General features: G+C 40.9%; 7 protein-coding genes across 15 annotated transcripts; 3 read left to right on the top strand and 4 right to left on the bottom strand.

The window, feature by feature from the left end:
- Positions 1-17,537: 17,537 nt before the first annotated feature.
- LOC124132719 (dual adapter for phosphotyrosine and 3-phosphotyrosine and 3-phosphoinositide-like) lies at positions 17,538-39,805 on the bottom strand. Its single transcript, XM_046496791.2, has 9 exons — positions 39,752-39,805; positions 34,772-34,837; positions 32,301-32,420; positions 25,553-25,686; positions 25,089-25,213; positions 24,603-24,650; positions 23,777-23,928; positions 22,924-23,011; positions 17,538-20,822 (listed from the first exon to the last, which is right to left on the bottom strand). The coding sequence occupies exons 2-9, from the start codon at positions 34,804-34,806 to the stop codon at positions 20,808-20,810; spliced, it is 717 nt and encodes a 238-aa protein (XP_046352747.1). The 5' UTR covers positions 34,807-34,837; positions 39,752-39,805; the 3' UTR covers positions 17,538-20,807.
- Positions 39,806-43,761: 3,956 nt separating this feature from the next.
- On the top strand, positions 43,762-46,709 carry LOC124132708 (NADH dehydrogenase [ubiquinone] 1 alpha subcomplex subunit 6-like). The gene is made up of 3 exons (XM_046496780.2): positions 43,762-43,919; positions 45,558-45,673; positions 46,446-46,709. The coding sequence occupies exons 1-3, from the start codon at positions 43,793-43,795 to the stop codon at positions 46,572-46,574; spliced, it is 372 nt and encodes a 123-aa protein (XP_046352736.1). The 5' UTR covers positions 43,762-43,792; the 3' UTR covers positions 46,575-46,709.
- Positions 46,710-50,885: 4,176 nt separating this feature from the next.
- LOC124132694 (putative RNA-binding protein Luc7-like 1) lies at positions 50,886-62,080 on the bottom strand. Of its 2 annotated transcripts, XM_046496758.2 has the most exons (11): positions 61,907-62,072; positions 58,763-58,820; positions 57,543-57,637; positions 57,076-57,174; positions 56,771-56,881; positions 56,285-56,428; positions 54,035-54,211; positions 53,745-53,917; positions 53,483-53,575; positions 52,882-53,121; positions 50,886-52,034 (listed from the first exon to the last, which is right to left on the bottom strand). In XM_046496758.2, exons 1-11 carry the CDS (start codon positions 61,931-61,933, stop codon positions 51,983-51,985), a joined length of 1,269 nt encoding a protein of 422 aa, XP_046352714.1. In that variant the 5' UTR covers positions 61,934-62,072; the 3' UTR covers positions 50,886-51,982. The 2 variants fall into 2 exon arrangements, with proteins under 2 accessions (XP_046352714.1, XP_046352722.1); XM_046496766.2 differs by lacking the exon at positions 58,763-58,820 and having other exon boundaries at positions 61,907-62,080.
- Positions 62,081-72,685: 10,605 nt separating this feature from the next.
- LOC124132686 (acidic mammalian chitinase-like) lies at positions 72,686-98,710 on the bottom strand. 2 transcript variants are annotated; one of them, XM_048400892.1, is made up of 19 exons: positions 98,334-98,710; positions 91,335-91,387; positions 90,512-90,709; positions 89,505-89,761; positions 87,093-87,217; positions 85,959-86,079; positions 84,908-85,072; positions 82,791-82,910; positions 81,603-81,741; positions 79,871-80,032; positions 78,563-78,724; positions 77,833-78,079; positions 77,356-77,455; positions 77,117-77,167; positions 76,805-76,898; positions 76,469-76,630; positions 75,697-75,807; positions 74,861-74,963; positions 72,686-74,014 (listed from the first exon to the last, which is right to left on the bottom strand). In XM_048400892.1, the coding sequence occupies exons 2-19, from the start codon at positions 91,372-91,374 to the stop codon at positions 73,897-73,899; spliced, it is 2,475 nt and encodes an 824-aa protein (XP_048256849.1). In that variant the 5' UTR covers positions 91,375-91,387; positions 98,334-98,710; the 3' UTR covers positions 72,686-73,896. The 2 variants fall into 2 exon arrangements, with proteins under 2 accessions (XP_048256849.1, XP_046352701.2); XM_046496745.2 differs by lacking the exon at positions 77,117-77,167 and having other exon boundaries at positions 98,334-98,709.
- Positions 98,711-105,554: 6,844 nt separating this feature from the next.
- Positions 105,555-122,590, bottom strand: LOC124132673. Of its 6 annotated transcripts, none has more exons than XM_048400887.1 (19): positions 122,327-122,590; positions 121,060-121,124; positions 119,763-119,849; positions 118,829-119,023; positions 117,613-117,869; positions 117,027-117,151; positions 116,780-116,903; positions 115,912-116,070; positions 115,262-115,384; positions 114,546-114,684; positions 113,567-113,728; positions 112,363-112,524; positions 110,506-110,791; positions 109,721-109,826; positions 109,429-109,522; positions 108,773-108,934; positions 107,987-108,112; positions 106,969-107,074; positions 105,555-106,168 (listed from the first exon to the last, which is right to left on the bottom strand). In XM_048400887.1, the coding sequence occupies exons 3-19, from the start codon at positions 119,836-119,838 to the stop codon at positions 105,715-105,717; spliced, it is 2,856 nt and encodes a 951-aa protein (XP_048256844.1). In that variant the 5' UTR covers positions 119,839-119,849; positions 121,060-121,124; positions 122,327-122,590; the 3' UTR covers positions 105,555-105,714. The 6 variants fall into 6 exon arrangements, with proteins under 6 accessions (XP_048256844.1, XP_048256843.1, XP_048256845.1 ...); XM_048400886.1 differs by having other exon boundaries at positions 121,070-121,124; positions 122,327-122,589; XM_048400888.1 differs by lacking the exon at positions 121,060-121,124.
- A 5,066-nt stretch (positions 122,591-127,656) lies between these two features.
- LOC124132666 (E3 ubiquitin-protein ligase XIAP-like) lies at positions 127,657-135,849 on the top strand. Of its 2 annotated transcripts, none has more exons than XM_046496711.2 (6): positions 127,657-128,727; positions 129,580-129,740; positions 130,683-130,710; positions 131,063-131,149; positions 131,493-132,095; positions 132,466-135,849. In XM_046496711.2, exons 1-6 carry the CDS (start codon positions 127,791-127,793, stop codon positions 132,738-132,740), a joined length of 2,091 nt encoding a protein of 696 aa, XP_046352667.2. In that variant the 5' UTR covers positions 127,657-127,790; the 3' UTR covers positions 132,741-135,849. The 2 variants fall into 2 exon arrangements, with proteins under 2 accessions (XP_046352667.2, XP_046352657.2); XM_046496701.2 differs by having other exon boundaries at positions 131,063-131,206.
- Positions 135,850-140,705: 4,856 nt separating this feature from the next.
- On the top strand, positions 140,706-142,414 carry LOC124133863 (testis-specific serine/threonine-protein kinase 2-like). The gene is made up of 2 exons (XM_048400709.1): positions 140,706-141,495; positions 142,159-142,414. The coding sequence occupies exons 1-2, from the start codon at positions 140,837-140,839 to the stop codon at positions 142,355-142,357; spliced, it is 858 nt and encodes a 285-aa protein (XP_048256666.1). The 5' UTR covers positions 140,706-140,836; the 3' UTR covers positions 142,358-142,414.
- The last annotated feature ends 1,765 nt before the right edge of the window (positions 142,415-144,179 follow it).

The raw sequence follows: 144,179 nt of genomic DNA, 5'->3' as shown, positions 1-144,179 counted from the left end.
GACCCGTGAAGATCCAAGGCAGAATAGGTCTTCAGCGACCAATGGATGCTGTAAAAGACGTCTATGCTTGTTGTAGGAGGCGAATAACGGGATCGGGGGGTCAGGCGCGCTCACTTGGTTGATGCCATTCGTCACTACTCGCCTCTTTCCGTAACCTGCAAGAAGACTCGTCCCCCTATCGATGAATGTTACGTGCGAAAATACGACAAACCAATCAGAATGCGCGTATGATTTCAAGTTCTTCGTCAAAGAATCGTCAAATAATTTTTGATTTTACATATGTCTTGCATCTAAAAGTATACCCACGGCACAGTAAAATGTGTTCAATCATACTGTATAATTCCGCATGTCCAGATGTGCTTTAAATTGCATCTGAAATATATATAATAAAAGGGGAAATATATGTGAACCATAACGCGACCAGTTGACAATTATTTTAAGTATGCCCGTTTGCGCTAAGACGGAACCCGGTCGCAAAAAAAGGCCATGAGAGGGGCACGAGTTGCTATCCGGCTTGTCCCGAGATAACACGAGTTGGTCACGAATGGGTTGATGCATGTCATCTTATCCCAATTGCGTGGAACGATGTTCATCATATCAATCACTGGATTGTCTGGTCCGTCAGCTTTGTTGTGTAATTAACGTGGACTAGTGTATCTGGTGACTCCCTTTCCAATATGGGTCCTCAAATGCTGGTCGAGTTGACTTATTGGACTAAGTGAGTGAGTGAGTTGGGTTTTACATTATTCCAGTTATATCACGGCGTGTCAGCTTAATGTGGGAGGAAAGCTCGAAGTGATGCACGTCTCAGACGTTTACCACTTCGGTGAAACCCACGAGCACGGGTATGGTGCTGACAAACCTAGGAACATAATCGGGGCGAACCGGGATTCGAACCCACAATCATAGGTTTCTAGCGTTCCCAAGGGACACAACTCTGCACAGCGAAACCTGGGCCACCCGTGCCCCCTTTTGGACTGAGAGATGCCATGTCATTCAAAAAGGAACGTTGTCATCCTTGTGGCTATGAATTAGATGAGTTAAACGCTGCTTTAATAGTATTCAAGATATATCACACCGTGAACATGTAGGTGAGAATGTAGGTAAACATGTAGGAAGTAGTTGTTTAGGACTCTGTTTGTACTGACAAACCAAAGAACATACATAAGCGAATTTGAGATTCGAATCGGTCACGACTAAGCAACTGGGTACCCGTCATCTTGGAATCTACATTATAAAATGGTGGTGAACTGCCATTTGCTTGTGGTTCATGAACGTGAAAGATCAAATCTCTTAAAGTCATTTGAAGCATTGTGTTTCCCATCTCCCTGAGGCAAGGGAGTGAAGTGACTATGAAAGTCCAGTTTCAACTAGGCAATTATGGAGTTATAGTTTGGCTCGACAAACGGAACGATGCATAGTCAAAATCGCGTAACGAAATCGACATCCGGTTTGTAAACTGCCGTGCAGATTTCGGTCGATTGCAGGATTTGCAAATCATGTGTACCGTCAACTTAGTGTCAACAGATATATTCCATAGGGTGATATATAGAGTGATCGCATTTCAATTGGTATAATATGAAACGTTACAAACTGATGAGAAGGAAGTGTCTTGTTAACATATATTCAGTTCGAAGGTCACGTTTCGTGTCAGCTGGAATTTGGAAGAAAGCCCGAAGTAATGCAGGTCTCAGACTTTTACCACTTTGGTGAAACCTACGGGCACGGGCATGGTGCTGACAGACAAGCGATCATAATCAGGGCGAATCGAGGAATCAACCCCACGATAATTGGATCCTGGCATGCCTTAGGGACACAACTCTGCACAGCGACTGGGCCATCTGTTCCCCAAGTATCAATAGCAACGCATGGGATAGCGTCGATTTTTGACACCTTTTAATAGGTTTCAGAAATTATTAAATTACGATTGTTATTTTTCAAATATGTTTAAACTCACCCGGTTCGTTTTGCGTGTATCGTGTGGAAGCGTGTACCCTCCATCTGTACACATCGATCAGCTGCTGACGCCGGAGAGTACACACATGGGCTTGTACTTGAGAGAAATCACAGATGAATGACACACTTGAACATGTAATGAAACATATACGGCAAGTAGGACTTTTCAGAACGTGAAAAAACTATTATCATTCTGTCATTTACTATATTCTGCAAACAGAGTGTCTTCTATTGGATACTGAGAACATTGGTGCAGAATATGTCCACAGTGCCTATGTACCCTAGGGCAGACACAAATGAGGAATGTGTTGCTAATCTGCTGACTTTGTGTCATCATTCCTCGACGGCGCGGATAGTTGTTCATGCTATCAACCTTTGTTTACAGTTATACAGCAAGTATTGTTAAAGATTGCATTTGCCGACTAATGTGTCCCCATTTTCCATCCACATTACCACCCGTAACCCATAAAAAACATGTTTAATCTTAACATTTTCTTCACCACAAAAAGCAAACTTTACATTCCCTGAATATAATACAGATCACAATTAAAAGCCAAGAATATTTCTTTATAAATTGTCCTCAAATTGTTTGATAGGCATTACTTAGAATTTGACGGATGACAAAGTAGAAACAATTTATGGATAACAACAGTAAATAAAAAGGTTGTCATTTATATATTGTGTCTACATTGTTAAATTGTCCTCAATCTGAACATCATTGATAAACTAAATCATATTCCGTATATATATCGCCATGCGTTTTAGAGCTAACCGAAAGCATTACCGCAGTAAATGGGGTTTTACGAAATTGTGGACTGTTTATCCCAGTTCTGGTCGCTACACACGACCATGGTTGTATCTCGACCCGACCGGGTCAGGCAGAAGACTTGGTTGATTATGGTAAATCATATCAGCACGACGCGGCATCTAACACACAGTAGGCGGGCTACTTCAGTAGAATGTAATGCATCTAATACAGCTTACAAGCCGTCAAATCTTGGTTCATCATACCCTTTCTATTAAAGTTTCCTCTGAAGAAATGGCTGCCCACTGAACGTGAATGAAGGGAATTATACTTGACAGGTGCGTAGGAGGCATGTTGTCAACAGGCTCACTCAGTCAGTTTTAAAGAAGCCACACAGGTTCAGTTACAACAAAACAAACACATTACTACAGGTACCGCAGCTCACCTTCAGTCAGGGATATAGAGAAAAATTGAAAAGAGTTCGAAGAATACTGTTGGATGATAAATAAAATCTCACCCTCGTGTCTTTTGATATCAAATATATCAACACGAGTTGATAAACGTGGAAAAATTCCGAGGCTTGCCGAGGATTTTTGCCACTTTTATCAACGAGTGTTGGTTTACAGTGTAGATATCGCTTGATCTCATCCAAGCGATATCTCCCGTGGTAGCCAGTTTTGGATGATAAATAACGTTTGAGGCGTGAGGATGGCTGTGATTCCTTGTTTTCTGTATATACGTTCTACTTCCCAACACTTGGAGACACAGACTAAGACTTTGTCTATGAAAACGGGTTTTCTTTAATAATTGTAATTTAGGTAAACTCCCGAGTCAGTTTTAATGTGAATCGTACTCCTCCGAAAATGTTCTGATGTGGAAATGTGATGGAACCCAAACTTTGTTGTTGAAGCTGACAATATGGTGATAAAAATGATTACTTAGTCATACTCCACAGTCATATCCCGGATATATATGATTCCAAGGGCAAAAAAAGGTAAAAAGACAAATTTCTGTACCTCAAAACATTGAATTCTGATACACTCCTGGATCCTCGCTGAAAATGTTAATGATAGATGTTTAGACTCGGTGCTGTCCTGATATGTTTTCTACTAGTTACCCAGAAGCAATGCAGTTGTCTATGGCACTGCCACCATTATCACCAAAGTAAGTAAATAAACAAGAGAGGTGTGTTGTAGCGCCCAGACGTTAATTCAATAATTACATATTCCCTAATACATCCCTATCGACACCTAAGAAATAAATATCTTCTGAAAAACAAACAACGAAGACAAGGCATTAATGGATAAAATACTGATAGAGTGTCGTCACGGTATAGATCCTTCTACCTTAACATTAACCTTAAGAAGTTGTTATGCATGAAATGTTTTGTCTACTTTGCCATCAGAAAACGTCTAAGAAATGCCTATCAAACAATTTAAACCTGTATGACATTGATAACTGTCACATGATATACCTTGCAACTGACTTGTTTTCCAGGTTAACTATTGACTTGCCTTTGCCTGTGTTGGTGATGGGTACCACCGATGGGGCTGGTATCATCATCATTTGATAGTGATTCATTAGCGCATGTTCAGTAGGAATGGTACAATCGATGGTTATTTTTTATTTCTGGTGGCTATGGAAAGAGCTTTGTTGTTTTTATTTCTTATAAATATATTAATACACCACAAAATCGTCCATTAATCGAGAACTTTGCAGGTTTCCGGAAAGTTGTATTTACAAAAGGGGATTATTATATATTTATTTGGACCTGTGAAGATCCGGGGTAGAATTGCAAATTGCATGGATCGATGCTCATGATATCAGTCACTGGACTGTCTGGCCCAGGCTCGGTTATTTACAGACCGCCGTCATAAAGTTAGAATATTGCTGAGTGCGGCATTAAACAACAAACCAACCGTCCAACATATCCATTGTTTAGTTGTGTGTTAATGTGACCATATGGTACGTGTTTACCAGTTGCTTTATTCAAGGTTCCCAGAAATCGGTCGTATGTACAAAATATGTTCTTGGGAATAACAACGATCGTGGTATACATACGCAAGAAACATACCTTTGTTTGATACCTTGGTACCGGGAACAACGAGACTTTCCATTCATAACAAGCTCTCTCCACCTCCAAATTAGCCCCACAATGTCATCAATAGCTAGATTATTTGTCATAGTTCACATTTCCTTTGCATTGTTAACCTGCATATATGGAAATAATACACAAGATAAAAACATCAATAGTTTTGTTGTGTTAAGACTTGTGGGTGTTTTTAGGATGTCTGTAAGAAATATGTGTGCTGTATATAGCATCCGTGTGGACATTATCCATAAACGCCATCGGAGGGGTAGTGATTCGGTGTATGGTGAGATCAAACAATGAACGAACACCATCGAGAGGGCACCTGGTTGTATTATGAGATCAGGCAATGAAAGAAATCAAACAATGAACGAACATCATCGGGAGGGCACCTAGTTGTATGGTGAGGTGAAGCAATGAAAGAACACAATCTGGAGTGCACCTGGATGTATGGTGAGATGAAGCATTGAAAGAACACCATAGGGAGGGCACCTGGTTGTATGGTGAGATCAAACAATGAAAGAACGGGGGGGGAGGGGGGGCACTTGATTGCATGGTGAGATCAAGCAATGAAAGAACACCATCAGGAGGGCACCTGGCTGTATGGTGAGATCAAGCAATGAAAGAACAGCATCGGGAGGGCACCTGGCTGTATGGTGAGATCAAGCAATGAAAGAAACACCATCGGGAGGGCACCTGGTTGTATGGTGAGATCAAACAATGAACGAACGGGGAGGGGGGGGGGGGGGGGGCACTTGATTGCATGGTGAGATCAAGCAATGAAAGAACACCATCAGGAGGGCACCTGGCTGTATGGTGAGATCAAGCAATGAAAGAACACCATCGGGAGGGCACCTGGTTGTATGGTGAGATAAAACATTGAAAGAACACCATCGGGAGGGCACCTGGTTGTATGGTGAGATCAAACAATGAAAGAACACCATCGGGAGGGCACCTGGTTGTATGGTGAGATCAAGCAATGAAAGAACACCATCGGGAGGGCACCTGGTTGTATGGTGAGATCAAGCAATGAAAGAACAGCATCGGGAGGGCACCTGGCTGTATGGTGAGATCAAGCAATGAAAGAACACCATCGGGAGGGCACCTGGTTGTATGGTGAGATAAAACAATGAAAGAACACCATCGGGAGGGCACCTGGTTGTATGGTGAGATCAAACAATGAAAGAACACCATCGGGAGGGCACCTGGTTGTATGGTGAGATCAAACAATGAATGAACACCATCGGGAGGGCACCTGGTTGTATGGTGAGATCAAGCAATGAAAGAACACCATAGGGAGGGCACCTGGTTGTATGGTGAGATCAAGCAATGAAAGAACACCATCAGGAGGGCACCTGGCTGTATGGTGAGATCAAGCAATGAAAGAACAGCATCGGGAGGGCACCTGGCTGTATGGTGAGATCAAGCAATGAAAGAAACACCATCGGGAGGGCACCTGGTTGTATGGTGAGATCAAACAATGAACGAACGGGGAGGGGGGGGGGGGGGGCACTTGATTGCATGGTGAGATCAAGCAATGAAAGAACACCATCAGGAGGGCACCTGGCTGTATGGTGAGATCAAGCAATGAAAGAACACCATCGGGAGGGCACCTGGTTGTATGGTGAGATAAAACATTGAAAGAACACCATCGGGAGGGCACCTGGTTGTATGGTGAGATCAAACAATGAAAGAACACCATCGGGAGGGCACCTGGTTGTATGGTGAGATCAAGCAATGAAAGAACACCATAGGGAGGGCACCTGGTTGTATGGTGAGATCAAGCAATGAAAGAACAGCATCGGGAGGGCACCTGGCTGTATGGTGAGATCAAGCAATGAAAGAACACCATCGGGAGGGCACCTGGTTGTATGGTGAGATCAAACAATGAAAGAACACCATCGGGAGGGCACCTGGTTGTATGGTGAGATCAAACAATGAAAGAACACCATCGGGAGGGCACCTGGTTGTATGGTGAGATCAAACAATGAATGAACACCATCGGGAGGGCACCTGGTTGTATGGTGAGATCAAGCAATGAAAGAACACCATAGGGAGGGCACCTGGTTGTATGGTGAGATCAAGCAATGAAAGAACACCATCGGGAGGGCACCTGGCTGTATGGTGAGATCAAGCAATGAAAGAACAGCATCGGGAGGGCACCTGGCTGTATGGTGAGATCAAGCAATGAAAGAACACCATAGGGAGGGAACCTGGCTGTATGGTGAGATCAAGCAATGAAAGAACAGCATCGGGAGGGCACCTGGCTGTATGGTGAGATCAAGCAATGAAAGAACACCATCGGGAGGGCACCTGGCTGTATGATGAGATCAAGCAATGAAAGAACACCATCGGGAGGGCACCTGGCTGTATGGTGAGATCAAGCAATGAAAGAACACCATCAGGAGGGCACCTGGCTGTATGATGAGATCAAGCAATGAAAGAACACCATCAGGAGGGCATCTGGTTGTATGGTGAGATGGGGCAATGAAAGAACACCATAGGGAGGGCACCTGGCTGTATGGTGAGATCAAGCAATGAAAGAACACCATCAGGAGGGCATCTGGTTGTATGGTGAGATGGGGCAATGAAAGAACACCATCAGGAGGGCACCTGGCTATGTTGGTGAGATCAAGCAATGAAAGAACAGCATCGGGAGGGCACCTGGCTGTATGGTGAGATCAAGCAATGAAAGAACACCATAGGGAGGGCACCTGGCTGTATGGTGAGATCAAGCAATGAAAGAACAGCATCGGGAGGGCACTTGGCTGTATGGTGAGATCAAGCAATGAAAGAACACCATCGGGAGGGCACCTGGCTGTATGATGACATCAAGCAATGAAAGAACAGCATCGGGAGGGCACCTGGCTGTATGGTGAGATCAAGCAATGAAAGAACGCCATCAGGAGGGCACCTGGCTGTATGATGAGATCAAGCAATGAAAGAACACCATCAGGAGGGCACCTGGCTGTATGATGAGATCAAGCAATGAAAGAACACCATGGGGACGGCACCTGGCTGTATGATGAGATCAAGCAATGAAAGAACACCATCGGGAGGGCACCTGGCTGTATGATGAGATCAAGCAATGAAAGAACACCATCGGGAGGGCACCTGGCTGTATGGTGAGATCAAGCAATGAAAGAACACCATCAGGAGGGCACCTGGCTGTATGATGAGATCAAGCAATGAAAGAACACCATCAGGAGGGCACCTGGCTGTATGATGAGATCAAGCAATGAAAGAACACCATGGGGAGGGCACCCAGTTGTATGAGGCGACTGACGAGATCGGGCGGTCAGGCGTTCGCTGTCCTGTTTGCTGCATGTCCCAATTGCGTTGATCGATGCTCATGATGTCAATCACTGGATTGTCTGGTCCAGAGTCGATTATATACAGACCGCCGCCATATAGCTGGAATAGTGCTGAGTGCGACATTACACAACAAGCAAACAAACAAATGTTGAACAGAAGGAAACTGTTTTGGCCAATAACCCTAAACACACACACACCCCAAATATGTACTATTGTCACGCACTGTTAAGGGGAACTGATACTGGCATTTTACTTAACTATGTGCTTCTCTCAGCTGAGATGGACAAGAATTGTCAAACCAGAACCGATATGTTATATTGTTATATACTGAACTCACGAAGCTGTCTCTTTCCTCAATCAAGGGGAGGCTCAAATTTCAGATCATACTTTCCACTATGTGATGTACGTATATGTTTCAATTCTAAATGAATTTTGACATGATGCATGTTCACAAAATCTGCTGTACATAAATAGCGCATGTTCAATAATAATGAACAGCTCAATGGTCAGTATATTATGTTCACTATGTTGGCTATATATATAGCATATACTTACATACATATATATAGCATATACATACACTGAACCACATTCATAGAGATTATTACCTGAGTATGTTTTAGTATTGTAAATATGTACTCGTAAACTCGTAACATTACAAACTTTGTCCTCATGTATGATATATACAAACAGAAACACACGATGGTAATAATCTCTGTATCCTATAATGTCACTCCTAAAATCAAGTTTAAGACGTTTTTGATTTGCATTCTAGAAGTTGGTGAACAAATAAGAAATCTACAATTTGAATGAAAAATGGAACATACACGAAGTTATCATAAAGTTTTATTATATTTACATTTACTAAGGGGACACGGGTGGCCCAGTCGTCTAAGGCGCTGCGATTCGCTGTGCAGTGTTGCGTCCCTTTGGCACGCAAGAAACCTATGATTGGGGGTTCGACTCTCGGTTCACACCGATTATGTTTCTAGGTTTGTCAGCACCATACCCGTGCTCGTGGGTTTCACCGAAGTGGTCTGAGGCCTGCATCACTTCGGGCTTTCCTCCCACATTAAGCTGACACGCCGTGATATATCTGGAATATTGTTAAAAGCGGCGTTAAACCTAACTAACTCAATCACTATATTACTAAAGTAGCCTTAGAAGTAGCACATGTACTACAATGACCATACTGAGACGCCTCATTTAAAATGTTAGTGAAAAATGACTTTTAGCCATGGTTGTTTGCATAGCCACTCATACATCCAGAAACCCAGATAAATAGGGTAATAGGGTGTCGGGTACCCGTGTAGTAAATTTAGACTCGTCCCAGTCCTACTGTCTGGTATCATATTGCACGTCATGTCAAAATGAAAACTTGACACTTGCAGCAGTTGACGTTAAAGGTCAAAGGGAGACTACTCTTCAAGCCTCTTACGACAAGCACAGTCGCCTTTTACGGCAAGCATGGGTTGCTGAAGACCCATTCTTCCCCGGATCATCACGAGTCAGTATGTGCTATATACTTTGTGTTACATATATTTTGTGTGGCCAAATGATGTGTACTATGTACATAGTGTTATATATATTATGCAGGTGAGGTGAAATGATGTCTCATTTAATAATTACTGATATGTGTCTGTTGGGTTGTCTGTCTGCTTCTCCTAGTCGCGTTAACACCATTGTAATATCGCCAGTGTAATATCGCCAGCTACTGAGATACTCCTGAGATATCAGTGAGTTTGTGCGTTTAATTTTACGCTGCTTTTATCAATATTCTAGCAATATCATGGCAGGGGACACCAGAAATGGACTTCACACACTGTACCCCTGTCAGGAATAGAACCCAGATCTTTGGCGTGACAAGCGAGCGCTTTAACCACTAGGCTACCCCACTGCCCTGCATATCAGTGTGAAGCAGAGGTTATCTGGAAGACTTGACCCTCTCACATGGAACAAAAAATAAAATCACATTCTTGATGCATTTATTGACAATATTTTCTGAAGCAAAACATGATGATCATCACAATTACAATGAGTTATCAGCACAAATACAAGCTGCTGTATATTGTTTCTCCATGCTGGAGTAGGGTAACATAATACTACAGTTACAGTTCCTCATTGTAAGAGCAGTATACGGAACACATGCCACTATTTCCTGACACATTCGTTTAATGGTTTAATCAATTTCTCTAATTATGAAAATTTCAAATGTCATTTTTTGTGCAAAATATTTAAAATAATTCCTCAAAACGAGTACAAAACCAAACATATACTGGATGTAATTAAAAACAATTCAGTTAAAATCATGATCCATAAAAGTTGCTTTGAAAAAGATTAAAAGCAATATAGAATAATAGCATGTACAGATGATATCAACTCTCCATCTTCTGTAGACGTTGAGGTTTTCACCAATATTCCTTCAGAACCAAACGTCATATTGAAAATTGAGCAACTTCTTGATGAGCATGTAACGTTAACAGATACAGTGGTAATCCAAAACACTTGAATCTAAGCCATAAAAGGAGACATATTCAAAGAAAGAGAAAAATATCATTTCAAATATATGAAAAAAGTGTTTCCATGGCAACAAGGTATATATACACATTATAAGCAAATAGGCATTCAGACAGAAAAGAATATAAAATTGTCATCCCTTTCTAAGTCAGTTATAATTCCAGACAGATATATGACAGACTTCGACTTGCAACATAACATTTCTTATAAACAACTGCTGAACAAGCCGTGTCAATGGCAAAGTTCATTGGAAGCATGATACAACGATATTTATTCATAAACAATATATAAAAAACATGATGCTTCAATATGATCATTTTCTGAAATAATACATGTAAAACAGGGTAGTGTATACCTTTGTCACAGTTCTATACACATACAGATGAAGAAGCGATCCTTCTTCAATAACATATGCAAATCAGAAGGCATCTGAATAAATTTCTTCAATATTTTCATTAACAATATATGTGAAGCTGGATACTTCGATATGTTTTTCTCTCTCATGTAATGTGGTTGCTTCCATATCATTTCAAATCAATTGGGTGGTTGTTATTTTGTTTAAGGCCGCACTCAGCAATATTCGAGCTATATGACGGTGGTCTGTAAATAATCAAGTCTGGACCAGACAATCCAGTGATAAATATCATGCATCATCGATCCCAATTACAGGGGAGACCGAGAGAAAACTACATCGTAAAGTTATCTACACTGATATTAGTTCAACAAATACCCACATTTGTTTAAACACAACTAAACCCTGAAACATATCACCATATAAATACACACAAAGAAAGATATGTCCAGAAGTAATATGATCACAAAACAGTTGATCGGAATGTGAGGGAGTATCACATACAGAGAAGTAAAACAACAAATCTAACAATGCCAGGAAGAATTACAGCACCAGCCATCATTAAGAAATTAATCAATCATATATCACATATGTAATAAAAAGTCAAATTCAGCTGATTATCTTGAATATTTGTGCCAAAATAAATGATGTTGAGATTCCTTGACAATGTTGATGTAATCCTATGTTCATGTACAGATAGGACTAAAATATCCACTACATTTCTACCGATTGTAAGATGACTGTGTCAGTGTAAAACCTAAACCAATGGAGAATGTACTAGAAGCGTTGACCTGGGCACACAACAGTAAATCTGGTTCATGTTAAATGACAACACATTTAAGGAGACATAAAACTAGAAGTAAGGAGGATTGATATATAACAATGAAGAGAGAGCTACCGACGAATGTGTGAAAACTAGGCACAATCTCATTCTCACTTGTCTAATTAAATAAAAAAAATATAGCTGAAGGGTCTGTAGTTCACCTGGGTTTTACTGACAATTTCAAAAACATAAAGCTATTCTTTGATCATCATGACAAAATTATTCCTTCTATACTTTCAGAGAAGAAGCTCCTAAACTTTAGTTCTAAATTTATATCGTTCATAAAATATATTCTGGTTAAAAAAATTATATATCTTTCATAAAATATATTTTGGTTAAAGCCCCTGCATGATACGTTCAGCATAATTCATCAAGCAATCCTGGCAAAGAATCAGGTAGTCAAGCCATTCAGATCAGAAGAGTTAAAGATATGAGCAATAACAAATATGCGAGAAAAAAATCATTGTTGAAAAATAAATTCCAATCTCCAATCTTGGAAAGGACCCAACATTGGACAAATGCTCGAAGACCCATATAGTTCCTCCCTCTTTATTAATGCCACACAATCAGCCTTAAACAGACCAAAATGTGTATGTTAATGAAGACTAGTTACTTACAGATTGCAGTAGGCCTCAACTTAGCTGTATAAAAACATGCACCAGTGTAACCTATTATTGAAAAATGCAACTTAATATGTATGTCTACATGCAGCCAGTGCATGTCAAAACATTTCAAATTTGTGTCTGCCAAATCCTTACCATCTTCCCAAGACAGTGGAGTTCACTGACTATAAAAGTCCAATTTCCACCCTTGCTGAACTAGGCTGGTATTATGGAGTTATATTTTGGTTGGACTAATGGGTCTATGCACAGTCCAGTCAAAATCACGCGACAAAATTGACATCCGGTTTGTAAACTGTGTGCAGATTGCGGTTGATGACCACAAACTTGGCGTGAACAGATATTTTCAAATATTTTCATGTTTTGAATCAAGGTGCTTTGATGCACATCGCGAAGTAAAGCCCGTTTTTTTACAATATAGATACTGAGTATTGATCAGATCGTCTTGACTGGGCACCACCATCTTGTTTGAAGCAAATGCAAGTGATATGAGAGGTGGAATCTGATTGGTCAATAGGAGGGACATAGAGGGAATTAACTCGTAATAGCCACTGGGGGCACCACAATCGAGCCCAGAAATTCCAGCCTAGTTCGGCAAGGGTGGAAACTTGACTTTTACAGTCAGTTAACTCCCTGGCCTCGGGATGATGAATCCTTACTTGTCCACACATCAACGATCTTTGAACAGATTCAATGCCTCGTCGTTCATGGGCTTGACATCATCAAAACTCCAAGTACTTCAAAATTAATTACATGTTCGTATTACGTTTTACAGCAATATGCCATTAATTAACGTGACACAGGCAGCAGGCCCGCTTTTTAACTTTCAACTTTGTTAAGTTAAAGGTACCAGGGTGCAACCTGGCTAGTGCAACTTGGTTTTCATGTCAACATGCACCTGGTGCAAGTTAAATCAAATTCCTAAAACCGAGCCCTGTTCAGTCAAATGAAAGGATAACAAGCACAGTTTGCTTGTAAGAGGAAATCAGCAAAACAGGAAAAATTGTAACTTGCTAATATTACTGAAACAATCAAAGAGGTATGCCATTGATTTTAAAGAACAATTACATAAAACATATTGGACATTCAGTATTTACTTGACAGTAATTAACAATGACAAAAATACATGATAAGAGTCACCACGTTTGGATCCTACTAGAAACTAATTGCCCATGAACCAACTCACAGATCATGATAACGTAGTTCAAAGAGACTATGGTCCTTATGCCTTAGTCACATTTGCTCTAAGCTAGGATACGGTTGCCATAGCCCCGAAATCGAGAGATACCTGCGGCGGCCACAAAGGACCTGTGGTGGTCGCAGGGTCGCCCTAGGGCATATCCCTAGAGTGGTTCCACGGGGACCATACGCGGGGCGTAACGTGGCCTTGCATTTGCCCTGCGGCTGCCCTGTGTAGCAGCAGGGTCAGTCTGGCTGCACGGCCGCCGTATGGTCACCCTGCTGCCGCCTTGCGGCTACCTTGAGTCTGCCTTGGTATTTGTCAAAAAACCTATGGCCGCCGCAGGGACGCCCTAAGGCGACGGTTCATCGTCACTTCAAAGGCAGCCGCAGGTTTTCTGTCACCACAAATTCAAAATACGCTGTGCGGCTACCCTAACATATGTGACTGCTACAGTGTGTGACCGTTGGAATGCTGCAGCGGCCCTTTAATTGCTATTGGCTGTAGACATTGTAGACCCCACGGCCGCCACAGCAAATGTGACTAGATGTATGGCAACTTGAGACATTGTCTGTGTATTATTAGGATACACATCAACTGCTAGATTGAATGGAAAAAGAATTGGATGAGTGTGCACAGGAGCCCAGTTGTAGAAGGGGACAGGAGTCGATCTGCAAGGTCCGTTACTGATGCCAGGATCAACTGATCAGGGGCTCTAATCTCAGTTTCTTACAGGAAATGTGCTCCTGGGTTTCACCAAAGTGGTAAGCGTATATGACCTGGGCCTTTCTTCAATAATAAGCTGAGATGCTGTGGGACAACAGAAATACTGTTCAAAGGGGTGTCAAACCCAACTCACTCACTCACAAGTGGCTACACGTGTAAAGGGTGAGGAGATTGACAAGGCTGGGTGAGGAGATTGACAAGGCAGGGTGAGGAGATTGACAAGGCTGGGTGAGGAGATTGACAAGGCAGGGTGAGGAGATTGACAAGGCTGGGTGAGGAGATTGACAAGGCTGGGTGAGGAGACTGACAAGGCTGGGTGAGGAGACTGACAAGGCTGGGTGAGGAGATTGACAAGGATGGGAGAGGAGATTGACAAGGCAGGGTGAGGAGACTGACAAGGCTGGGTGAGGAGATTGACAAGGCTGGGTGAGGAGATTGACAAGGCTGGGTGAGGAGATTGACAAGGCTGGGTGAGGAGACTGACAAGGCTGGGTGAGGAGATTGACAAGGCTGGGTGAGGAGATTGACAAGGCTGGGTGAGGAGACTGACAAGGCTGGGTGAGGAGACTGACAAGGCTGGGTGAGGAGATTGACAAGGATGGGCGAGGAGATTGACAAGGATGGGAGAGGAGATTGACAAGGCAGGGTGAGGAGATTGACAAGGCAGGGTGAGGAGATTGACAAGGCTGGGTGAGGAGATTGACAAGGCTGGGTGAGGAGACTGACAAGGCTGGGTGAGGAGACTGACAAGGCTGGGTGAGGAGACTGACAAGGCTGGGTGAGGAGATTGACAAGGCTGGGTGAGGAGATTGACAAGGATGGGAGAGGAGATTGACAAGGCAGGGTGAGGAGACTGACAAGGCTGGGTGAGGAGACTGACAAGGCAGGGTGAGGAGACTGACAAGGCTGGGTGAGGAAATTGACAAGGCTGGGTGAGGAAACTGACAAGGCTGGGTGAGGAGACTGACAAGGATGGGAGAGGAGATTGACAAGGCTGGGTGAGGAGATTGACAAGGCAGGGTGAGGAGATTGACAAGGCAGGGTGAGGAGATTGACACGGCTGGGTGAGGAGATTGACAAGGCTGGGTGAGGAGATTGACAAGGCAGGGTGAGGAGATTGACAAGGCAGGGTGAGGAGATTGACAAGGATGGGTGAGAAGACTGACAAGGCTGGGTGAGGAGACTGACAAGGCTGGGTGAGGAGACTGTCAAGGCTGGGTGAGGAGATTGACAAGGCAGGGTGAGGAGATTGACAAGGCAGGGTGAGGAGATTGACAAGGCTGGGTGAGGAGATTGACAAGGCAGGGTGAGGAGACTGACAAGGCTGGGTGAGGAGAATGACAAGGCTGGGTGAGGAGATTGACAAGGCAGGGTGAGGAGACTGACAAGGCTGGGTGAGGAGACTGACAAGGCTGGGTGAGGAGACTGACAAGGCTGGGTGAGGAGACTGACAAGGCAGGGTGAGGAGATTGACAAGGCAGGGTGAGGAGATTGACAAGGCAGGGTGAGGAGATTGACAAGGATGGGTGAGAAGACTGACAAGGCTGGGTGAGGAGACTGACAAGGCTGGGTGAGGAGACTGTCAAGGCTGGGTGAGGAGATTGACAAGGCAGGGTGAGGAGATTGACAAGGCAGGGTGAGGAGATTGACAAGGCTGGGTGAGGAGATTGACAAGGCAGGGTGAGGAGACTGACAAGGCTGGGTGAGGAGAATGACAAGGCTGGGTGAGGAGATTGACAAGGCAGGGTGAGGAGACTGACAAGTTTGGGTGAGGAGACTGACAAGGCTGGGTGAGGAGACTGACAAGGCTGGGTGAGGAGACTGACAAGGCAGGGTGAGGAGATTGACAAGGCAGGGTGAGGAGATTGACAAGGCAGGGTGAGGAGATTGATAAGGCAGGGTGAGGAGATTGACAAGGCAGGGTGAGGAGACTGACAAGGCTGGGATGAGGAGATTGACAAGGCTGGGTGAGGAGACTGACAAGGCTGGGTGAGGAGATTGACAAGGCTGGGTGAGGAGACTGACAAGGATGGGAGAAGGAAGTGATGACTGGGCGAGACAGGGCAGGATGGCCATGTGACTCAACGATCAATACAAACCAGGAAGTTTCACGTAAAACCCAACATGCCTGTCAGTCACACAGATACCTCCTTCATGATAGGAAGGAAACACAAATATAGCATATCAATTACAGCTAGGCTTACACTTACAAGGACACTATTCCCTCCAGAGCAGGCCATGTAGTCTAAGATATAACTGTAGATTATCACTGTACGCTATTTTAAGAGGTTGAGTATACAAGAACATGCACATGTAAATTTTTGTTATTGTCGTTTTTTACAACAAAATGGTGGTTATTCTTCATGAAAAAACAACAATGAAAATGATCAATACAGATAAAATCAATGGCCACTACCCTATTCAAATATCAACAGTTTTATTGATGGGAGAACATGTACATGTAAATTTTTGTTATTGTTGTTTTTTACAACAAAATGGTGGTTATTCTTCAAGAAAAAAACAACAATGAAAATGATCAATACAGATAAAATCAATGGCCGCTACCCTATTCAAATATCAACAGTTTTATTGCGGTAGAACACTACTTTATGGAATATGTATGAACTATCTCTGTGCACAAGTACTGGTTCATTATGGTGACACCAGTGGCACTGCCACCCATCATGGCATCATCTCTGTACATTACAGTACAAGCTGTAATCTAGTTCTGGGGACACAGCCAGCATCCAGTGTAACCAAGTGATGAAGCAACTTAAAGCTGTAAATGATACATTATGGATATTTACTCACAACTGTCATGTTGTAAGAAACTGAAAACGTTGTCATGCACATGCATACAGGCACTCACCTTCACACAGATGCACACACTCACACAGAAGCACACAGAAGCACACACATGCACACTCACCCTCACAGACATGCACACACACATGCACACTCACCCTCACACATGCACACTCACACATAAGCACACACACCCTCACACACTCACCTTCACACAGATGCACACACTCACACATAAGCACACTCACCCTCACACACATGCACACACTCACACATAAGCACACACATGCACACTCACCCTCACACACATTCACACATAAGCACACACACCCTCACACACATGCACACACTCACCCTCACACAGATGCACACACTCACACATAAGCACACACATGCACACTCACCCTCACACACATTCACACATAAGCACACACACCCTCACACACATGCACACACTCACACATAAGCACACACATGCACACTCACCCTCACTCACATGCACACTCACTCACACACCCTCACACATGCAGCATTCTAAAATATCAGACTATAGTAGACAATCCTTGTCAAACCATACTGGTATCGTACACAGTTTAAAGCATGAAATGTTATTCACTATGATGATCTAGTATACCATACAGTATGATACTTACTGACAAGCAGTATATTGGATACGGGTTTGCTTAATACAATTGCTACATAAACATGTTTCCATTGTGACAAAAGGACATTATTAGCCATGTGATCATGGTATACGTAAGAATATGATACAGCCTACTAAACTACCATACCCATAATTCATGTACATTATCACGATAGTATTATACCAGCATACCATACCATACCAGTCTTCAATCAGCATACCATACCAGTCTTTAACCAGCATACCATACCAGTATTCTACCAGTATGCCATACCAGTTTTCTACAAGTATGCCATACCAGTATTCTACAAGTATGCCATACCAGTGTTCTAACAGTATGCCATACCAGTATTCTACAATTATGCCATACCAGTGTTCTAACAGTATGCCATACCAGTATTCTACCAGCATACCATACCATACCAGTCTTCAACCAGCATACCATAACAGTATTCTACCAGTATGCCATAACAGTATTCTACAAGTATGCCATACCAGTATTCTACAAGTATGCCATACCAGTGTTCTAACCTTTTGCCATACCAGTATTCTACAATTATGCCATACCAGTGTTCTACCAGTATGCCATAACAGTATTCTACCAGTATGCCATAACAGTATTCTACAAGTATGCCATACCAGTGTTCTACCAGTATGCCATACCAGTATTCTACAAGTATGCCATACCAGTGTTCTACCAGTATGCCATAACAGTATTCTACAAGTATGCCATACCAGTATTCTACCAGTATGCCATACCAGTGTTCTAACAGTATGCCATACCAGTATTCTACAAGTATGCCCTAACAGTGTTCTACCAGTATGCCATAACATTATTCTACAAGTATGCCATACCAGTGTTCTACCAGTATGCCATAACATTATTCTACAAGTATGCCATACCAGTATTCTACCAGTATGCCATAACAGTCTTCTACTGGTATTCTACCAGTATGCCATAACATTATTTTACAAGTATGCCATACCAGTATTCTACCAGTATACCATACCAGTGTTCTACCAGTATGCCATAACATTATTCTACAAATATGCCATACCAGTATTCTACCAGTATGCCATAACAGTATTCTACAAGTATACCATAACAGTCTTCTACTGGTATTCTACCAGTATGCCATAACATTATTCTACAAGTATGCCATACCAGTATTCTACCAGTATACCATACCAGTATTCAACCACTATACCATAACAGTCTTCTACTGGTATTCTACCAGTATGCCATAACAGTATTCTACCAGAATCATACCAGTTTTCTACCAGTATAACATGTCATAAGGCAGTGTATCATAAACAGATAAGGAATGATGTTAAAGATGTCCATTGTGTTTTACCATAACATCATAGTCAGGTATCAGTCCATGTACCAGTGTACTGCAACAGGTTAACCAAAACGTATGACATGCAAGTATTTTCAGACAGTATCATACAAGTATGCCATGAAACATGATATACCCCTGTCATATACCAGCATGTTATGTAGTATGACACATCATTATGTTATACACCAGTATATGATAAAGGAGGATATTAAAGTATGTTGTAAAACAGAGTTCCCTAAGCTATGATATGCCAGTATATTACAGAGAATAACAAGAGTGAGAGTGATGACAACAACAGCTCCGAGAGATTGTGTATCCAGCAGACCTATCACAGTTTGCTCATTGTAGACCTTGCTTACAGTCTGCCTTCAGACTTTGTTTATCAAAGGTAGCAGGTGCCATTCAGATTGATGGGGAGATAGACCCCAAAAGGCTGAAAATAACTTGACTTGAGGATGGTAACCCACCATTACACCAAAACTAACAATCGTCAGTTACACAACATACAAATCTCTCGCACCAGTCAACATCATACCTGTCATCTGTCTACATAAGTAAAAGCAATAGGAAATGTCAGAACATAGAATACATTTCTATCAATTAGAGAGCTTACAGACTTTTAACCTCCAGTGTAACATATCTCCATTCTATTATGATAGATACCCTTGATCAATTCACTGCCATTTATTCGGTTTGAGACCAGTTGGAATGACATGACGCTATAAACTATCGACAAATCAAATTACATTGTTCTTTCATTATTGAAGCAAGAAGCTGCCTCACCTTGAATTGTTGCGAGATGTCTCAAATAGAACTGTGAGATGTCTCAAATAGAACTGTGAGATGTCTCAAATAGAACTGTGAACGTCTTGTAACATAAGGACTACCCTGACATCCTAATAATCATGAAAACCTCTTTCCAGCCACAAGTTCAGTATAAACAGTCTTCTGATTGTATTTAATATCCTCGGATCATAGGTTTTCGGACATCATACGTTTTCGGATGGCCATGTTTATCGCGATTACTCACGCTATAGCTAGAGGATTGGCGTCACACAGACATTTTAAATACTCAGATGATGGCCTGTTTTTAAGATAAAGTCATCTTTTATAACTGAGTGAGATGTTTTACAGTTGTTCTTGTGATTAGAGTAACAACTATGAATGTTTCTTAAGCGTCTGAAAACCAATAACACGGGGATATATCGAGGACTTGCATGTGCAAGACTGTGATTTTGAATGTGGATATATGCCGTACTCATGTTTAGTAGAGGCATTTTGATTGGTTGTATATTTCAAGGTCATGAGCAACGGAAATTCTGTGCCAAGATGGTGATACGAGAGATGGTGGTGATGAAGTCACATCTTAACAAAGCTTTGGTGGCGAATGGGTCTAAGTTTTTATCATAATAGAATAAACACATACGCTGGATAATGTAGATGTCAGACACTCTCAGATACAAATCTTCCTTCAACGGGACCAGAGCAGTCGCTGACCAACCCACCTCGGTTACATCACTGGTAACCATGGTAACAGACAGTCCTAAAGCCCACAACCATGCTTCAAGTTGAACGAATGAGGTCAAGGTCACGACCCAGCAGGCTCCCTTGTATCAGCAGATGATTAGTTGACCATACAGTCTCACACCAACGTCCACTCATGCAGTCAGCCATTTCTTGACACAAACACTCTTCATGTCCGTGGTTTCTGGAATCAAAAGCAAATTATCTATGTAGACCAAATCATGGGGCTTGTAATGCAAACAATAGCAGCTACAAGATATATGGTCACACCCAGTGTCAGTATACTACATAAAAGGAAAGGGATGTAACGAGGCCAACTCACTAAGTTCGTTCAAGGATGAATTCAACAATGTCCAGTGTTCATACCCCTATAACACTTACACACATTTCAAGCAAATACATTAAGCTATGCAATGAGACATAGATGAAGAAAATCGAAGCCATACTTTTGGAGCTTGTGTCTTCAGAAGCTCGTAATATATCGTGATAAATACAGATGAAGTAGGAGATGGTACAGGGACTACATCAGGAGATGGAGGAGATGGTACAGGGATGGAGGAGATGGTACAGGGACTACATCAGGTGATGGAGGAGATGGTACAGGGATGGAGGAGATGGTACAGGGACTACATCAGGTGATGGAGGAGATGGTACAGGGATGGAGGAGATGGTACAGGGACTACATCAGGAGATGGAGGAGATGGTACAGGGATGGAGGAGATAGTACAGGGACTACATCAGGAGATGGAAGAGATGGTACAGGGATGGAGGACATGGTACAGGGACTACATCAGGTGATGGAGGAGATGGTACAGGGATGGAGGAGATGGTACAGGGACTACATCAGGTGATGGAGGAGATGGTACAGGGATGGAGGAGATGGTACAGGGACTACATCAGGAGATGGAGGAGATGGTACAGGGATGGAAGAGATGGCACAGGGACTACATCAGGTGATGGAGGAGATGGTACAGGGATGGAGGAGATGGTACAGGGACTACATCAGGTGATGGAGGAGATGGTACAGGGATGGAGGAGATGGTACAGGGATGGAGGACATGGTACAGGGACTACATCAGGTGATGGAGGAGATGGTACAGGGATGGAGGAGATGGTATAGGGACTGCATCAGGAGATGGAGTAGATGGTACAGGGATGGAAGAGATGGTACAGGGACTACATCTGGTGATGGAGAAAATGGTACAGGGATGGAGGAGATGGTACAGGGACTACATCAGGTGATGGAGGAGATGGTACAGGGATGGAAGAGATGGTACAGGGACTACATCAGGAGATGGTACAGGGATGGAGGAGATGGTACAGCGACTACATCAGGTGATGGAGGAGATGGTACAGGGACTACATCAGGTGATGGAGGAGATGGTACAGGGATGGAGGAGATGGTACAGGGATGGAGGAGATGGTACAGGGACTACATCAGGTGAATGGAGGAGATGGTACAGCGACTACATCAGGTGATGGAGGAGATGGTACAGGGACTACATCAGGTGATGGAGGAGATGGTACAGGGATGGAGGAGATGATACAGGGACTACATCAGGAGATGGAGGAGATGGTACAGGGATGGAAGAGATGGTACAGGGACTACATCAGGTGATGGAGGAGATGGTACAGGGATGGAGGAGATGGTACAGGGACTACATCAGGTGATGGAGGAGATGGTACAGGGATGGAGGAGATGGTACAGGGACTACATTAGGAGATGGAGGAGATGGTACAGGGATGGAGGAGATGGTACAGGGACTACATCAGGTGATGGAGGAGATGGTACAGGGATGGAGGAGATGGTACAGGGATGGAGGACATGGTACAGGGGCTACATCAGGTGATGGAGGAGATGGTACAGGGACTACATCAGGAGATGGTACAGGGATGGAGGAGATGGTACAGGGACTACATCAAGTGACAGAGGAGATGGTACAGGGATGGAGGAGATGGTACAGGGACTACATCAGGTGAATGGAGGAGATGGTACAGCTACTACATCAGGTGATGGAGGAGATGGTACAGAGATGGAGGAGATGGTACAGCGACTACATCAGGTGATGGAGGAGATGGTACAGGGACTACATCAGGTGAATGGAGGAGATGGTACAGCGACTACATCAGGTGATGGAGGAGATGGTACAGGGATGGAGGAGATGGTACAGGGACTACATCAGGTGAATGGAGGAGATGGTACAGCGACTACATCAGGTGATGGAGGAGATGGTACAGGGATGGAGGAGATGGTACAGGGACTACATCAGGTGACGGCCACTCACCAGCCTCCAGTTGATCACCTTCATCCATTCGTTCATCTCCTGCTCGGATGTGGCATAAATGTAGAATGTCCGCCAGTCAAACTTTAACCTGGACAACAACAGAAGTCACTTTAAGTACTGATCTAAGGTCAACATCAAAACTCACCAGACAAGTACTCCCTTTTTGTCTGAAGACTATTTCTATCCATAGGACACTGCATAAGTCATTCGTGGATAAAGAGCTGAAGTAACGTAACTAATATATCAGTGATATATAATATTTAATATCACAAACATCATCGTGTAGATTGAATTGTGAGGTTATGTGAAATGGGGTTTAACGTCACGTTCAAGATCATAGCACTTATATAGTGATGTGCTATATAGCAGGGTAACAACAAGTACCATCTTTTAACGTCTTTTGGTATGATGCGGCCAGGGGTCAAACCCCGAACCTTCCGCTCTCCGGGCGGAAACTCTACCACAAGACCACCGAGCCGAGCCGAGCCGAGCCGAGCCATGCCGAGCCGAGCAGAGCCGTCCTTGTTTTAGCTCCTTGTCGATCGCCTGGCAGGGTAACAACAACTACCATCTTTTGACATCTTTACGTATGATATGGCCAAGGATCGAACCCCCGACCTGCTCTCAGGGCAGGCTCTCCAGTAGACCACGAAGGGGGTCGTAGATTGAATGAAGCTCACCTCAACATGTAGTACAAGTACATGGAGATTGATTTGAAGCTCACCTGAACTGGTAATACATGTACATGTAGGTTGAATGAAGCTCACCTGAACATGTAGTACAAGTAAGTGGAGATTGATTGAAGCTCACCTGAACTAGTAATACATGTACATGTAGGTTGAATGAAGCTCACCTGAACACGTATTGCTTGTCCTTGTGAGAGAAGTCACGACAACATTCAGAGCAGTGTTTCAGGTCGAGGGTCCGTATGGGGTGTTTGTCCGTGTTCTGCTTGTAATACTTTAACTCGTGTTTCTGCAGCACAAACCACCGAGTCCTCCACGTCTGACAAAGAAACACAAAATATGGAGTTTATAAGCTTTAGCATTCAAGTATTGTAATTAATGGCACCTATTCTTCTTATAGCGATGGCTTAGGGTCGAGGCGAGGGTCTCAGATGAAACGGGATTCCAGAATATTTTCCTTGATGTTTATAAACCAATACACCTAATCATATCAGAGGCAATATATGAGTACTACTTCCTTAAAACAGAAACATATTTTCAATTTAACATGTTTCAATCAACAGAATATTCGTTACTTTATATCACAACTTTTTTGTCAATATCTTGTAGATACAGTATACTGACTCCGAGCTGACCAGTCCTTGTTTTAGCCCCTTAATGCCGAGCACCAGACAGGGTAACAACAAGTGCCATACTTTAACGTCTTTTGGTATGATGAGGCCGGAGATCGAAAACCCAGACCTTCCGCTCTCCGGGCAGACGCTCTACCCACTAGACCACAGAGGCAGTCTGCTACCCATCTGAATCTATCATGCACATAACACTGGTATTAATGACTTTCACACAAGTTTTAACATCTTAAATTAGACTTTCATTATTATTAAATTCACATACTGTCAAGTTAGGTTACCATAGTACATTTTAAAAACAAAGATTAAGAAATTATCCTTGTCATAGGACAATCTCTGATGTGAGTCTGACCAATATCCTCACCTTGAAATGAGCTCCTATCTTAGTGAGGAAACCCTCCTTTGAGTTGATCTGGAAATCATAAACATTTCATGGTCAAAACAGATTATACAACTATACAACAATAAAACTTCATAATGGTCACACCAGATGAGTCTCGTAAGCCACTACATTCTTGTTGCTTGGACTACGGACCCGCAACCATACATACATATAAATCAGAATAAAAATATCAGAATGACAAGGTGTTTTCATACCAGCAACAGAAAAGAACACTTTGACAATAAACATTATCCCATGGATTATTATATGGCTGAAGCAGAAATTTAGTAATAATATTTATAAGGACCCAAACTAGGCCAAGTTTATCTCTTTTGTCACAAACAGATCCAATCACCTCTGAGATGATGAAAAAAATCAGGAACAATGCATTTTATTTTTTATTCATTTCCTTCCTACCAAATGTTTTCACAATAAAAAAGGAAGAAAAAAAAGTCTGGCCTAACCTACCGAGAAATCTGACCTTTGTTCATTGGTATCTGCTGAGGATAGTTCTGCATGCACGGTGACATATTCGTACATCTGGGGCTCCTCGATGTCACGTGGGTAGGGCTGAGTGAGTAGCACCAGCTGACCTGCAACACATAATGTCAACTGTCATCTGGAAGACATGCTACTCGAAAATAAAATTAAACTATCCACAAATGTTAACTTAAACCTTAAAGAGTGGGTAAAGGAATTTACAAGCATTTAGAACAAACTTTCCTTGAGGGGTGTGAAGTTCCTGCCAATGGCGTGCCTCATCATCATCATCATCATCATCATCATCATCATCATCACCACCATCATCATAATCATCATCATCATCATCATCATCATTATTATTATGTAGATTCACTGTTACTGAAATACACCATAAGGTTCCCCAGCAACGTATATGACAACTGATACTGCCTCGTCGCCCCAACACCCACCAGACTCTCCGCCTATCAGGGGTTTGTTGTCAAAGTGAAACAGCAGATCCTTGATCGTCTTGAACGTCCCGTGGCCAAACTTGAACTCTGTGCCATTCCATGTGAGATTGAAGTGTTTCACTGACTGGTCACATCTGAACACATGCAATACATACACAAACAACTAAAACAGCAACTCAAAGAAAATCAAAAGCAATTCTAATATCTGAACTGTTCACAAAATGTCAGGGCTATCTCGCTTATGTTATGAGGGTATAAAGATTGTGTGTAATAATAGCTTTCCAATACAAGCATTTAAACAATTCTCAATCCCGAATCAATCTCATTAAAATCAGATCTTAGTTCTCGCTACCGTTAAACAAAGATCTGAGGACATCCCATTACAGGTCACACCAGACCGACCTTGCGCGAACTTTGACCAACCAATGGAATGACCAATCATAGGGCAGCTTTCTCGTGCTTTACGGCACTAATTTCAAAGTGGCGACTAGGCTTCGAAACATATTTTGATAAATTCTCAATTACAAATTTGAAACCTGAACAAAAGAACATGCCTAATAGATGGTCTAGATTGTATGGATTCAGTCGTTAAACCCGTAACTATCGTTCGGAATACCCCGTGTTAAAGTTTTCGAGGTTGCATGATTAGAAATCACATTCCGACTGTCACTTTCCTGATCTGGTAAGCCACTCTCTGATTAGTCGGATGAAAGGTCGTTCTGACGTGACCCCTAATGGGATGTCTTCAGATCTTCGTTTAGCGGTAGCGAGAACTAAGGTCAGATTTTAATGAGATTGATCCCAAATGGTCAGTTAAGGCGACATGATGACACAGTGCTTCAGGACTTGATTTAAGGAACTTGAATTAACTTAAACCAGGTGCATGTTTATATGAAAACCTAGTTGCACCGGACAAATCCAGTTTGCATCATGCTCCCATAAGTTTATTAAAGGTCAACACAAAGATGCATCAATCAGTCCACATAAATAAAATCTCAGATTTCAGACTGTATCACGATTCTACATAAATTAATGATGTATTGATGTAAAATTTAAAAGGAATGTAAGGTAAGAAAGCATGACGAATTACACAAAACACGGGGTTAATGGTGTAGCTTTAAGATACTGATTGAGTTCAAAAATCATTGTTGGGTTGAAAAGTAAGGGTAGTCAGTAGGGCTGTTACGATTCACTCGCGTATTCGGTGAATCGAACCGTAACCATTCATGAATTGAATTCGTTATTCATGGCCACTAGAATCGAATATTTATGAATATGCTATCATGCATATTTACATACCCTGTACCTAAAAATATCCATAACAACATACTATATGCATAGATTTCTTTCAATGACAACATTCTAATAATATTTAATTTGATAGTATTGTTTTCACTGGTCATTGTCGCATTTGAGCAGATACTAGTACCTGGATATGTGCAGTATATAAATGTATGATTTATTAATAATTAACAAACCATGTCAAATAAATTATGATGTTATTGTTTCACTGAATATAATAAATAATACATAAACTGCTGACTTGTTATTGTAATTGTGAATTAATATTCATATTCGTTACCCTATTTTCGTGATATGAATCGTATTCGCCTCATAGTGTATTCGTTGCAGCCCTAGTAGTCTGCCACAAATTTTTAAAAAAAATTACATGCACTTGGTGTAAATTTAAAAAATTAGGTTGCAGTTTTTAAAAATTAGGATGTAATTTTTTAAAAATAGGTTGCACTGGTGCATGTTTTACATAGCTAAATCAAGACCAGTGATTGTATCATCACCTCAACAACAGGCTGCATTCAGTGAAGTTTACCTGCTCAAAACTAAGAATTATGGGCTATCTGTCCACGTGAACGAATGCTGTCTTATTGGTTATTTTGTAATTAATATTACTCACCAGAAAAATGTATGAATAGTTATGAATACAGGTGAATCCATAAGACCAAGAGGTACACACAAGTTGTCTTAAAGAGGTGTTATTTCTCATCATCCTAACATCAAGCAGCAATGAATAGTCCATGATGTTGAAAGTGATAAAACAACATCATTTTTTCTAAGTTAAGTACCAAAATTGATGAGAGCTTCAGGCACAGAAAGGTAGTGGTTTCAAGCCCAGTAAAAGCTTTGTCTGGCACTAATAGCATCCATCACATACTGTAAACAGCTTTATTTCTGCGCCGTTAAAATATTGCGAATACCACACAAAAGACAATACTGCGACGAGATATTTTTGCGAGTTGCTGTGTTGAGATGACCCCTCGATTACCAAACAATAGACAGCTTCTCTCCGAAGCTAGTTAATCTGAGTTGGCCGGAAAGTTGACCAGTGTCATGAAACCAATTCACGCAAGATGGCTTGTTTCCTGTGTGGACAAAATTGCAAAGGACACTGACGCAATCAAGCGAGGTTGGAAGAAGGCAGGATTACTGTGAGGTAACAGTGACTCTAATTGATCGGTTTACACTGTCATTTGTGATGTATTGTGTGACCATTCTGCATTCATTTGTGTTTTTAACTTATAGAGTAACTTGTGGTTCTGGTTGATGATTTCAACATTTGATGACGTGTTGCAATGAATAAAGTATGTATGTATTATTTATACTTATTTTTGCGTTTTTAATTTTTGCGATTGAGTCTCGGTCGCAAAACTCGCAATAATAAAATGGTCGCAAAAAATTCCCTGTTTACAGTATATAAATGTTCCACATTAGTCTGTGTCAGGATGTTAGCAATGAACTGCTTTCATTCTCGTAGAGATAGGCAATGGCAAAACTTGAATATTGTATTGAAATACAGATGCCTGCATTGTGATATCGTGATGTGTGCCATACCATGACACTGGATAGGTTTCTTTGTAATTTCAGACATGCTTTTAATTACCGTAATGAAAAAAAAAAGGAAAGATAATTAATTGGTTGTCACTTACTTAACAGCACATTTGGGCTAAAGTTATCATGAAGATTTTGTTATGAACTGGCAGCTGTTATGAGCTGACTTGGAATGAAATAAGCAGAAAACAATAAAAAATGCTTAAAATACATTGCAATACATAGTGTTTCAAATATAAACCGACATAGCAATAACACAACACATCCGTGGTCTCTACAGGCCTTGTTTGTTTCTTTCTTAATGCAGCACTCAGCAATATTCCAGCTGTATGAAGACTGCCTGTAAATCACCGAGTCTAGACCAGATGAACCAGTGACTGATATGATGAGCAAATGACACATAATCAACCAGGTCACAAATCCATTGTGTCGCCTTGTGTGACAACATGGCCAAACACTGGTTGCTGGAGACCAATCTTAAAGGGGCACTGATCTAACGCAATTCCCCGGGACTGGTTGTTGCCTTTGTTATTGTTTTTTCCCAGTGAGTACCCGGATGTATAGCAGAAATCTAGACTAGTTCGCGACCTCTGCTGCGCCATTCGTAAGCGCATTAGTCACTTTTATGGGTAGTAATAAGGGCATATGGTCACATTGATCAACAAAATGAAATACAGTTTTCGAGATAATAAGGAAATGTAGGTATCTTTGTGAGTAGCATCGGTAATGGTGACGAAGTTTTGATAAGTCACTTGCTTGGTAATTTTGCGATTTTCGTTTACACTATTTTGACTTGCAACACAAAGTATATATTTCACCTGAGCATATGCTTTTTGTATAGTGTGTATATTTTTTTACTGTCAAATGTGTAACAAATTTATTAAACGTCTAAATATTCAGTTATTTTACAAAGTGACTGAAAAACATTTCCATCTGTATTATTATGACAACGAATTCCAAACATTTTGATGTTTAATGTCATCACCAAGAGACTGAAAATGTAACGTTGAAAAGTACATTTCTAAGTTGTTTGGCTTTTAATCCTACATAATAATCTGTTGTGATGTTTGTAGGCCCTTTTGATCGTCTTGATCAATCTGGACAGATTTTTTAGTCAAAATGACTGAAATATTTACACATTTTATAAATTGCCTGAGAGAATCACATTTTACAAATAGACGGTAATATATACACCTTACAAAGGAAAAGGCCTGTGAAAACAACGTCTCTCGCGCATTGAAGAATTTCCCAACCAAGACGTAGAGAAACAAGAACGAATCGGTTCAAATGAAGGAAAACAAAATGCAGATATCATAATTACAACCTACCAAATTTATGTGTATAAGTTTTAGGCAGCTTCCTTGTTCGAGGAATGTATCCGTGAATATCCACACAAAGGAACAATATCCCACTCGTCTGCAGCTGTACAAAGAAACTTATTCGATGTCACGTGTCTCAGTAACAATCAAATATTTTAAAAGATATATATCGTTTCGGGATATTATAACCCGTGTTCGTTTCTCAACTGATCGCTTGGATTGTTTCAGGTGTTTTACATAGGTGTCAAGTCTCAATGGTCGGCTGAGAAAGCCCACGTGACAACTATTTTCATAGCGTACACGGTTCCTAAAAATTCCATTGAGTGATAGATATCAATGATCAATCAATCAACGTATTATCAGTTAACCCTTTGAACAAAGTATGTTGTTTTTACATCGGCACTTCGCGCCATGATATGAGTGTATTCCCTTTGTTTTAGTAAGCCTAGACATGTAAACACTCACTCTTGACATATCCACTGTGCAAGATAACAGTGATTAATCAATCAACGTATTTTCTGCTAATCCTTTGATGACTAGGAACGATCCGTTGATTTACAAAAAAAAGTAAATCAAGTGATCATTCATCTCTTGCTGGGCTGCCACGTGCATATTACATAACACACATTTCACCTCACTTCAAACCTGGATTTAGATTGAATAATTACCCCAGACACAATAAATGCCAAATGGGAACCTTTGTCAGGTAATATAAGTGGTGCTACCACTAATTGTACCTGTAATAAATTCATTAACTGAGCATCGAGTGAATGACGACAAATACACAAGTGTAGGGTTATACGAGAAAACGTTGATGACAACAAGGGAGTAGTAATCGTATTATCGACGCAAGCCGAAATCCGAAAATGCTTTCACTGCATGGATACTATTTTTAGTATTAAACTATAACCATCTGGGGTATTTCCAAATGACGACGTCCGATGAGCTCCCTTGTTCTTTTTGTCTGTTTGTTTAGGCTGAAGAAATGAATTAACAAGCGCCCTTTGTCGAAATCTTTATAGATCACAGTTAACCAATCAGTGTTCAAAAATGCGTAAAACAAATATTGCCTCCAGCCTCCAAGTTTATTTAGCTGTCCTTGCAGACGGTACCCCAGTCTCTGGTCACGCTCAGCTGCGTTGCGTATCATCCGGGTACTCACGGGGGAAAAACAATAACAAAGGCAACAACCAGTCCGTTAGATCAGTGCCCCTTTAATCCCTATAGGTGCCTTGCTTGCAGCTGAAGGATTTGGTGCTGACAGATGCAAATGCAGTTACCAATTACCGGTACCACAAGAGCGTTGCTGCCTTCAGTACCTGTGATGCTGAATAGTCTGTCCTCTGATGCCTCACTGTGCATTACATTAACATTCACCTCCTTGTCAGGAGCATAAATAGAGCATAACTAAATAACCCTGACTTTGTGTGAACAGCATAAAACAAACTTCATACAAAACTTACAAAGCCAGCCTGCACCAAAAATCAAAATAAACATAATCATGCACATAATCATGATGATAGCAGTACATTCCAGTCTAAACATGTTCTACCAAAAGTAACGCAGATTGTTGACATTACCATGTTGGTTAAAACACTTGAAATTCAACTAAATCTGGGATTTGATACCAGTACCATGACCACTGATTCCTGGCACAGCTTACAACAGCTGCAGAACAGGAAGATGTGGTGTATGGTGCACAGGCAAGCTCCTCGCAGTGATAGCCCATTTGCAGAACTCTCTATACTATCACTGCAGGCAGTCAAAGCTCCCTACTGCTTAGGCAGTATATGTATATATAATCACTATAGTAGGACTGTTATTTGAACAGCTCAGCATTTTGCTTATTTTCTGAAGTAATTTGAGAATATGTCTCTGGCATAAAGCTATCTTAGGAATTATTGCAAGTGAAGATTTTCATGACCAGGGATAGAAATGAATCTTGTTAAAGTGTGCGACGGGTCACTCGTAAAGATGCTAAGAGTGCTCTTTGGAATTTACGTGTGCCAAAACATAAATGAAAGTCATTTCACAATCAGCCGAAAAAAAGCAGTTTCAACATTTGTTAGTTTTCCATGTTTTTGTGTTTACTGATACAAAAGTACATTTAATATTGCTGTCATTAAATAAACATCTTTGCGAGGTATTACTGTAAAAAACAAAAATGATTTCTTAGTGTTTGTTTGTTTGTTGTTTAAAGCCACACTCAGCAATATTCCAGCTATATGACAGCGGTCTGTAAATAATCGAGTCTGGACCAGACATTCCAGTGATTGACATCATGAGCGTCAATCCACGGAATTGGGATACGATGACATGCATCAACCAAGTCAGCGAGCCTGACAAACATAGTTGATTTCTTAGTGTGCCCTTCAGACAAAAGTAACTTATTCTAATATGTGTGAATGATTTTAACCATTCCATTGGCTCTCTAATAGAAGAAAGAAGGGATTTTTAACCCCCTGAATCCCATTAAATTACCAGTCAGACAACACACAATACTGTACAAGTTACTGCAACAATGTCCAACAGTTAACATTCACACACAGCAATAGATATGGTAACCATGGTAATAATGTTCCTACCTGACGGAAATGGCATACTCCCCAACTTTGGAGCTGGCACGAAGCAGGTAGATGCCATTATCTGCATTCTGCATCAGCATACTTTCAGCGGTGTGACGATTCAAGTTGGGATGGAACCAGCTTCAACACAGACATAACAGTGTTTCAAATTAAAAAGCAAAGCCAATGGGTCGTTGTTATAGTGTGTTCAGATACATGTCACTGTGCCTACTTTGGGAGGAAAATCCAAGCCTAAGCAAAGAGAAACTAACATTTTTAGTCCACTTGTCCTTATAATGATAACATATAGCAAAACTCTTACAAATGGCAAATTTCTACTAGTCCTCATGATACCTTAACTATTGGGCAGTTTGGCAAGGACTATAGGACTAGTGCCAATTTATAACACTGACTAAGTAGGTCTGACTCTTAAGACATTTTACCAGTTTGGAGTAATTGACAAACCAAGAATCATAATCAGGTCGAATCTGGGATTCGAACTCAGGATTCTTGCATGCAACGCTCAACAGCACACTGTGGCCGCATAGTGACTTCAGGTCATAACGCTACTGTTGAACACACAGTAGAAGCTGACCTAGGCCGATACAAGGGTTGTTTCTCAAATCCATTAAATGCAGTGAGCAATTAACAAATGACTGCACAACAGACAAACTGGCTCTAACACAGAAATCTAAAACAAAACAACATGATCTCCATCTTCACGAATCAAGGGAGTTAACGGACTATAAAAGTGCGGTTTCCACCCTTGCCGAACTAGGCTGGAATTCACGGGCTCGATCATAGCATCACCTGTGGCTGTTACAAGTTATGTCCCTTCTATGCCTCTCCTATGGACAATCAGATTCCACCTCTCGTATCACTTGCATTTGCGTCAAACAAAATGGAGGCGCCCAGTTAAGACGATCTGATCGCTAATCAAGATCTATATTGTGATAAAACGGGTCTTACATCGCGAAGTGCATCAAATCATGTGAGCACCTTGATTAAAAACATGAAAAGATTTAGAAAATATCTGTCGACAAAAAGTTGGCGGTTCACATGCTTTGCAAATCCAGCAATCGACCGAAATCTGCATGACAGTTTATGATTCGGATTTTGATTTCATTGCATGATTTTGATTGGACTATGCATAGACTCATTAGTCCAGCCAAAATGTAATTCCGTAATACCAGCCTAGTTCGGCAAGGTTGGAAACTGGACTTTTAAAATCAGTTATCTCTCTTGCCTTGGGAAGATGCATGATCTGAGGCAATTTTAGTTTACTCATCATATGACTTTCAATATTCCACTAAGCAGTGTCTGTGTCCAGAGACAAATACATTACCACATAATGATTACAACGCTACATTTAACACATATTTTTGTCTATAAACTGAACATTGGCAACCTGCAGAGTACTTTAACAGGATGAAAATCTGTTTGCCAAGGCTCGCTAAATACAATGTTTATTCCTATTTTAGGATATTTACCATCCCAAAATAGACTCACGTGATAACCTCTATGTCTTGGACAATGTTAACCTTGTGCCAAGTTTTGCTGCATGTTTCAACACAAAGACAATGACTGTGTTACGTTTCACAGCTGCAGTCAATATTGACTCATGATGCAACTGGGCCGAAGAAGATAAATAAACAAAATACCTGACCCTAATCTTAACATAGGAAGAGATGTTTTTTGTTAACATTAAGTAATTTGATAACTCTTCAATCACAAAATCATAATATAAACCTTTCACCTTTAAACACCAGTGAGATTAGGGACTGATCATTTGATATTCTGGGAGTGCCTGGGATTTTGTACCAAGATTGGATATTTTTTAGGCTTCAGCTACGAAACCAGATATTTTTTTATTTAAAACTCTGAGCCTGAGTTTGCTTTTACAGAGATCAAGATAAGCTGCGTATCTGCGTAAAATACGCATCAGAAATGCAGAAATACACAGTAAAATAATATCCAAGCGTATCAAATATGCAACAAACATTACAGATACGCTACAAAAATAAAACTTGTGCGTATATTCAAAATATTGTGAAGTAACCCTGCGTATTCGATTGGCAAATCAGCAACTTAATTTGAAATTATAAACGGGCATTCCGTCAACCTTGCCAAACTCCACGATGACAGTTACATCATGATCATTTGCCATCACACTTTCTTGTGGAAGTATCGTGGTATTTTTGAGTCCTATAAAGCTCTTGAACCCACACAACACCAGTTTGCAGGGACTAGATGAATAGTGTTTTTAAATATTTAACTTAAATACCCACATGTGTAAAAACTAGTGGGTAACAGAAATTTGAATACCCAGATAGAATAGCTGATACGCAGTGATTTTAAAATGCATGGGTAAAATACCCACAACACCAAAAGCTTATCTGGAGCTCTGCTTTTAGATAAAACACCTTGCAACAACGTAATTTTTAGAGTGGAAATTTATCTCTTTTTTTTTAAATGTCACCATGGTTACATACCTGAGTTTCTCCAACTCATCAATCCGCTGACACATCTTGACTTTAAACCAGTCCTGCTGAATACACCTGAAACATTACCCAGCTCAATATTCATCTTGTATTAATAATACACATTGTGCCTTAAACCATTCCTACTGAATACACCTGAGACAATTTCTGGCTCAATATTCATCTTGTGTTAATAATACACATTGTGCCTTTAAACCATTCCTACTGAATACACCTGAGACATTACCCAGTCAGTGTAGACAATGCAGTAATATCAAGTACAAACTGCAATTTATAGCCCACATACTGTAAATCTTTAAATTAACGCAAGGGTGAAATAAATGTGAAAAATGCGAGTGGTCTTTGCTCGCATTAATCAACTTCGCATTTATGTCTCCAAATGAATATCAACAATAAGACGTGCCTCGCTACACACTTTGGATGGCGGAAATACCAACTTGAATATAAACACAAATACGGTTTATTGAGAAGCATTTGTAGCAAGTATATGACAATGTCATTCAAAGAATAGGAATTACACTATGGGCATCTGGTGAGTTATCAACGCTGGGGTCAAGAGTTCTACGCACTCGTGTCAAGCTTGTTGATACCTTCTCCGCATACCAATCAGTGAACTGTTGTTGGTTCACGTATTTTACTGCCTTTGAACTTCCTTAATGCCAGGCAACAGAGTAAACATTACAGAACACTATACAGAGCTCCAGATAAGCTGCGTATCTGCGTGAAATACGCATCAGAAATGCAGAAATACGCAGTAAAATATAATCCAAGCGTATCAAATACGCAACAAACATTACAGATACGCTACAAAAATAAAACTTGTGCGTATCATCAAAATATTGTGAAGTAACCCTGCGTATTCGATTAGCAAATCAGCAACTTATTGTGAAATTATCTACGGGCATTCCGTCAACCTTGCCAAACTCCACGATGACAGTTACATCATGATCATTTGCCATCACACTTTCTTGTGGAAGTATCGTGGTATTTTTGAGTCCTATAAAGCTCTCGAACCCACACAACACCAGTTTGCAGGGACTAGATGAATAGTGTTTTTAAATATTTAACTTAAATACCCACATGTGTAAAAACTAGTGGGTAACAGAAATTTGAATACGCTGATAGAATTACTGATACCCAATGATTTTAAAATCCATGGGTAAAATACCCACAACACCAAAAGCTTATCTGGAGCTCTGACTATAGTTACCATATGTACCCCAAAGTCTGCAGAAATGTCGCAAAAAGACAAGGTATACAAGTATTTTGCAGATTGGTGTACCTTGTATATCATATACATATACATTTTAATAACTACAAAAGACTATACATGTGACATGCTGTAATATTGGTAGTCAAGACAAAACAAATGCTGTACAATGTAGGAACTGGCAACTTTGGGAAAAAATTAACAAAGTGGAATTCACAGAATGCTGCTATGTATGTACAGTGAGAACGTAGCTGGGTTGTCCTGTACAATGCAGGAACACTTGATTATACTTCCTCATTATGATCTATTGCAACAAACTGCACTTCTCATTTCAAAGTTAACCAAGAAAACTCTATACAAACAGAAAGTGGTAATGTACTGAGTAAGGACTCTCCTTGAGCATCTAAATGAAATTCTCGGAACACAAACATACTTAGGCTTGTGTCAAATGTTGTTCCTGGTCAGTGGTCAGGCCTCATTACAGTAGCACAAAGTAGTCTTTTCATATTTTGAATAATGTTTGTAAAATTTGTAAAAATGTCTCAGGACGGAATAAAAGGAAATATTATATCTACCGGAAAATTACATTATTTCATTACAAATGTAAAACCTTGAAACCTAAATTCTCCCTACATAACACACAGGGACAGATCACGACCCCTTGTATTTGTGACTTAAAAAGTAGCATCGTGTTTGCAAAATCTTAAAAAATATAACCAAAAGGATCAAAAACATGAAAAAGTATTTAGGGTCATGAAATGTTTCTATCACACATTTTGATATGATTAAATACAAAATCAACTTTAACAAAAAATATTCTTTAAAACTACGAGACCGCTGTTGGAAGCAAAAGAATACACACAGGTCAAGTAACAAAAAAAGCGTTTTGCGAAACGAGCAATCTCGATTGACAGGTTAAATGAGAAACTTACAGTTTATAATGAAATGGCAAGAAGAGATATTAACTTCATAAATGACCATCTGTCATTATTTTGCCTTGTCAATATGGAACTAAAGTAAAAAGGACGTCAACAGTTTGTGTACGGGCCAAACACTAACAATAAAGGGAGACAATTTGAGGGGACGTAACTCTTATTTGACAATAGTTGACAATAAGTGTTATGTTCACTGCAGTGAAATATCAACTGTTATGTTCACTGCAATGAAAATATCACTTTTCTCAAATTCAGAAAACTCTGCCTTTCACACTCAAGTATATAACAAATGTAAATTCAGGGTCCAAAAGTAACATAAGTCTGCTGGCTCGAAACTAGACGAACATCTTGTCCCTGAAATAAAGTTATGTATATGGTTAAATGAGCGAGGTAGGGGGGTTATCAAATATAAACACTGGGATCTGTACAAAAGACTAGTCCAGAGCTAAGCATCACATTAACAAGACTAGAATTTCATTGTGAATGGTCTAGGTAATTCTTGAGATAAAAGTTACAATTCCCACTCTGTCATACCTAAACATGACTACCACAATCACTAATAAGTGGCACACCGCACCATTTCCTTCCTCATCCTAAACAAAGAATATCACAACTGTGACTCAAATTGTTATTATTGTTATAACTCAGTGATGGTACAGTGTAACAGGCAGGACATTGCACACAGCACTAGTTTTTCCCAAAGATATATACAGCACGGATGAAAATCTACTGCTAGTGGAAATATACTGTCAAAGCAGTAAACCTTTTAATGTCACAACATCATTCAACACAATCCATTATGACCACAAAGGGCGGTCGGGTAGCCTAGTGGTTAAAGCGTTCGCTCATCATGCCAAAGACCCGGGTTCAATCCCGACATGAGTACAGCGTGTGAAGACCATTTCTGGTGTCTCCCGCCGTGATATTGCTGGAATATTGCTAAAAGCGGCGTAAAACCATACTCACTCACTCCCATTATGACCATAATCACGTAAGCATCACACAAAAGAATACTTCTACTAGATCTATGGTGGCAACATCTTGTAGTGACAATGATGACAATATCAAGCACATTTTAGTTCTCTCTGTTGTTGAAGTATTGGCAGTAAATAGTTTGCACCATGTTGCATAGACAGACTCTTTGCTTCATATCAATGAACTGTGGGTTAGTTTTCTTTCCACATATTTTGTTGTCCAAAAAGACAATGGGATTGGGCACAAGTGCAACACTTATTGCTATCTTCTCACTATGTGAAGTTAAACATATTATTACATAATAATAATGAACAATTTACAACGCACTCGAAAGATAAAATACTGAACATCCCATACATATGCAAATATTGTACTGTTTAGTGTTTAAATATAGATTTGACATTATTGATTACCATATTGGACGTAATAAGCGCCCAGGGCGCTCTCAAAATTAGAAACAGGGGGATCTTATTAGAATATAATTCTGGTGAGAAAAAAAACAGCGTTAAAAGATTGTAAATTTTGTGGTTTATGCTGACAAATGATACAAAAGAAGAATCTGTGCGTATTATACATGACAGATATATTTTCCAGAATTTAATTTCCCATAATTAAGGGTGCATATAACACGCGTGCATATTATACACGAATAAATAAGTCTTGTGTACACTGATCAATCGGAAGGGGTGCTAATTCGGATTGTTCACTAGCCAATATATTAGCAAATATCGCTGTGGGCGCTTATTAAATCAAATACAGTAATTACAATTTGGAAACAATAATACTACACGTAATAAACTAACTGCTTAATCTGTCTTCTATAAATTTGTGTAAAGACAGGACTATATTTGTATTTGTAAAACATTTAGTTTTAGGTCACCAAATACCCTAACCCTTACCTAATCCTGTTTATTTCTGAATATGCAAATTACACAGAGAGAATGTGTCAGTTTGACAGAAAACACCAATAACTTAAAACAGGGCCATTGTGTTGTCAGGCTGAAAACTAAGAAACACAAACAAAATCCAGTAGTATATTTGACAACATCCATGTTCAAAGAATTCTCCATACAAAACAATAATTATAGGCTCCTAACATAAAATGAAATAATAATAAATGTTATTCCCCATCTTACAGTCAAACATAATCAAGAGTAGAGCAGCGAATCAGATGTAAATAAGAAGAGGAGCTTTACGTTCACACTTTATAAGGCCATGGATTTTACCAATCAATTAATACTTCATTCATTGAGATAACATACATGTAATGTTTTAATAAAGTTTACATTTTATACAATAACATCATAACTAGGCCTATATCATGACTACCTTGAATTTGTACTAGCATGTTGGGAATTGTTCCTTTAAATTTTAATATAGGCCTATACTATATGCACAGGAACTCGTTATTGGTCAGTAAATAAAAATATATACCCCCTAAACTTATATATAGGGGTATATAATTTAAGTTTACTGACCAATAACGTTTTCCTATATAGATGACTTAGAAAACACTGATGTTATATAATGTAGGCATAATATACAAATTCAAGATCTATGCCATTACATACCCAGCTAAGACATGGCCACATAGAAACACTTTGCTGAATACAGGCCACTCATTTGAAAAATGGATTCCAATTTTGCAGGAATGCGACACATCGTGACTCACATACAGAACACGTTATGCTATAGGAGATCGGACAGTCACGTACAACAGCTTACGAAGTCATTGAAAGGTATCAAATAGCTATAAGTGTTATACCACACCCAGACAACTGAGAGTCAATAAGAAACTCTAAATAATGAAGTATTTAAACAAAAACTTGCAAGAAAAATCAATTTGTTTACCCTGTACTGCTCCGCTCCTACTCTGTTGATCTTTCCGGACTGTCTTGGTGTTCTAAGGGAGGTAACGGGGGAAGAAAAGTTGAATACCACTATACATAATTTTTAACCAAGTCTTTTCGTTTCCTTGTAGTAATATACATCTATGGGTTTTTTTTACACTGCCAGTTTCGGTAGTCCGTTAGTCCGAGACCAGTGAAAATCCAGAGTGACTTGTTGTTTTCCAGATCTAGCTATTTGGCATAAACCACTTATCTTGTCGGAATTAAGGAGCTTCGGACTAAAATGACCAAAGGTGTTTACCCTTGCCATCTCTTGCAGAAAACAAGTTAGTCAGATATCTAACAGATATGCGTTCCGTCTTAATGTTATTTTATTCGTTGTTTATTACCTATCACCTGTTTACCTACTTGTACATATTCCACATTACCACACAGTTCACACATACACATCAAAATACACAATCAAACATATATTTACTGTTTATGTTTCAGGGACACCCGGACTGGCGGAACGGCGTTAGACTACTTTTCTTATATTTCAAGTAAATGCACGTTAATTTTATAACACTAACTTCCTGTCTCTTAGGGCTCACCGGTCAACCCTCATCTAAGCATGACTTCTCTCGTGGAAAGGAGTGTATGTGTGCGCGTAGGCTTATTTATTGGGTTGGGTAGGTGAGTGAGTGAGGTTTTACGCCGCGCTTTTTTTGCAATATTCCAGCAAATCACGACGGGGGCCCCAGAAAAGGGCTTCATGTGGAAAATCGAATTCTGGCCTGCCGTGTAAACGATAGGCTATCACTGCCCTTCATTGGTTCAATGGAAGAAAATATTATATGTTGAGTTAAATGTTCTATTTAAATGGAATCCCCATACATATAATGAGAGATTCAAATAGTGTTGTTGGTTTGTTGTCTAACGCCGCACTCGGGAATATTCAAGATGCATGATGGCGGTAATAAAGGTATAGAGTCGAAACTCCAAATGCAAGTTGAGTTGAATTTGATAAGGTGAAGTCACCTGTATTGAATTCGACTATTTAATAATAATAGTTCGCTCATAACTCCATAGGCTGTGTATGCATGCTGGAAGCGCTGAAATAATATTTGCCAATAATATAAGTCAATCCATAAGCGTACACTCGAGGTTTCATTCTCAGCTTCATGTGGAGTATACAACCCAAACTGCCTGCGAGGCGATAAAAGATTTCTGAAAAGAAAGTTGTGTACTAAATGCTTGGAAATACATCTCATGCTACCGGGTACCCATTCACTGCTGGGTTAACAGTGGCATATTTCAAACAAAGTCACCAGTCCAAGGTTGGTTGTTTGGTTGGTTGGTTTGTTGTTTAACGCCGCACTCAGCAATATTCCAGCTATATGACGGCGGCCTGTAAATAATCGAGTCTGGACCAGACAATCCAGTGATAAATGTCATGAGCATCGATCCACGCAATTGGGATCGATGATATGCATCAACCAAATGAGCGAGCCTGACCACCCGATCCCGTTAGTCGCCTTTTACGACAAGCATAGTCACCTTTTATACGTCAAGCATGGGTTGCTGAAGACCTATTCTACCCCGGATCTTCACGGGTCCACCAGCCCAAGGAGACACCAAATGTAAGTTATATGTGCTTCCGTGTAGGTAAGGGTCGAAGCCCTTGAAACTCTCAGGACCCAAGCTGCTGAACACGGTGACCTGATCGTGACTTGAGTGCTCTATACAAAATACCACGTGTCACCACGCGCCACGACTATTTCCTACTCTTATGATACATATACAGGATTTGGCGTGGGAGTGTTGAAACGAGATGACAAAATTATCATCGGCGGATGATACTTATTTCAGTAGTCAGGGGGAGAAATCCTCACCATAAGAACTGTTGTTTCTTTAAATTCTCAGAATCTCAACACACGAAAACTTTACTGATATATACAGACGTATATATGACAACTGCCTACAGGAAGAGTTGAGGCATATAACTTCAACTTGATTTCACTGAGAAAACATACCTTTAAATATGAACATCCATGTAATATGAATCCAGCCATGTGTGTTTGTTTTGACTATTACGCTAAGATATGACAGCTATGATTGAATGCTGACCACAGGCTGAGAGGTAGGCCCTTGCTGATTGATTGGTGATTTACAAGGTCGTCAAAGTTCTGATATCAACAACTTCCGCGCCCAACTGACAGACGAGGCATCACGGTAACAACCCTTCAGTGTCAATACTAGGCTAACTGGTTAAACCAATACAGTATGAATACAAGGTTACAACCAATTCAGTATGAATACAGGGTTACAACCAATGCATTATGAATACAGGGCTACAACCAATACAGTATGAATACAAGGTTACAACCAATGCTGTATGAAGACAAGGTTACAACCAATGCTGTATGAATACAAGGTTACAACCAATGCAGTATGAATACAGGGTTACAACCAATGCAGTATGAATACAGGGTTACAACCAATGCAGTATGAATACAAGGTTACAACCAATGCTGTATGAAGACAAGGTTAAAACCAATGCTGTATGAATACAAGGTTACAACCAATACAGTATGAATACAAGGTTACAACCAATGCAGTATGAATACAGGGTTACAACCAATACAGTATGAATACAGGGCTACAACCAATACAGTATGAATACAAGGTTACAACCAATACAGTATGAATACAAGGTTACAACCAATACAGTATGAATACAGGGTTACAACCAATACAGTATGAATACAGGGCTACAACCAATACAGTATGAATACAAGGTTACAACCAATACAGTATGAATGCAAGGTTACAACCAATACAGCATGAATACAAGGTTACAACCAATACAGTATGAATACAAGGTTACAACCTTGCCGTAAAAAGCGACTATGCTTGTCGTAAGAGGCGACTAACGGGATCGGGTGGTCATGCTCGCTGTCTTGGTGTATGCATGTCATTGATCCAGATTGCAGGGATCGATGTTCATGATGTCAATCACTGGATTGTCTAGTCCAGACTCGATTATTTACAGACCGCCGTCATATAGCTGGAATATTGCTATTGTTGAACTTCACTGCATTTCCTGTACAGAAACACACGTCCGTTTGGGGTTGGGGTTGTTGTTGTTGTTGTTATATTATACAATGTAATATTTCAAGGTTTTAGTATTTCATGATTGATTTAGAAATGCGTGACTTCACCTCAATAAACGCAGGAAACCAATGGACGGGAATTAGTTAACTGCTGGTATTTCTTTGGAGTTGTTTATTTTTTAAATGGATTAATTTATCAGTCAATACTTTATTCAATATGAAGGCCATAGGCCCCTATACAAATAACAATTTACAAGTATGGTAGTGGAAATATGCACAATATAATTACATTTTAACAAATACTTTCTTAAAATTCTTTCTTAAAGGGGCACTGATCTAAAGCAATTCCCCGGGACTGGTTGTTGCCTTTGTTATTGTTTTTTCCCGTGAGTACCCTGATGATATAGAAGAAACGTAAGAAACAATTCGTAAGCGCATTTGTCACTTTTAATGATAGTATAAGGGCGTATGGTCACATCTATCGACAAAATGAAATACAGTTTTGGAAATAATAAGGAAATGTAGGTATCTTTGTGGGTAGCATCGATAATGGTGACGAAATATTGATAAGTCACTTGCTTGGTAATTGCGCGATCTTCGTTTACACTATTTTGACTAGCAACACAAAGTAAATATTTCACCTGAGCATTGCTTTTTTTATAGTGTGTATATTTCTTTACTGTCAAAATGTGTACACTATTTTGACTTGCAATAAACAAGCATTATGATTTCATACTCAAGATCGTTAGCGGCAATCATATTTTTAAATGTATGCATATTTGCATTAGTGATACATCTCATTGGTAAAAATTTAATTCAAACAGCATCACAAGTGGTACATAGTGATAAATTTGAGCAGCCAATATATATTATCATATTTCGTTTTAGCTTGTGCTGGTATATTCCCATTTCGGATCCCAGTTCCACTTTCGCCTCTCCCCTACAAAATGGCGGCCCGGGCAGTTCAGCAGGGGGTGAAACAAGTGAAGCCTATATTATCAACAGATCGTACAGAAGCTAAGAGGAGAGTGCTTAACCTGTACAAAGCATGGTACAGACAAGTCCCGGCCATTAGTAAGTAGTGGCACCTTGCTTCTTGATATACGATGCCATGATTTGGTTCTTCATCCAACGTCTTCAAGACCAAAACAAGATCTGTGTTCCTGCGCCTGTTCATTATTGAATGATACGTTGCTAAGAACTAGTCTGACTTTCAATACAGGTCACTACTCGAATATTCACTACATATGGACATACCAGTTAAAGAAGGTAGCTATTGCCATTGCCTTAAAGTAGCAAACTGATTCAAGGGAGATAACTACGAGGAAGGTCAAATGAGTCAAAATATGTATGGACTGGACCTAGTAATGTAGTATTTATCTTTTACTAAAGCATTTTCCCATGACATAAGCCTTTGCCATGAAACATGTTTTTCATACCTTATGACATCAGTATGCAAAGGAGATAATCGGAAATGGCAGTTTTTTCACTGGTGCATAAGGGATTCCTTTGACCATGTTGATGTTGGAAACAATGTTATTATGGATGAAAGGGTAGATACAGTATTGCCATTGTTGCTATTACAAGGGTCAAGATGGTTACAGATTGATGGTATCGTAGCTGAAGTTGACTGTCTGTAGATAATATGTCCATGACTAATTTCTTGACAAATGATGCTGAGCTGATATACATCGACTCACACTTTAAGCATGCCTAAATGTTGCAACAAATTAATTGTCTGAAATCACACTGAGAAATTTAAACTATCCACTGTTTTGAGATATGTGTAAAGCAGCCAAGCTCCAGCACATACACACCTGGACTAACGTTTAGTCCCAGGTTATTGCACCTGATTTTCATAGAAAGTGAACCCTACTACCATGTACTGTTGTGATGTATCCACCCACTTGATATTCCACAAGTAAGAGAGCAGTTTGGTTCGAATGACAATAGTTATGGGTATGACAGGGTATTGTTTCACATTGCCAACAAATAAATTTATCTCTACGCATAATTTATTGTAAGATTTCAACAATTTTGGTGTAATTGTTTCCAAATAGAGGACTTTAAGGTGGAAATGATATATAGAATTCACCACCTGTGATTTTTTTTGTCTCACTAAACTGACCAACCCATACAACTTCATTCAAAGTGAGATTTTGAAAATATTGAGCTGTCCAAAATTTATATTTATTTTGATTAATGGTGCTGATATTCAAGAGGCGGTGGGGTAGTCTAGTGGTTAATGTGTTTGCCCGACATGGGTACAATGAGTGAAGCTTATTTCTGTTGCTCCCTTGCCGTGATGTTTCTGAAATAATTATGGCTAAAAACAGCGTAAAACCACACTCACTCACTATTATTCAAACTGATGTTGTATTAATATTTTGCAGGATAGTTTGAATATACATACGGCATCTCACATCTCATGTTTTGCGGATAAATTCAGTTCTTGATTGCCCGTTTTTGACATTAAGGATAATTTTCTAAAACTATTATAATTGAATCAGGGTTAGAGGTAGTCACTGGTCTGAGACTTGTAAAAATCTTGAGGGACTACCGGTAGTTGTTTTTCAAAATTATTTTAGATAGTTTTTTTATGTAAACCATTGACTGGATTGTATTTGATATTGCAGTGCATATTTTAACCTAAGTTGCTTCTTTATCTTTTAATATCATGTTTTTGTAACATCTCATTCTAATTTCTTTCAGTGAAACAGTTTGACATCCCAGTGAGTGTGGCTCAAGGGAGGGAAAAGCTGAAGGAAGAATTTCTCAGGAATAGACATGTCAATGATGTCAGAGTAATTGATATGCTTGTCATCAAAGTGAGTTGTTCTTTGCGCACATAGTTTTACCTGTTAGTAGTAACATTGCTTGTGCAACATTGATCCGTTCCAATTATGTGGTAGAATAGGTCCACAGTAACTCCTGCTTATGGCAAGACATGACTTAATTAAGGATTGGGTGATATGTGACCATAGATTGTTGCTCAAGTTATCAACCACTGGCCCCTGATACTGATGACTGTACTACATAACAGTAATAAGTTCCGTCATTCGTGAAGTCCATCGGTTCTTTTGCAGTAGTGCACTAGTCATGTAGATGTATGAGATGGTTCCCAAATGCATGAGTTGGTTGGTCGGTTTGTTGTTTAATGTTGCACTCAGCAATATTCCAGCTATATGACGGCAGTCTGTAAATAATCGAGTCTGGACCAGACAATCCAGTGATTAATATCATGAGCATCAAACCACGCAATTGGGATCGATAACATGCATCAACCAAGTCAGCGAGCCTGACCACCTGATCCCGTTAGTCACCTTATGACAAGCATTGTCGCCTAATGCAGGAGTACTTGGCCTATTAACTATCTGGATCAACGGTTTGTGTGAACATATTTCTTGGTATGATGTCTTTACTTTTTTCACATATCTTCACTGAGCACTTGTCTTAAGGTCTGAAACATGGACTGTCACCTGAGAAACTTAATTAAAGACTTAAAGAAAATCCACATTGTTCAGCTATTCATTCATGTCTTAATGTGTCTATAAGAAAGTGACTACCTCACAGTCACTTAATATAATGCTTCTTTTGTAGGGGCAAATGGATCTAGTAGAAACCACAGAAGTATGGAGGCAGCGGACTCATGTTATGAAATACTTCGGGGACACTGAGGAACCTAGGCCAACAGACTTCATGTCCAAATTTTATGATGGTCATGAATAACACGGATCATATTAGTGTGTGTCCGAGACTTTTCAAAGTATAGAACATGGAGACACAACCATGAGCTGAGATAGTGTTGTTTGTAAATACAGATTACATTCATTGATGTAATTTAATAAAACTATTTGATATACATCTCTGAATGATGGTATTATTTTCATACAATGTACGGGGGTGGGGTTGGGCTGGCTGAATCGTTCTGAGCCTAATTTGAAGGATGTGTCATACACCCTTTTCAAATTGCATGCATTAAGTAGCGTAAAATTATTGTCCCCCTGAGAGGGTGTGTAAAACCACCTCTTACAAAGTATATTGATATCTACCAGTTTTTTAGTCGTAGAATATTTGTTTGTTTTAACCTCTGGGTAAACGTGCAACATCGCCAGTAACCTTGTGAAAGGTGTAAATCCTGCTAGGGAACCATGCATGTAGCAGAGGTACCTTAAGTCCCCTTGGTCCCTAGTATGGTGAATTTAACCTTGTTGCTGGCAATCTGTAGCCCCATTTTTATATCGTGTCATACCCCAATAATTAGATATTTTTTAATGTTTTACAACTAGTTTTAAGTCTCTGTGATATATTGCTAGTTATTATACTGTCCTTCGTCGACAGTGTTAATGAATATTGTATACCTTGTTCAAGTCACATTATGGCTGAAATATTGCCAATGTGACTTCAATTAAACTCACTCACGCATTAAGTACAATACTTTCCAAGCTTACAGGTAGCATTTGAACCATATATCCAACCTGGCACCATATTTCTGCAAAAAAATGGCTATGAAGCTGTCATCATCATCTCCAACAGAAAGGGTTAACTCCAACATCCATCCATGCCGACTTGGTGTTTAGGTGATGATACTCCTTCCTTTACCGCTGTTAGAGTTGAGATCATTCTGTAGAATGAACTCGGCATGACAGAGCTTTAAGTACTCTAGGTTCCGATCCAAGGCTTCTGAATCTTGACCAGAAATGCTCCTGGTTCATCATCTTTCATCAGAACTTAGTCGTTTTGAAGCAGACCCAGCTGATATTGTTGAGCAATTTGTAACTATGACTGAGTCTTGGGTTCACCACAATCAGCCAGAGACAAAACAGTTAAAGCAATGTAAAGATCTGATGTCTCCCATGTAGCAGGCAGTCTGTTCCATCAGCTTTGTTCTATTCTGCCAGGGGGCACGGGTGGCCCAGTCGTCTAAGGCGCCGCGATTCGCTGTGCAGAGTTGCGTCCCTTGGGCACATCAGAAACCTATGATTGTGGGTTTGAATCCGGGTTCGCCCAAATTATGTTTCTAGGTTTGTCAGCACCATACCCGTGCTCGTGGGTTTCACCGAAGTGGTAAACGTCTGAGACCTGCATCACATTAAGCTGACACGCTGTGATATAACTGGAATACTGATAATAGAGGGGTTAAACCCAACTCACTCACTATTCTGCCAAGGTGGCAGCTTTAGTTTTCTTGGATTCCAATAGAATCTAACTAGTGGACTACCTCCTGAAGAGTCTGACCATTAATGGCCAATATTATACTTATGTGCTTAGACAACTGCATGAGAATATCAAGGCTAAACGTGGAAAGCTATCTTAAGATGTGTCACACCACCTACACAGTATACATGTGCACAGGTCTGTGGTCACAATGGCTGCAATGTGGCTTAGAATGTACTCCTTGAACATCTACCGTAATCACCAGATTTTGCACAGTCAGATTATCACATCTTCCTCAACTTGATGAAAGCATTGCCTGGCAAGCTTTCTGCAAATGATGTAATTTCTGCTGTGGAGGGGTTTATACACCACAACAAGGAAGCCTACACCTGTGGGATCCAGGCATTCCATCATAGTTGGCAGAAGGATGTGGATCTCTGGGGATAATTTTGAAATAATTTTTGATAATCAGAAAGAGATGGATAAGGAGACGCAATAAGGCGAAACAAAAGCAATCAAAAGTGTTACTTATTGTCAACTGAGATGTTAATTTGATTAATAATAGGAAAAATGAGCATTTGCAAAGCACAAAAGCAGCTTCAAGCGACTACAAGGAGTGTAATACATTGGGGATGTATAAACAGAGGCAGTATAAGTATTGTAACAGTCTTGAATGAGATGGACAGATCAACCATAACATTGTACCCATGTCAGTTATATTATCAACAGTGTAAGTCCATATCTGGTGTAGCCACCCTGTACACGGATCAAGACACCTGATCCTCAACTAAGGGATGAGTTGCCATTCCTGATGCAATGCCTGGGGCAATACTTGGAGATTCTGTACTGGGGGTTCCTGACTCTAACCCTACATCTTAACTGATCCCATAGATGCTCGATTGGATTCACTTCTATTAGATCTGGAATGGGTAACTCAGGTACCTGGGTCGGGTGGGTACCGAGTTGGACCCGGGTACCCACAGGACTACCTGGACCCGAGGTTAGTCATGTGACATATATAGTTTATTGAAAAGAATTATCTAGAACTCTATGGTTACACTACAAGTCACTTATGCACCCATTCCTTCAGTGTATGTATGACCAGATCGTTTAATACATGTATCTAAATACGTTTTGCAAGTGCTGTGGTAAAAAAAATAAAATCACAATCGGACATTTTGTATCTCTTGAGACCTACAGTGGGTACCCGGTAGGGTTGGGCAAAAGGTGGGTGGGTACCTGGGTAGTAAATTTGGGCTCGTCCCAGCCCTAACGTCTATTCTTGGAGAAGACCAAGGCAGTCTCAATGGCGTTGTCCTGGAGATGGTCAGGTTTTGTCTTCTATGAAGAGGTGTGACGTGCATTGTTATCAAAATGAGGCACAACAAAACCAACCGTCCAATATGGTATCTTGGGCCATTTAATGTCCCCTGAACTGTGGATGTCCCGATCTCTCATGTGTCCAATCAATGTGTTTTCTAATGATTAATGTTCAACATTGTGGCAATAACCCGACATAACATGCCATTTTGGTGCATGTCAATGATTTCCTATCTGTGATTTTCTAGGATAGTATGTATGCTTAGGCATTTCAGTTTAAATCATTGCAAAGACAGACTTTCAAATTGGTAGAACTTTCATTCAAAATTAATAGCAGTAAAGACGCATGAACTTTGTCCTCATTAAGATGTTTCTAGAAGTGAAACCTTAGGTGTGCATACAGCTTGCTTAAATGCCCCCACAAGGTGGGACAGTTAAGGTGGCTATCATTCCAAAGGCAGATTTATCAACGGTGCACCTTTTGAAAATCTACATTGAAAATGAACTTGCAATTACACATGATTAAACTTCAAATTTGGTGGTGAGATACTTTTGACACGATGTGTGTGTGTGTGTGTATGTGTGTATGTATGTATGTATGTATCCCAAACTATGTAAAGGCACCAGTTCACCACTAGACCTATCTATGTACCACGTTTGGTGAAGAAATATTGTATTTTTTTCAAGATCTCCAGAAACGACATCTTGCATGGATGGCGTCCATTTAAATATTAGTTCAAAATCCAGGGCACAAGAGTCAAAAGAGTGTCCAACAACATGAATCCTTGTTCAATGCTTATAAATCCTTTGTGTGCTTGGCCGATACATATGGGTTACCACGCCATTGTGTTGTTAGAATACTGCTGACTACGACATAAATCATTCACTCACTCCTATTTGGCATGTAGGCCATTCGACACAGCAATATTCCGGCTCTATGAAGGTGACCTGTAAATATCAAAGTCTAAACCAGACAATCCATGCTATCTTGATACAATGACAACTGTCAACTAAACCACCTGATCATCTTGTCTGCTCTTCTGACCAGGTTAGGTCCTACTCTAACCTGGAATTCTGACAGGTTGGAAGCAGATCATATACAACATACCAATAGTGTGAATGTCATCTTAAACATAATGCACATACTGTTCTGCACAATAGTCTCATATATAGGACTTGAAGGATCACCATGTTGTGATGTGCGTCTGTGAGGACCAATTTCTAACCACGATTCCCACAGGGTTAATAAGGAGGGTGCTAATTTTGCAGTCCTCTCCCTAGCTTCAAAGCATTTCGACTGACTTGTAAGCTATAGTTTTGACTTCAAGATCACCTTGTAAAACTGCAAATAGCACCAGTTATCAATCTCAATAGACCCTAAAATATATCAACTCAGTTCATTCAGCCTGATTAATGTTTCAACAAGAGCTGTTCTCATTGTCTTACACCTTGTACACAGCCTTGTACATCATGAAGAATTCACTGATGTGATGGGTCATACAAATAGAAAATCTTACCTGTATCATGTTCACATAACATTAAATAAAACAAAAGGCCAACAAGTGAATTAAACCTGGTTTATTTAAAATAGTCACTTATCATAATGCAATATTGCCATAGAAATTAATTTGTAGGCCAAGACTGGCCTCATACAAATAAGAACACTGAAATGCTTGAAACAGACCTTTAAATGTGGCAGAAATTGATACTCTGCACCATTGTGCACTAGACATACATTACAAATATTCAATTGAATTACAGTCCAAGATTATAAAAAAAGCAAATTGTATTACAACTCCATCTGATGCATCATGGTAATTTGAGGATATTTCATACTTCAAAATGTTTTGATTTCAAAAGTGCAAACTTAAAGTCACCACACCACATTAAGACTTATGCTCCTTCTGTATTCTTAGTACAAAAGAATTCAATTAGGCCAGGTAGATTAGTCAAAACCGGTAGCTTCTGATAGAAGGTTTTTCCAGATATACTAGGGGCAGTTCAACTACTTAAAACAATCTAATACAACAAAGATAAAAAGGTTTTGTCAACAAAATCAAATTAATCAAAAATTAATGTAATAGTCCAAACATAAATAATGGCCTTACAAGTCTGCTAAAACTGAAGAGTTAGGTTTGGTGACACAAGTGAGTAGACAATAAGCTCATGCATACAGTGTATTTCAAAAGAATTGCATATTTACAAAGCAGAATATTTTGCTCAAAATACCTACTGACAGCAATGCTGTTTCATTAACTCTGCCAGAAATCATTAATAGCTTGAAAATAATCCACCAGGAACGGGTAACATCAAATTAAAAACAGACCAATGGAGATATTGCAGTGGACAAAACAATGCAGTCAGGGTGAGGCTTCTGCATTGACAAACTACTAGCTTTTTATTGGGTTGAGGAAATAGGTTACATTCATTTCAAAATAACAAACATTAAACCTCGATCTGTTTTCTAAGTTTGCACATCACATCATAAAATACAAAGTTCATTTACATCACATGAATAAAAGCAGTTTGTACACATTTTACAAGTATTCCCAAATGCAGGTCATTATGACAGATTCGTGACTGGGTCAATTCTGACATTTTACACTGAGAACGAGCTGACATGTAGCATCTTCACCCAGACGTCCAGTCATGCTGGACATCTACTTGTCAGCCTCATCCTCAGAACCATTATCTTCCTTCTTCTTACTACACCTGAATCACAAGATCACTACATCATGAAATCTATTTCAACCACTTAATAACATAAGCACAAAACACATGATTCTTCATATACATCTGTGAACTTGCTGCAGTTATTTGCTGAGCCCCATATGCTGTCACTGGATGTTTTTCAGTTGAGACAGACATCGCTTGACACACAGCAAACTTCCATTCAATAACATGGGCACTCTAGTTTCTACCTTCAAAGTATGGAAACTGATCCAAATCACATACATCCCATACAAATAATTGCCATACTTTAAAGATATGTTGCTGTTCAACGTTGCTACTACATGTTTTGCATGTCATCAATAGTCATAAGAATACAAGTTTATGATAAACAATAAACTGACAAACCTTCAACAACTAAAACATATTTCATATTTCTATATGTACTTTGAAATCCTGTCCTTAATGTATCATAATATAACAATAGTTTTTAGTTGATATATCAGGACTTAAAACATCCCATCAATAACATGTGATGTTTCATTTCAACTTCAATGCACTTTTTCTCATATCAATATCTGTTTCAATCAAGATAAAGAGATTTGAAAACAGATTATTCTACTGTGTCTTTCTTTTCCTAACCTCAACTATAACTAAATTCAATAGTCAATTGTCAGTGTGAAAGTTACCAATCAATTAGATACCACAAAAACTTAATGCAAAATTGAAAAAGTATGGCAATGCATATCACACAGCGAAGAGCTTAGATCTGTACAGTAATGTCTGTGTAAATAACCAACATAGCAACTGTGGCTCATAACAGTTCAAATATATTTTTGTGTCAACCCCCAGACTTTACAGTCTCCTTAACCAGCATGAACAAACTCACTCATCATTATCACTGCCCCCAGAAGCAGATGCTGATCGTCTTTTCCTCTCTTCACTTCTACTCCTCTTTGACCTGCTCCTAGACCTTGACCTGGAACGAGACCTTCGTCTGTGCTTCCGACTTGACCTGCTTCGAGACCTTGACCTCCTTGACTTACTTCTGGACCTGGATCTTCTTCTGGACCTGGATCTTCTAGACCGACTGCGTGAATGTCTAGATCGTGATCTTGATCTGTGTCTCCTATGCATAGATAAGAATGTGTAACAAAAGAACATAAAACAGGACCTAAATACCAGCATAACATCAACTCCAACTGAAAACAGCCTAGCACAAATTACAGTGAAACCTTTGACATCCTGTGGACTATTGAAAATATTTGAGTTGTACACATTGTACCCATGTCGGTATATATGACTAGAACATGTTGCTAAAATTCTGTTGGACCAAAACCATGAGGGTTACTGCATCAATCATTTTCTGAAGAACAAATCTATCACTTCAGTAAACTGTCACAATCTTTCAGAAAAGAATCCCATGAACCACCCCTTACCCTACCCCTAAGAAAACTTTGCCTCTTACTGAAAGGAAAATGAAGCCTTACCTGGATTTTGACCTTGACCTCCTGGAGCGTGATCTTGATCGAGATCGCCTTGATCTCTTTTTAGAACGTCTGTCACGAGACCTTGATCTTGATCTACAAACAAAACATAACTTACTTAAACAGAAGCTTGCACAACTGAAATATATACAAACATTCCTCATGTATTGAGTTGAATTGTAACATCACTTCAGCAAATTTCCTGCTATATAGAGACCACATGCAACAAAGATCCTGCAATAAAGATGCTGTTCAGTTTAATTACCTCTTGCTGCGACTCCTGGAGCGACGTCTCTTTTCTCGACTCCGACTACGACTTCTACTCCTGCTCCTTGTGCGACGACGACGACTTCTCTCCTCTTCTTCACGTAGTTCCCGATTCTTTCTCATTTCTTCCCGCTCCTTCTCACGTTGTGTCCGGCGGTCAGCAACCATTTGCTATAAACACAAAAATAATTTAAGGACATTGGACTTAAAGCAAAAGGATAATTTCAGTCTTTCTCAATATTATTTGTATTGCCAATAACAGTCATTATGTTTGTATGATCAACTAACCTTGAGTTCATCCAGTTTCTCTCTGATGGTAATAAATCCAAGATGAAGTTTTCCACCAAAATGATCTGCAAGACGTCTATCGTTGTCATGGATACCAAGGTATGCTCCACACACCTCACATACCCTCAGTTTCTGTTGCTGATAGCTGGAGGCAGGCATCGAGTTACGGAACTCAATCTGAAACATGGGATGGTCATGTTACGCAACAAAAACAAGAGTCATCAGAAGATGACAAATCCCCCTAATTTCAAAAGAACAAAACATATTACTGTTACTGTAAGTCCAACTTGATGAGAGAATTTCTATCTAATATGTCTGTCTGTATACAAGAGTAGTTATTGAGCTATCAAAACAATACTATGGAATTGGGGTTGCAGAACTTTGTATTTCAATGTCAGGTACACACCACGAACAGAGTCAAAATCAAACTTGTTGCCATGGAAACAGAAACAAGAGTTTGCCACTATGTAACGTGGCTATATCCCCTGTCCCTGATAAAGTGAAAAAACAAACAAGACAGTATTATAAATGTGAATGTTAAAACTTTACAGCACAAAAGTCTTTACATCAACATGTGCTGAAAACTGTAAAAAGTTTCATAGAGAAGTATGCCATCTTATCGCACACCCATCTCTGTCATAATCAATGCAGAAGTAGGGATGATGGATTTGATAATGAAAGTTACCCTCAACCATTATTGAGGCACATACTGACAACTTGGTAGAAGGCATGCAGAGTTTCCCCTACTATAGGAGATACCTCAAACAACAAAATGTAGGCACACAAAAAAACTTTATTATGACTTATAAGATTCCTTAAACAGGTTAAATGGGTATCAAGTTGAATTTTTTGGCATTTAAAAGAAGAATTCATTAATTTCTAAAAGTTCAACTTGTTGCCTTCGAAAAATAAAAAAAACAAATTTCTAAAATTTCTAAATAGTAAAAGGCACCAGTTCAGAATGTACCTGACAGACCTGCAAAGTTTCATGAAAAAATATTGAACGGTTTATGAGTTATGCTCCGGAAATGAACCCTACCTTCACAGAACCTAAGTCGATCTTGATGCCATGGAAACATAAAAAATAAAAATTTCTAAAATGTCTTAATAGCAAAAGGCACCAGTTCAGCATGTACCTGACAGACCTGCAAAGTTTCATGAAAACATATTGAACGGTTCATCAGTTATGCTCCGGAAACGAACCCTACCCTCACAGAACATAAGCCCATCTTGTTGCCAAGGAAATATAAAAAAACACAAAAAAAATTCTAAATAGCAAAAGGCACCAGTTAAGCATGTACCTGACAGACATGCAAGTTTCATGAAAAAATATGTAACAGTTTCTGAGTTATGCTCTGGAAACGAAGCGTGACGGACGGACGGAGCCCATATCTATATCCCCCGCCAATTTCGTTGGGCAGGGGATAAAAATATAAATTCCAAATATCCCTAAATAGCAAAAGGCACCAGTTGACAACCTGGTATTTGTATGTGCACAGCTTCAGGAAAGAGTTTTAGAGATATGGTCTGGACAAACACACCACTATGCGTCAAAGTCAAACATGTTGCCAAACCTTTTTTTTTAAATTCCTAAATAGCAAAAGGCACCACTTCAGCCCTTGATTACTTGATCAATGTTGAATAGGTTTTTAGTTCTGCTCCAGAAAGACATCTACCTTCGTTTCAACTAAGACTAACTTTTTTCCATGGATACAGGAAAAATCAAATTTTGAAAAATTCCTAAATAGCAATATGCACCACTTCAGCCCTCGGTAAATACATGTACCAGGTCTGGTGAAGTCTTTCACAGTTTTCCAAGTTGTGCTACAGAAACGACACCTCCCCTTTTGAGAGACTAAGTCCAAATTTTTTCCATGGAAATAGAGAAAATTAAAAATGCCCCAAATCCCCAAATAGCAAAAGGCACCACTTCAGGACCTGTTTGATATATCTGCCAAGTTTTGTTGAAAGGTACTGGACGTTTTTTAAGTTGTGCTCCAGAAACGAAATCCACCCCCTTATGGGATTAAGTGAAATTAGTTTGCATGGAAATCAAGAAAATTAAAAATGCCCAAAATCAGAATATCACAAAAGGCACCACTTCAAGACCCGTTTGTAATATCTGCCAATTTTTGTTGAAAAATATTATATCTGTACCTAACATTTAAGTTGGCTAGCCTTAAATTGACTGAGTCTGATGTAGATATTTCAGGGAGAATTGTCAGCATTTTTAACCAATGTTGTACTCACCTCAGCCTGACTCTTTTTCTTCTTCAGCTCCTCAACTTCCTCCATGAGTTGGAGAGATTCCTCAACCTTTCCCTCATTGCCTATGTTCTCTGCCTGGGCTAGCTTCGTTCCAATCTGCTCCCCCAATTGATGGATCATCTCAGCCTGCAAAAGGGTACCGCATCATAATCAGGCCTTGCCTTACATGTTATAGATCATAAACTATTCAAAACAATGCTTACAAATATTTTTGTGTAATGCCACAACTGTTATGTGATGATGTGATGGTTTGATGGATGACTGTTCAAACATGTCCTTACATAATCAACGCAAATACACTTAGTCACAGTGCGGATGAGATATAATGCCCAACTGAATATATGAATATTCTTAAACATGATCTGTTCTTCGCCAAACTTCACATAATAATAAGGTACAAGATGTTATAACTAGATTAGTTTCTGAAACATGTCCAAACAAAATGTGCAATTAAAATGCCATATATACCTTTTGATTGGCTTCCTCGCTCAGTTCTTCTTGAGTATCCTTCAGTCTTCGTTTGGCCAGTTCAGTTTTGCGATCCACCTCGCTGATGAAGCTTGATAGGTGCTCCATTGCCTAGAAAACCATACATTTTAACACTACAGCAACTAAAAACAAGTTAAATGCCACCACAATCCATCTCTTTTGAACAGATTTAGCCAAGACTTCTCAGTTTGTCGTATTATTCATAAATGTTTTAAGTCTGAATACCGAAAAGAAAGAAAGATTTTTCAGGTCCAGTGAAATATAAAATCATCAAACATGCTCACGTCGATGTCATAGTAGTAGTCCTTTCCCTTGGCAGCCTGTTCATAGTCAGCACGGAGAGCCAAGTCGTGAATCTTGGGGCACTCACCCAGATCCATTCTCTGCAAAAACATGTCATAATGTGAACTACAATAAAACTGCCCTCCTTTCACCACTGACCTATACAAAACAAAACCTTCATCAAACTTCATACACATCTTTTACTGGCATTATACTCTATCCCTCAATCTTTTATAAAGAATGACCCAATTGTACATGTAAATGTCTTCTTTTCTGTATAATATACATTTAACATTTAACTACAAACACTGCAAAATTTGGAAAGAGTCATTATTATTAGATCTCTACATGAGACAAACACTGAAAGAGAGGCAAGCTAACTATGTCCTACTACGTACCCAACCTTCAAAAGGAAGTAGACGAGAATTGCAGGAGGTAGAGTTTGGGTTTGTTACCATGGTGAACTTACCGTGCTGGCCAGAATATCATGAGGACAGCAGGCGAGGAGGAAGCTCTTACATACCCGCGGGTCATCAAACTTCACCCGGTACCTGTCATTGTTGCCTAAAATAGTCAAGCAAGCATATCATTGAATTTCACCAAGTCAGTTTGAATACAAAAATATCCAACCAGATTCAGATCTGGCAAGAACCCATGAGTTAACAACCATAGCATACAGACATGCTAGTTATCCTATACACATGAAATATGAAGAAAAGCAGATACAACCAATGTTCTCCGTATTCAGATAACACTGATGAATACCTTACAAAAGATGAAGATGATAGGACAAAAGCCTGATTTTCACTTCACAGTAGAGCATGTAGACAAAAAACATAACCATCAAATGGTTGTATCTGCTTCGAACAATGAAGTAAAGAGCCTCAAATCAATTTTTTAAAAGGGTCCTTCCTGCAGCCTCTTTCAGAATTGATTTCCCACAAAAACATGTTACATACATCATATTACATGTACCTTTATCAACTTTTCATATCTTAAAAAGGTCCTTTTGTTCAACAATCTGATTTGAGACTAACTACTTCAATCGTACAAATAATAAATCACAAGATCAAAGTATCATCATATACTGCAGCTTTTGCAGGGGAGAGTCCATTTTCACGTCCATTTTCTGTACATACAAATGATGAAATTCACATAGTGGGGAAATACACACTGCGGATATATACACACTGCGTAAGCCAGATTGATTCTCTTGCTTCTACATGCAGCCTGACAGTGGACTTATGATTCAAGGGCTTGCTGCATGTCACACCCCCACCTGGAAATAGACTAGTCCGCGGCTCGCTCCCAACTTGGGGACAGACAGGTCATAGCTTCCACACATAAAGCACACTTATTGTCCATTACATATAAACCTCAGTGGCTTAAAATCTAACAACCTTTTCTTAATATCACATAATGTATATTGATGGCATTTAGTAGCACAAATGTGCTTTACTCACTTACCATTTTAAGTGCAATAAGAATGCACTTTAAGGTTCTATAATATATGAATATAAAAAACACTACAATCAAATTAACTTTACTGGTAGCATGCAGTACAAGTTTTCAAGTAAAATGTATGACATGTTATTCTAATAGTCTCAAAGGTACAAATTATAGAAGGAAGCACATTGATCATGATGTACTAATAACTGTAACATTACATGTAATGGGTAGTCAACTCACGGCTTGGCCAATCACCTCTTTGCAATATTGTCAGGGTAAGCCCACATAACAATGTCCCCTTGAAAATAGGGAGATTGAAAGAATCAATTACAGTTTGCACAACCAGAGGAATGATGTTTTAGTCCAACACATAACACACAAATCTAAAATGATAATTACAATGTGATCATGTATAATCGAACATTCAAATATTATCTATAGAATGTATATATCAAAACATCTTATGGATAACATTTCTTACTGATCAACTTCCAAGCTCATAATACTACAAATGTTTGTCACATGAATACACATGTGAAATAATGTCTGATCATAAAATGTCAACCATTATATTATACATCAGTAACCATTATTTGATCATGGCAATAGATGAGTATGTGTGTTATACAGAGAATTAAAACATCTGAGGCAACATTAAGTGCATAATGTATGTAGGTGTGTATGTATTTAAACATTTGGAAACACATTTCAACAAACATCTTCCCGAGGCAAGAGAGTTAACTGACTTTAAAAGTCCAGTTTCCACCCTTGCCGAACTAGGCTGGAATTCCTGGGCTCTATCGTAGCGCCACCAGTGGCTATTACGAGTTATGTCCCTTCTGAGCTTCTCCTTTAGACCAATCAGATTCCAACTCTCGTATCACGTGCATTTGCTTGAAACAAAACAGTGGCGCCAAGTCAAGACGATCTGATTGATAATCAATGTCTATGTTGTGACAAAACGGGTCTTACATTGCGCAATGCGTGAGCACTTTGATTAAAAACATGAAAAGATTTGGAATAATATATGTTGACAACGAGTTGGCGGTGCACATGCTCTGCAAATACTGCAGTCGATCGAAATCTGCACGGCAGTTTACGAACCGGATTTCGATTTCGGTGAATGATTCTGATTGGACTATGCATAGACTCGTTAGTCCAGCCAAAATGTAACTCCATAATACCAGCCTAGTTCAGCAAGGGCGGAAACTGGACTTTTCTAGTCAGTTAACTCCTTTGCCTCGGGAAGATGTTCAACAAATGGCACATAGTTAGACACGTCTCACAAGATGCAATCCCCAAAAGGAACTGAAAAGCTTATTTCAGCTGTGACTTCAAGAACCTACAGTTCAAGTTTCAGACTGGATCATTTATTCAGTGCCAAATACAATAAAATAGTAAGATTTTTCTTCTGCCCTGACCAATGCCTAAAACTATAAAGGAAGTTCAGGTGCAAAAGTATATTTCTGAAAAACCTTGAGAAATATCCATAGCATACATATAAATCTTAATTTATGCAAAGGGAATACTGCAAACCAGATATGTACTTACACCATCATGTAAGATTAATCTTAGCCTCACCACTCCACATTAGGAAATAGGTAAAACCTGCGTCAACGAACAGTTACAATCTATTTACAGTAAGTTATTGACTTAACCATAATGCAAATTTCCTTTCTCAATTTGCATTCAATACATAACAGTACAAAATAAGTAAACTAATTATGCTCATCCATTTTCTCAAGCATATCATGTTAATGGTACATGCATAGAACAATGTACAAATTTATTTAGACATTCATCAAATCAAATATTGGATAGATCCAAGATACAACTAGTATAAACTTTTTCAACATTAACATTAGTTTGCTATTTAAAAATATGTACAAGAAACCCTCATCATCACAAGAAATAAACCGACATATATAACGTGCAAGTCACAGTCCAACATGTCGGGCCATACAGAATTGGGTGCAACAGCAGTATCAGTGGTTGTGACAAGTTAACTCCAATCTGCTACAACCTTTAAGATTTGTTAAGGTTTGTATCAATATCAGATCTGTCTTTGAACTGAATAAAGTATTGTTTATTTACGTCAAAGAGGCTTTATCATGTTCATAGTGATTCTCAGGTAGTTTTGTCAATACAATCATGATCATGATGATAACGTCAAAATAATCTATTTTCAATCACTACAGGCAGCGAAACATTTGTCAAATGTGAAGTAGTAGTAGAAGTAGTAAGAAAATGCAAATTAGTTTTACAACGCCTTACTATGATGTCAGTGAGTGAGTGAGTATGGTTTTACGCCGCTCTTAGCAATATTCCAGCAATATCACGGCGGGGGTCACCAGAAATGGGCTTCACACATTGTACCCATGTCGAAAATCGAACCCGGGTCTTCGGCTTGACGAGCGACCGCTTTAACCACTGGGCTACCCGACCGCCCCACTATGATATCAGCTTATGGAATATTCTCTTCATTTGCATATGAGTCATGAACATTAATAGGACAGGCAGTTTACCATCGCTGGGTTTTTATATTTGATTTTCCCTCTATGATTTCATGATTTACACCCAGAAAATCTAATTTATAACCTTGTTTTGTTTCCATTCATGAAGATTATAAGTATCGACATAGTATGGTGCGCTTATTTCAGCATGCAGTCTTTCTCAAAAAGTCTAGTTTGGTAGCAAGGAATAGAGTTAACTACCACAGTAATGAATGGAACCATTGATAATGCAGTTTCACTGTCATTTTGACATGGCAATTAACTTTTCGGCAAGTTTGTTGCCTTCGACAAAAGCATGACTGAATCAACATGATCTAATGGGCTGTTAAGCATGTGAAGATTGGATTTGATAAGGTAAAAAATGTTTGGCCAGTTCCAGCACTTCTTTCTGCAAATTGTGTCATCAAACGTAAAGGTTGGAGATGCAATAATTTGATTGTTGCCAACGACATATTTTGCACGAATTTTACCTTTGATGAACTGATTTAACTTTCAGGAATTCAGAAGCATTGTTAGAATGCGTGGCGCGAATGCGTATAGTTTTCATAATACATTCAAGGTTACCGAGTCTTTCTTTTACTTAATGGCGATTCTACGATGTTCGCCATTAAAATGGACGTGTCGTCTCTTGGTAGCTTGTTTCAGATTCCACGTATGTAATGTGAAAAAGATAAGTAACCTAATTCAGAAATGAGTTATCTGTATTGCAATTACCCTGGCACCCTACTTATCGTAGATACGAGCTCTCAAGCTGAGATTAAAAACAGTTCACGAAAGATGCAGTTACAAAGACGCAGCAACAACGTTCTGGGGGACCTCATAAAATATGGACACAAAATATTGCGAGTCTATTTAATTTCTTCCAACTTACCATCCCTGGATGTTCCCATGAGTTCATCCAGCATGGCGCGAATTTGATCTTGAGCAGACATGTTTATAAAAAACGTGTGTAAAATGCCCAAATCAGGATAATTATTACAAAGTTCTTTCGCTATATGTCTGCAGTGCTCACAACCAAAATGGCTGCAACGCGATCAGCGCACGTGACGTCATGTAAAGGGAGGTAAGCACGAAAGCGCTTCATGTCCTGTCCTACCACTAATAAGTTGAATTGAACTTTCTTGCATTTTTTCAAGAATGAAACGTAAGCGCAACATATTGAGTCTCACCATCCCAAGAGGATGTCCTAAAGAAATGCTAGCAAAAGTTGACAGTCAACAGGAAGAATAAACTTATTGTTACCTTGCTAAATATATTGTAATAAATTGAAAAAATACAGGCTCGGCAGACCCAGCAACTTTATCCGATAGTCGTGTAAAACCTACTTTCTCAGTCAGCTGACTGAAATGTAATGATGTACGTCCATTTGGCAGTTGATGATTACACACACATTTTGCATTGGGAGAAAGTCTCAAATGAAACATAACATTAATTGCGGCGTCTCGTCCTGGCGGGTGTAATGGGCTCCAAATGCAGTAAAAACAGTAACTGTTTATTTCTGTGTTCTGTGTTCCCTTTTCAGTTGTTCTTTCTTGTAATTGTTCTCTTATTACTTCACAGTGGTTCCAGAATTGCATAAAGAGGTGAGTGAATGAGTGAGTGATTTGGGTTTAACGCCGCTTTTCACAGTATTCCAGTTATATCACGGCGTGTCAGCTTAATTTTGGAGGAAAGCCCGAAGTGATGCAGGTCTCAGACGTTTACCACTTCGGTGAAACCCACGAGCACGGGTATGGTGCTGACAAACGTAGAAACATTATCGGTGCGAACCGGGATTCGAACACCCAATCATAGGTTTCTGGCGTGCCCAAGGGACGCATGCAACTCTGCACAGCGAATCGCGGCGCCTAAGACGACTGGGCCACCCGTGCCCCTCCTTAGAGAGGTGAACAGAAGTAGTTGCAGGAGACAGATATTTAATTGTTATTTTACTAAGGAATGAACTAGAGCTGTCGAAAAAGATCGATAATAGGAATTTTCGTCGATGAGATGAAATATTTACGATTTTTCGATATGAAATAGTTGTAATCTATAATAACTTAGATAGTCTGTTGTGATGAAATAAAGTTTAGATTTACGGAAACAGACTTGTTATTGTCAATAATGTAAATTGTCGAAGACGGAAAGCAACTGTTTTTGTTATATCTCAAATGTCAACAAAGTAATCTATGCATAAATGTGTCACTGCTCACCAGTGGCTTAAAGAAAATTAATTTCTTTCGGGACTTTCTTGCATATTTGCTTAAAGTTACTTCTCCGATATTTACCAATAATCGATCGATATTTAGATAACGATTATCGATATCTATAATCTATATCGATAACCAGCCCTAGTATGAACACAGTGTAAGGAAAATAACGTTAACACGTTTGAGGGCGAATATACCCTAATTTGAGCAAATTATTACTCATTAGATTTAAACCTCATTCCTAAATACTTTTGTCAAAAACCTAGTATATATGTTCTAATTTGTTGAATTGCTGTCAAGCACTTCTCAACACAATATCGTTAAGTTATCTAGATACATAAAACATGCCTTGATTCTCCTCCCTCCGTGGTCTAGTGGTAGAGCGTCCGCCCGGAGAGCGGAAGCTCCGGGGTTCGATCCTCGGCCGCGTCATACCAAAATACGTTTAAAGGTGGTACTTGTTGTTACCCTGTCTGGCGCTCGGCATTAAGGGGCTAAAACAAGGACTGGTCGGCTCGGAGTCAGTATACTGTGTGTATACTGTGTGAGTGGGATATTCATGTTAAACTGCTTCATCTCAGTGAGCTAGCACCATAAATCGGAATCAGTCCGGACTAGTACAAGCAGCCACGCAAACACACACACACGTACATGTACGTCGCTATATGAGTGCAATAAACTTTGACGCAAGGTTAACCCCCATTTCGCCTCACCTCACCTCTGCCCAGCCTCGAATATAAAGTAAATAAGAACATACGCTATTAGCCATATTGTGGTATATAGTGCAAGCATTTTAGCAAGGGGCATATCCAAGCTAACACACTACGTTTTCACAACGTTGTGTTAAGGTTGTGGATTGGTAACGTTGTGGTATAACGTTTCCACAACGTTATTATTACGTCGCTGTGGAACGTTATTTCTCAACGTTATAACAACGTTGCACTTTTACGTTGTGAAAACGTTGTGCATCGGACATTACGCAAAGTTTGTGTTTCGTATCAAGGTTTCTGAAATGCTGCTGGGATGTCAAACAGTTTGCTTCACGATAGTCATAGGAATGGAAGTGTTTCATCAAAATCACCCTAATTTCGTCAGAAAACAAACCAAGGCAGTAATGCATTACTTTCTTTTTCATTCAGCATTAAGATTTTCATCCCTTAAAATACTAAATACACCAGAACGTAATTCCTCTGTCTGTGATAACGTTAGTATAAAAACATCCACTATCAACCACAGATTATTGGGATGACACGACAAACACAGAAAATGCAACACACAAAGAAAAAAACATACAGGAAAAGGCTGATGAGGTAAAACGCAAAGGAACATGAGACATTGAGTGATTAGGAATCTGCATCTTCGGTAGGAATCGCTTTAAACCACGTTCATGTATAAAAAGCGTCGGGTTAATATGCGAAGCACGATCTATAGTCAATGATTTTTCAGATATATGCCTTTAGCACATATGTAATATGTGAGTCAGTATTTATTAGTTAATATCACTTATAGTCCAGTTGTCACAACCCCAATGGAGTCCACACAATAAGGTGGTCTGAAATATTTCAGTATTTTAACCTTCCAACACGTTAGTTGACAACGCTGTGACAACGTTTATGGTAGTCCACAGAATAACGTTGCATAGACCTCATATTATAACGTTACCACAACGTAAAATACAACGTTACCACAACGTTAAAACTACATAAAAGTACAACGTTACCACAACGTAATATACAACGTTACCAGAACGTTACTACAACGTTCACATGGCGTTGTGACAACGTGAAAATAATGCAACCCAACATTGATGCGCAACGTTGTGACAATGTAAATGGGAGTCCACAGAATAACGTTGTATGGACATAAAGCCCAAGTCAAATTATGAAATAAATAAACTTATCTCCTAACCAAGGCAATCTAACTAGACATTCAGTGAGTGAGTATGGTTTTACGCCGCTTTTAGCAATATTCCAGGAATATCACGGCGGGGGACACCAGAAATGGGCTTCATACATTGTACCCATGTCGGGAATCGAACCCGGGTCTTCGGCGTGACGAACGAACGCTTTAACCACTAGGCTACCTGACCGCCCCCTGGACATTCAGACATGACAGAGGTCCCAGTCTGCTGCGGTGGGATTGGGGACAAGCTCCCACTGTCCTGTAATGCTCTAACTGTGTGCGCCTCTGACAGTCAACTCCGAAGGGGAACAAAGGCGGTTATCTGGCGCCTCAAAACCAGGCGCTCCTGACAGAGGGGCATATTCCAAACCCCTGTTGCCAAGCGGCTGTATCCATTCATGGGAAAGGCTAAGGGAGTGAGTCGCCACTGCAAATCCTGAGTCGGTGTTCCCGAGGCAACCAGGTGTTGTCTTCAACACCATTCTGGCAGCGACGCCTCTGATACAAAGCAGTGCTGACTGTTACCTTTCCCTTAGACTTATCAGCGACGTTTCACACAACCACCTGTTTTCCCATAGACTTCTAAAGTAACGTTATATTTTTTTTTAAAATAACTATGCACTCAACAGCTATTACCTGTACACGTGTGCACAGTCTGGCCTTTGAGCAGCAATAAATTTTTAAAAAAAAACCCGACTAGGTTAGCCAGCTCCTTTTCCGAATACAGAAAGCTAAACACACCACCCCCAGTTCCGCACCATATGTCACTTGCTTGAAAATATCTGGTATCATTCAACATAAGTCATCATGTTAAAAAAAAAAGACAGCACTAAATATGGAAAAAAAACATGTTCAGTTTTAATTACTGGAAGGGTGCACATTTAAAAAACATAAAAATCTTACACAAATTCATCCAATCACAGCTGCCACTGATTCAATCTGCACTACGAAAACTGCTTGTTGAACGACTGATTATGATTTGGTGTAGTAGAACCTGGACAGAGAGCCTGCTGCATGTGCAACAGTCCCACATGAAGCTACCCCTGACCTGCGCCCTGACGTGGAAACTCCAGCGTCGCCTCATAGCGACGGAACAGGAGCGGTCTACAGGTGATAAGCCTAGCTTGATTGGCGTAGAACATGGCGCCAAGAGTTGCTTCCGACGGTTGGGGGGATCATCGCATCTCATTGGACAGCCACCGACCGCCTTAGCTGGGCAGCCTCCAGCAAAGGTGCTGTCCCGCAACAGTCCACCTGTTCTAGTGGGTGCGTGGGGCTTTGGGCTCTGACCAACCTGGTCCGCGGACTGTTAGCCTTGCTCCAGACAAGACAACAAAGAAAGAAACCCAAGAAGCTATCTCTCAGACTGGGATGCTTGAATGTGTGCATCATACCGACCGGACTGTTGGCGGACCTCCGGGAGATCAGCGATGTAATCAAGATCGCCGTCATCATCCACGAACTCCGATAACTACAAGTGGACATAGGAAACACGCCTGTGGTACACTGTGCCTTGTTCAACACACTTCTGAACACTAGACAGAACACATGGATGTAACACTTTTAGAACGCGTCCATGTGTTCTGAAAATATTCTGAACGTTGATGTTCTCGACCCAGAACAGGAGTGTTCTACAAACATATTTAGAACGCTTCAACGTGTTCTGACGATGTAACGCTTTTAGAACGCCTGAAGAGTGTTCTGGACCGAGATTCAGAACACTACACGTCCCCAGACACGTACTTCCACATTACTGAAACGACAACTCATCGTGTGTGTCGAATACAATTTACCCGATGTTTTTCAAGGTGTAAGAATTTAAACCATACACTCATACATATTCTCTGGCATAAAATCACACGGACGAAAGTCTGAACTGCAACCATGAATTCTTTATTATATTTGTTTGGGATGATCATGGATATTCAAGTCACTTATGAGTCAGAGTTCTTCATGAAACATTACAAACAGTCGTGTAGCAAATTGAAGCATACTTCCATACTTAAGATAACTTAAGTGTCAAGTCTTTCACGAAGCGCATGTACTTCGCAGATGTTTCTTGTTCGTAACAGCGACATGACCATCGCAGGCTTCAGGAAACTTCATGTCAAATATGACTCCCCAACATCCTACAACACAAAACATTTATTTGATCATAGTCATATAGTTATCAAACTCGTACATATTACATAGGACATTCTAACAAATGTTCGTTAGTAAACCCAAGATTACCGTGACATTTGTTTCATTATTTATAGGTTGCAAAATGTTTTGCCAAAAATGTCATTTGACTAACAAAGTTACCACTTACTTGGATAAAGGTTAGAGTAAAATATACACAAGTACCTTCTTATTTGATCTGCAAAACCTTGTTTCTTTTCCTCCTTTGTGTAGACGTGTGCCCTGTGCAATAATTTCCATGGATGGTACTGATTATCTGCAATGCACCCTGAAATTGAAACAACAAGACTGATTCTCTAAAAAATTTCACATAAAATAGCCAAAAACATGTCCTGTGAAGGTTTAGTTCTTTTTGTTCATTACATACTTACCCTACTCTGCTGCTTTCGATGCGTTGTCGATGCTTGCTGATCATGCCCTCGGATCCCAAATTTAGATGTTCAGAGATTTGTTGCATGTAGCCCGCTTCGCACTTTCAGGCGATTCATATAGAACCTGAAATATATATTCATTTTATTTGAACATCATTCAAATAAACGGAAACGTTCAAATAGTGACACTTGCAATTTGGATTGGAATTTCATCTCATAATTTATAAATAAAGCGTGTGGAACAATGGCAGAAATGACGGTCAAAATGGCGAGTAATATGTCGTCTGCTATGCGTTTTGTAAGGGGCCGGTTTTACTTCGCTTGCGATCAGCATATGAATATATCGCCGAAATATTACATTATTTTAGGTACGTATTAAATATGAAACAAAAGTATTCCTAGATGGATACTTACCACAGACACACCTCAGATCATAGGAAATTGTAGCGCCAAATACATGCGACGTCACGCCAGTTTCTCACATAACGGATGTGAATCACAGAGCATGGACAGCTTTGAATGCTTGTTAGAAAAACAGAACACCGATGTTCTATTAATGGAACACGTGTTCTAGGAGAGAACGCAGGCGTTCAGCAAATAGACCGTATATGTTCCAGAACACCCATTAAAGATCCAGCTAAAATTAGCCATCAGAATGCCAGTGTTCTGATACACGTAAATGTCCCCAATGCAAGCAAGTTATTTCCATGTATTAGCAAAGAGATGTATTTCAGTAATGTTTCTTGTTGTATTTATTCAGGCTACATATGAGTTATTATTAACACAAAGTATGCCATGTTTATAAACTATTTATTATTCATCAAACTCAAAATATAACCCTTCTTATACACATTTTCTGTTTGACATACCAATCTACATGCCTCTCTTCTTCTCAAAAATAAATATTCCGAAAACACAAATATATGGTCGATTATAAATGTATCTATCCATATTCAGCACATTAACTCTGCAAATGTGCATGGACTTCTCCCAGGAGAGAACACACGGGTTCTACAACAGATCACAGGCGTTCAGCAATAGAACACGTGCTGCACGAATTAGAACATTCGTATTCTGTGGCAGAACGTATGGACGCGTCCAGTGTTCTATATTAGAACACATAGATTTAGAGTGTACTCATCGCGAGAAGAACTACACATTCTTCTGACACTTTACTCCAGGTAAGGTGAGTTGATCAAACCAGAGAGCACGACATCGGTTCTGCTGCCAAGATCTCACTTATCAGAATGACAGAGCCTGTCGAGAAAGCAAGGAACGGGGAGACTTTTGGTCCCCGGTTCCTCACACCCGACGGGCCTGCCGACTTCACCAGCGTGTACGCTCCCAATCCCTGCTACACACAAAGCGAAGAACAAGCTCTGCGACCACCCAGACTGGCATCAAAGGGATCCTCAGTCAAGAACGGCCGAACACTATTGCACTCATCAGCCTGCCATCATTTCATCAACTAGAATCACATTGGCAATCCCCATTGTATTCAGACACAGTAATAGTTATACACCCTTAGATTCCTTAGACACCTCCCCCGTGTTTGTTTCCCAACCAATTGTTTAATAGGGAGAGAAGAGAGAGAGAGAGAATGTGTTTATTTAAGTGTCACGTGCACATTATATGATAAAATACAAAATGTACATTCATAGAATGATAAAAAGCACCCGGCCATATGGCCTATGAGACACTATAATCTAAAATATCACAGAACAACAATAAGTTAAGACACACACACACACGCACACGCACACGCACACGCACACACACGCACACACACTTACAAACATTACAGAAATTACGTTAACTACATAAATCATAAAAGAGCATTCCTTCTTCTGACCATGAGATGAATCTTAGAAGCAAGTAGGAGTTGGCAATTAGGATTTTGCATTAAAAACACATATTTTTCTGTTAATAATAGGCACCACCTAAAAGTTGACGGAAGACAAAGTAGACATAATTTATGGCAACATCCCGCCCCAGCAACACCAGAATCAAAGAACACAAAACTTTAACCATCAAATCAGACAGTAAAACAACCATCTCGGACCATATCAGCACCTGCAAATCACAACATCAACTGGGAAAACGTCCAAATCCTCTCCACCAACCTCCATGACTTCTCTGAAAGAAATCTAAAAGACGCAGTCCACATTCGCCGCAACAAACCATCAATCAACAGAGATCAAGGCTATTTCACCATGTGTGCTTTTCTCATCATGTTGTTACAGTATTATCCTTCTGTTGTCTTTACTTAACCTACTCATGTTAACCCACCACCTACTTTATATACATGTATTCTGTACCATGTTCATTATTCAGCCCAATGGGTCCCAAGTAAGATCGGCAGATGGCTATACAAAATTCAACCCAAGGTCAAGCAAAAGCCAAACTCATACTCAAATAAAAGGAAAATTGAAATTGCTATCTCACGCCTCAGACTCGGTCACAAAAAGCACCATGACAAGGTTTGTTCATCTTGCAATCAGGCCGAAACCATTGCTCACGTGTTACTAGAATGTCAAGACCATGCCCCAGCCCGGGCTAGGTTAAAACAAGAATTGCAGTTAGATCCGCTATCTGTCATAGATCTCCTAAAGCCAAGAGATGCAATAGTGAAGGCCAAACTAACTCTATTTCTGAGAGATGGACAGCTACTCGAACGTATATAAACAGAGCAGCCAAGGATAAAAATGAAATCCTATCAATATACGAAAATAGAAATCATATCAATACAAAAAAACAGAAATTATGTGAACACCAAACTCACAATGTGTACCCTACTCACACACAGGAGTCCCAAAGAGGGACAGGCCAGCCGAAATTGCTTAGGCAGAAGGCGACCCCTTAAACACTTAATGCAACAACAACAATCATTATTCAGTCTTGCTTGACAACGGTATAAGGATCTGTGCCGAAACGGCGCCTTTACAGTAAATAAAGAAGTTGCTATCCATACAATGTGGTTGACTTTGTCCCACCCAGTTGTTCATCACCTGTACCTAAATGTCACATTGGAAGAATAACGAAGTCAAAATCCACACGTTAATCCTGTATTTACTGGTATAATAGTTATTCTGCCCTGGATTTATAAACACTTTATTACGATTGGTCAATCAGAGGTTTCAACTCACTGTACCCAATATCTCTCGCTAACACCAAAGAGTTCACGTTCGGTTCCAAATTTGATTTAGCGAGGTTAAATCTACAGGTAACCTACTTCTATACAGAAGACACGGTATTTTTATCTCATAAAATACTAAAATAACTATAAGGAAATTGGTTTTCTGCAAGTATGTATCATAGGTGAAGGTTTGACGTCCACAATACACAGACATGTATATCTAATCACATCCATGCAACCTAATGCAGCAAGCGATTGGCCCTGATGTGAGTTGATTATGTTCTTGTGTTAACTCTTGAAATTTAGAGGGGCGGTCGGGTAGCCCAGTGGTTAAAGCGTTCGCTCGTCACGCCGAAAACCCGGGTTCGATTCTCGACATGGGTACAATGTGTGAAGCCCATTTCTGGTGTCCCCCGCCGTGATATTGCTAGAATATTGCTAAAAGCGGCGTAAAACCATACTCACTCACTCACTCTTGAAATTTAGAAAGAAACTAAACTGGTGGCCCAGTCGTCTGTGCAGAGTTGCGTCCCTTAGAAGTGGTAACCGTCCGAGACCTGCATCACTTCGGGCTTTGCTCCCACACTAAGCTGACGCACCGTGATGTAACTGGATTAATGTTAAAAGCTGTGTTAAACCGAGAATTTGGCTATAATGTCAGTCAAATGCCAGGCGACCCCTGTGAAAAGATTGTTGAGAATTCCGTGCAACACAGGTCAGGGAGCATCTCAAAATTGTCACCGTCACCACTGGAGTCCGGAATGTGCGAGTACGACCATGATTAACCCTCGTAGTGGTGACACATCCCAATTCACACAACTGGTCATACATGTTTGGGGATACTGCAGACGGGCTTGAGAATTGATTTTCTTTCTAAATAGTTCACGCCTGTTGATAGTGATTGAGCGAGTGAGTGAGTATGGTTTTACGCCGCTTTTAGCAATATTCCAGCAATATCACGGCTGGGGACACCACAAATGGACTTCACACATTGTACCCATGTGGGGAATCGAACCCGGGTCTAGGCTACCCGACCGCCCCCGTTGACCGTTGATAGACTTTGTCCGCAGTAACCCATCCTTGTCATATAAGGCGACAAAATGGACCAGGTGGTAATTTTTATCACGTGAATTCTACATCTCCTCATCTCCTGTTTCCTTTATGATCACGTGAATTGTGCATCTACTGTTGCCTCCACGAGCACGTAAATTCTACATCTACTGCTGATTTGATGAGCACGTGGATTCCACATCTACTGGTCAACGTGTTTGCAACCTTGACTTTCACTCGCGACAGGTGCAACTATACCACTGATTGATTGGTGTGTTGTTTCACGCCGCACCCAGCAATATTCCAGCTATATATAGACGGCGGTCTGTAAATAATCGAGTCTGGACAAGACAATCCAGTGATTAATATCATGAGCATCGACCCACGCAATTTGGATCGATGACATGCTTCAACCAAGTCAGCGAGCCTGACCAACCGATCCCGTTAGTCGCCTTTTACGACAAGCATGGGTTGCTGAAGACCTATTCTACCCTGGAATCTTCACGGGTCGGCAACTATATCACAAAGCACCCTGACCTGTTTTGCAAATTCCTGGTGTTATTATATTTCCAGTGATTTATTTTGTTTCTGTTTCTATAGATTTGCCGCTTTTATATTTGTGTAAACTATGCACATGGAGGTGCGACAGGTAACAGGTTTCCATTGCCCTTACATCAACACCGAGGTTCAAGTAATGCCCATGCAAGGAATTTACACACAGTAACCTCCTTAGGTAGCCATGATTTTTTACATAAATATTCTTTTCTTTGAACCCAACACATTCATTTGACTTTCTTTCCAAGAGCGTGACGTCTGTGACAGCTTGTATAACATTCTTTATTCACTTCCATCGTGTACAATAACATGTCATATATACATAAAAAGGTACACATGTTGCATCGTAGGACACGTAGGGCACATTGCATTCTTGTATATAATATATGATAATAAAATCATTTATATAGTATGTCCTCCATACATATACATACGTATTTTTGTATCATCTCCCTTAATAAATCACTCGGCACACTCTTCGTCATCCTAAATGCACAGTTACTGCATGAAGACCCATCTTCTTATGAAAAGCATCATGGAATTTTCTTGTAGGTCACTTCAGATTAATAATTTTTCTTCGGAATCTTGGTGTTGTTTTTCGTAGCAGGAATGTAATGGTACTTACAGCCTCTAAAGTACCCATCTTGCAATACATAATTCACAAACACGTGTAACGTAAGATAAAATTTCGTTTCCGAAATCAACCTCAAACATTTTCAAGATTGTATCATTAAAAGATGTATTGGTTACGATGTTTTCGTAGCAGGAATGTAATGGTACTTACAGCCTCTAAAGTACCCATCTTGCAATACATAATTCACAAAAACGTGTAACGTAAGATAAAATTTCGTTTCCGAAATCAACCTCAAACATTTTCAAGATTGTATCATTAAAAGATGTATTGGTTACGTTTGGCATGTACTAGTAAATAGGGCTGGGACGAGTCTAAATGTACTACCCGGGTACCCACCCTCCTATTACCCGACCCGACCCTACCCGGGTACCCGCTGTAGGTCTCAAGAGATAGGTACAAAATTTCCGATTAGGAAACGTTCTTTGACCGTACTAATGTCAAAATGTATTTAGATACAGGAATAAAATGATCTGGTCATGCACACACTGAAGTTGACTGAAGTTTTATCTTTATGCAAACATATAAAGTCAAAAGGAATCATGTGTTCACAGTCGGAAAGAAATGTGAACATTTGTCACTTTGCCATTAAACAATATAATCACGTGACTAACCAAGGGTCCGGACCCGGGTCCTACTCAGTACCCACCCGACCCGAGTACCCGACTTACCCGTCCCAGCCATACTAGTAAACCATATATGGCGCACGGTAAACTGTTCGTTTGGTTTGTATCTTTCACACACAAAAAATATCCAACGTCGCAGTTTGTGCACATTTTCCGCTGTCACTGTACACTTGTCAACTGTGTCAAATACATTGCTTGTAAACGAGCTATGATGACGTCATCAACTCATGCTACTTTCACTTGATATCCAGAGTTTGTAATCGAGGTAGTCCTGGAATGTGATCCCAGTCTGTCGTCCATCAGCCCGATACTTGTACACTTCTTTCTGACGCTGCCAGCTGGGAAAACAGGAACAGATGATGAGTGAGTGAATTGGGTTTAACGCTGCTTTTAACAGTATTACAGTTTTATCACGGCGTCTCAGCTTAATGTGGGAGGAGAGCCCGAAGTGATGGAGGGCATATACCACTTTGGTGAAACCCACGAGCACGGGTATGGTGCTGACAAACCTAGGAACATAATCGGGGTGAACCGGGATTCGAACCCACAATCTTGGGCATTCTGGCGTGCCCAAGGGACGCAACTCTGCGCAGCGAATCGAGGCGCCTTAGACGACTTGGCGGCCTATGGGCCGCATAATAAAAACGTAGACTGATAGATGACCGACGTCGAAATATTGCATCGAAACATTGCAGAACAATATCGACCTACTCACTAACTCACACACACACAACAAAACAGACACAAGTAACCATGGACTATGGGTGACTATTAAGTGGGGCTATTGTACCCATTGCGATCGTAATGCAATAGTAGCCCACACTATTGCAACAGGATTGCGATAGTTGTCAACTATTGCAATAGTATTGCGATAGTAGTAAACCGAATTTAAGGCTTGATAATTATATTAATCAAAGTAATAGATATGAACAAAGTGTTGCTGACAATCTCCATGTCGGCCATTTCCCTCCCTGTAGCAAACTCAACCAAAGGGAAGTAACTTGATAGTACTAGCATAGAGCAAACAATTGCAATAGTTCGAGAGTTGATATATCGTTACACTCCTACCATGGGCTGACTACGGCATGAACCCATTGATTTACTGACTAGAAACTAGGACTAGTTGATTATATGCTTCCCAGGTGAACTGCGGTTGTGCCAGATTCGAGATGACGTCACCCTACCTGCAGTACACAGCGCAGCCAATGACGAGCAAGAGAAACACCAGCAAGGCCAGGGAACCGCCCACAGCGCCACCTATAACCAGTCGATAGTCTGGAGCGAGGGCTGAAACACAATGCAGCTGCGTCTTACACTGCTTTCAAATAGTTAGTCCTCACAGTCCTCCACAACGTGATCTCAGCACTACGATTGTCGTAAGTCTATGTTAAAGTATGGGAGTTAACATCGTCTTAGCGCTAAGATCGCTCACTGGAAAGTTTTGTTTGTTTGTTGTTGTTTAACGCCGCACTCAGCAATATTCCAGCTATATGGCGGCGGTCTGTAAATAATCGAGTTTGGACCAGACAATCCAGTGATTGACATCATGAGCATCTATCAACGCAGTTGGGATACGATGACATGCATCAACCAAGTCAGCGAGTCTGACCACCCGATCCCGTTAGTCGCCTCTTACGATAAGCAACAATCGCTTTGTACCGCAAGCATGGGTTGCTGAAGACCTATTCTACCCCGGGGTCTTGTGGAAAGTAAAAAGAGTGACATTTAAGGGGGCGGTCGGGTAGCCCAGTGGTTAAAGCGTTCGCTCGTCACGCCGAAGACCCGGGTTCGATTCCCGACATGGGTACAATGTGTGAAGCCCATTTCTGGAGTCCCCCGCCGTGATATTGCTAGAATATTGCTAAAAGCGGCGTAAAACCATACTCAGTCAGTCAGTGACATTTAAGACCAGATTGTATGTCACAGCGAATCAAATGTCTAGGTTAACCCACCCAACACTAGCAACCTTAACACCTGAGATATGTAGAGTGCCCTTCTAAAAGCAATATCTAGCACCCACCGCTACTTGTTTGACACTTGTCCACACATCCGCAGAAGACTTTGAGTGAGACACGGTCCCACTGGCATATGCCGTTACCGTCACAGTAGTTGCTGTCCGCGTCACACGGAGCTGGAACCAGTCATGAATACATTTATGATCTTCGAATTATCTCAGAGAAACTAAGAGATAAACTAGAACATCATTTCAACGTAAATGCCTCTCTAAAAGACATCGAGGTTATAACCTGAGTTCTGTGTAGCCGCCTGTATGACATCTCGAAAGGTTTAAGAATTCCTTCAATGGGCAATTACAAGTCAGTGTATTAGTTTAACATGTATATTATAAGGTGTCGTAGGATCACGAGTGGTACATGGGGTTTTATGCGGCCCGCGTTAGGTTTAATACCACGAGCCCCATGTACCCCGAGTGATCCTGCTACAACGAATTTATCTTACCGACATGTTTTAATATGACATGGCGTAAAATAATTCAATAAATTCAAAATTGATAGAAAACAGCTGTTCGACTGAAGTGAGGTGAGTTTGCGCTATGTCAAGTGATTTCCATTGACTCGGAAAAAAGCATGCGGCTTTTTACTTTGAGCGGGGTATAAAGGATTTTATCTGCCTCTCAGAAATCCACGTGCTGCCTGACTTGCTCGTGGCGGGGTATAAGAGATTTATTTTCCCTTTGAGAAATGTATTCCTCTCCTAGGCAGGATCACGTGGACCAATAAGATCTGACATTCTGACATGGAGGTATGATAACTATGATTATACAACACACTTACATATGCACCTAGCACTGGAATCAGCGCCGTTGCGACTTGTTGTCATTGGAGCAGGGCACGCCATGCAAGACGTCTGTCCAGCCTCGTCCTGGTATGTGCCCACTGGACAGGGGCTGCAGGAGCTGCTGTCCTTGTCTAGGTATGCGCCTCGTTTACATGGCTCTGCAAGGATCAGTAATCATATCATTCCCCATGGCGTTGCCATGTAATGACCCCTACGATGCTTCCACGTTCTATTTTTAGATACATATGTTTACTGATACCCCAGCAAGACGGACAGTGTCGTATCTTTTTTATTCACACCAAACACTATATTATCCCAGTGCATCGACTTACCACAAGCACCGTTCACGTAGACGTGTCCCTGATTTGAACAGACTGTCTGGGACGTCACTTCCGTCACGCCGTCAAACACAACGCCATGGGCCAGCTGTAGGATAAATCATTCGTATTATTTTGAACGTTCAACATTGGCATAAAACTATAGATGTCCTTGACAAATAATGTGTATTTATTATTTATTATAGCAGCACGTGTTGAAAAAGCTATTAATGTCTGTGTTTGCCGATTTGTTACAATTGAACACATGTTCCGTTTGTCTTGTTTTTTGCAATATTTAATTTATAGGGATATTAATGGTAAACAGACTGTCTGGGACGTCACTTCCGTCACGCCGTCAAACACAACGCCATGGGCCAGCTGTAGGATAAATCATTCTCATTATTTTGAACGTTCAACATTGGCATAAAACTATAGATGTCCTTGACAAATAATGTGTATTTATAATACATACGATACACACATTATTCAGTTTTGTGAACAGAAGTTATTTTGCAGTTTCCAAAGGAATAGAACAAAATAATAACTCAGGTGAGGTGTAAACTTACGAGGGTAGGACTCTGAGAACTATCATATAGTCCTTCTACGATCAAACTGTCAGCTGACATCGTTGTTGTTTGCTCGCCTAGCACGCGCGAGATTTCTTGTCTGAAACAAATGGAAATTTTACACATCATATTAGTTGGTTGGTTGGTTGGTTGGTTGGTTGTAAATAATCGAGTCTGAACCAGACAATCCAGTGATTGATATCATGAGCATCGATCCACAATTGGGATCGATGACATGCATCAACCAAGTCATCGAGTCTGACCACCCGATCCCGTTAGTCGCCTTTTACGACAAGCATAGTTACCTTTTACGGCAAGCACGGGTTGCTAAAGACCTATTCTACCCCGGGTCTATCTCGGGTTCACATTATATTAGACAGTAAGTGCATATATAATCATGTTTCTTCTCGCACACCGCGACTCTACGAAATCGTGTAAGAGATGGCTACACTAATAAGAGGAAGAACTTATACTGACGGCACATGTGGAACGATGGTATCGACGATCAACACTCCCCCGTCCCCACACCCGTCTCGTAATGAAGACGTCACGCTGTTGCAGTCCCGATCACAGACTCCGCGCCATGTCCTGTCCACTGTCTGTATCGCCTGCTTCAAGTGGTTCTGGACTGCTATGGTTATTGCCGCTTTATTCTGGCACGAGACAACCTTGAAACGGGTTGTTACGGTAAGCGTCACCTGCTGGATTTCCACCTCGAGGCCATCTAAGAAAATACGGCATATTGTATTGAGTAAGTAAAAGAGTGTTGGTTTACGTCACTGACAGCAATATTCTAGTAAAGCGGCGACTTGTAACTAGTTAGGTCTGGGCCAGACCCCAGTGCTGGACAACGTGATCAGGTATCCAGGTAGTCGGCGATGACCAATCATAACAATTAATCAACCCGATCCTCATTAGTCAGCTCATATGACAAGCATGGGGATTCTTTGGGACTTCATCATCCCCGGAACTACAACTGGGGTATTGAGGAAATGATGCGGAAGTGCTTCAGCGGTATTGCATCTAGTTCATGATTGGGGTATCCAATGAATCTTTTTATCTTGTACGGATATATACATTCGGTGCAACACTTTCTAAAAGATGCGCAGTCGAGCACCATTTTCAATCGAACTACCAGAGGACCATGGCGTGATGGAATGAAATTAGGTCGTGGGAAGACAACACGCTTGTATAAGTAGCAACCCACCAGGACTAGGGACACAGGAGGTGCTCCCGACACCAGCAGTTATTGTGCCCGGGGCACACTTGTGACAAAATGGTTGTTCGGAATCCGACCGGAAGTAGTTCAGACGACATTTCTCACAGCGCCCGGCCACACGGCTGTAGTCTTCACCCAAGGGACAGAACTCTGTAACACAGTAAATTTGAGACCGTGGCTGCATTAAAAAAGTCTTATCTGAGTGGATACCTACCCTAATTGTGCATGCATGCTTATACACACAAGTTTCATAGCTAATTTGAATTTGAAGAAAATGTTTCTTTTCAGAGTCAAATACCTATATTTTATGTCCAGGCTATATTTCACTAATTAAAATTAGTTTTACCATGTAAGACACAATGATCCAAGTATTATATTAATTGAGTTCTGCTGTTTGCTGTTCCATATGAAGAAGTAATTCAGTCAAGGGTTCAATTTTCCGGTTAGTAACCTGTTAAGCCTCCAAATATCTGTATTTTGTTATAAGCTTTGGAATTCTTTTAATATGTAAAGATCCAACTTTCTCTGGGTCACTTTGTTCACCTGTGAAAACGCATCCATGTATAGGAGTTTTTATATGCCACGGCAGCCATATTGAAAAAGTCATTTAAAGCCATTACCTGTAATTTCTGTTCAAAATGTTATGAAATGGGGTACACGTGTAGCTACTTGTGGGGTTCGTGTGCCTTTTTCTGCCATATTTTAATGTTGACCTTTATTTGACCTTTTCAATTTGACCATGTTCTTAAACTTCTTCGATGTAAAGTTTTATGCGCAATACAAAGTGACTTCTTATTATTATATCTATCATCATAAATCTTCTCAAAATGCAATGCCTCGCACTGTAAACATCATCTCACAGGTCACGGAACCAAGAAACTTCACACCCTTGTTCCCACAAATGATGATGTCATCTGAACCTGTTCAAGGGATTCGTAGCAGCACGTATTGAAAAAGCTATTAATGTCTGCGTTTACCGATTTGTTACAATTGAACACATGTTCCGTTTGTTTTGTTTTTTGCAATATTTAAATTATATGGATAGTAATGGTAAAATCATTTGAATATGTGAAAAATATGTCCTGCAACATAAGATGGGTATTTGACTCTGAAAATTAAAATTTTCTTCATATTCAAATTTATGCATATTTATTATGTATATAAATATGCATGCATACACGTTCAGTCAGAAAACGATGCATGCAGGCAAACCATTGAAAGCCCACATAAACCAGGCAATGATCTTATTCCTTGCAACAGTTAATTAATAGGTCTCAAAACACTGAAGTGACTCACTCCTACACTTGTGTCGAGAATCAGCGCCCGTGCCTGTGGTACCGAAGCCCGGGGGACAGGGGATGCAGGCTGCACGGCGCCGCTCCTCCTGGTACGTGTCCTTTCCACAGGGAACGCATCCAAGTGTGTCCACCTGACCCCGCGTGCCAGGCGGACAGTCATCTGGGAGGGTAAAATACATAAAATACCAAATAATAAACATGAAAACATGCCGTGATTGCCGCACCTGCCTAGATGGCAGTGTAAAATAGGTAAATGTTTGCAAATGAAATATACAGGCTTATATGTTCTTATTAGTGAATGCTGTTATGGGCCGCGACTGTCTAGATGGCAGTCTAAAATAGGTATATGTTTGCAAATGAAATATACAGGTTTATATGTTCTTCTTATTGAATACTGTTCACTGTTCTAGGCCGCACCTGCCTAGATGACAGACTGGTGTAAAACAGGTAAATTTTTGCAAATGAAATATACAGGCTTATATGTTTTTATTATCAAATGCTGTTATGGGCCGCACCTGCCTAGATGACGGACTAAAATAGGTATATGTTTGCAAATGAAATATACAGGTTTATATGTATTTATTATCAAATGCTGTTATGGGCCGCACTTGCCAAGATGAGAGTCTAAAACAGGTACATGTTTGCCAATGAAATATACAGGATTATTTGATTTAATTATTAAATGCTGTTATGGGTGCATCCGCCGAGAAGACACAATCACATAAAACTGAATGTTTTTACAATCAATAAACTATATATTGCCCGTTAAACGTTATTTACCTGTAAACACATAATACTATCATCAATTACTGTGTGTATTTCATCATCTGCCACTTCATCTAACCCCCTTGTAGCTCGTTATGAGTGTTAACAGGGAGGGGTCTATACTTGACAAATGTTGTATTTACTTAACACGGGGATGTCGCACTGAACATGTCAGGGAAGATCGACCTGAATAGACTAAAGGAACGTTAAGTTTAAGTCTACAGTGAATGAATCATTTCCATCAAATGTTTACCGGGTGACATCCATATTTCTTGCTCTTCCGTAACTAGGCAACAGCACTCGTTCTTCTGTTGTTTCCATTATAATGTATAGAGTATCCTAGGACACATTTTCTATATATATTTATTTTGATGATTCATTTTAACAGGAAGACTCTCTTTCATTTGTTTACTTATCTGAACCAAAGTCCACAGCGCAATGTTTGTACAGGAGAACATGGCTGTAAGATAGCCTTATGGGTTAAGCGTTCGCTCGTCACCCCGTAGGTCCGGGTTCGATTCCCCACATGGGTACAAAGTGCGATGCCCATTTCTGGTGTACCCTGCCATCATATTGCTGCAATATTGCTAAAACGTAAATCGTTACTCACTCACTCATGTTTAAACATATTAATGCTTTTTAGTTAATGTAATTATCACAGGCAGCCTGCCACATAACACAAGTATTTTGGTTGTGTTTTTCAGTCAACAGTTTGTTGGTGTTTAAATTAGAAACCAAGAAATGAACTCTCTTTCAGTTTCCCTCCCGACTGATCCCGACTCTGACAGTCACATTGACATAACTATAAAATATCATTCAGAAAGCATATCTTCGAAGTTTTAAAATCATATAACGTAGCATCAGACAAATATTCACAGTCTTGAAATATTTTACCGGTCACGATATCATACATTTCCCCCGAGTAGTCCTTCTAGAATGGCAAACAAACTCCAGAATGTTCTCACCTCGTGCTGATGTCAGCATGTGCCGGAATCTCTTCAGGAGGGGGTTCTTTACCCCGTTACACGTGGTCCCCCCAAAGTCCTCCTGACCTAGCTCCCAGAACATGCAGCCACCCAGACCATGTTCTTTAATGTAGTCGGACTGCAACATGACGAGTATGGTATGGAATATATAGCTGATGTAAGAAGTACGTAATTTACTGGTTTATCTTGACTATGCTTAGATTCGTTAGTCCAGCCAAAATATAACTTCAAAATTCCAGCCTAGTTTTACAAGGGTGGCAAGTGGACTTTTAATGTTAACTCCCTTGCCTCGGGAAGATGGTATTAGACGCATGAGCGCCACTTCGAAAGTAAACCAATCAAACTGTCTTCATCGGCTGCTACTCTAGGGTATTAAGATTCCAAAGTCTCAGTACATGTCTGTGGAAACATTAAAGGTGGACTTGCCTCCGCCTATTTTGCAGTCCCAGCTAGTATGCTTTGTGTCACACAGAACAGCTTTGTTTATGATGTATATCTTAGCGATGACCCTTATTGGGTAATGGCACTAATTACAACGTCTAGACCTCGCCTGGACACGAGCACCAAACCGAGAACCAGTCTCTATTTAAATTGGAGTGGTGACTGGTATATGTGACTGGTTATCGACCGTTTTGTCTTGCCCAGTTTCTAATACGATCCTCTGTAATATTGCTGCAGGAGTGATGTCAACACGCACCCACTCACACTCTTCGGCGGTCACTCATACGTAAAATACGAAGAGCGTTGTCAAGTAAAGTATTAATGACATTTGCTTTCAACATTAGGGGACACGGGTGGCCCAGTCTAAGGCGCCGCGATTCACTGCAGAGTTGCGTCCCTTGGGCACACCAGAAACCTAGGATTGTTGGTTCGAATCAAGGTTCGCCCCGATTATGTTTCTAGGTTTGTCAGCACCATACTCGTGCTCGGGGGTTTCATCGAAGTGGTAAACGTCTGAGACCTGCATCACTTCGGGCTTTCCTCCTACATTAAGCTGACACACCGTGATATAACTGGAATAATGTTAAAAGCGACGTTAAACCCAACTCACTCACTCATCTACATTAACCTTCATCGACTACAGACTACATCGACTGCACAAGGACACTAAGACAGGACTCGCAGCATTGCAAGAACGACATAGAGCTAGTCTCACTTGTATCCTACCTTAACATCAACTGTTCTCAGGTTCTCGGGGTTCACCCAGTTGTTGCCGCTGTGGATAGTGGCCGTCATGGAGATGTTGTCCCACACTGTCCTCCATCCTTGACGTAGTCGCTCACAGATCTGACAGAACAGAGGTAGTCTTTGTTTGCGTGTTTATTTCTTGTTTACCGCAGCACACAGCAATATTCCAGCTATATGACGGCGGTCTGTAAATAATCGAGTCTGGACCAGACAATCCAGTGATTGATATCATGAGCATCGATCCATACAATTGGGATACGATGACATGCATCAAGCAAGTCAGCGAGCCTGACCACCCGATCCCGCCAGTCGCCTCTTACAACAAGCCAACTCGCCTTTTACGGCAGCATGGGTTGCTGAAGACCTATTCTACCCCGGATCTTCACTGGTCACAGAGGTAGTCGAAGTATGTAGGTTGTATTCGGGTGGCATCACATGTACCTACAACTCAAAAGAAGTTAAGAACACACGATTTCTTCGCATGACTATAGTTAATTTGTCTTGACCATGACAGTTTAACAAAAGTCATATGGAAAAATCGGATGTTCTTTAACTTCTTTTGAGTAGTATACTTATATACTTAAAACCATTAACTGATTCCATATATACTATTTCAAATTTAGACACACAGGAAATAAGTTAAAAAAATGTATTATATTTTATAAATCAAACACATACTTCACAAGTATGCCAAGATAAAACGTTTCAACTAATACCACAGATGTTACTGGGAAAAACAAAACTACTGTTTGACAACTAATATTTGTATTTTCGGACCTGCCTAATGCAAATAATATTCTTATTTACACTCAGGACAGCAGGCTAGTGTGCACACAACAGCGCGTACATGTGTTGTGGGCATGTATAGTGGGCAAGATATAGACACGAGTGTCTAAATACCGGAATTTAGGCACGAGTGTCGTAATCAAAGTATGACAAGAACTCGAACATAATGTTCTAACGTCGCAACAGCAGCGGAATCACAATTTGTCGAATGACGGCTACAATCTTCAGCTATGACGTCGTTTCTAGTGTGACGTCATTCCGACCTCACGTCACAGTGAGATTCGAATGACGTCAACAATGCCGTCCGGATGACGGAAACAACATACTGTTTGGTGGTGACGTTATATGACCCTAGGGCACATGTGATTTTTATCAACCCCGATATGTTTGCCCCCGTAGGTAATAAAGATGAATAATGTAATTGTTCATTTATCAGTTCAAAAAAATTCTTGGAGGTAGGGAAATATTCTGGTGTTGATATATTTTTTTATATACGAAGATAATATTCTTAGGATAATATAAGCTGTCAATGTTTACTTTATTAACAATATTGACACATGGTCATTTAGGTTTTTTTCTAGATAGATAGATAGATAGATAGATTTATCATCCAAAACTGGCTCCCACAGGAGATATCGCTTGGATGAGATCAAGCGATATCTACACTGTAGATATCGCTGCAATGAAATTACATCACAATGCTTTGCAGACCATTGTGACGTCACTGGTAACCATGACGTCACAATCAAATGACATCACTTATGACTCTGCTACTGAAGCTGTTTGCAGTACTTTATACACTGAAGACACTGCTAATTACTGTCTACAAATTGAAAAAGTTGAAAGAATGATGTTGGATGATAAATAAAAACTCACCCTCGTGTCTTTTGATATCAAATATATCAACACTCGTTGATAAAAGTGGCAAGCCTAGGAATTTTTCCATTTTTATCAACTCGTGTTGATATATTTGATATCAAAAGACACTCGGGTGAGATTCTCTATTTAATTCCAAGGTAGATATATGGACAGACAGACATCTAGATAGATAGATAGATAGATAGACAGACAGACAGACAGACAGACAGACAGACAGACAGATAGATAGATAGATAGATAGATAGATAGATAGAAAGATAGAGTTAAGTACAAGAAAATTCAGGAAATCATTAGTACCCTCTGAGAAGGATGTCACGAATTTAGAAACTGACTCCATGTTTGATGTTTACCATCTACCTGTTCCTTCACACCAAAGGTCAATGGAGAAGTTGTTCGGTTCCCCTCTGCTATTTGTGATACACGTGTATTACCTGTGGTTGGTACACTTCGGTGGCAGTACTGTTGACTTTGATTGGTTCGCCGTACATGAAGTTGCTGCCATCCTCGACGGTGTACTCACGGGCATACAAAGGCACCCCCAACACAATCTTCTCTGGGGCCACGCCGGTTTGGAGTAAGTACTGCACACTCGCGTTCTGGAACACAGTCACGTGCAGCTAATGAAGGTGGAGGCGAGTGGTGAATTGATTCCTATATCATCAATTGTTATTTCTTGATTCGTGTCAATTTTTGGATCTTAGTTGTTTTCTAAAATTTCGGTTTAAATATTGATCAATATATGCCATATGTGTCGACTACAATGACTAGAAGGTGGGTGTGCATGTGTGTAGGGGTATGAACAATCGCCTAAGGATCCGCAATTTGCTGTGTGCCAGAAAGTTATATTTGTGGGTTCGAATCCCTGTTCGCCAGTGGTTTGTCAGTACCGGGCCAGTTCTCGTGGGTTTCACCAGGGCGGTAAACGTCTAACATCTTCATCACTTCTGGCTTTCCTCCCATAAAAAAATGACGCGGTTTTATACTGTAACAGAGCAGCGCCGTTGACCCCAACTCTGCCTGACACTATTTGCTGATGTCCATACGCAGTGAGGTGAGGTGAGGTGAGGTGAGGTGAGGTGAGGTGAGGTGAGGTGAAATGGGGTTTAACGTCGCGTCCAAGATTATTTAACTTATATAGCGACGTGCATGTACGTGGGTGTGTTTGTGTGGCTGCTTGTACTAGTCCGGACTGATGCCGATTTATAGTGCTAGCTCACTGAGATACCATGCCGCAGTTTAACATGAATACCCCAATCAGGCACAGTATACTGACTCCGAGCCGACCAGTCCTTGTTTTAGCCAATTAATGCCGAGCGCCAGACAGGGTAACAACAAGTACCATATTTAAACGTCTTTTGGTATGACGCGGCCGGGGATCGAACCCCGGACCTTCCGCTCTCCGGGCGGACGCTCTACCACGGAGGCGGTCCCATACGCAGTGATCAGTCATGACCTGCTATGTTGCGTTAGTGCTATGCTTACGACGTTCAATATGTCCTCGGGTGGGTTGTCTTCGGGTCTGTTGTACAAAGGCGATACATAGTATAATCCTTGTCTGTCCGTGTCAAAGTCGTAGGCCATCAGGTTGACGAAGTCCATGGTCCTGAAATACCATTAAAGTCTGTTTACATTGTGGAGGCTACCTGCCCTTACCTGTCATGCATTATGGCTGGCACTGACTGGAGACGTGAAGTAAAGTGGGGTAACATGTCGCGTTCAAGGTTATCTCACTTATATAGTGCGTGCGTGCGTGCGTGCGTGCGTGCGTGAAGGGGTGGTGGGGTCCGGGCTTATGCCGTTTTTTTATATGACATGCCCAATCTCATTAAAATCAGATCTTAGTTCTCGCTACCGCTAAACAAAGATATGAGGACGTCCCATCAGGGGTCACGTCAGAACGACCTTTCATCCGACCAATCAGAGCGTCGCTTACCAGATCATGAAAGTGACAGTCGCAATGTGATTTTTAATCATGCAACCTCGAAAACTTTAACACGAATTTAACCACTGAATCCATACAATCTAGACCATCTATTAGCCATTCTATTAAGGTTTCAATTTTTTAAATTGAGTATTTGTCAAAATATGTTTCGAAGCGTAGTAGTCGCCAATTTGAAAACAGTGCCGTGAAGCACGAGAAAGCTGCCTTCTGATTGGCTTATGTCGACTTCTTGTCAGTCCTTCCAATGGCCGGTCAAAGTTCGCGCAAGTTCTGTCTGACGTGACCCGTAATGGGATGTCCTCAGATCTTTGTATAGCGGTAGCGAGAACTAAGATCTGATTTTAATGAGATTGATAACATGCCGCAATAAAACGGATACCCTGTTCAGAAATTTGACACTGACTCCGAGCCGACCAGTCCTTGTTTTATCCTCTTAATGCCGAGCGCCAGGCAGGGTATACCTTTGTCCTTTGGTATGACGCGGCCAGGGGATCGAAACACCGACATTTCACACTCAAGTCAGACGCTCTATCCACTAGACCAAGGAGACGATACCGGCATTGAGATCTACCTTGGGATATCGTTCTAGAGGACGCGGATTTAGGCTCAAGTGGTGATAAGGAAAGAAATATTGTACATTATGTATTCATAAACGTAGTTCTTTATCATCTCACCGAAAAACTTTCACGACTTCGTAGGCCTTCGCCATTTTGGACGGTGAAGAGGGCATAGCCGTCGACAGCAACAGACGAGGATTGCCTGATGTCACTGACTCCTCTACAAACTTCTGCATCATTGTCTGTAAAGTCACAAACAATAAACCATTAATCGATCATTCATTCAGGTAAACTTTTACTCTGATACCAAGTACACTGTAAAAATGTGTTTAGATCCTAAACACAAACTTTATTTATTTATTTTTTTCTAAACACAAACTTAAACACTCTCCTTGTCCCATTTTCTTGACATGTTTAGGATTCAGTTTAACAGATACACGTTTAGATCCTAAACACAATTTTTTTTTTTTTTTTTTTTTCTAAACACAAACTTAAACACTCTTCTTGTCCCATTATCTTGACATGTTTAGGATTCAGTTTAACAGATACACGTGGTTAAGGTCTAAATGTGTATGTGTCTATCGTAGTAATCAGATAAACTTTCATTGTCAGCTTCCTGTATGAGAGGAATATCATTAGTCATACAGCAACCTCACATTTAAGAACACATAGATTCTTAACGTCGGTGTGATACGAAGCTGCAACCTCTTGATGTGTAGTCCTATCTCTGTTATGTTCTCATCATAAGTATCTGTCACATGCCCGACAATGAGGCACACCGTCACCCACCTCTGTCACACACCCGACACTGAGACACACTCACCTTTGTCACACACCCGACACTGAGACACACCCACCTCTGTCACACACCCGACACTGAGACACACCCACCTCTGCCACTCACCCGACACTGAGACACACCCACCTCTGTCACACACCCGACACTGAGACACACTCACCTTTGTCACACACCCGACACTGAGACACACCCACCTCTGTCACACACCCGACGCTGAGACACACCCACCTCTGTCACACTCCCGACACTGAGACACACCCACCTCTGTCACACTCCAAACACTGAGACACAACCACCTCTGTCACACACCCGACACTGAGACACACCCACCTCTGTCACACACCCGACACTGAGACACACCCACCTGTCACACATCGGACACTGAGACACAACCACCCCTGTCACACACCCGACACCGAGACACACTCACCTCTGCCACACATCCGACACTGAGACACACCCACTTCTGTCACACACTCGACACTGAGACACACCCACCTCTGTCACACACCCGACACTGAGACACGTCCATCTCTGTCACACACCCGACACTGAGACACACTCACCTCTGTCACACACCCGACACTGAGACACACTCACCTCTGTCACAACCCCGACACTGAGACACACCCACTTCTGTCACACACCCGACACTGAGACACATCTACCTCTGTCACACACCCGACACTGATACACACCCATCTCTGTCACACACCCGACACTGAGACACACTCACCTCTGCCACACACCCGACACTGAGACACACCCATCTCTGTCACACACCCGAAATTGAGACACACCCACCTCTGTCACACACCCGACACTGAGACACACCCACCTCTGTCACACACCCGACACTGAGACACGTCCACCTCTGTCACACACCCGACACTGAGACACACCCACCTCTGTCACACACCCGACACTGAGACACACCCACCACTGTCACACACCCGACACTGAGACACACTCACCTCTGTCACACACCCGACACTGAGACATACCCACCTCTGTCACACTCCCGACACTGAGACACACCCACCTCTGTCACACAACCACCTTTGTCACACACACACCTGTGACACACCCGACACTGAGACACACCCACCTCTGTCACACACCCGACACTGAGACACACCCACCTCTGTCACACACCCGACACTGATACACACCCACCTGTCACACACCCGACACTGAGACACACCCACCTCTGTCACACACCCACCTCTGTCACACACCCGACACTGAGACACACTCACCTCTGCCACACACCCGACACTGAGACACACTCACCTCTGTCACACACCCGACACTGAGACACACCCACCGCTGTCACACACTCGACACTGAGAAACACCCACTTCTGTCACACACTCGACACTGAGACACACCCACCGCTGTCACACACCCGACACTGAGACACACCCACCTCTGTCACACACTCGACACTGAGACACACCCACCTCTGTCACACACCCGACACTAAGACACACACATCTGCCACAACTCGACACTGAGACACACCCACCACTGTCACATACCCGACACTGAGACACACTCACCTCTGTCACACAACCACCTTTGTCACACACACACCTGTGACACACCCGACACTGAGACACACCCACCTCTGTCACACACCCGACACTGAGACACACCCACCTCTGTCACACACCCGACACTGAGACACACCCACCTCTGTCACACACCCGACACTGAGACACACCCACCTCTGCCAGGAACGTGAACCTCTCTCTGTCCGTGTCGTTGCTGCCCCTGTGCGCTGGGTACTCCCAATCAAGGTCAAGACCATCAAAGTTACGATCTCTCAAGTACTTGATGACGTTGTCACTGAAGTTGGAGACTTTGGTGTCGTTGCTGACAATCTCGACAAATGGCATTGAGCCGTGTGTCCAGCCTCCTACCGCCAACATGACCTTCAATCCAGGGTTCGCGACCTTCAGAGAAGTCAGCTGCTCATAGTTGCCTGTAACATGGCCGGGTGGACGCCATCTTATTTCTTGGATTTTTTTCCTTATTTGGGAACTGACAATATCTTTTCATCATGAGCATATATAGATGGTTTACAACAGGTCGCTTTATGTGGCATTCAAAATATCATCAGGCGTTCTACATCGTTAAACATGCCACTGTTAAGCTATAGTATGTGTTTGTGTACGCTACACGCTTGTAAAACGATAACCCTGGCAATACAGACATATGCTGCCTACGGCATTGCCTGGAAGTCGGGCCAAGAAAAGTCGGGGCAAGAAAAGTCGGGCCGGGCCGGGCCAGCGGGTAATACTAAAAATATATTGCAGAATAATAAAACGAAACGTACATAACTTGGCAGATCTCAAACGTCCACAAACGTATAGTTTTGCTCAATTAATTGAGTTTGAATCAAAATATATATTCAACAATGTAATAAAGTGATAGTTTTGACTATCGTGAGTCTTCGTGGAAAAGCCAGTGTCTTGACTTTGTGTTTTCTTTGATGAGGCTTCTCACCGACCTTAGCATGTAGGGTCGTGATGCGATTTACTCGCAATCACTTAATTATGCTGCACGTTTTTGGTTTGTGATTGTTCATTAATGTCATGTGTGTCTGTTGCATCAATAATATGTAGGTATTGTCGTCGATAATGGAGAGATCAGCCTATAATAACCTTGGCTCGGCCCGACTTTTGAGCGATGCCAATTTTCCCTTGGACGTAGAGAATAAATAACAACTAACCACCCGGTCCGTCGTCGTTCCACTCGTACGGTGCCATGGTGTCCTCCTCTGGCAGCACCTTAGAGAAGGCGAAGATGTAGTGGGTGCACAGACTCGGTTCGGTGATGTTGGCAGCGGTAAACTTCAGCGTCCCGGCACGATACTGGCTCCAGTTTGTGAAGTAGCATACTCGTTTGAAATCTGCACGTGTACACACACCTGAAACATCATCTACTGTACTCTACACGTGTACACACACCTGAAACATCACCTACTGTACTGTCCACGTGTACACACACCTGAAACATCATCTACTGTACTCTACACGTGTACACACACCTGAAACATCATCTACTGTACTCTACACGTGTACACACACCTGAAACATCACCTACTGTACTGTCCACGTGTACACACACCTCAAACATCATCTACTGTACTCTACACGTGTACACACACCTGAAACATTATCTACTGTACTCTACACGTGTACACACACCTGAAACATCATCTACAGTGCTCTACACGTGTACTCACACCTGAAACATTATCTATTGTACTCTGCACGTGTACACACACCTGAAACATCATCTACAGTGCTCTACACGTGTACTCACACCTGAAACATCATCTACTGTACTGTACACGTGTACACACCTGTTACATCATCTAATGTACTCTTCACGTGCACAAACACATGTTACATCATCTACAGTGCTCTACACGTGTACACACACCTGAAACATCATCGGCAGTACTCTACACGTGTACACACACCTGAAACATCACATTACGGTCACATGACACATTATCCAATAGTAAATAAGATCAAATTGTATATTACCCATCAACAAAGCCGCCACAATGACAACAAGTAGGTGCATCACGCTGAGGGCACTGAAAAACAAAACATGTTTCTTTTATACATTTCAAACGTAGATATCTATTCATTTAGAACTTGTATCTTGACACATTTGACGTAGCTGGGGTTGGAGATAATTCAAACAATAGTAATTTGTACAAATAAATGGCTTTATTATGACAGTTATATATGACATTAGCAATAAAACAAATTGTCTTGAACTTTTTTGAACATAGTTATTTGAATAGATACGGTAATACGATTACAAAAAGAGAAATGTGTATAACAATAAACGACGTATTTTATGTTGTTCAGTTTACTTTTACATATTCTAATGTTACAGCTTTTTTTAAATGCAAATGTGTTTTCGATACTGTATTATATCAATGCCGTAAATGCTTAACTAAATTATTGACGTAACATAATGGTATTTACTTGAGATTACCCGTGTGTATTTACCACTATGGACCTGCTCTTGCTATGTAATGCAATTCCAAGACTTTATCCATATTGGCATATCAACAGTTAATGTACAAGTGAACTAATCCACTAATATTTATACGTACTATTCACGTGCATTTTCCTGTGCGATATAATACACGAAATATAAGTTTTTGTTCAGGAATTTGAAACATTAGTATAAATACGTGGAACGCTTAAGGCACAATGTTCAATGCTAGATGTGTTTAACTAACAAAACAACATAAATCTCACCTCAACACAGAGAGAAGACAGCTGAGTCTCTCATAGTGTTTATTCTTGACACAATGAAGTACCTACCACTGGTTATACAATATCTACCACAGTGTGCACAGGGACCAAGCCTTCTGTATGACGTATTAGCCTAATGTTTAACCTTTAATCTGAATCTGTCAAATGGTGTATTAACTACCAATATGTTTTAGATACGTAATGCGTTGGTTAATATCACTTCCTGACTGACATTTTCGACTTAAACATGATGGTGCGTCCGACCATACTCAGCATGTTACGGTCTCGGACGTAACCCTTGCCATGGCGGCTGAACTGAGTTACATAATCCAGAGTTACTGGTTTGTGACTGTCAGCTACGTCAAGACAAGGCGTCCAGCCTGTGTTGTATGCACATGAATGTCTTTGATAAGTCACTGTCCTGTATGCTGGTGTGGCGCCCATGATGGTGTAGGATACGCAACCCGTTTGACAAGAAAATGGCGTATGCCATTACAAAGACATCGTATGCAATTGTTGTCTTTTTACTTCAAGAGTCTTTGTTATGTTATCTGAACATCTATGAGTTTTGAACGCGATGTTTGGATCAGTGTCTGTGATATAAAAAAAAGATATGTCCATGATTTGGACAGCGTGGGAGAAAGGCCTTGTTTGACTACAGGGCTGTGGAGAAGCACCTGCTGACCTAACACGAATGGAGGTTCTGATGATTTAGCTCTTGACGCTCCTTGTCTATTTGTTGACTTGCAGACGTGCAGTCTCGAGATATAGATTCGACAACCTTCAGGTTGTCCATGAGCTGCATAAGATGCGTTTTACCAAGTGTTGGCTTTGGCGTGAGTATAGTTTCAATTGGAAGAAGACATGTATCTTTGCCAAGGAGCATGTGCCATGTATGGGAAGTAACCAGTTTATTGGCACGGTGTCTTACGCATTGACATCATACCACATGGAGACCTCATTAAAAGCTCAACATATGTTGGGTAATTCTTCACTCACCCTTTGGAATGACATCACAGCTACAAGAACATACTTATGCCCATCCTTTGTTTGAGGGAGAGACCCAATAATGTCAACATTCAACCGGGAAAAGTTGTCTTTAATAGGCTCAGGTACCATTGTTTTTGCTTATTCGGATGATTTGATGTATGCTTCAACATCTTGGTACAAATGTGGCCAATCGTATAAGGTCAATAGGTAGCATCCCGACCAAAGTGGCATCCACCTGCTTTTGAATCAGACTAAGCATAAAGCAGGGATTTCCTGTCAGCTATAGGAACTGTCAGTTGTGTGACCATTAGCTGACGGCCCTTCTTGTGTCCTCCAAGCTTTGGCAGGTTGAAATTGTATCAGGGGAATCATGATAATGGTATCAGATATTCAATGACAGGCTTGAAATCTGGCGAACTGCGCCCTCTCCCAGCGAGAATGTTTACAGGAATATCAATTTCAATGGTACGAACTGTTGGTCCTGTTGGAATCTCATATTGATAACAGAATGCAACGCACAGTTCTATTTACGATGCGGAAGAAGATGTCACTACCTTCTGACCAGTTGAATGAGGATTTGCTGAAGTTGAACATTCAGGTGAAATCCCACAGCCAATATCTGCACAAGTAAGCTGACTGGTAATCTTGTGATGGGTTGTTGATGATTGATCTGAGAGTAGTGTTGCAACCCTTCCATCATATGAACACGGGACTGGTTGCTGATTTGACTGGTTGATGACTGAGGTGGAGTTAATAGAGGTGGGGGATGGGACAGGGAGATCATCAGTGACAGGTTCTGTGATCTGTGCAAGGTATGGACTGTGAGAGACTGCATCAACACATGTATTAGTTTTAAGTGCTTTATGTTCGATTTCATGATCATATTCCAGCAGCATGAGAGATCATCCCGGAAGACGGTTATTGGTGCCCTAAAGGCATTTCAGAGTAAGAAGAAACGCTATTCTCGTATTCATTTAAACCTTATATCTCTTACACACTTAATAATTGCATCTCTTTAATTTAAAGTTTGATTTCTTGTACATTTAAACTTGTATACTGCATACATTAAAAACTTGTATCTTTTATTCAAATAAAACTTATATATCTTATAGCTTAAAGCGTGTCTGTCTCATACATTAAAAAAACCGTCTATCGCGTATTCATATATATATCATGTAAACGTCTTTATTATGAGGAACAAAACAATGAGTTCCTCATAATAAAGAAGCTGACATCCATAAATTTTCTTTCTTAAATTATATTTTGTATTCATTTAAAACTATATCTCTTATACATTTAAAACTTTACAATAATAATTGTATATGCCCATGATTTTAAGTTTCCATCTAGTATTTATTAAAAACTTATATTTCGTATTCATTTTAAACTTTAATATCATATTCATTCAAATTGTTGAATCTTAAAGATAGTTTAAATTTATATCGTTTTTATTTGAAACTCACATACGGTGTCTCGTGTGCATAACATGAAAATGACGAGTGCTTTTGACACTCACAGAGTAACAAAGTGTTGAAGCAAGGTACAGTCCTCTCTAACTAAAACAACAATGTAGGGTGTACCCTGTTAGATCCGTGGCGACTAGTCTTGCGTAATTTGTTTCGTTATTCAGGTCGGGGAGTGAATTAACATTGAAAACAGCAACAGCAATGTTTCAGCTTATAGCAACGAGAAGACCCGATGTAGACGACAACATCTACTGTACAAGAAACTAATAACCGACAACCATGACAACCACAACAACTACTACCACCGCTACTACTGCAACGAAAAATGTTGCTGGTTATTGGTCAAGAACCAGGACTACCACAGCTACAACTGCTACAACTGCTACAACCACTGGTACTATTACTGTAAAGAGAGTCAATTTGTCACGTCTGTATTTATTATAATTAGAAGGTTTCTGGTCATATTTATATATAACCCTGAAGGAAAAACGTGCGAAATCAAATGTCAAGATCTTATACGCTATTATGAATCGTTTGAATGATATGAGCATGTGCAAAGTCGTAAACATGCTATATTTCAAAGAATGAAAATTCACAAGAACTTCGATATGCTATTCTTTGTCAACACAAATAATGTTAGTGTCGAATTGACTGAATAACAAATCAGCACGGAATACCTTGCACCTTTGACAAGGTAGCATTTCAATGATTGAAATACCATTTCTGTCTGACAGTGATCTTTCCAATAACATGGGAAACGGTTCGTCCTATGTGAACAGCCCCTCAATTTATTTGCATGCCTCACCAAACTCTCCACCAGACTGTATGACCTGAGGGACGACTATCCAACAGTTAACTCTCCACAAGACTGTATGACCTGAGGGACGACTATCCAACAGTTAACTCTCCACAAGACTGTATGACCTGAGGGACGACTATCCAACAGTTAACTCTCCACAAGACTGTATGACCTGAGGGACGACTATCCAACAGTTAACATTTCACAAGACTGTATGACCTGAGGGACGACTATCCAACAGTTAACATTTCACAAGACTGTATGACCTGAGGGACGACTATCCAACCGTTAACTCTCCCTTTAAGTCAAGCAATGTTCTAGCACTCCCAGTCTTTGGTGTCTATATTCACAACACTTGAGATACAATCGATCATGCTCTTTCCACGAACATCTCCAAGAGCGTCACCCGACTCTTACTCAAAAGTTTTTTGGTCCAGGTTACAGCATTCAAGGCCTCAGTAATTTTTTCAAAGGTGTTGTGGTAGACATGTGGAGGACATTTCCAGATTGGACGCATCAGTGATATAAATGATGTCCGATGCAATTTCCTATTTTAATTTGTACCATATGTTCCCCAGTTTTTTAGGTGAACAATTGACTTGCCTTTGCATGTGTTGGTGACGGGTGTCACCGGTGGGGCAGGATACGCTAACCCTTTTGCTAACATCCTCTCTACTGGACAATCATATACACATCCTCACGATATAGTCGGAATCGTAATTTGGATTCCGCTTATAACAGAGATTTTTAATGAATATGAAATTGGTATTGTCGCTTTTAGTATACAATCCACTTAACAGTGAAAAGTGAAAACGCACGTAGAGATACCTATACACTGCGAGCATACAGAGAGACATGTGTATTGGCATATAAATTCACTAAGAAAGATGCTTCCATGACGGACAAGATAAATATTACACCTTGCCAGTTGAGTGTGTATTTTTATAAAGATATGGAATTTTATAAAAAGTTAAAAAAATAGACTGTAATGTCATCAAAGTATACGCTCTTGCAGGCTATGTAATAATACATCTAATTTGGTGAACCCTGAAGTATTTACTCTTTGCTTTTGAGACGACCTTCTTCTTAATCCGGATTAAACAAGACACCTGCAATACTGATTTCGCACGACATCCCAGAAGCGGATTAGTGAAAAATCAGTGTATCACCGCCCTGCGAATGAACCGCTGAGGGAACTCCCTTATGACTCTGTTTATACCATCTGCTGTGACGTAAACCATATTTAGAGGCCAACCAACGATCTGCGAGGAATCACGGATTATCTGACCTTAGTGAGCGAGTTGTATTAATCCTTAGCCTTTGGCAGATAATCCGGAATTCCTGGGATTTTATCGAAAAAAAATAAATTGTCACAAAAAAATGTTTGAAAAAAATAATCATACTTCAGTCTCCATACAAAATCACATGCCTGGAGACAGCCTATTGTTCAGATGATGTAACGCAATCAGTTTGTGTCGTCAGGTACAATGTATGACGTCACATCGTATTTTGCCTCAACATTCAAAGACTGTGACGTCCTAAGGCTTCAAATGACCAATCAGCAGAAAGAATCGCTAAAATGCACATGTGAAACAATCGAAAAGTTATTTCAGAATTGGCCTTCACTTTGTGTGAGTTCATTGGAGTATGAACCTTCAGAGGGGAAGGGCCAAACTGTATGAACAGGGCTTCTGCAAATGATAATGACCTGAAATATGATTACTATTATTATAGTTATAATGGATAGAATCTGTAGGTTCTCCCAAAATGATCAAAACAATTAACAACAGCTTAAGTTATATTAGTTGCTGCATTCAAAACTTCACACCGGAAGTCACTGATTTAAGCCCCCGTTACACCATCAAAACCTTTTATAAAAAAAAAAACTTGGTCAAAGAAAACTTGGCGGGAATTATCTTGCCAAGATGGATGCTACTGACAAAGAATGTTTTGTTGTTGCCATGTGTATTTTGTGTATTGTCATGTTGAAAATGCGGCGTCGGGGTGGGTAAAGGCATATTTGGTCCCGAGAATGGCCAAATCAATTAATTCTGACATCTCTTCAGTCCAAAATAGTTGGCTCATTTTGACTTGACTCATTGCACTTCCGGTTAAAAAGGGGTAAATATTCCTTGCATTCTGATTGGCTAAATTAAATCAACATCACCAAACTTTGATCAAAGTTTGACGGGAAATAGGCTCGGTAACTATTCCATCAAAGTCCGTCAAAAAATTGTCAAAGTTTTTGACAGCATATTACACTATCAAAAACTTGGTCAAAATGGACTTTGACCAAGTTTTTTTAATCAAAGTTTTTGATAGTGTAACGGGGGCTTTGCAAATAGCAACGTCATATAGCAATAGAATAGTTAGCAGCCCGTCGTTAGGGAAAAGCGGACTGTTGTCACGTTGCAGTGGCCGCAGATTTCTGATAACATGCGGGCATGTTCATGATAATTCTGTCTATTTTAAGTATAATGGGCATATGTCATGTTAACCATATCCGACACCGTTGTACCTGCATAATTTCCGTTCAAACCGTATTTGCCACTGTCATATCCGTCATATTTCCTGTTGTGTTATATAAACCAATGTTATGTAAGCAATATAGCCTCTTTGGCCACATACAGCACTGTTATGTAAGTTATATCATGTGTAACTATATCCGACACCGTTGTATTAATATTATTTCTGTTCCAACCGTATTTGACTTTGATATATCAGTAATAATTACAATTAAACTATTAGACTCACACGCGGACCAATCCTAGTTTATCAATACAAAATATTTGTACCTTTGGAACGTGTATAGGTGACTGAGTATACTTACTATAAAATAACTGATTATAATGTGTCCACAAAAATTATAGAGCTACCAACACAAATTATTCGTGGGCTATATGTATTCAGCTAGCAGTTGTATGTTAAATAGTGATCACAAACCGCAGTCCTTTTTTACAGAAATATGTATCCGTACCTTGTGTAGAAAACTTATATACGCAATAATGCCCTTACCTCACTTTGGTAGTACGTCCTTTCGCAAAGAGATACCACCTCTGTCTGGTCTATCAAGGGCTTATCTATTGACAAACTTGCTCATGAATATCTTCTGTGTGATGTATTGACACTACCGCTCAGAGGCTGCTACCTCCGCACGTAGCTTCATCCTATTCAGAAACGTCCTTTCAAGTACCGTAGCACCCGACGTTATCTGAGAGGCTAACTATTGAGTGCTTCTTTAATACAAACACGAAAGTCCACGAAATCAGCAGTGACTGTTCATCCTTTTCTGTCTCATCTCCTTTCACCCCTGATGGACGCCGTGTTTATACATCCCTGACCTCAAAGCTTGAGCAAAGCCCATACTTACTGTCGACATTACAGCTAGACATGATCAGGATCGACAAATATACCCCTTCGGACCAGACCGTCACAGGTATGCGTACCTGATACAGTATCCATTACCGTTCAAAAATACAGGTGCTTGATACCGACCTGGTCCTTCTCGCTGATTCCTTGCCGTGGGACACTACCTAGTGGTCGTTTTAACCTACGCACAATACAGTGATTGTGGTCAACATAGCAAATGATTTCGGGTAGGCTTTTCGGGATTAATCATGGCTGATTTGTTGTTGCCTGAAATGACTCATTGACTTAAGTAGCGGTAGGGTCCAGTGGGAAGTGCGTTTGGTTTCTTCCCTTCTCTTTTGGCAATATCATGCAAATGTGTTTTAATGCTGAGTATGTACACCAGAATATTGTACGTATACTTCAGAACTGACTTTCAATTTGTGTGAGTTCATTGGAGTATGAACCTTCACAGAATGAGGGGGCGGTCGGGTAGCCCAGTGGTTAAAGCGTTCGCTCGTCACGGCGAAGACCCGGGTTCGATTCCCGACATGGGTACAATGTTTGAAGCCCATTTCTGGTGTCCACCGGCGTGATATTGCTGGAATATTGCTAAAAGCGGCGTAAAACCATACGCACTCACTCACTCACTCATAGAATGAGGGCCAAACTGTATGAACGTCGGAGCTTGCAATGCTTATCATTTTTTATATCACTATTTTTACCTCGAACGACGCAGACCTTGTTCTATACACATTTAATTTACTACGTGCCTTCATGTTTACACTGACAGCCATACAACAACCAGCTGTATCGCGGAGTAAAATAATCCCTCAAAACGAGAAGTGACATGAGCTTATGTAGGCTCAACATGGACAAACATACCCAAATGATATCCTCATTAGATGGCAAAGGTCTGTTAAGAACTACCTCGGTAAGTCACAATGACAGCGCGTCGTTATACATTTACATAAAGTACAAGACGTGAAAACTGCCGATACGATAAACGTGACATGAGAGATTTCGGAAGTTGTTAATGAACCTGTGGCGGTTGCATATTTTAGTCATCATTGATCATGTGACCGATCATTGAAAGGTGATTAAAGAACGACAGTTTCGCGGTCACGTGACCGACCTCTCGTCCAATGGAAAAGCCGTATATCGTGTAAACTTCAAATTGTGCTGCTGTCCAGGGCGAGCTCTCACTTATGATGACGACATTCTAAAAGAGCGGCGAGTCTCTTTAACTATACTCGACAGTCGTATACCCGAGCAGGATATCCGTTCAGGAGACAATATTGGTGCTTTGAACACCTGGGTGAACACATGGACCAGTTAGAAAACCGCAACGTGTTTTATTTAAAGCTGGAAAAGGGTTTTACAGTGCGATGAAAGCCAGACGAGTTTGGACACATAGCTATCACACAAGAGTACATTTTATGTAACCTGTTTCTTTGTGCTGACAGGAAATCATAGTGTTTATAATAGGATTGACTAACGTTTGTAAACGTGTATCCTGTTAGAACATCAATCAGTAGTTTCATCGGTTAAATATCCGCGTTGTTTTGAGGCTCGTTAAGCTTGTCGTAATATCCTTTGGCAGTGGGCGTAAGATCCATCCTAAGTATTTGAAACATTGGCTTTCGACATGAAATTTTGATCCCGACTACTGGATCCTGGCATCTTAAAGGCGCGTGTTTTGGTAAGGCGTAAACCTATTTACCTTTACCTATTTAGCCAGTGTACGTATTAGAGTTTTTTTTCCGGTGTACGTATGTCTTAGAAACTATATTGTTTGGTTACGTAAACAATTGTTTAAGGTTATTTGTTACATACTACTACAAGAATCAAAGCCATGTTCATAGAATTACTGTTAGAATTAATAGTGATGATACCAGGTGTTCGCAAAAAGACGAACGTGCAGCGCACAGTCCAGACAACGTCTGCAATGAATATACTAAGATACTTCACAAATAAACACACAAACAAACGTTATAAAGAACCGTTTGACAAGATTATTTAATCAAATGTAACGGCAACACCTATCCCGTTCGGTTATCCCGTTCGGTTGTTTAAAAACAAACCTGTACCTCGCGAATCCGTACGGGAGGAACCATGTTTACAAGTGATTGAACACTGAGGGACAGTTTATTGAGCTCATCCTGGAGAGTGACCTCTGTCATCGTTTCACAAGACTCACCCGTGTGCAATGTAAGTGGAAGCTCCCATCTGAGGAAAACACGCAAGTTATATGTAGACTGTATTCAGATATGTAGAAATTACATTAAGTCCAAAGAATACACCTGGTTTCAAGGCTTGTCTGCAAACACTCGCATGTAAAACTTATAGAAAGAAAGCCAAGCCTACATGGCGAACCCTTGCAGAATGCACACGGTAAGCATCGACAGAGACTGATGTGTGCAGATCGGGCTTGAATTGGGGCGGCCTTCGATCACATTCCTCGTTACCCACGCTATTAACAGCAAACATCTCCGGTCTAACCTGAATACATCACTACCCGCCTCACATAGACGTGAGACGACACTTTCTTACGCAATAATTACAAGTTACGGACTTATCAACCGGATCAAAGTTTACTAACAAATGAAAAAAGGAATTAATATGAAATTGATATAATTATATTCCGACCACATTGAATAATTAGAAAAAAATACAAAGATACTGCTACAAAATTTAACCAAAAAAAGTCCAAGTTTGTCTCTGGAGGAAATCCTAATGAGGAGAACCAACCCTCGTTGATAAAATATCTAATTGTCATTTTACAGTCAGAAATCATCCTTCGGTTCAAACAGATTATGGCGCTAATTTTTATCCCGCAAAACCACTGACTCAGACGCTCGGCATTAAGTGGTATAAACAAGGATTGTCGGCTTGCTCAGTGTACTGTGTCTGAGTAGGGTTATACTGTGGCATGGTATCTCAGTGGGCTGGCACTATAAAACTGACATTAATTCGGACTAGCAGCCACACACCTATACATGCAGGTTCCTATTTAAGAGGCATAATCAGCATTATGACGAATGACAACATTATGATGGAACTTCACAAACAACATCCACATGATCGAATCCGATTATTGACCACGACGAGTCTCACGAACATGAACGAATAACATGGATCCTTTGTTTGTTTGTTTGTTGTTTAACGCCACACTCTGAAATATTCTAGCTATATGACGGCGGTCTGTAAATAAGCGAGTCTGGACCAGACAATCCAGTTGGGATACGATGCCATGTATCAACCAAGTCAGCGACCCTGACCACCCAATCCCGTTAGTCGCCTCTTGCGACAAACATTGTCGCCTTTTACGGCAGGCATGGGTTGCTGAAGACCTATTCTAACCCGGATCTTCATGGGTGGAGCCCCTGAATGAATAACATTAGTCTGTGGTTTTCACAAGGGACACAAAAGGTGCTACCGACCTCATCTGTAACCTCATGTGTATCGAAGTTCGGGGAGGGGTGTGTGTGGTCAGAGGATGCAGGCCACCCCACCCCTCCTGGTACGAGACCCCCCGCCACCTTATCCCACGTGCCAGGCGGACATACATCTGGGAATGTAACATATGCTCACCGCCAAAAGAAACGCGAATCATAGAAATATATAGAGAAGTGTGTACGTTAAGAAGAGCATTTTCCAGTGTGTACCACTTAATGACAAAACTCACAATCAGTCAAGTGTTACCACAGTGTCTTTATTCTCATCACAATATGCTGCACGTGATTTCCTCACTTTACATGCTAATCCTCTAATATCTCCTGAATATGAGTAATTCTTCACATATTAACCAACATGTATGGTATTCGCGTTTCTTTTGTCGTTAAATATATGTAAAACATGAATACATTGAACCAGATAATGAACATGGCCGCACCTGCCTACATGGCAGTGTATAACGGGTAAATGTTTGCAGATGAAATATAAAGACTGGATCTTCTTATAATGATAACGTGTAACACAACATGGGTTACTGCGCAGTTTGACGTAAGGTGTGAATTTCATCACTATAACGTCTTCATCGTCCACCCAAATACACGCTCTGAGTGTTAACAGGGAGGGGTCTACACCAGATGATGCAGTGTCGTATATACCAAACACGCGGATGTCGCAATGAATGTTTATACAGCATGCATGGTCCAATATGTTTCACACGAAACGTTTACATTCAGTATACAATGAATTGCTAAGTCAAGACTGGTTATTCTCCTGCTTTGACAATTAATATTTACTAATATTTTTGCTTCTTGTTCTTCAATTTGTAGCTCAGTTATTTAAGATGTTTTATATAAATTATGTAACATCTTTTAACTACAGTAAACTACTGTTATAACGAACTCAAAGGGACCACTTATTTCACTGTAGTTCGTTATAAGCATATATACAGCATATATACAACAAATGGCCGGGACTAAAAAATAAGTTCGTTATATCAGTCAGTTCGTTATAAGCGTGTTCGTTATAACCGAAATTTACTGTATTTAGATGTTTTGAAAATGTCCCTATGTTGATAAATTGAAACAATATTCACCATCGACACGGTTATTTGTTAGTTAAGTGTTTGTTCTGTTGAGTCTGACATAAAGCTCCTCCTGACCTAGTTCCCACACAACGCAGCCGCCCAGCCCAAGTCGTTTATGTAGTTGGTCTTCAGGATGACGAAAAATGCACGGAAAAATGTGTTTAGATCGTAACACAAACCAAATACGTTCAAATGTGTTTAGACCCGTGAAGATCCGGGGTAGAATAGGTCTTCAGCAACCCTTGCTTGCTGTAAATGGCGACTATGCTTGTCGTAAAAGGCGACAAACGGGATCGGGTGGTCAGGCTCGCTGACTTGGTTGATGCATGTCATTGTATCCCATTTGCGTAGAGCGATGCTCATGATGTCAAGCACTGGATTGTCTGGCCCAGGCTCGATTATTTGCAGACCGCCGTCATATAACTGGAATATTGTTGAGTGCGGCGTTAAACAACAAACAAACAAAATCATTGTGTTTAGAATCTAAAAATGTTTTAAAATCTAAACCAAAACGCGTTCAGGATATTTCGACTCGAGTGGGTTGTCTAGTAGTTCTGCCAAGTATGGTATACCTGTGATAGTGGAGAAGGCAAATAGTCAATAGAAGAGTTACAATAGGACCGAATCAACACCAATGGTTTCCACACTGTGTGACAAAACTAATGAGAGTGACGACCCCCAGCCTAAACTAAGCCAAGAAACTTACGAAAACATAAAGATACATAAATATACTATGTATCTACTATAGACCGTGTATATGTTAATATTTATTTGAATTCCCCTATCAGATTCAAGAAAAAGGAAGATTTAAACATTTAGAGATTAAATAACCTGGACCCGATTTATCTTCATAATTATTCCACAGTGTTAAAAAGATATGTACAAAGTCGCACCATCCTCCTCACTTTCGAGCAAAATATGATCGAGAAACATTCCTTTTTTTATTCAGCCTAATTAAGTAACTAGGTCACGTGTGTCTGGAAGTACATTCGGTGCTTGTGTTCTTGCACCTCGTGATGACGTCACTCCCTGGCTGTGAATTGACCGTGGTTCACTGAGCTACACTGTGTATGAACAACTATAATATAATCCCTTAATAACTTATTGAATATATCGCACACTTGTATAAGGACCATTGCTTCGTACGATAAATGTTTGACGTTTCACTGACATGGATGTTATCAGCACGGGATTATAACACGTTGGTATACTGGGAAATTACAGACTGAAATGTTTCTGTTTAGCACCAAACGCAGATTTTATTCTTGGTCAACTGTGATTTGAACACATGACTGCCATCAAACTGTAGCAGCGGAATAATCCATTCATTGCTAGATAGTATGGCTTGTTATGATGTTAAGCTTGCTTAGGCTTAGCTGACGAGCGGTTTACTAGGGAGTGGGTGAGCTTTCTTTAACGCCGCTTTAAGCAGTATTTTCGTCTCACGCATTTTCATCACATCGGGACCAGCTTTCATGTGAAGATCACTCATCATCCCGGATATTCCCTGCCTAGCCCATCACGGAAGCTTGACCACTATCGTACCTTGTAAAAACGTTCCTGTATTTATTTCCATCAGTTCATGTTTACGTTTTTTGCATCTGATTTCACAAACTTTACACATTGGGTCTATTTACCGTGATACTACAGGTGTGAGTCGCAAGTTCCATATTCTGTGTTACATTTACGTAACGTATAGCATTGTTTGAAACCAATGTCAAAATAGCATGTGGGCGTAGATCAGAGACCTATAAGAATTCCACGATTGGTTGTCATTCATTACTACCATTGCACATATCGTGAGACAGAAAATAGATTCATTCAATCATCTTTCATAATTGCTTCTAATACAAGTGACTATTTTCGAAAAGAGAATATTTAAGGTATTATTTGACCATTTTTTTGGAATGTAAGGATAAGATATATGGATGAACAACTTCTTTATTACAATTAGGAGGGACGTTTCGGTGTAGGTTCTAACACCGTTATCAAGCAAGTGTTAGTACCGACACCAAAACGTCGCTCCTAATTGTCATAAAGAAGTTGTTCATCCATATATCTTATTCTAACTTTTTACTCCAACTTCTAAATGCCTCTCAAAGAAGACATTTTTTGGAAGACTATCATAACTAAAAGAACAATGTTAATATTGTCACAAGTATTATCCGCGATTGTCAGTTTCTCCTCGTCGGCTGTACGTGATATGGTCTCATTTCGACCGTGCCCTGCTCAGTGTGGAGTTATGTGAAAATACAAATATTTTACCTGTTATGTTTAATTTGAATGAGTTATGATAGCTTTCTTGTCAGTCTCCCGTTCCTCCTATCTATAACGAACAAAATGCAATCTGAAAATGATATAATTTTACTAATAAAGAAATTAAAAACGTGTCAATAGTTTTTACGAAATGAATGTCTCGCAAAGCTTCCTTTGAACACATCTAGGTCATATACCAACGTCTTTGGTTGTCTAGATGTGTCCTTCCTGGTAATTTTTTTAATGTGGTAATTACATCCTCATCATTAGCTTGTCAGGTTCAGACGTGGGTTTGTCTCCCTGTTCCCTAGTGCCAGCATCTGCAACAACATGAGACACTACAGCGACGTCGCCGACGACAGTAGTAGCTTGAACCTCACCAACATCAGATTGGACGGGTTTCGTGTTCTTGACATCTGTTTGTGGAACATCAGTTGCAGTCGACGGAGTAGTTTGAGCCGTCGTATCAGTGACGTCAGGTGTCGAGTCTAGTAGAATGACGGATGGCGAGGTGAGCGTCCCAGGTCCGACTCCACGACTTCGACCAGGGTCGGATGCTAGAAAAGGGTTCTCAACGTAGTAGGGGTCGGCAGCGATGACGGTGGGCGTGGGTAAGAAGTCGCCGGACATGACACCCGTGACGTAGAAGAGGTCGTCGTTGTAGTAGTCGTTTGGTGCTGATGGCTTCCTGGCCTTCGTTCGACGTCTGGACATAGGACACATGTTAAGGAAACGGTACCGCCATAAGGATAAACACAAGAACGAATCACAGCCGCCATCGCTTCTTTGACTTCAAAATTAAGGAATGTACATGTTATTTAAAAACAAAAAAAAGTTAAAATGTTACTTGTCTTTATGCCAAAGTCATGTCAGGATCAGGATTCTTAACCAAAATTTTCACCGATTGTGATCATTGTGAGTTTAACCAAAGTGGTGTAAGGTTATGTTCAGGACCCACTGGCACCAACCGACATTAGCGCCACATCTATTGTGCTCTCCCCACACATTTATTTAATACTCCTTGATGTTCTTGAAATACTTATCAAACCCGCGTGAAACCTAGCTCACTAAGCTAAGTCCTTATCAATAGGCACATTGCTATTTAGTGTTGTACACTTGTTTCCCGTTTTGAGGATGACGTCGCATCCAAGATTATTGCACTTATAAAGCGACGAGCATGCACGTGTGTGTGTGTGGCTGCTTGTGCTAGTCCGGACTGATGCCGATTTATAGTGCTAGCCCACTGAGATCGCAGTTTAAGAAGAATATCCCCCTCAGACACAGTATACTGACTCCGAGCCGACCAGTCCTTGTTTTAGCCCCTTAATGCCGAGCGCCAGACAGGGTAACAACAAGTTCCATCTTTTAACGTGTTTTGGTATGACGCGGCCGGGGATCGAACCCCGGACCTTCCGCTCTCCGGGCGGACGCTTACCACTGAGGCGTTCGTTTTGAGGATGAACGTAAGACATCAAATAACGCCAAGTGTACTGAATGTATACTTACTTGTAGCACACACAGCAGATCACCATGACGATACCGACAACAATGAGAGACCCCAGCCCTCCGACCACGCCCCCCACCACTGTCGTCACGTCCCGTGCCTGGCGTTCTGCAATAGCATCCATTCAAAACTCAGATGTATTTCTAAGAATACTTCACTCGTACCTACATTTCAGTTATCGGCATCTCCGTCCCAATAAAATATTGGATATTACGAGCTTGCACGTTGTTCCTCATAATTTAGTATTATAATATTGTTCTATACCATCTTCTCGAGGCAAGGGAGTTAACTGGCATTAAAAGTCCAGTTTCCACCCTTGTAAAACTAGGATGGAATTATGGTGTTATATTTTTGCTGGACTAACGAGTCTATGCATAGTCTAATCAAAATCCCATAACCATATCCAAACCCGGTTCATAACCAACATGGCAACTGCCGTTTCGAATTCTTTCGATTGTACGATTTGCAGAGCATGTGTCACCAGGGCGTCGACACATATTTGCCAAATCCTTTCATGTTTAAACAAGGGGATATGACGCACTTCGCGAGTTAAAATCCGTTTTATAACAGAAAAGATCTTTATTATTGATGAGAACGCCTTGACTGGGCGCCGCCATTTTGTTTGAAGCAAATGCAAGTGATCTGAGAGGTTGAATCTGATTGGTCAGCAGGAACCACATAGAAGGGACATAACTCGTAATGGCTACGCTATGATCGAGCCCCAAAATTCCAGCCCAGATCGGCTTTGCAGTAATGAAAGAAGTTGTTATCCACAACTTGTGTCTACTTTGTCATCCGTCAACTTCTAAGTAATGCCTATCAAACAATTTATTCCGGCAAGGGTTGAAACCGGACTTTAAAGGTCAGTTACCTCCCTTGCCTCGGGAAGACGTGTCCATACAAGCATTGCATAGCGTTCGGATATTAGATCAGTCTAATATTTGTATATTTAGTCTCAGATGAAATCATTCGAATATTATTCCACATCCTTTAACTGTTCAGGTTTAGTTGTTTATTTACCCGCATGGATATCACAACGCTCGCCGTAGTACGGCTCCGCACACTGACAGAAGACTTTAAGCGACTCCGACTTCCATACACACTGTCCGTTGTTCTCGCAGTATTTTGGATCAACGTCACATGGAGCTGTAAACAAAGAGTCAGTAAGTATATAAATTTATCAAGGGTTTCGCATAAAGTCGCATGAAGTCCTCCCGATTCGACATGCACCAAGGATACATGGTGCACTTTAAATTTAACGCGGGGGATATTTTCCAAGTTATTTGCATCTATTTTTGAATTAGAACGGCAGTATATGATTCAACCGTCAGAAAACACAAATCACGACGAACACACGTGACAACACAGTATTATCAATCTTATCTCAATCATGAGGCAAAGTGTGGTAGCGTATAGGTTAATGCGTTCGCCAGTGACGCCGAAACTCCGGGTTCGAAATTGCGGAGGTGCACATTGTGTTCCGTCGTGCTGTTTTCAACACTAAAAAGTCCCCTGACCCGTGAAGATCCGGGTTAGAATAGGTCTTCAGCAACCCATGCTTGCCGTAAAAGGCGACTATGTTTGTCGTAAGAGGCGGCTAACGGGATCGGGTGGTCAGGCTCGCTGACTTGGTTGATGCATGTCATTGTATACCAATGGCGTGGATCGATGTTCATGATGTCAATCACTTGATTGTCTGGCCCAGAATTGATGATAAACAGACCGCTTTTATATAGCTGAAATATTGCACAGTGCGGTGTTAAACAACAAACAAACAAACAATAAAAAGTCCACTTGATCACTCACAGAGGCACTGCTGAGGAGATCTTGAGCCAGTACCGGAAGTCATCATCGGACCTGCGCACTCCTGACATTTCGTCTGCGCCATCTTGTCTTGGTACGTCCCCACTGGACACACGATACACCTTCGAGGTGTTGCCTGTGCGTAACTCCCGGCTGGGCATGGGACTATTAACAAATGCAAAAAATAATTATTATATTGTACAGATGCACTATAACATATTGTAAAACTGAAAACTCGTCAATAAAGACAAGCTGTTTCAATAAAATCTTTCGGTTTTATAAGTTTCCAAAACAAAGGTTATTAATATTGTTATTAACGGTTATTAACTTGATACGTTTGTATTATATTTCCGAAATTTTTTTACTTCGATGTTTGTTACCAATTACCTCAGCTGTAAAAGGAAGATCCTAAAGTACTTTTACGGTTATTTTCATGTTCAACTACTTGATCTTGTCAAATTAGGGCGATCGGGTAGCCTCGTGGCTAAAGCGTTCGCTCGTCACGCCGAAGACCCGTTCCGATTCCGAACATCGGTACAATGTGTGAAGCCCATTTCTGGTGTCCTCCGCCGTGATATTGCTTGGGTATTGCTAAAAGCGGCGTAAAATCATACTAATACACTCACTCTTGTCAAATGAGTGCAAGATTGGGAGCTCACCACAATTGCCATCTTGAAACATGTGTCCTGTGTGACTGCATAACTTCTCCACCAGCCTCCCAGTCATCCCCACGTAATGAATGCCATACTCTGCCTGAAACAGTCGACTGACTGAACAGATTATGACTGGAACATTATTAAGACTTTTTCTGGAACATTATAAGTGTGCCAAACAGGCTTCCATTCACAAATGCCCATACTGTTTTAGTAAGGCACACTATAGCATAGTTATCTCTCTTTGTTGTTGTGATCCGCTATGCACAGGAAGTGAACTGTGAGCACTGTAACTCACCAGACTTGAGAAGATCTCTTTGTCAAAGAACATCTCTGTGAGTACACTGTCAGTGGTGCGCGTCACGATGACGCCGTTAGCGTTGGGCACTGACGTCAACTCCTCACTGGCCGTGTGAAACACAGAAGAAACAAGATGTGACGTTGAGATTTATGGAGGGTCTTTTAAGGAGTGATTTGAAAACAACTGATATTTTCAAGAGTGGTGCAGAGATGATATGTGTCTTTTACAAGAAAAGGCAAATGTTCTATTTTTATGTATTTCTACAGCAAAATTGGAACATATCCCTCATCGCTAGCACATGTTTTTACGCGATTATATATAATTGATGTTCAGAAGAATGCATCTTCCTGAGACAAGGGAATCTGATTATGTCAATAGGAGGACATAGAACGGACACAACTCGTAAAAGCCAATGGTGGTGTTACGATCGAGCCTGGAAATTCCAGCAAAGTTCGGCAAGGGTGGAAACTGAACTGTTATATTAAGTTAACGTCCTTGCCTCGGGAAGATGAAAGAAACGCGATTTCATAATGGGAGAGAAAGAGTCATAACGGCAATTAATACCCGTAGATCTACTATGGGATATTGTGTCTCAGGATGCCAATAAATTGATAGGATTAATAGAATTAATAGTCTTTTAAGGAGCGGACTGTACGATAAAATAGTCTTTTAAGGAGCGGACTGTACGATAAAATAGTCTTTTAAGGAGCGGACTATACGATAAAATAGTCTTTTAAGGAGCGTCCTGGACTTTTCGATAAATGGGTAGGAGGACTACTCACGGCACATTTTCCAGCACAACCCTAACTGTGAGCTGGGTGTGGCGCGTCTCCCCTGCCTGTCTCCGCCTTCTCTCCCCTCCCTCGCACCCCTCAACCCGCACCGTCTTCACGTTACTGCACCCCTGGTGACACAGCTTTGACCACGTGTGACTCGCGCCAGCCATCACTCTGTGTATTCCGGAGGCGATGGCTGCATTGATGATGTCACTGCTGTCACACGTCGTCGTGTTGAACTTCAGCGTCATGTGGTACATCGTCATCAGAACCTCCTGGACAGGAACTCCCTCTACAACGACCAATACACCGTCAATTGGATGTTTCATCGATATACGGAGTCCCAACTTCCTTACAAGACATTGGGTAGACATGGATGAAGATAACTAGCATACGGCCCCTACTGCCAATATACAGGTGGTGTTGGAGCCGCTATCTCTCTCCTGTACAGAATGTATAGGGATTTCGTCCAGTGGTTTAAGGGTCCGCAGTATCAGAAATTATTACATGTCACAAGTGATTAAGGAAGAGACTGGTGTATAGTTTTAAACATATTTTATGATTTATAGCTAATCCGAGATTTAGAAGTGCGCTTTAAAACCTTCATCGTAAATTTGCTCAGGAATTGATCCGTTGCCCCCAGAACTGACATACTGAGAAACAGATATTAAACGAGGAACGATTGTTGGGGACATGGCTGTGAAGAGTTGCGTCCCTTTACCGCCCACAACAGAGGATCGTACAGAGGATCCTGATACTGTGCCCGTGCGTGGTATGCATCTACGATCTACGTTTCTTTGGGCTTCTCTCCTACATCCGTGATTTAACGTGATTTACTGTTGAAACCGGCGTCAAACTGTATTGACTGCTTCCAGGAGAGGCCCTACTCCCCGGTATTTTACAGTCGAGAGCTCACGTGCCCTTGTTCTAGTGTCCAGAGCGTCTGCCCGGAGAGCAGAAGGTCAGTGGTTTGATTCTGTGTCCGCGTCATACCAACAGCCGTTAAAAGATGATAGTTTTTGTTACCCTACCTGGCGCTCGGCATAAAGGGGCTAAAACAAGGACTGGTCGGCTCAGAGAGAGTATACTGTGTGTGAGTGGGAAATTCATGTTAAACTGCGGCATGGTATCTCAGTGGTCTAGCACTAAAAAAAACCAAATTTAGTCCGCACTAGTACAAGCGCGCACACACACACACACACAAACACACTCACACGCGCGTCTCTATGTCAGTGCAATCTTCTTTAACCTGTCGTTAAACCCTATATCACCTCTGCTCTTCCAGGACAAACAGTTTCAGTATATTTGTTTTCACAAATACGTCACTCCTGTATACATTCAACACAGCGTACTGCGCATTAGTACAGGTGCGAATATTTCCACAACCTTTATATAGATTCGTTCGTACACGCGCTATCATTTGTCATTGTTAACGATATATAAACTGGTATTTTACGGGCGGTTCAGACAGTGACATATGTTTGTTTGTCGTTTAACGCCGGACTCAGCAATATTACAGCAATATGACGGCGGTCTGGAAATAATCGAGTCTGAACTAAACAATCCAGTGATTGACATCATGAGCATCGAACCACGCAATTGGGTTATGATGACATACATCAACCAAGCCGGCGAGCCTTACCACCCGATCCCGTTAGTCGCCTCTTATGACAAGCATAGGTTGCTTAAGACCTATTCTAACCCGGATCTTCACGGGCCCGATTTTAATTAGATTAGGGTTGACTATTATGGCTAGAAATGACAGGACAAGTAGGATATGACCTCCCCTTCGCAAGCTACGGAGTCACGCATGTTACAACAGATAACGTTAAATAAATTAAAAGTGAAATATGTGTGGCGTACCGGGTAGAGGAACACAGGTGACACTGCCAGTTGTCATGGTGATGTGGCCAGCTGGACATTTGACACAGTAAGCAGACGACAGGTCGGGGCGCGTGAAGCCCAGACGACACTTGGCACATTTCTTCTCAACATAGCTGTATTCATGGCCCACAGAACAGGATTCTGGAACACAGGAACTACACATCACTGGGGGGTATACCAAGATGATACAACTAATCATGACTACCTGTTCGAGTCCGAGGGGCGGTCGGGTAGCCTAGTGGTTAAAGCGTTCGCTCGTCACGCCGAAGACAAGGGTTCGATTCCATATGGGTACAATGCGTGAAGCCCATTTCTGGTGTCTCCCGTCGTGATATTGCTGGAATATTGCTAAACATGGCGTCAAACCATACCTACTATACGAGTCCTAGATAGACACCTGTTATGATACTTGCCCTGTCCGCACAATGTCCGTGCTGGTGGTGTACACCAACGTGGTAACGGAGTAAAAACCTTGATACATAGGCGGGCCCAGAGTGGATCCAGCTGTCCAGGGGGTCCGGGCCACCAACCACAACCACTCCCCCTCCCCTCCCCTTTTGAAAACCTAATATAGTATATTATAGGCAGTAACATTATCTGAGAGAAGATTTTGATAACCTGGACCACTTCCTTTTAAAAATGCTGAGATCCACCCTTGTGATATGATGAGATTATTTAAACCTGATCAGCTTAATGGGTTATGTCTGTGGAAAAAAACACATCACTCTTTCCGAGGAACCTCTTATCATAACGTGAATCTTTGCGAAGTATGACAAGGAATATTAAGGATAATAACTTCTTTTATTATTAAATTAAAACGATCATGTCGGTCTTGTTAAAACACATTTGTATTGGATGATAGGAAGGACTTTTTCCAATTTCCTGTGGAATATATGCATGTAGACGTGTGACTAGTGAGGAAGGGATTCAAGTGTTGTGAAATCATCAATATTAGAGTCAGTGGCTGGTACCTTACTAGTCTGCCATACAGATCCTGAAACAAATATATCCATACAGCTAATGCAAGTCTATCATATTTGGCAAGTCTAGATTACTGCAGTATCTGAAAATGAAGAAAGTTTCTGGGCTCCTTTTTATTATATTTCATAACTATAATTTAACAACTGTTTTTTTTCTGTATGAAAGTTCATTTCAGACACTAGATGTTAGTCTTGTACATTACCAACACAGAAGTACCGGTCTCTCGCGCCCTCCGTGCTGGTGTTGGTCCCCGGGGGGCACCGTAGGCACTCGGTCCTCTGTGACCGGGGCTGGTAAGACCCTCTGGGACAAGGGGTGCAGCCAGACTCACTCAGTCGCCCGAAGGTCCCTGGCTGACAGTCACCTGACAACAGGAAAATGGTGTTGGTGAACATATTCACGATTTCTTACGTAGTTATCAAAAGAACCGAGATGCATGAATCACAGGAGTCCGTATCTAAAAATAGACCCTTCGGAGCTCGCGTGTGGAGATTGTCATGAATATGCATGAGGGTGTCTATTTTTAGATACGGACTCCTCTGCATGAATGAATGTTATTTTGCGGCACATTTATCAACTTTGCATTTTCTGTAAATAATCAGGTCGGGCAAACTAGTGCTTGATAGCATGAACAGAACTCTCCGCCGTCGGGTACGATGGCGGGTCACACATTGTACCACACCCGTGAAGAACTGGGGTAGAATAGGTCTTCAGCAACCCATGCTTGCCGTAAACAGCGACTATGATGTAGTAAGAGGCGACGAACGGGATCGGGTGGTCAGGCTCACTGACTTGGCTGATTCATGTCATCGTATCCCAGTTGCGTAGATTGCGTGGTTGCGTGATGCCAATCACTGGATTGTCTAGTCCAGACTCGCTTATTTACAGACCGCCGTCATATAGCTGGAATATTGCCGAGACCGGCGTTTAACAACAAACAAACATTGTACCAAAAATTGTTTCTCATTTTAATTGACTCTTAGGACAAAATCTGGATGCTGTTGACCTTTTTTGCCTTTGAATCCTAATGGAGTGAATATAGAGGAATGTATGTCAAACGACATTCATCATGGTGTGGACATACGTCTATGTTAACGTCAATAGCACATGTATTTTGCCTCGATTTACCTGCTGTACACAGTAGTGTTATACTCCTTCAAGACTAAGCTTATGTCACTAACCTTTGGATGCAGTAAGAACATCCCTCACTTTGGACAACAGAGGATATCTGCCCTGCCCACAGAACTTCCCGCCAAAATCATCCTGTCCCATCTCCCAGAGCATAGCGCCCCCTAGCTGCTGCTGGCGGATGTAGAGAGCCTGGAAGGAGAGGCACACTGGCTCACTGCTCCTCAAACATGTACCAGGCCATGATGGAACGGACAGTACATCAATGCAATGTATAGGGCGATACAGATCGTGAGACCACGTCATTCAAAGTATATGTTTTACTGCCACGTTTTTAATCGTAGAATGTGTTGTTTGAATGCTTGGCTAAATCTGTCATTCATCGCCAACAACTGGAGGGATGTTCTAAATCCCGCTAGGGTCGATGCAGGTAGCGAAAGTACTGCAAGTCCCCATGATCTTCAGTTGCTGGCGATCCATAACCCGATTTAAATTGTATTGTTTACTAATAAATTATTTTTTACAAATTTTCAACTAGTTTTATTTAGAATCAGTGACATTCGAATTGTTGTACTGTCAATCGATGACACGTTTTTATTAAACGTAAAGATATGTATTATTAATGTATAAATTCTCGTCACGTCACGAAATATTGTCGATGTGACGTTAACTTTTAACTCACTCACTACAGTTCATGAAACATCTGCTCCGTGGACGATTATTTATCATTCCATAACGGATGTTTGTTGCAGCCATTTCGGGATCGAACCTTTTTCTCCAAACTTTGGAGGTCGTCGTACCCAATCCACTGCTCGCGGCTGTAGATGGCAGGAACATCGCTGACATCGTCCCAAACACGTGTCCAGTTGGAACTTCGGACAAACTGGCAGATCTGTCAACATGAATAACTAACTTTACAAACAAAAATCTAAAAACTTAAATACCTGTCTGGATATTGTTCTTGAAATTAGCCATTGATGGAGAGTAACCGAATAAATTCATATGAATATGACGGCGGTCTGTAAATTATCGAATCTGGACCAGACCATCCAGTGATTAAATTCATATGAACTGAAAGGATACATCTTCTGAAACGTCTTCAAATGCGAATAATCATCCATATACACGATTCTCGTTGTCATTTGTAAACTGGATTTTGTTGTTGTTGTTTTGGGTTTGTTTGTTTGTTTGTTTTGGTTTTGTTTTTTTAGGGGGAGGGGTTGCTTGTTTTATTGTGATTTTTTCTTGTCCCAACACAACTATAACAAATAGTTTTGCATTTGCTTCAAAAATATTGTTTTTGATCCCCGGTCGGTCCCTTAGGTGCTGTGAGGTATTATATAGACATTTAATGGTTGGTCCCTAACCGCTCGGCCCCTCCCTACCCCGTCTACCCAAAACCGTGATCAGTGCGTCTACCTGGTAGTAGGGGTAGAAGCCGGTGGTTCCGTTCCCCGGGTCGTACAGGGAGGTGAGGTGCTGACTGAGGAGCACGTGGTACCTGCCGTAGAAGGGGATTCCCACCACCAGCTTGTGCCGTGGGGCCCCCTTGTTCGCCCAGTAGTTGATGCTGTAGCGCTGAAACACCGTGCTTGGACACTTGAGACAAGATATACACTGAGTAAAAGTATTTGAAGCATTCATTCCTACATTCATTGACTAGAGTTATATGAAGTAGGCGTGTCCATAAACATGTTCATGACGTGAGTCGGAAATGATCTACGTATGTCTTCCGATAACACCCTTTCATCAATCACAAGAGAGTCACGGATAAGGGAACGATGGTGAAGAAATGGTCCATGTACACTCTCTCTCTCTCTCTCTCATACACACACACACACACACACACTCCGAGAGAGAGAGAGTGAGTGAGTATGGTTTTACGCCGCTCTTAGCAATATTCCAGCAATATCACGGCGGGGGACACCATAAATGGGCTTCACACATTGTACCCATGTCGGGAATCGAACCCGGTTCTTCGGCTTGACGATCCAACGCTTTAACCACTAGGCTACCCGACCGTCTCACTCATGTTGAGAGAGAGAGAGAGAGAGAGAGAGAGAGACTTACATTGACGTACACCCTCGAACAGCGTACGTCCGATGCACACCAAGCATGTTACCTACCTACTCCGGTCCCTCCTAGTTCTATATACGGGCAACTATCATATCTTCCCAAGCCAAGGGAAGTGACCACAAAAGACAAGTTGACGCTTATATTCAGTTAGCTCCCTTGCCTCGGGAAAATGGACTACTTTTAGATCAGACAAAGTAAATCTGCAACATACCACGCTGTACTTCCGGTCTTCTTCCGAGTCCCCAGGCCGGCTGGAGAGGGGGGCGTGGTGGAGGAGGCGTGATCCGCGGGAGGCGTCCAGGTCATAGGTCATCACGTTCAGGAAATCCACAGCTCTGAATGATGTAGTACCGACTTACTGGCCTCTGCTTTAGTACTACTCTCGAGAACCTTATATATACAGCAGTATAATTCTACTTTTAATGTGAAATGATAAAAAGGCTTCAAAAGAAACTAACTGGGAAATCGAATAAACCTCGTATCCATCGTCGACGATGTCCCGCGAGGCGGCGACAGCAACAGTGAGGAGAAGACGCGGGAGGCCAGTCCGGCTTGCTTCGGTGATCATCTTGTTCCGAAGACTCTGACAAAAAATGTAGCGTTGTTTACCTGTATAAGTGTTGTGTAGCGTTGTTTACCTGTATAAGTGGTGTGTAGCGTTGTTCACCTGTATAAGTGTTGTTAAGCGTTGTTTACCTGTATAAATGTTGTGTAGCGTTGTTTACCCGTATAAATGTTGTATAGCGTTGTTTACCTGTATAAATGTTGTGTATCGCTGTTTACCTGTATGAATGTTGTGTAGCGTTGTTTACCTGTATAAATGTTGTATAGCGTTGTTTACCTGTATAAGTGTTGTGTAGCATTGTTTACCTGTATAAGTGTTGTGTAGCGTTGTTTACCTGTATAAATGTTGTGTAGCGTTGTTTACCTGTATAAGTATTGTGTAGCGTTGTTTACCTGTATAATTATTGTGTAGCGTTGTTTACCTGTATAAGTATTGTGTAGCGTTGTTTACCTGTATAAGTGTTGTGTAGCGTTGTTTACCTGTATAAGTGTTGTGTAGCGTTGTTTATCGGCAGGTCCACTGCCTCCCCGAACAGGCCACACCCAAGCTATATCCACGCCGTCGAAGTTGATCCTCCTGATGTAATTGATGATGTTGTCACAGAACGTGTTGATCCTGTCCCCGTCACTCACTACTGCCACGAAGGGAGCGGAGCCATGTGTCTGCCCGCCCACGGCCAATAACACCCTCAGACTGGGGTTCGAATCCCGTAGCTTGGACACCTGCGCGTATGTCCCTTGAAACAGGTGTTTTTGACATATGCTTTAATATTAAATCACTACAATTTGTTCTTTATTGAATATATACATACGACTCTTATGGATACAGTAATAGAAACAATATGTAACACTTCAATAGTTTAGAGGTGAGTTGAGGTGAGGTGAGGTGAGGTGAGGTGAGATGGTTTTTAACGTCACGTCCAAGATTATTGCACTCATATAGCGACGTGCATGCACCTGTGTGTGTACATGTGAGTGTGGCTGCTTGTACTAGTGCGGACTGATTTATAACGCTAGCCCATTGAGATACCATGCCGCAGTTTATCATGAATACCCCACCCAGACACAGTATACTAACTCCAAGTCCTTGTTTAAGCATCTTACTGCTGAGTGCCAGGCAGGGTAACAACAAGTACTATCTTTTGGCATATTTTGGTATGACGTGGCCGGGGATTGCACACAGGACCTTCCACTCTCCGGGTAGATGCTCTACCACAAGACCACGGAGGCTGTCTCACACAAAGTAGGCATTTAACTGAACCTTATTGTTTATGTATGCTAAAGACAAAAGTAAATGGTTGTCGTGGTTGTTGTGTGGCAATGCAAGTTTGTCTATCATAATCTGCTATAACAGCGTGATACATCAAGTTCTAAGTGTAATAATCTTCAAGTTCCATCTGATGTCTTTTGAAAGTACATGAAAATGACGAGCGTCAGACAGGGTAACAACAACTACTATCCTTTCACGTCTTTTGGTATGACGCGGCCGGGAATCGAACATCGGACCTCCCGCTCTCCGGGCGGACGCTCTACCTCTAGACCAAGGAGGCGGTCCAATATTTTAGAGCCTAATAGTTACAGCGATATACAGAACTCCCTCAAGAAACACTACTGTTCTGTGATAAAACGTTTTATATGTATTTTGATATGACTTGATGTAGATCAATACTTAACTAAGGCAGTGAACGAAACTCACCGTCGGGTGTGTCGTCATTCCATTCATATGGTGCCAGAGTGTTACCACTGTCGTTGACTTGAGCGAAGGCGATGATGATGTGAGTGCAGAGGGAGACGTCGGTGATGTTGGCGACAGTGAAGCGAGCATCTCCTGGACGATTCTGTGACCAGTTGGTCATGTAGCACACTCGACGAAACTCTCCATGACAGGACACTACGGGACAAAACATTAACATTTCTGTTAAAATACATACAATTACTTACAACACTGCCGACAAAATGTCTGAACAGTATTACTTTGGCTCCCGTATAGCGCCATTACATCCGTCAGAGTTTATTTGTTTTTGTTTACGCCGCGCTCAACAATTATCCAGCTATATGACGGCGGTCTGTAAATAATCGAGTCGGGACCAGACAACCCTTTGATTGGCATCATGAGCATCGATCTATGCAATTGGGATATGATGACAACCGTCAATTCATTCATATGTCCAGGGTTTACGTGTTAAGTTCACTGACAGTATTTGCATATTATACGATACTGTTGGATCAAGTGGAAAAGCAACGGGAGCAACTACTTTGGCTTGAATAGTCGAGTTTGATCAACATGCCTGACAGTTTGTTCGAGAATACATTCAATAGTTCACCGTATTCATTGACGGAGACCCGTGAAGATCCGGGGTAGAATAGGACTTCAGCAACCCATGCTTGCCGTACAAGGCGACTATGCTTGTCGTAAGAGGCGACTAACGGAATCGGGGCGTCAGACTCGATGACTTGGTTGATGCGTGTCATCGTGTCCCAATTGCGTAGGTCGATGCTCATGATGTCAATCGCAGGATTGTCTGGCCCAGACGCGATTATTTACATACCGCCGTCATACAGTTGGAATATTGCACAGTGCGGCGTTAAACAACAAACAAACAATGTAAGAGTACACAGTTCATACTCACCTGTGAAGAGGGTGACCATTAGTCCCACCACAAACAACATCATGGACGACATCTTCACGGCGGCCGTCTCACTCATCAGCGGGGAATCTACACAAGACAATACATGGAATACTGTGTGCAATCTTCAACTCTCAGAGACTATAATGTCATATAGTCCACACAGAGGATTCTCAACAATGCTTAATACCACACAACTTCCCACCGTGGATTCTGGGCAAGAATAGGTCCCCGGCAACCTATGAAGGTCGTGGGAAGCGACTAAATGGATCGGGTGGTCAGGCGGTCGGTGACTTGCGTGTCATCAAATACCGACGTTGTAATATTGCTGAGTGCGGCGTTAAGCAACAAACAAATACAACTTCCTGTGTGCTTTTCAGCAGGACGGCATGGAGTAAGCATGTATGGATTGCAATACTATGTAACTTAAACCAACATGCAACAACCGCCATCTACAGGTAGATTTAAAAATAAAAATTGAATTGTAACATGTTGTTAGGAAGGTATTTGCATATTTTGCCGACAGCCTCTCTATTGTGGGATATGGTGCATATCGAACCACAAACAGCATTACCTCTAGTAGAAAACGCAGCCTGACTAAAACAGGCAAACAACTGTTATCGTGACTCGCGTGACACTTTGTGGACAGTATTGAGATCCCAGCGTTCCGAACCAGTAATCTCCATATCTTACCAGGACATCAACCAATCACTGTTAACTCTTCTTGTTCCCAACCTGGGGAATATAGGTATACTATCTCAACTGGTGAGTATACATGACAGGCCTGCATGTATTATTCAGGCTAGAAACAATACTGCAGGTATTATAGGTATTACGTGCGTGTACATGTATGTGATGATTATAGCTTGTGGTACGGAACGTGTCATTAAGGCAGACTGGTCGTACTACTGGCAGATCCAGAGGGACGCGCACCCACTGTTTTCAGACACCTAGTTAACTGCGCCCTTGTGACTTGGCTAGTATGCGCACCCAATTTTTAAAAAAAAATCATGGATCCGCCTCTGCATACTCTTACTTTGTTTGTTTGTTTGTTTGTTGTTTAACGCCGCACTCAACAATATTCCAGCTATATGACGGCGGTCTGTAAAAAAATGAGTCCGGACCAGACAATCCAGTGATTGGCATCATGAGCATCGATCCACGCCATTGGGATACGATGACATGCATCAACCAAGTCAGCGAGCCTGACCACCCGATCCCGTTAGTCGCCTCTTACGGCAAGCATGGATTGCTGAAGACCTATCCTACTCCGGATCTTCACGGGTCTAATCTTAATTACTCGTACTTACTCTTACTGTTTAGAAGATGTTCTGCTGTTTAGGAGATGGTCTGCTCCTGGTGTGACTGCAAATGTAAATGGAAGATATCGACACAAATGGTTCCCCCAATAAACGTGTTATATATTCCATAGAAAGTATAAACAATATTTGTATATGGTGATAAAGGAATAAAGGATCGTAACTAAACAATTGAAACCCGTCGCTGTCGTTTAGGCGGGAGAGGGGTCAGTAATGGGTCTATAAGCTACATTCCTACACACATTAGATCGCCTATGTGATAACAAATACCACATGACTTTAATTATGTACTGAAACAGGTACCCGTCATGAATATGTCCCTGAACTGTGGCGAGATGCACAGTATACACGCGACGCAATCTGCCGATACGTGTATGTATACGTCTCCCGCCATTCCAACAGAATGCATTGCAATTGTATTTTCAAGTATTATATACATATTGTTCACGAAATTTCATCTCTTTAATCTAATATATCAAAACGTTACTCGGCTGTAACAGTCTCCGAAGTACTGCACACTATAGGTCTAAAATACAACTATGATACCCCTATCAAATACATCACCATCGAATAACCATTTTTTGTTCGTTTTTACTTATACTTATCAGTTCCTGGTAGTAATTGTGTGCTCGTTCTAACAGCTTCAGCTGCTCCGACGACACACACACACACACACACACACACACACAAACACGGGCTGGGACGGGTAACTCGGGTACCCGGGTGGGGTGGGTACTGACTAAGTAGGACCTGGGTACCCACAGGACTAACCGGACCCGTGGTTAGTCACGTTATATATTGTTTAATGACAAAATTATGTAGAACTCTATGGTTACACTCCATGTCACTAATGTTCGCATTTCTTTCTGACTATGCACCCATTCCTTCTGATTTTTCATATGGTTGAATAAAGATAGAACTTAATTCAACTTAAGTGTATGAATGACCAGATTGTTTAATACGTGTATATAAATACGTTTTGCCAATGCTATGCTAAAAATGTTCCCAATCGGACATTTTGAGACATCTCCTGAGACCTACAGTGGGTACCCGGGTAGGGTCGGGTAATAGGGGGTGGGTACCCGGGTAGTGAATTTGGACTCGTCCCAGCCCTAACACACACACATACATAGTCTAGTGGATACTGATATTCACACCAACACAACATGCTAAAAGATATAACCTCCAAAAAGGATAACATAGAACCAGTAACAGACTACATCTTACAAATTCCCAGGAAATACTTACTTGAAGTTCTTGCCTCAGCCCCTCCATCCGGGTCCCATGGCGTGTTGATGCGGTCTTGTGTTTCGATGAAAGACGTCTAGGTTTCTCGAGTTTTTAAAATCATTTCCGCCTAATAATACAGTATCTTTCTCAACAAGATGTATGTTATTATGCCAGCCTTCTGTGAAAGCCCACGGAGGTGTGGTATACGGTGACATGATGGTGGCGTGACCGTGCGCTCACCCAGAACGTCCCCGATAGCAGGTAAAGCAGATCCACCCGACATAGACTGGTTCGCCGCGTTCTCGTGTACCCGTTTTAACGTGCTACATCATAGCCATATGGGAGTAAAACGGGTGTTTTCTAATTTAGTCAGATGCGCCTGGGACTGTGACGGGATCTTATTGATATTGATGAACAGAATTGTGTCTTGTCAGTCGCATTGACCATAGTCTGATTGGTCTTTTCTTGTTCACCGTGGTCGTCACGCTGACGAGTATGAAATGCACACGGGTTACGAGTGCCCAGATGATGATACGGCTGAAAAGGATTCAGTAACTGATAGAGACAGGTCCTGATATAGAAGCGTGAAACCAGTTTGACAGGATCCGTCTGTTCGCATGCTATCCATCTACAAACTTTTTTTTAAGACAAAGTAACTTCCCGTCAGAGATCAGTTCCTTGTGGAAAGCAATGCCGAACCCACACGACACAACCGACATGTCTGCATGACTGTAGGTTTATACATTGTAAACGTTGTCAAATTTCAAATTGTATTTCAGATATCATTACCCAAAATCCCTGCACAAATGGAGGAGGTATATATTTTCGGTGAAGATAAGAGGTTATAAATATTTAGTTTGTTCAGAAATATGGCCAAAATGAATAGTTTGTTATCAGTTGTGAAAAAAATGAATGGTTTGTTTCGTGGAAAAATACCCAAACATCAATTGTTTTTGTGTTAATAGTGAAAATAAATAGATTGTTTGATGGTGCATGCTCAGTAAATATATACCTTGTTGGATACGGCTGGAATAAAGTAGATTGTTCTGAAAATAAAAAAATCCGGAGTGCTGCATTTGGCTTGGCTTTTCTTAAATAGTGTTTAACCAAAATATAATAGTAAATTGTAATAGATTGTATATAATAATAAATTGTAAGGCAGCTGTAAACTTAACGGTGTAAACTTTGATTGGCATTTTGGAATTAGAATGTGTAACTTATAAAAGGTGCAAGATTAATCCGACTTGCTCGGTAACGGTGTTAGACTCTACATCTACTCTAGTCTTTGGGACTGGTAAATATATATTAAATTATTGGGAAAAGTCAAGTATATTATTATTATTATTATTATTATTATTATTTTACTACTCTGAGACTTCCCGACACCTCTAAAACAGTTGGCGTATCCTTGTTACCCCACTGAATTCGGCTGTGTTCATTTGTAAGTTTATAAGATAAGGCAGGGGCGGTGGGGTAGCCTTGTGGTTAAAGCGTTCTCTCGTCACGCTGAAGACTCGAGTTCGATTCCCCACTTGGGTACTATATGGCCGTATATATTGCTGGAATATTGCCAAAAGCGACGTAAAACCATACTCACTTACTATAAGTTAAGGCTGAGGTTAACCCATGCAATTTTACCCCTTTGAATTTCTAGTTGTTGATTATACTCTTCACAAGGAGTAGGGGATCATGAAATATAAATGTAAATAGCACGTATTAGAAAAGATAGGTGTTGAGGACAAACACCCTTTACAAGAGCAATTATGTCTGTAAAAGTAAATATCAAACCACATCCTATATCGTTTACACGTGCCTCACACAGTAGCACCATTCACGTGGGTTGGGTGTCATTCCTGATTTTGACACCTTCAAGGAAGGTCGATTAATCTCTGTGGACTATCATTTCAGCCAACCTTACAGAATCTGCTTATCATAAAGTTGTGATTTACTTGATATCATTCATTGTCAATGAACTAGCGATGCGTCGTCTGCAACGCGCGGAGCTTCTACGGCCTACTGGCATGCTGGAAACTGGCAGAAGTCAGCATGTGGTGGCCAATACGTTCAATGTTACACTGTCTTAAAGTCGTCATTTTGCCAACAGACGTCAATGGTGTACACAACGTCGAAACAAGGTTAATCGTCGCTGGTCACGTGTCATGTTTTTAGAGGAGTCCCGATTCACTTTGCACTTCTTTGATAGACGTGGTCGTGTCTGAAATTAACGTCAAGCCAATGACAACCTGAGATATCATGACAGATTTGGCGGCGGATCGGTTATGGTGTGGGGTGGGATCACTGAGCGAACCCCACTCTATATTGTGCAAGGTCGCTGGACAGTACACTCAGGACAACATATACTGACACCCTTTGTTGTCCAGTTGCAACGCATCTGTTGTCTCTCATGATGTAACAAAAGTACCTGAAACAACGTTATGTACAGTCACCTACACGTCCACCAGAAGAGATCTCCCATCTGGACGATGTCTCAGTTTGCAGAAACAACGCTCCGAAATCAAATGACCCTCATACACATTCTAAAATTCAGAACCAACTCGTCCAAAGATCTCCCTCTAAACCAAGAATCCCTAACTAGCAAACTAATAGTCGTGCAGCAGATAACTTAGTGTTCATTGGAACTGAGAGGCAAACATATCTCAAACAAGGTCTATCCCGAATTGAAGCAGACTCTCCATTCGACACTGTTGGAAGAACTGTTGGTAACTACGCTTCAGAAAACCATGTGATAAGTACTCATATCTGTCTCTTGAAAACATGGCGTGACAACCAGGACAATGCATTCCCCACAGTACAAAAAGTTAACACTGATGTTGATGATGCAAACAAAATAACTGATGACTTTTGGCCTAAAGGTGTATTCTGCAGACAATATGTACCCAGATCAAAGATGAACCGTTCTGATAACTACGGGCCACGTAAGCTTGTTGAAGACTATTCACGTGAACGTGAAGATTGGCCACGTGGTCACGAAGAGGACTGGTCACATGGTCGGGATAAAGCTTGATCACGCGATCCTGTAGGCAAACGTGAACGATATTGAGTGAGTGAGTGAGATTTTACGCCGCTTTTAGCAATATTCCCCAATATCACGGCGGGGGACACCAGAAATGGGCTTCACACATTGTACCCATGTCGGGAATCGAACCCGGGTCTTCGGCGTGATGAGCGAACGCTTTAACCACTAGGCTACCCGACCGCCCTGAACGATATTGAAAAGTGACCACTGGGATATATTATATATTCATCATGAAAATAAACTACATCTTTGTCCTGTACATTATAATGTGCACCCTTCGCGTATCGACCTGGAATGTCAGGGGAGTTGTGTGAGGAACACCACGTCTCATCTTTCTCCTTCTTAACAACGACGTGGTTGTCATTACCGATTGGCCAAAAACAGACAATCTCAACTGTCTTCATTCATTGGATAATAAATTTAATGTAAGCGCAGTGACCTGTGGTAATCACTGCCAGCATCAATGATCCGGAGGTATTGCCATTTTATTCAGGAAATCAACAGAATATACAGCGAAACAAGTGCCGTCTGAAGGAAATCACGTTGTGATAACACACATTGTTAAACCTATGTTTGAAGACTTATATGTACTGGGGAAAAGGCTACCTTCGACTATCCGGAACACTAGCCAGTATATAAATGCCTTCGATACACTGTTTAACCCGTATGACAAGTAATAGCGGGAGATCTCAATGATAATATTCACCACTATTCACCTAGCAAGTCTAAGGGCAAAGCTTCCAACGGAACGTCTATTAAACTAAAGGAGTGGTAAACAACATCCATTATCTGCCCTGAAGTGCCAAAAGCAAATTTTGCTCCATGGACAATACGAGGAAGTCAACTGTGGACTACATATGCGTTCCTGAAAATATGCCGGGTTACAAAGATAGCTAGAGTGTGAACACCGACGTGTCATTTGATGTATCTGATCGCTATCCGGTGTGCAGCATACTTCGTATACAGCGTTGCTATCAACGTTGCTGTCAACTATCGCTCCCCTAAGATTTCAGTCAAAAGCTACTGAACTTATAGACAGTAAACAGCAGACTGACATGGTTTCTATAATAGAAAGATACAAGTCACGAATAGCCAGCAGTCTCCTCTCAGCCTCGGTAACAACAATCCCTCATGGTATATATCGACATTACCTGACACCTTACTGGAAGTCGGATAAATAGGATGCCTACCCATATGATATGAGATATCACCTCAGAGAGTGGAAACGCGCAGGTCGACCACGTGATGAGCAGTCAATACTGTATAAAACATACGAACATACTAAAAGAAACTTTCGCAGGCATAAACGTCAGGCTGAAAGACGACTTACTGAGCTATTTAGAGATATTGAACACAGTTGTGATGAAGACTGGACTACTTTTACAGGACAATCAAAAGTATCAGAAAAAAACAATAAACACTAGTACAACGCCAAAGACCTAAATGATCCTGTCAGTATTGTTAACACTTGGAGAGACTATTTCACGGATTTCGCAACCCCTGACTATTCAAACAGAAATCTGGAATTCAACATATCTGACGACGAGATACAAGTACCGAACAGAAACTCTCTAGGGCAAGATAACACAATCTTAAAAAAAACCCACTTACACCAGACGGGGCGGTCGGGCAGCCTAGTGGTTAAAGCGTTCGCTCGTCACGCCGAATACCAGGGTTCAATTCCCACATCGGCGTAAAACCATACTCACTCACTCTTCAATTCATGGAGGAAATAAAGAATGGCTGTCTGTTTTTAATACCGGTAGTAACATGTTCCTATTCGTTCATTATTACCATACAACTTTTACTTGAAACTCATATCTCTTACAATTTTGGAAATTTTAAGTTATTTACGTGTATCCCCCACTTTTTTTAAAGAGTATATATTTGACCAAGGTAAATCGCAATGTAGTGTACGAAGAGCCTGTAAAATATCAATTCACTTTTGAAGCGTTTGTTCTGTGGACGTCGGCTTGATTCCAATTTGTATGACGAAAACATATTGTTCCTAATAACGGCAATCGGTCTGGAATTAAATAACTATGGTTTGCGAGTTCATCCTGATATAAACCTCTCACATTTACAGTTGTATCCATCTAAGACTAGCCACTGAAAATATATTAGACTAATCTTTACTTCCGATTGTTATATGGTTTGAGTTACCACGTTATTTCTACCAGCTGGGTGCTTACTCTTTGTTTGCATGCATTCACTACCATGCCCGATCTAAACATCCAATACATTGTTACTGGGGACAAACATGTAATGACATGTACAGTGGATCTATTTTTAGAATATCTACGATTATCTCCCTTTTCGCGGAATATCCCTCACAACAAATATGGCCGACTTCTGTTGATAGTTTGGTAGCGTTACCAAAAGTTTTTGATCTTGTCTGCTGAATCTAAGGTGCATCTAGCTCGGGAATATTGTCATTTGGATACCATGGATACCGATCCCGCCATTGTCATGAGTGACAGTCTCAAGAGACTCGCCAGTTTCCAGGAGTACCCTCTGCCATCACCGGGGGGTAGGAACCACGCGTCTTTGTTGAGGTATAATTCACCCCTCAAGTTGTCAAAGGCTGGGTTTTTTCGCCCCCCTAATGCTCGTGGGGACGAGGTGAAGTGTTTCAAGTGTTTTGTGTCCCACTGGGGGTGGTCAGGCGAGTCGCCGATGGCCGTGCACCGAATTCTGAGTCCAGACTGTGCGTTCGTAGCGAGACATACACCGGCAATTTTGACAGCTCGGACACCCGGGAGAATACGAACAGGTGCCCCTTGTAACGTTCGGAGACGTCTACAGATGGGCTCACCGACGTCGACGGAGGGTACACATGCTGTCACAGACGCAGGCATCCAGGAACAGAGCGTTCTCGAGGTATATGACAGATATAATAGTAATACTCCCAGAACACCCGAACATTCTGACAGTGAGACTGAGGGTGAAGGACAGACTGGGTCAATGTTGTTCGAGAGTCACAGACTTCTCACCTACCCCAGCCCCACCCACCCACGTGCTGAGGAGTGGGCTGGGTCGGGGTTTGTGTACCAGAGGGATGGGGGCGTGGTACGGTGTGTGTTCTGTGGGCTAACGACGACATATGATGAAGGCGAACCTGCATCACTTCACCAGGAAAAGTCCAAGAATTGTCCTCTTGTGAAGTATCTGGATGTTGGGAATATCCCGAGAGACTTAGAAAATAAGATCCGATCACAACATCTTGAACAATCTTGTGACAACAATTTTGTGAGTGGTGACCCCATGTTTAAACATCCTCAGTTTGAGGAAACACAGGGCAGACTAGAGACATTCAAGTATTGGTCTAAACAAATCAGACCAACAGCTGATCAGCTTTGCCAAGCAGGGTTTTATTTCACTGGTAAGTTACATTCATGTCCTTTTAATACCATATTAACTACCAGATTGTTAACAATGTTTCAGGTTGTGTTAGAAGTGGTTATACAAAGATGCACATATTGCTGGTATGTCTTCCAAGTTGTCAACATGTTAAACAAGTTATGCTATATCTTGCTTTACATATGTGATGGGTTTTTCAAATATACACAATTTAAGGAAAACTGTCATGGATGTCATTGCATACTTTTTAACTATACTGATGACATTCCCATGTTTTTTTATATGTGTTTAGCTTCATGCAAACGGAACCCTGTGAAGATCCAGGTTAGAATAGGTCTTCAGCAACCCATACTTGTAGCAAGAGGCAAACGATATCAGGTGGTCTCGCTGACTTAGTTGATGCATGTCATCATGTCACAAATGCAGAGATCGATGCTCATGATATCTATCACAGGATAGTCTGGTCCAGACTGATTATTTACAGGCCGCAATCATATAGATGGAATATTGCTGAGTGCGCGTTAAACAACAAGCAATAAAAAACATCATACAAGAGGTATATGTAGTTTCATTCTTGGGGAAACAGGTGGCTAAAAAAGGCCTCATAATTCACTGTGCAGAGTGTTTTCATTGGGCTTATCAGAATCCAATGATTGTGAGTCTTGAACTGACTGTGATTGTGGGTTTTCAACTCAGTGCTGTGCTCATAAAACCTGAGACCTGCATCACTACTGTCTTTACTCCCACATTAGGCCTATATACCAGGTACTGTTCAGAGCAGCATTATTTCCAAGTCACTCACTCTTTCTTTCTTCTTCTCGTCTGTTTCCATGCAAATGACTCCTACATGGGTTTTCTTAATTCACTTATTCAGGGTACGCAGACAGGGTTGTGTGTTTCGCCTGTGGGTGCAGCCTGAGGAACTGGGACCCAGAGGCAGACCCCTGGGTGCAGCATGCTAGACACGCCCCTCACTGTGTGTACGTGAAGCAGCAAAAGGGAGACAACTTTGTCATGGATGCTCAGGAGGCTGAGGTATGTCGTTACATGGTTTGGTAATACTTTGCATGCACAGATGGTGTTATTCAGTGTAACATCTATTTTAGTTAATATTGTATTTGATTTTTATATCCAGCTGTTTGAATTATTCATAAGTCAACCTAGTCAATATGTGTCACAAGTATTTTCATGTACTTTCAAAAGACATCAGATGGAACTTGAAGATTATTGCACTAAGAACTTGATGTATCACACGGATATAGCAGATTATGATAGACAAACTTGCATTGCCACACAGCAACCACGACAACCATTTACTTTTGTCTTTAGCATACATAAACTATAAGGTTCCATTAAATGACTAATTTGTGTGAGAGAGCCTCCATGGTCTTGTGGTAGAATATCTAATAGAAGAGCGGAGGGTCCTGCTTGCAATCCCTGGCCAAAATATGCTAAAAGATAGTACTTGTTGTTACCCTGCCTGGCACTCAGCAGTAAGATGCTTAAACAAGGACTAGGAGTTAGTTTACTGTGTCTGAGTGGGGTATTCATGATGAACTGCAGCATGGTATCTCAGTGTGCTAGTAGTATTAAATCAACATTAGTCCGGACTAGTAGAAGCAGCCACACACACACTCACACATGCATGCACGTTGCTATGTAAGTGCAATAATCTTGGATGTGACATTAAACCCTATTATGTGACATTAAACCCTATTTCACCTCACCTCTACTTTGTGTTATCTCCATAGCAGTGGTTCAAACAAGAACAAGTGGATAAGATAGAAACACCAGGGCCCAATTCCATAAGGCGATTATAGCATTACGACTATTGTAAGCCTATGTTAAGTATGGGTGTGACGATCATCTGAGCACTACAATCGCTTTGTTGAACAGTGCGCTGTCGAGCTGACTATCTATTTGCCCCAAACACTTCGTTTTTCATGTTATGTAATTTTCTTTTTTATTCTTTTACAGACTCTAACAGAGACTGACACAGTTGATGGTAAGTGGTTGACAGTCTCCTCTATACATTGCAATAATTAGAAATACTGTTTATAGGCAGATACTGACATTGTTTTTATCTTTTAGTCTGCTACATGGACCAATCTATGTGTTAGATCATGTTGTAATGAAATGAAATTAATCTTTCTAACATTATTGTACATTAGCAATACAAAGAAAAGTTATTCAGTTTAATGTTCAGAGTTCACATCATGTTTAGATCTCCTGTAAAATCATGTTTTTTTTGTGGAATATGGATAGCTGGTAAAGAGAGAACTCCATTCTTATTAACTGTCAGTTTGATTAAATTCTCCTTAAACATGTTTAATGAAAATGTTTCCTTTTGTTCACAGACCAGTGCAGCACTTCTGGCTCCCCAGCCACGCCCTCCCCACTCCGCCCGAGTCTGGACATGGAGGCCATCAAGGCAGCCTTGGCATGTCAGTATGATGTACAGCAAATCCGTCAAGCCGTTCTCAAATTCTTTATCTTGTCCCGTGAGTGTATTGTGCTCATGTTGGAGTCACTGGAATATCCTGCTTGTAACTTATCAAAGTGAACTTGAGATGTATCCATGAATAACATAATAGTCATTCATATTCTTCAAACAGGCCTAAATACCATTTGAAAACTCAAATTATCTCCCTTTAATGTGTTATTTTGTATAAGTGAACCTGCATGAGTCTTTAATACAGATATTACCACACAAGTGTAACAGAGCTCCTCCTGTTTAGTAATTAAGTCCCCTCACTGTATCCTCATGCACCTGTCCTCTCTATACAGGTGGGTTCTACCCTAATGATGCACTCCTCCTTGGCACACTGCGAGCTTCCGACGTTAACTTCTCCCAGCTACAGAAACAAAGGGAGACAATCTACACCAACTACATGAGTCTCATCAGACAGAGCGAGGCGCTCCAGCAGCATAAGCAGGAGATAGCGAGGAACAAGGAGGATAAAGAGCGGACCCAGGAGGAGTATCACACAGAGCTGAGTCGGGAGCAGGCACAGAGACGGTGCGAGGTGCGGGACCTGCAGGTGCACAACAGGACACTGACAGACAGGCTGCAGGGCCAGGCCCAGGTCATGCAGAGACACTCACAGGTGGTGCAGGACAAGGACCACCAGCTGCAGGACAAGGACCACCAGCTGGGACACCAGGGAGAAGAGCTGGACAGGAAACAGAGGGCACTGAACAGTCTGGCTGTGGAGAACAGGAGGCAGGCTGAGGAGAACAGGAGAAAGGATGAGGAGAACAGGAGGCAGGCTGAGGAGATGAGGAGGCAGGCTGAGGAGAACAGGAGGCAGGCTGAGGAGATGAGGAGGCAGGCTGAGGAGAACAGGAGGCAGGCTGAGGAGTTGGAGAGACTGAAGCAGCTTCTGCAAGGTATGTTTTTTTTAAGCTACTGTGTTTCCAAATCGAGCAAAATATCGCAAGTGACCTTCATTCCAGTAATGGATTATCTTTTATGTGCAGAAGTCATGTCACTTATTGAATTGTAGTAGTTAGGATACCTCCACACTCAGATTCCGAACATGTATTGTAAAAAAAAATCCCAAAGATTTGGGCTGCAATTAAAGCACATATTTCTGAAAATATATTGGTATCATATCTCACACAAAGGATTAAGTTTTCAGTCATTTAACGTCTGATTGTCTGAAATAACAGAACACTTGTCAGGGCAATCCCAGGTTATGTTTGTAGTTGTATCTTTACTTAGCGTAGTATCTTAATTCATTTTCATTTAAATCTGCAGCTAACAACATTCAGAACAATGGGCCAGTCAATGCCAACAACAACGCTGCTGCTGCTGTTGCCCCTGTTGTCCCTGTCGCCGCTGTTGCTCCTGCTGTGCCTGCTGTCTCCAACAACCTACGGTGTAAGGTGTGTCTGGAGGAGGAGGCCCAGTGTTTGTTCCGCCCGTGTCGACACGTGTGCTGCGGGACTCAGTGTGCCCCACACTTCATCGGAAACAGGTGCCCCATTTGCAGGGACAACGTCAGCGACTGGGAGATCGTCTATGTGGCTTAGGATGGACCACGCTTCATCGGGAACAGGTTCCCCATCTGCAGGGACAACATCAACGACTGGGAGATCGTCTATGTGGCTTAGGATAGAGAATGAGGATTTTGTTATGTAACAAATCAATTAAAAACAAATTTATTTTCATAAGAGAAAATATTACCGACTGTTCAACATATATATCAACATATGACTTTGGTTGAATAGAATGTGAAATTGCTAGTTTCCAACTACTTACATAATTATATAAAGTGAATTCTTCAAGGACTTCATAACCTACACAGATACCTTTTCTTAGGTACATGCTGGTCATGCTATTCAGACATTACAGAAATGAAATGTTCTATTTATATACAACAATTATTTCTTAATTATTCTCAAGACTCTGGAACTATTTTAGATAGTGTCTCTCCTTCTATTGCATGTACACATACATATACACATGGAGGGGTGCATCGACCTTACTGGTGGGCCCTTGGGCTCTTGACTAAACCTTTAGTCATGTAGTCCTCTGTACATATCTGAATGTTCATCGGTATCTGTCTATTTATATCCATGTCTGTCTCTGTGAGGCTGCTGGCAGCTATACATGTTATTCTGTCCTGGTGAATAATCTCTTATACCACACTTTGTCATTATAGATAGATATACTTTACAGTTGGCCTTACTTTATGTGGTTAATGATGTTTGATTCTGTTTATATTGTTCATGATTGTAAATAGTTGTGGGTACACAGTAACGGGCTTGTAATTTTGTCTGTGGACTCTCATATTCACCAGCCATGCACATAATACCCTGTTTCGGCTTGCCTTGTTCATTATTGGTAGACACAAGGTCTGGGTAATGCTATTTAAGATGAATTTTGTTTTATACTGTTCGTGATTTGTAAATAGTATTTGGTGTGTTGTAGAGGGCATGCACTTTATCACTCATTAACACTCATACCACAGATATATTACCGGGACATTTTTCATCTTTCCATGAAAGTATCTCACAGTTGATGTACATACATTATTAGAGGCAGCATATCATGTTATCATGTTTGTTATGATTTTGTCCGAATCATTTTATCATTACCGGTAATATTCACAAGTACCATCGGTCTCAGAGTTGAACCACTGCCAGCAGAGATCTCTAGTAACCATTATTACCAAAACCAGACCAGGTTCACAGCAGGTTACTTTTTGGGGTGTAACACACATTTACACGCAGCGATACCATACATAGTATGTGTACCCATGTATCAATTCATGATTTAGTGGTCTGTTGAAGTTTTGTAATAGCCCGTCATGATAACTACTCGGTCTTGTGTTTCTATGCTACCTCTCACAAAACCAAATTTGGGTATTACTATTAGAACGAGCCCAAATTAGTGAGTCATGCGAGTTTAATACAAATTTTCACCCACACCCCACACCCCACACCCCTCCCCAGTTATCTTGTGTGATCTATGTTGAATGTGTACAGGCAGCAACATCTATACATACATCATCTGTGCCAGTGACATCATTCTTACAACTACAGCAACAACACATCATTTCACACAACTTCCATGTCATCACAGTGCTAGCAGGTTTTTTATGACCTATATATCATACCAACCTATTACATCTCATGATAAATTCACCAGTTCCTTTGTTTCAGATCTCACCAAAGGATTTTTATTAATTAATCTTTATAAACAAGTTTTATTTCATGAGTTATTTCAAAATTTAATTTAGATTAAGGCATGGTGACTATAATTATTAGCTTGTGTTCTTTTGCAAGGGGGAAATGAGAGTTATCTCCCCTTCCTCTAACCATTGGTAAATATGTAGGTTGAAATTTTCGTATATTATAGATATTAAAGGGTTTCCTTTGATATATGTGCTAATATTTTTTTTTGTAAATAGGCAGTTATATTATTGAGCAAATCTGTTATCTTGTTAAATGTGTTATTTCCATATCTCATAGTGCTTATAGATCATGTCTGTGCCATACCTTAACTTGGTGCAGCTTTACATTTTACACCAACCAGTATGTTTGGACATATAGGTTTTCTTTTATAGATGTTTTAGCAATATGAAGTATTAGCTGTAATTATTTGAATCACATCAATTTGGTTCACTTGATGTGACAATGTTTTTGGTGCAGGTACAAATTTGTGGCTAATGCACCAGAGGTAGAATATCACCTGGGGGTTTCTTCAGATGGATAGACATTTTTTTATGTTGAGACACTTGTCATTTTGCTATGGTGAATTTGCTGAAGTTTGTACATATTATATAAAAGTGTCCATATGAAACTATAGCTGTCTGCACTTTGAAGGAATGAATTAAATAGAATTTTCTTAATCATGTTCATCTAGTTAACAGCATCTTATATTTGATGCTGAATGCCAGAATGGAGCTCTCAGACACATTAAAATGTGTTATATCATTTCGTTCTTGTGAACTTTTTTCTTAGTTTCATGAATAGAGCAGGATTGTGAATGTGCACAGTCAGTCTTATAAATAAATTCTTTTTAAGAAAATGATAATACATTTTATAAGAGCAGTGACCTAAACTGTTATAATTTTAAAGCATGTTTGTTATTATTTATTGTACTTGAACAGTCTATTTCTCAAATCCAAGGCTTTATTTAGGCTATGGGGCGATGTTTCAACAAAAGGCTTAAATATCAAATACAATTACTGTTTATGATTTCCTAGGATATTTTCTATCTAATATCTTCATATTGTTCAGTTTGACTATGCTAGGTCATATTCATGTATCATACTTTGATATCCATATCATATTTGGTGTACTTGATCAAGACAAAATAATGCTTTCAAGGAACATAATGTATCACTACATGGGGCCAAGATATTTCACAATCACCCACACTCAGCAATATTTCATAATTATTCCAACTATATGTCAGTCACGGATGAGTATCAAAGTTTACAAAACTCATTCTTTTTCTAATCAGTCCTCTTCATCTTCGATATTTTTTTATATTGAATATACTGGTTAGGAACATTGATCAAAGAGGCTATAGAAATATGAACATTGTACATTCAATAGAGTTAATATTTGTGGAACATTTTGTAAGTAAGTTTTATGGAATATGGAATAAATAACATTAATACATACCCCAGTATGTTGTTTTCACTAGCTGGGATCTTGATGAGACTTGTATGTGACAAGAAGGTGCTTGGGTACTCCTACCTGACAGGTGTGTGCATCTGCATTATCCTGGTATGTGTGATGTTATGACTTGCATCTGTTATACATAAAGGACAAAGACTTTGCCTTCTCAAAATCATGCTCTCGACGCTACACATTACATGATTCTTTTGCAGGAAGTGTGCGACGTATTAAGTTAAGTTAAAATCCCTCTGGACGTCTGAAGCGCTCTTATAATATGTGAAATATTCGTACATTGGTTTTTATCCTCGTGTGATGACCAATCTCATTAAATTCAGACCTAGGTTCTCGTTGCCGCCAAGCTTTGTTTAGCGATAGCGAAAACTAAGATCTGATTTTAATGAGATTGTGTGATGACCTAATATTAAAAAAAACACCTCTGCATAGATTTCCATGTTGTACACGAGTAAAGCTACTTTCTCTACATCGCTTAGAAACTTACCTATCAACAATGATACTTTGCGTCCAACCTTTTGATCATTAAGCAACAGCCTCCACACTAGGTAATCCATGTGAAGGTCGCAATGGAGGTACTGGATCCAACCTTGGGGCAAGTGCGCCACTTACACTTAATGTGGATAAGTCCCACCCCGTGAGGTCTCGGGAAGAATAGATCCCGATCACTCTACAGCTTTTACGTGGAAACTAAATTGTATCTTGTTCGGTGATTTGGTTGACTGCGTGTCATCTTACTCCAACACTGTTCATAATGTCATCCATTGGTTTGTCTGATCCATACAGCCAACTCAGGCTCCCGTGGTATAACTGGAATAGTGCGGACTGCGGCGTGAACCACCTAACGAACAGACAAATAATACGTCATATGACAATCATGCTAGGTGACTTATTTAACGAAAACATTCCAAAACAAATGAATTATGATTTGACCATGGTCCAACCCCAATCTGAGACAGTGTTAGGTACCGCCACCATTCTCGGACTATTTCCTATCTCCCAGCTTCATCGAGATGTTCCAGTGGTTCAGAGGGTGACAGTTACCTCATCTGTGTACATCATCTTCACGTCATCTCTATCCGCCGGCAGCAGCTGACCACGATGGCTGACAACTGTCCCTGACCGTGTGATCATATCTAAAATACTGTCAGAAATGCTAGAAAAGTCCTTTTGCCCGTTAAAAAGAGATAGAATTTTTTTTTTATAGACTGTTGCTATTGAAATACCGAGTAACTACGATCTATCTACCTGTGTTTTCATGTATTTCAGTCACTAGGAGTCCTATCGACAATTTTTTCATTTTTTTGTCAACACTGCTCCCGTGATGCATGTTGCGTTACACCTGCATAGCCATGGTACACGACATGGAGTCTGTAATAGGAAATGTATACAAGTTCTAAACACTTGAGAGTGGGAAAGTATTTATTAGTTTAGATATGATGTATTATCGAAATGCACAGGCTCTGGGGCTTTCATAACAACAAGTCTATACGTTATGATAAATTAAACAAAGAAGATAGGAGTCGTCTCAAAAACAAAACCGGGGCAAAAGGATATTAGACAGCTTTGATACAGGGGTGATAAGGCGTTTAGTGTCAAAGCTTTATGAGCAGAAGGTACCCCGACTTGTAGTAGAACTCGGACGGAAATTAAAGACACAATTAATGTTTAATTTTCCCGGACTACATCATTAAGTATTACTCTCCACGAGATGGGATTTCGATACACCGCAAGTGGCGATGACAGAGCAGTTTTCAGGGGAAAATATTCCATCCTGTCTATGAGGTCACATTATCTCCGCACCATTCATAACTTTCGCAGTCAGGGCTTCCAGGCCATTTACCTGGGTGAATAAGAATCATTCCACAGACTACATGTGTCTACCGTCAGATGGACGGAAAGTACCCATGGTACCATCAGGTAAAGGTAATCGTGTCTTTGTTTTGCACGCCGAAACTCGTGATCTGGGGATTATTGATGAATGTGAGCTAGTTTTCAAGGCGAAAAAGGTGATTATCATTAGGAAATGAATGTCGATGTGTTCCAAGGAACATCAGCTACTGCCAAATCTATATCTATATACCAAATGTGTTAAAGTCGCTTCGAAGTGTAACGACATCCTTTTTTAAAATAATAATATAAATTAGGTAACATTAGTCTTCCACATTACTGATGCGTTGGGTAAATTATAAACAATATTCAGAAGATATTTCAAGAATTTTAACGGCCGCGTTATATATTATATTATTTATTATCTCGTTTTTAAAAATCCAATAATGAATTTCAAAATTGATAGTTGCAGTTATGAGACAATTAAATGCTGTAAGGAAATGCTCAGATATATCTTGAAGTGTGGTTAATAAACACCTGTTGTAGGAACATTCTTGAGTTCATCTCTTATGAACATCCTCTGTGTCACTTAATTATGACCGAGGAAAGCCCCAAATGACTGATTATCAGTGTTTTGCTTTGTCGAAACACGTGAGCATTGATACACTGTGGCCCTGTCACAGGGAAAACAGTGAGGGGTGACCTGGCACTACAACCAGTGCATCCTGTCTCAGTCACCATGTTCTCGCCAGAATACATCACCACACTTTCATGTAATCTGATTTTTTCGTTCGTCAGTACATTATGACGTCACTAAACTGTGACGTCATAATGCGATGAAGTATCACATTGAATATCCTCTTCGACATGGATCTCACGTGAATATGAATGCTCAGGTGAGAGATTTGCATCTGAAGATGTCTTAATTACTTTTAATTAGCATTAAAACTATTTAAAACACAAACCTGAAGATTTGCCGACCTTGTTGTGTATGATACATACGATTTGATTAAATTCTGACCAGTGAAGATCCGCCTTATGGTTGACGCATGTTATCGTATCAGTTTTCAGGGGAAAATATTCCATCCTGTCTATGAGGTCACATTATCTCCGCACCATTCATAACTTTCGCAGTCAGGGCTTCCAGGCCATTTACCTGGGTGAATAAGAATCATTCCACAGACTACATGTGTCTACCGTCAGATGGACGGAAAGTACCCATGGTACCATCAGGTAAAGGTAATCGTGTCTTTGTTTTGCACGCCGAAACTCGTGATCTGGGGATTATTGATGAATGTGAGCTAGTTTTCAAGGCGAAAAAGGTGATTATCATTAGGAAATGAATGTCGATGTGTTCCAAGGAACATCAGCTACTGCCAAATCTATATCTATATACCAAATGTGTTAAAGTCGCTTCGAAGTGTAACGACATCCTTTTTTAAAATAATAATATAAATTAGGTAACATTAGTCTTCCACATTACTGATGCGTTGGGTAAATTATAAACAATATTCAGAAGATATTTCAAGAATTTTAAACGGCCGCGTTATATATTATATTATTTATTATCTCGTTTTTAAAAATCCAATAATGAATTTCAAAATTGATAGTTGCAGTTATGAGACAATTAAATGCTGTAAGGAAATGCTCAGATATATCTTGAAGTGTGGTTAATAAACACCTGTTGTAGGAACATTCTTGAGTTCATCTCTTATGAACATCCTCTGTGTCACTTAATTATGACCGAGGAAAGCCCCAAATGACTGATTATCAGTGTTTTGCTTTGTCGAAACACGTGAGCATTGATACACTGTGGCCCTGTCACAGGGAAAACAGTGAGGGGTGACCTGGCACTACAACCAGTGCATCCTGTCTCAGTCACCCTGTTCTCGCCAGAATACATCACCACACTTTCATGTAATCTGATTTTTTCGTTCGTCAGTACATTATGACGTCACTAAACTGTGATGTCATAATGCGATGAAGTATCACATTGAATATCCTCTTCGACATGGATCTCACGTGAATATGAATGCTCAGGTGAGAGATTTGCATCTGAAGATGTCTTAATTACTTTTAATTAGCATTAAAACTATTTAAAACACAAACCTGAAGATTTGCCGACCTTGTTGTGTATGATACATACGATTTGATTAAATTCTGACCAGTGAAGATCCGCCTTATGGTTGACGCATGTTATCGTATCCCAACTGGGTAGATAGATGCTCATGATGTCAATGAATGGATTGTCTGGTCCATTCTCGATTATTTACAGACCACCGTCATATTAGCTGGAATGTTGCTGGAGTGCGGCGTTAAACAACAAACAAACAAACAATAATTACATTCTGGTAACTGAGCCCTCCAAACAAAAGTCATTGTCACACACGGTCACCCAAAACAAAACGTTTATTCATTTTTACAAGAGAAAGATATTGATTTACAAAAAGAAAACAATAGAAGTATGATATTGTAAAAGTACTTCCACTTAAATTCTTACAGGCTGACCATGAGACAATGTCATAAATTAACTATTAACGTACACTATACTCCTCTTTGTTTCCTTGTATGCCGTGGTGACTTTAGCTTCAATATTGCCGAACATGTTTTTTAAGAAATCACAATAAGGGTGAATTCCGAGTCAGTCTCCGCGGACCTCGAAAGTTTTTGTGAAAATGAGGTAAAATGGAGTTCGGGTGGGCACAATTTGTTCACAGATTACACGTCAGCCTTGCATGGATCATTGTTGTTTTCAATCATTATTGAGTAAATTAATTGCAAGCATTTGATTGGCTAACTAAGCATATTCTATTTGCGTTTGTTTCCATAACCATAAAGAATGAGAACACGTACTGTTGTCTGTCAGTGTTTTGGGTTAAAACTTTTAAAAAAAACAGTATGTGAGGTTTATATTGTTTACGTATTTATTTATAAGAATTGATTTAATATGTTTTTTGCGTTTATGGAGTCATAACATGCACTGTTTCAATTCTCAATAGGTTGTAATAATAATGGATAGCTGAAGTATTGGAAACGTAATGACTGCGGCATTAAACAACTTTCAATCGTTACTCACTCGACATGAGGTAAAGCGCTGAAACAGGTTCATGTGAACATACAGATACAACGAATGGTCACCCAGACTGATCCCCATGTCGTCAGACGCTGCGTCCTCTGACCAGAAGGACGACGAGGACCTCCATCCCCTGAAAGTCAAGGGCTACTCCCTCGGTCGTCAGATCGGCACGGGAGCTTACAGTCGGGTCTTACTACTACACCGAGGTCAGGAAGCACGTGCGGTCAAGGTCATCAGCAAGGTGAAGTGTCCCCGGGACTACCTCGAGGACTTCCTCCCTCACGAGCTGGGCATCTTCCCGTCCCTGCAGCACGAGAACATCATCAAATGTCACGAGATCTTGGATTCCCCGACGTCGTGCTGCATCGTGATTGAGTATGCAGATGGCGGGAGTCTGCTCGAGCGTCTCCAAGAGGACGGGCAGATGGAGGAGGAAGAAGCAAGGAGGATGTTCCGCCAGACTACTCGTGCTGTCCAGTATTGCCATCATCAGGGGGTCGCACACAGAGATCTGAAGCTGGACAACATCCTCTTGTCTCGGTGTGGCGGTATTACGAGAGTGAAGCTGAGCGATTTCGGTTTCAGTACAAGGGTATTAGACTCAGAGGGGAGGAAGGTGCTGAGTGTTAATTTTTGTGGCAGCGCCCCCTACACAGCACCGGAAGTACTTCAGAAAAGCGGTCCGTATGACGCCTTGGCTGCAGATGTATGGAGCCTCGGCGTCATACTGTATAGGTAGTTGTTGAGCTGTAGTTGCGTTTCCTCCATGCAATTGATGTGTATACTGTTTACAGAACACAACGGGCATCTTTGGGCTTTAAAAGTGTTACAGTTGTGATATATTGATATCCCCTGAGAATCCGGGTTAGAATTGGTCCCCGGAAACTTACGATGGTCGTGAGAGTTGTCAGACACGGCTGAATACTTGGCTTCCTATCCCGACGGTACGGATACTAGCTCGTAATATCAACAACTGTTTTTTTTTCTGGTCCACACTCGATTACATTCAGGTCGCCGTCATGTATCTGGATTTTTGCTGAGGGTGGCGTTACAACAAGTAAACAAATCACTTAAAAAAACATTCTACTTCAGAGCAGTCTCTTCGGAAGTCTCGTACAGATTCTTCGATTAAAAGAAGCGCACGTATAATATGACGACGGATTCAGTTGCAGCTGTATAAAACCTGGTTTGATCGGAACTGCGGCCGACACTGATGGCTGTGGTTGTATTAGGACCTAAAACGCTTAATCAGCGTGCGTTTGCACATAATACAAGACTTATCTCCCACTAACGTGAAGAGATAAAGACCCCTCAAAGATAAAGACTCTCTATGTTTCTACTGTCTGACATGCAACACGAGCACCATGTATTTGATTGATATTAACGTCGTAATTTCAGCATGCTGTATTTCCGGATGCCATTCAACGACAGTGACATGGACGCCATGATACAGCATCAGCTACAGCGTGACGTGAAATTTCCCACAATTCACTCTGCATCTGTCACGTGCAAAGGTCTCATCAAGGTCATGCTGGAACCGGAAGTGGAGAATAGGGTCACCGTTGACAGCGTCTTGGAGTCGGATTGGTTTATATGAATATGAACTCTTTTCTGAGAATGTATCCATATCTGGAAATACACGTTTTTCTACCTATGATGTTTCTGCAATGTTTCGTTTTACGCTCTGTACTCTGTACCATATCGAATATGATTGTTACTAAGTACATAAACTATCTATTAAAAGGGAGGGAGCAGTCCTACCACCCTTCTCTACGCCCATAATTTGTTTGTTAGGCGGCCCATTCAATGTAGTTTCCGTCTTCTCCATTTGTTTGTTATCTTTTATATTAAAAATACATTGTCATTAAATCGTGGGTGTGGTACCCCGTTACCTTAAGACTTGTAGGCCATCACTACGCCCAGTCAGTAAGGGAGTGAGGGAGTCTGTTGTGTTCCATTGAAGCAGTGTTTCAGTTATATCACACGACACAGGGTCTTAGCTCCAGGCAGCGAGGGTGACGAAAGTCATGAGTATGGTACGGGTACGGTACGGGTGCGGATCGGGGATGGTTCTGGTAGGGTACGAGTATGATTTTATTTGGTTTGGTTTGTTGTTTAACGCCGCACTCAGCAATATTCCCCTTTTGTGACGGCGGACCGTAAATAATCGAATCGAAGCTGATTGACATCATGCGCATCGATCAACGCAATTGGGATCGATGACATTCATCAACCAAGTCAGAGAACCTAACCACCCAATCCCGTTAGTCGCCTCTTACGACAAGCATAGTCCGCCTGTTACGGCAAGCAACAGGAAGACATGTTCTACCCCGGACCTTCACAGGTCGGTACGAGTATGGCACTGATATGGTACGAGTATGGTTCTTGTATGGTACTAACAAACCAAGGATCACATTCAGGGCGAATCTGTGACTCGAACTGACGATCAGCGTTAGCGGGCCGGGAGAGCTAAGAGAGGACAGTGAACACATTATATACTGCGTACAGTGAAACCCCGTTAATCCGGAGGATAACTGCCACGGTGAAATAGTCTGGATTAACAAATGTCCCGACAAACGAATCGTAGTTACGGAGACGGTCCTTGTATAGATACACGTTATCTAAAGTAATGTCCGTAAAGTTGGGTTCACGGACTAATGAGGCTTCGCTGTATAGAGGGAATGATTACATACATGTGTGTACGGTTCATGAACTATTGAGGCTTCGCTATATGGAGGGAATGAGTACATACATGTGTGTAGATATGGGAATAGATATAGACTATTACGACATAATGTTTATTTATGTACGTAGATCTACAAGCACTGAACATCAGGTTCGTAGCCTACATCAGTATTCATTGTATAAGTAGCGGGTTTTTTCGTTATAGGTAGCAACAGGTTATGTACTTTGACAAGGCGGGTCTCTGTTGATATTAGCAGATATCATTATCTGGAGTGTATACATGGTGGGATGGTTGGTAAGTTGTTGCTTCGATATTTCAAGTTTGCATTTATTCTGTTTTATTTCGTAGGATTTATACCGTGATTTTATTTCCGGAATAGTTGGTAAGAGTATGAATAGTGTCGAATATAAACAGACAACAATATAGTCACGTTACAGAACCATACTCCAAAGGTTGACACATAATTTATTTATTTATATTTGTTAGTTTGCTACTGTTCATACGTACAGTAAACTACGTTTATAACGAACACGCTTATAACGAACTGACCGATCTAGCGTACTTATTTGTTGTATAAATGATGTATATATGCTTAAAACGAACGACGGTTATTACGAACTAAAATTAGTGGTCCCTTTGAGTTCGTTATAACCGTAGTTTACTGTACTGTCATCATTCTTGTACTATACTACTCAAGAGAGGTTATTGAACCCCCGAATGTTTCTAATGACTA

The sequence above is a fragment of the Haliotis rufescens genome, unplaced genomic scaffold, assembly GCF_023055435.1.
Source record: "Haliotis rufescens isolate VD_foot unplaced genomic scaffold, xgHalRufe1.0.p SCAF_20, whole genome shotgun sequence".
NCBI classification, from domain to species: domain Eukaryota; kingdom Metazoa; phylum Mollusca; class Gastropoda; order Lepetellida; family Haliotidae; genus Haliotis; species Haliotis rufescens.
The sequence above is the reverse complement of the archived record's forward strand: the minus strand, read 5'-3'. Positions and strand labels throughout refer to the sequence as shown.

Bases quoted from the DNA above. Each gene is read 5' to 3' on its own strand.
- LOC124132708 (XM_046496780.2), top strand. From the start codon at position 43,793: ATGGCGGCCCGGGCAGTTCAGCAGGGGGTGAAACAAGTGAAGCCTATA. The intron at 43,920-45,557 runs GTAAGTAGTGGC...AATTTCTTTCAG, and splicing joins CAGACAAGTCCCGGCCATTA to TGAAACAGTTTGACATCCCA. The intron at 45,674-46,445 runs GTGAGTTGTTCT...CTTCTTTTGTAG, and splicing joins TTGATATGCTTGTCATCAAA to GGGCAAATGGATCTAGTAGA.
- LOC124132686 (XM_048400892.1), bottom strand. From the start codon at position 91,374: ATGCACCTACTTGTTGTCATTGTGGCGGCTTTGTTGATGG. The intron at 81,742-82,790 runs GTAGGATACAAG...GTCATGTTGCAG, and splicing joins TGAGAACAGTTGATGTTAAG to TCCGACTACATTAAAGAACA. The intron at 76,899-77,116 runs GTCTGTTTACCA...TTTATCCTACAG, and splicing joins CGGAAGTGACGTCCCAGACA to CTGGCCCATGGCGTTGTGTT.
- LOC124132694 (XM_046496758.2), bottom strand. From the start codon at position 61,933: ATGAACTCATGGGAACATCCAGGGATG. The intron at 56,429-56,770 runs GTATATATGGCA...ACCCTTTTGCAG, and splicing joins GCGAGGAAGCCAATCAAAAG to GCTGAGATGATCCATCAATT. The intron at 53,918-54,034 runs GTTAGTTGATCA...TTGTGTTTATAG, and splicing joins AGAAACTGGATGAACTCAAG to CAAATGGTTGCTGACCGCCG.
- LOC124132666 (XM_046496701.2), top strand. From the start codon at position 127,791: ATGGATACCGATCCCGCCATTGTCATGAGTGACAGTCTCAAGAGACTC. The intron at 128,728-129,579 runs GTAAGTTACATT...TCACTTATTCAG, and splicing joins AGCAGGGTTTTATTTCACTG to GGTACGCAGACAGGGTTGTG. The intron at 130,711-131,062 runs GTAAGTGGTTGA...TTTTGTTCACAG, and splicing joins AGAGACTGACACAGTTGATG to ACCAGTGCAGCACTTCTGGC.
- LOC124132673 (XM_048400887.1), bottom strand. From the start codon at position 119,838: ATGAGTGAGACGGCCGCCGTGAAGATGTCGTCCATGATGTTGTTTGTG. The intron at 109,523-109,720 runs GTGAGTTACAGT...CGACTGTTTCAG, and splicing joins AAGAGATCTTCTCAAGTCTG to GCAGAGTATGGCATTCATTA. The intron at 108,935-109,428 runs GTGAGCTCCCAA...ATTTGTTAATAG, and splicing joins GTTTCAAGATGGCAATTGTG to TCCCATGCCCAGCCGGGAGT.
- LOC124133863 (XM_048400709.1), top strand. From the start codon at position 140,837: ATGTCGTCAGACGCTGCGTCCTCTGACCAGAAGGACGACGAGGACCTC. The intron at 141,496-142,158 runs GTAGTTGTTGAG...TCGTAATTTCAG, and splicing joins CTCGGCGTCATACTGTATAG to CATGCTGTATTTCCGGATGC.
- LOC124132719 (XM_046496791.2), bottom strand. From the start codon at position 34,806: ATGTGTCAGCGGATTGATGAGTTGGAGAAACTCAG. The intron at 24,651-25,088 runs GTAGGTTAGGCC...TATGATTTCCAG, and splicing joins AACAAAGGTCAGATTTCTCG to ATCAACTCAAAGGAGGGTTT. The intron at 23,012-23,776 runs GTGAGCTTCATT...GTTGTTGTCCAG, and splicing joins GACAAGCAATACGTGTTCAG to GTTAAAGTTTGACTGGCGGA.